We start from the raw sequence: 112,224 nt of genomic DNA on the forward strand, positions 1-112,224 counted from the left end.
TCAGGGTTTTTTTCCCAACGAGTCAGCTCTTCGCATCAGTTGGCCAAAGTGTTGGAGCTTCAACTGCAGCATCAGTCCTTCCAATGAATATTCAGGGTTGATTTCCTTTAGGATTGACTGGTTTGATCTCCTTGCTGTCCAAGGGACTCATAGAGCTGATTCAATTTTTTGTACAGTAGAAACTAACATAACATTATAAAGCAATTCTATTCGAATAAAAAATAAAATAGTAAAAAAAAAAAAAGGAATTAAGAAATGAAGCAAAGTTACTCAGCATAGCGAGAGATTGGAAATTGAAAAAAAAAATAGCAAGAACATATAAGAAGCAAACCATAAAATAAGATGTCAAAGATTGCAACAAGTATAAATGGATTAAACTCTGATATTTGAGGGCCAACTCTCAGATTAAATCAAAGAACAAAAAATCCAGAGCACATCTAAAATATAAGAAGTTAAAAATACAGGGGTGAGTAGATACATACTAATCAAATGCAAACAAAAAGCAAGTCTTGATGGCAATATCAATATTCATGTAGAATTCAAGACTAAGAGTATTAAATCTATTAATAAGTTGAATCAGTAGCTATATGGATATTTGAGATGTTGAGGTGTGATCAAGTTGGTGCTTCATTAGCACTGGCTGAGGGCACCAGGAATCCTGAACCAGACACCCTTTCCTTAGAGGTCTTGTGAAAACAGAGCCGCTAACTCTATTCTTCCTCCCCAATGCTCAGTCCGTGAATTTTGGGTGGGTGGTCAGTCAGCATACTCTATCCATCCTGCTGGCCACAAGAATTGCTTCCAGGCAGCCCATTCAGAGCCAATCCCAGAATCTGGGGGAACTCAAGCCAACACAGACAAAACTAAATTCATGATTTTCCTCCATAAAACCCAGTATTCTTTTTGTGACCCCAAACTATAAATGGTACCACCAGCCATCCAATGAAGGATGTAAAAAAACAAAACAGTAAACATTTTAATATCTCCATCTTCTTCACCCACCATCCCTTTGATCTTATCTCCTAAATATCTCTTAACTCTCTCCAATTACCTCTCAAGTCCATGGTCTCTTCTCTAGCCTTCTTCTTAGTCTCCTTATTCCACACTTGATAGCTTGATTCAAATCAAGCTGCAGGACAACCTTTCTAAGATAGAACTCTGACAGGGTCCTAGGGTGAGATTTGAGTGAAGTCCTAGGGTTAGGTTAGCCTTGTTAAAACATAGATTCCTGGGCTCTGCTACAGAGTTTCTGATTCAGCAGGTCTGGGAGTGGAGGGGCTAGAATCTGTATTTCCAACAAGTTCCCCAGTTATGCTGACCGACACTGCAGTCAAGAATCACTGGCATTGCTTATGTAGTTTACCAGAAGTCTGCACTGGGGTGTGGGTCTAAACCTCCAGCCAACTGTGAAGAGTTTCTATGACTTGCTTTGTTCCTTAAGAAGAAAAGAACCTATTTCACTCAAGACTTATTTTCAGAGACTGAAAACCCAAATCAAGCAGGTTCAGCAACAAAGGAAATCTATTGGCTCACTGAACTGAAAAATTCAGGTGAAGCACAAAAAAGACATTCAGCTGAAGCACAAGAGAAATTCAGGCTCAGTGGGATCCCAGCTCACATGATATCATCAGAACTGAGTTCATCCTCCCTTTGGCCCTGATCTCACAGCCAAAGTGGTCCCTCATGGTGGGTGCCAGAAGCGCCAGGATTTGGTCCTCTGGGCTTAGCAACCAAGGCAGAGAACGGGAATGGGGACCCCGTATCTACAGTGGGACCCTGGGGAAAATGCCTTCAGCAAAAGGGAGAGAGGGATGAAGTCCACCCAATAAAGGGAGAAGGTGTTCAGGTCTCAGTTAGAGGTGGAGGGTTAGAAGGTGGGCCTTGAGCAAATATCCATAAGCACCAGCTGGCCCTTCCCTGACTTTAGTGTTCACATTCACATTATCTATATATTAAAAGGAGACATAAATGAAGACAATAGGGAAAAAAAACCCACAGCTAAACCAAAAAAGAAAAAAGAAACTAAAAACTCAATGGTACCGCCTGCTGCCTGATGGGAACAAACCCAGAAATATTTTGGGGGCCATTGCAGATATTTGAAAATGGCAAGAATATTAGATGATATGAAGGAATTATTTTAAATTTTTGTATTTAAAATAGAAGAATTTAATAAAGGGATTCCCTAGCAGTCCAGTGATTATGACTCTGCTCTTCCAATGCAGAGGATGAAGGTTCAGTCCCTGGTTGGGGAACTAAGATCCCACATGTCATGAGGCATGGGCAGAGATGAAAAAAAAAAAAGAATAAGAAAGTAATAAAAAGATAGCTTTTCTAAAAAGCCATAAGAATATTTAGGGATGAAATGGCATGATGTCTGTAATTTACTTTAAAATATTTCCACAAAGAAAATGGAGAAGAGGAAATATGGCAAGTTTATTTAAAAAATATCATTACTGGAATGTGTCTAAGAGTTTGAGGAGACTGGAGACTTTCAGGACCTAAGAATGAGGTGTAGGGACTGTAACAGTCTGTGAGGGGAATAAGGACTAAAGCCTGGGGCTCTCTTTGTTGTTGTTCTTCAATCACTAAGTCGAGTCTGACTCTTTGTGACCCCATGGACTACAGCATGCCAGGCCTCCCTGACCCTCCCAGAGTTTGCCCAAGTTCATGTCCATTGAGTTAGTGACCATTCAACCATCCCATCCTTTGTCACCCCCTCTCCTCCCGCCCTCAATCTTTCCCAGCATCAGAGACTTTTCCAATGAGTCAGCTCTTCGCATCATGTGGCCCAAATGAGTGGGTTTTCCAGTGGCCACCTGGCTCCATACTTTGAGTTTCTCTCCCTGGGTTTCAGCAGAGCTCAAACCTTGCTAGCTGTGCAATCTGCCAGCAGTTTCTGCTGACCAGGAGCCGTGTTTGCCCCAGGTAAGCTTTGATCCCACTGGAATGAGGTTCACTCCATCCTGCTCCTTCTGGGCTTGGGATTCTCACCTGAAAATGAAGGAGGAGATGGGACCAATCTGTTTCCTCCACTGACAAAGTTCTATGACTCTGGGTTCAGACAAGGAAGAGGAGACCAAGCTTCTAGAACAGTTCAGTCAATCTTGGTTCAGTTGAGAACAGCATAGTCTGAATTACAAAAAACCCCTAGATTATGGCATAATTGCATAATTGTATTATGGCATCACCGACTCAACGGACATGAGTTTGAGCAAACTCCGGGAAATAGTGAAGGACAGGGAAGCTTGGCATGCTGCAGGCCATGAGGTCACAAAGAGTCAGACACAACTGGGCAACGGAACAGCAATGGCATAATTGCAATATAGTGAATGTTTCCTTCGTTCAAGCATACGACAAATGGCAAATTAATTGTTAATCAAGCTTGTACAAGAAGAGATTCTGGGAATTCCCTGGTGGTCCAGTGACTAAGACACTGCACTTCCACTGCATGGGGGTGCAGGTTCGATCCCTGGTTGGGGAACTAAGATCATGCATGCTGCGACAAAAAAAAAAAAAAGTCCTATAAATCCTGCTTTAATAAACAGTTTTCAGTTACCAATGTGTTTTCTTTTATGCATGAAAACTGAACTAGAATGGTTCTTTAAAGTGGAAGCACTGACAGATTGTATTTTCTTGGGCTCCAGAATCACTGTGGATGCTTACTGCAGCCACGAAATTAAAAGACACTTGCTCCCTGGAAGGAAAGTTATGACAAAACCAGACAGTGTATTAAAAAACAGAGACATCACTTTACTGACAAAGGTCCATATAGTCAAATCTATGGTTTTCCAGTAGTCAAGCACGGTATGAGGGTTGGACCATAAAGAAGGCTGCGCTCTGAATAACTGATGCTTTTGAACTGTGCTGCTAGAGAAGGCAGATTCTTGAGAGTCCCTTGGACAGCAAGAAGATCAAATCAGTCAGTCCTAAAGGAAATCAGTACTGAATATTCAGTGAGCCAACTCACTGGAAAAGATCCTGATGCTGGGAAAGATTGAAGGCAGGAGGAGAAGGGGTCGACAGAGGATGAGATAGTTGGATGGTGTCACCAACTCAATGGACATGAGTTTGAAGAAACTCAAGGAGATGGTGAAGGACAGGGAAGCGTGGCATGCTTCAGTCCATGGGGTCACAAACAGCTGGACATGACTCAACAACTAAACAACAACAATGGTTCTTTAAGAGCTAGTTTTCTTTAGAGGACTTCCCATTCTTCCCTAAAAACTGACAACCATGGCACATCAAGTCCAAGTGTAAATGTGAATTCCAGAGAGACCCAGCCAAATGTAATTCCGCAGGGCCTCGGCAAGACCTTGGCTCACTCTCTTCCCTCCTGGGATCCTTGACCTGGACATCCCTCCTTATCTGCAGAGTCACATCTTTGCAGCAACTGGGCTTAGGAGTAAAGATCAGTGAGTCCCTGTAAACTAAGCAAAGTACAAGTATTATGCTTCATTCTCAAACAAGACGTGAGTCAAGAGCATGGGGAGTGACCCAGTCTGAGCCCCACTCCCCAGAACAACATGATTGAGGCTGCAGAGGGAGAGGCTGCAGCTGTTATAACTTGGAGCCACGCGTCACCTGACCTCAAATTAAACCAAACATAGAATAATTGAAAGTGAAAGTATTAGCTGCTCAGTCATGTCCAACTCTTTGTGACCCCATGGACTGACAGGCTCCTCTGTGCATGGAATTCTCCAGGCCAGAATATTGGAGTGGGTTGCCATTCCCTTCTCCAGGGGATCTTCCTAACCCAAGTATTGAACCCAGGTCTCCTGCATTGCAGAATGATTGTTTACCGTCTGAGCCATATATGTCAGGATATATAACACATCTTATAACACATTATTGTATTCTATTTGTGAAAATTTTTAAATAATTTTTGTATCTATGTTTATGAGGATATCAGTCTGTAGTTTTCTGTCTCTAGTTTGGTTTTGGTATCAGAGAAATGATGGTTTCTAAAACGAGGAATGTATTCCTTTCTCTTAATTTTCTGGAAGAGTTCATATCAAATTGGTATTATTTCTTCCTAAAATGTTTGGTAGAATTCACCAGTAAGTCCATTTGGGCCTTGAGTTTCCTTTGTGAGAAGGTGTTTTTGTTTTTAAATTTTATTTATTCATTTATTGCTGTGCTGGGTCTTCACTACTTTGTGCGGGCTATTCTCTAGTTGCAGGAAGTGGGAGCTACTCTTCATTGCGAAGCTCGGGTTTCACATTGCGATGGCTTCTCTTGTTGTGGAGCACAGGCTCTAGGATGCTCGGGCTTCAGCAGTTGTAACACACAGGCTCAGTAATTGTGGCTCACAGGCTCTAGAGTGAGGGCTCAGTAGTTCTGGTGGCTAGATTTAGTTGCTCCATGGCATGTTGAATCTTCCTGGACCAGGGATCGAACCCATGACCCTGGAACAGGGATTGAATCCACGTGCATTGGCAAGTGGATTCTTATCCACTACACCACCAGAAATATCGAGGGAAGGATTTTAACTACAAGTTCAATTTCTTTAGTTGATGGAGATACAGATAATCTATTTCAGATTGAGAAACCTTTAGTACTTAGTATCTTTTAAGGAGCCTATTTCATCTAATTCAGTTCAATTCAGTCACTCAGTTGTGTCTGACTCTTTGCAAACCCATGGGCTGCAACACACCAGGCCTCCCTCTCCATCGCCAACTCCCAGAGCTTGCTCAAACTTTCGTCCATTGAGTCAGTGATGCCATCCAACCATCTCATCCTCTGTTGTCCCCTTCTCCTGCCTTCAATTTTTCCCAGCATCAGGCTCTTTTCCAATGAGTCAGTTCCTTGCATCAGGTGGCCAAAGTATTGGAGTTTCAGGTTCAGCATTAGTCCTTCCAATGAATATTCAGGACTGATTTCATTTAGGATTGACTGGTTTGATCTCCTTGCAGTCCAAAGGACTCTCAAGAGTCTTCTCCAACACCACAGTTCAACTAAGTTACCAAATTACTGGCACAGAACTATTCATAATATTTCCTTCTTACCCTGTCTCCTTGCTGTATTCTATCGGCTAGCAGTGAGTCAGCTTTGTTCAGGCCCAGACTATATTCCCACTCCGATGATGAATGCATCAGACTGTCTTCTGTTTTACTTCAGAGGCAGCTAGTGTTGGATGACCCTGGGATCATTCACCAACATTGTGATAGGTGTCTCTTTTATGGTTTTGTTCTTGCACCACTAACTGGGCCCAACACCATAAGACCTGGGCTTCCCTTTCAGGACGGGCTTATCTGTGGGTCGTGGGAAACGCTGGTGGAGAAGACCTCTAGATGCCGGTATGTGATCTAGGAGGGAGGGATCATCATTTGGGGCTGGGGGGGAGTCCTGGTGAGCTCCTGGAATTCCTGCATGGAGTAGCTGGGCTGGACGAGCCATAGCACCAGCTGGGGCCACATCTTGAACCTCCTGGACATTCCGTGTCACTGTCACAGGGCATGGAACACATCCTTGTAAAGAGAGTGAGGCCTGGGGAGGTGGGGGGAAGGGTTCTATGATGAGCATGCTGGGGGATTCAGCTGGCAGACAGGCTATAATAGTAACCATAGATATAATCTCTGGGCTTCCCCGGTGGTCCAGTGGTTGAGAGTCTGACTTCCAATTCAGGGCACACTGGTTCAATCCCTGGTCCGGGAAGATCCCACATGCCTCAGAGCAACTAGGCCCGTGTGCATGGCTGCTGAGCTCACTCACCTAGAGCCGGCGCTCTGCAACGAGAGATGCCACCACAATGAGAAGCCTGCACACCTCAACTGGACAGTAGCCCCCGTTCTCAGCAACTAGAGAAAGCCCTTGAGCAGCCATGAAGACCCAGCACAACCAATAAATAAATAAATAAAAGTTTTTAAAATTACTTACGCTTAAAAAAGTAGCCCCTGACATTAGGAAAATGCTTCTGAACTTACCTAGCATTTCTACCTGGTTTATATGAGGCAAGAATGATCAGCCTTAACTCAGAGATGCACAGACTGAAGCCAAACAAGATTAACCTTCCTGATTAAGGGCCAGAAGAGGTAACAAATGTTGCCCCCCCCCAAAAAAAGTTCCTAAGGTGGTTTTTAATGATTTTGGCACATTTTTTGGCATGCCTCTGTTCAAAAGTTGCAGTCTGAGTCCACCCACCCTCAGGGTGGGCTGGAATTAGTGATGAGTTTCTAAAGAACAGAATGTGGCAGAACTGATGCTATCTATGTCTGAACCCAGGGGTGTGAGTGTGCCTACAATTTTCTTTCTCTCCTCCCACCCACAGGAATCCAGTTACCAAATATGAGGAAGCTAAGATCATGCGTCAGTTTCAGCTAGCATTAACCATCAGAAATGCAAGTGAACAAATCCTGCAATATGTAATGCTGACCTGGGTTAGCTGCGTGAACCACAGACACACAGAGAGAGGAAGCCACCCAAGAAAGGCAATGGAATCTAGAGCCTTGCATCTGGTTCTTCGATTCTCTGACTGAATTCGGAGGAATTCTCTAAATTCTGATTGAATTCTCTAAATTCTCAAAATTTTTAAAACTTTGATCAGGATTTAGGCCTTCATATCAAACACTGAACTCGAAAAGTTATACTTTAAAAAAGTGAGTCCAGAACTTCCCTTGTTGGTTCAGTGGATAGGAATCTGCTTGCCAATGAAGACACGAGTTCAATCCCTGGTCCAGCAGGATTCCACATGTTCCATGCACCACAACTACGGAGCCTGAGCTCTAGAGCCTGTGCTCTGAAACGAGAGAAGCCACCACAATGAGAAGCCCACTCACAAGAGCAAAGAGTAGTCCCCACTCACCACCACCACCACCACCACCACAATAAAGAATACCGCACAAGGTGAGGAAGACCCAACACAGCCAAAAAGAAAAAAAAAAATTCATCCATCACTTGTTTTTTAAAAATTTATTTGTTAATATTTATTTATTTGGCTGCACTGGATCTTAGTTTCAACATTCGGGATTTTTAGGTGAGGCATGCGAACTCTTAGCTGCAGTATATGGGATCTAGTTCCCTGTCCAGGGTTTGAACATGGGCCTCCATCATTTGAGTTTCTTGATGCTGCTGTACAATCAGTGAGTCTCTTTTTGCTAATTAATACTCACATACCTGCCTGTCCTTCCAGGTCATTCCTCCCCAGGTGAGCATTGGAAGCTAAGTGCTTCTCAACTAAATCAGAAACCAAACTTTCCAAAATCTTCTAGCCACCACTAGGGGCTCAGAAATTCCTCAGTGTTTCCCCTCCCTCGCGGCCTGGGGCAGGGAGTCCCTTCCTTAAAGAAGGAAGTCTTGAACATCCTCAAGAAGGAAGTCTTAAGGCATCTGGGGACGTGCACAGCCACAAAAGGAAGCCTCCGTGGCCAACAGGGATGGTGCGTGAGGCTCAGCATCTGCAATTTCTTCTTTCTCTTCCAGAAACTCTGCTCTGCTTCTCTTGGCAAAAATTCTGTTTATCTCCACAAATGTTCGGCCCTTGGTCTCAGGAATGACCATGTAGAGGTAAACAGCAGTGAGGAGGCAGATTGCAGCAGAGATAATGAGGCTGTAGGCACCAGTGACCTCCTGGGCCAAGAGACAAGAACACAGGAGGGGATGGAGGAAGAAAGACATTCCAGGGCCAGCGCCAGGTGAAGCCTATGTGAGTCACACAGGAGTCTATCAGTGGCTGGTTTCACTTTATTCCCCGGGAGTGGAATAGCTAGAAAATTAGATCCTGCCTCACGTCAGAAAGGACTCAGCCTTGTGACAACGGGAACAGTATGAACAGTATGACCTCTAGATCTGACTGCACACCCTCAGAATTGGGGAGTGGGGGTGGGGAGGTGGGGGATCTCCCCTGGCTCTAGCTTGCTTGAACTTGGCAGACCAGAGCCCCTACATACTTAACCCTTCATGGTCTGAGTGCCCGAGCTCCCTTTAGTAGGTGGGAAACTGGAGTAGGTTTGACTGAGATGGTACCACCTTTGTTTTATGGACCTTGGAGAGCCGCCCCCTCTCTTGTCAAGTTAACAGATGTTCTTAGTAGAAGGGGGACCCCTGCCTATTTCCTGGAGTCCCATCTGCCTAGGGGCGGGGGCCAGGTAGAGCAGGAAGTCAGGGCAAGGGGCCGTGCCCCCCACCCCTGTGCTCCCTGCAGGATACTTCCACTCAGCTGGACAGACTGGAACACGAAGCCCACAATGCAGGTGGTGAGGCCCTGCACTCTGCCCCCACCCCACACACCTCACCCCCCACACACACCGTCCACCGTGAAGGTAGGTGGCCGGCGAGGGCTACGAGAAGAGCTCAGAGAGGGTGGGACCTCGGGGCAGAGAGCTGGGCCAGTGGAGCAGACAGGAGTGCAGAGGGCCCTCGAAGGTGCCCAATGTTCTGGATGGCCAGGAGGGAGCTCCTGTCTCTCAGCCCACTGCTTCCATCCCCCACCCCCACCGGCTTCTCCTGGGTACACTCACCACTGAGCTCCAAACTGAGCCTCTGACGGCCTCAAGGTCACACCAATGCCATTCTCCCCCGTGTTGGAATCATTTTTAAATTCGCCAACATGGAAGGGGGAAAGTGAAAGTGAAAGAAGCACAGTCGTGTCCACCTCTTTGCAGCCACATGGACTATAGGGCCCATGAAATTCTCCAGGCCATAACACTGTAGTGGGTTGCCATTCCCTTCTTCAGGGGATCTTCCCAACCCAGAGACTGAACCCAGATCTTCTGCATTGCAGGCAGATTCTTTACCTTCTGAGCGACTAGGGAAACTCAAAATCCCACTTAAATATCCTGAACTCAACTCTGTCGGTTGGGTTCACAGCTGCCTGAGCATTCTGTGAATCAGTACCTTTATTTTGGTTTATGGACAGCTCTTTCAAAACCAAGATTCTGCAGGGAATATTTAAGTCTTAGGAGTCAGAGGGGTCTTTCTCCAGGCAGCAAGAACTGTATCTGATTCTCAGGAGGACACAGAGAGGAGGGGGATTCTAGAGTCTGCCCACAAGCTAGGTGCAGGTGAAGGCCCAAGGCTGCCAGCATATGGCCCCAGAGCTGAATCAACGAGGAACTGTAGCTGGAGGCCAGGGGGCCAAAGACAACTGAGCCTTGTGCGGGCAGTGGGCTTGGAGGCTAATATGAGTGTGTAGTGTTTGGATGTGAACCGAGGGTCCCCCAGTGGCATCTGGCTGGAACAAGCTCCCTCTTTGCAGAGGTTCATCTCCTTGTTGGGCATTGGACCTGAAGCTTGGCACCTCTGGGAGTCACAGGAGATGGGGTGGCCCCAGCTTGGTCATGGTACTGGCTTGCACTTAGGAAATGTTTGTTGAATGAGTGAATGTGAGCTGGAATGTCCTTTCAAGAAAAAGGTAAACTGAACTGAAAATTCCAGTGAGGGTGGGGCTTGTATAGGAACAGGGGAGAAGGTGGGGAGGACAAGATAGTATCACCAGTCATGAGCATTCATTCACTCAGCAAATACCAGACACCTCCTATGTGCTGGGCCTGGAGGGCTTCTGGGCCCTGGAGGGCTGTGGGGCAGCAGGTCCTCACTGGGCCTGATGCCCTGATGCAATGTCCCAGATGTAGGCAAAGATGCATACAACACGGAGATAAGACAGCTCTGTGGGGAGAGGAAGGGCTGTCTGTGACTGAGAGGCCCAGGCCTGGGACCTCTGAGAGCTTGAGGCCAAGAGCCCATGTGCAAGAAGACCCACCTGTGGGCCCCAGCTTCCTGCCACAGGAAGGAGCCACGCCTGGATTTCTGAGCACCTGCGTGGGCCTCCAGGGCTCTGAGGGCAACGCTGTGAATGGCACCCAGCATTCTAGTCGACAAGGGCTTCCATGAGCCATGCCTGTTTGAGAGAACAGGAGGAATGTTATCTAATCTCTGCCCTTATCGCTTATCTAATCTCTGCCCTTCACAAACATCGGTGCTGCCTACGTGCCTACGTAAAGAATCCGCCTGTCAGTGCAGGAGATGCAAGAGACGTGGGTTCGATCCCTGGGTGGGGAAGATCCCCTGGAGCAGGAAGTAGCACCTGCTCCAGTATTCTTGCCTGGGGAACCTCATGGACAGAGGAGCCTGGAGGGCTACAGTCCAGGTTTACCTCCATCAGTTCACTCCAGTCGCTCAGTCATGTCTGACTCTCCGCGACCCCATGAATCACAGCACACCAGGCCTCCCTGTCCATCACCAACTCCCGGAGTTTACTCAAACTCATGACCATCGAGTCAGTGATGCCATCCAGCCATCTCATCTTCTGTTGTCCCCTTCTCCTCCTGCCCCCAATCCCTCCCAGCATCAGGGTCTTTTCCAATCAGTCAACTCTTTGCATGAGGTGGCCAGAGTATTGGAGTTTCAGCCTCAGCATCAGTCCTTCCAATGAACACCCAGGACTGATCTCCTTTAGGATGGACTGGTTAGATCTCCTTGCAGTCCAAGGAACTCTCAAGAGTCTTCTCCAACACCACAGTTCAAAAGCATCAATTTTTCGGCACTCAGCTTTTTTCACAGTCCATCTCTCACATCCATACATGACCACTGGAAAAACCATAACCTTGACTAGATGGACCTTTGTTGGCAAAGTAATGTCTCTGCTTTTTAATATGCTATCTAGGTTGGTCATAACTTTCCTTCCAACGAGTAAGTGTCTTTTAATTTCTTGGCTGCAGTCACTATCTGCAGTGATTTTGGAGCCCCCAAAAATAAAGTCTGACACTGTTTCCACTGTTTCCCCATCTATTTCCCATGAAGTGATGGGACCAGATGCCATGATCTTAGTTTTCTGAATGTTGAGCTTTAAGCCAACTTTTTCACTCACCTCTTTCACTTTCATCAAGAGGCTTTTTAGTTCCTCTTCACTTTCTGCCATAAGGGTGGTGTCATCTGCATATCTGAGGTTATTGATATTTCTCCCGGCAATCTTGATTCCAGCTTGTGCTTCTTCCAGCCCAGCGTTTCTCATGATGTACTCTGCATATAAATTAAATAAGCAGGGTGACAATATACAGCCTTGACATACTCCTTTTCCTATTTGGAACCAGTCTGTTGGTCCATGTCCAGTTCTAACTGTTGCTTACTGACCTGCATATAGATTTCTCAAGAGGCAGGTCAGGTGGTCTGGTATGCCCATCCCTTTCAAAATTTTCCACAGTTTATTGTGATCCACACAGTCAAAGGCTTTGGCATAGTCAATAAAGCAGAAATAGATGTTTTTCTGGAACGCTGTTGCTTTTTTGATGATCCAGCAGATGTTGGCAATTTGATCTCTGGTTCCTCTGCTTTTTCTAAAACCAGCTTGAACATTTGGAAGTTCACGGTTCATGTATTGCTGAAACCTGGTTTGGAGAATTTTGAGCATTACTTTACTAGCGTGTGAGATGAGTGCAATTGTGTAGTAGTTTGAACATTCTTTGGCATTGCCTTTCTTTGGGATTGGAATGAATACTGACCTTTTCCAGTCCTGTGGCCACTGATGAGTTTTCACGTTTGCTGGCATATTGAGTGCAACACTTTCACAGCATCATCTTTTAGGATTTGAAATAGCTCAACTGGAATTCTATCACCTCCACTAGCTTTGTTCGTAGTGATGCTTTCTAAGGCCCGCCTGACTTCACATAGCAGGATGTCTGGCTCTAGGTGAGTGATCACACCACAGTGATTATCTGGGTTGTGAAGATCTTTTTTGTACAGTTCTTCTTACGCAGTCACAGAGTCAGACGTGACTGAGTGACTAAGTACACAAACATCACCATCTTCCCGACCCCCTCTGAGTGAGGCTGTTATAGTTTCAGTTCTGCAGCCGTGGAATCAGAGCAGAGAGCCTGAACACAGACCAAGAGGCCACTGGGTCCCTCAGGAAGTCAAGCAATGGCTCAAGTCAGATGATCAGCTGGCATGGAGCTGGGACGGGGACTCTGCCCCATCTGACAGGATCCTTCTAGAAGCCATTGGACCAGGAGAGAGACTCCCATCTCTCCCAGCTCTCCACTACTAGGGCAACAGATGGCACGAACTCAGGGTGAAGAGACTGCGACCCAACTAACCGAGCAGGTAACCCTTTCACTACAATTATGAAAAAGGCTGCAAGGGTGGGGTTGGCACAGGGCTAGCAATGGAGGTGGACCGCTCCTTCCATGAAGCTGTCTCTGAGCTGCAGGATAGGGGATGAGCTGAGCGAGGGGCAGCCTCCCGGAATGGATGACCTGGGGATGAAGAGCCAGCGGGGCTGCTGAGCGGAGGCTCTGATTCAACAGACACAATTGTGGGCGGAAGCGGGAGCAAGCAGGTGAGCAGGATGGCGTCCATTTCAAGGCTTGAAGCAAAAGAGGAGTTGGCTGAGACTGGAGGGGCCATTCTGGGCCTGGTGCCATCTGGGCAGCTGCTGGGTATGTTTTCAGGCAGAGCCAACAGGACTGGAAGATGAGAGGGAGAGAAAAGAAGACTCAGGGGACGTCACCGAGGGTTCCAAAAGCAGCTGGCAATTATCTCTGTAGATAAAGTCCGGTTTTACTTACTTCTTTTCACTTTCTAAAGTCCCTAAATGTTTTACTAGAAACTTAAATTGGTTTTAAAATGAGAAAATAAAGTCTTTAAAAAGGATGCTTTGGGACTTCCCTGCTGGTCCAGTGGTGAGAACTCCAAACTTTCAGCGCAGGGGATACAGGTTCAATCCCTGGTGGGGGGATATCCCACATGCGGCATGATGTGACCCACCCCCCACAAAAGGGAAACATTGGTTAAACCGAAACAGGACTGTAACTAGTATTTTCTTTGCCAGCTTTATCATCGCCTTCCACCTCACCTGTTCCTCCACAGGCCCTGCTGTTCAGTGAACACAACAAGGCTTTGTCCACCTGAAGGTCTTTGCACGCACCCAGGAATTAAGGAGGAAATCATGATAGAGAGGATGGCTTGGCAAAAAAGGCAAAGCATGAAGACATTGTCTCTGAATTACAAGAATAATCTCTTGACACATTCTCATCTTAACATGTTGACAGTTTATGGTGAATAGTGTCAGATTCATGATCTCCAAAGAAAAAGATTTAGCTCTGGGACCAGGGACTAGGCTTGATCACTCAAGAGCTTTTGTGTAGCAGAGTTTTACTGAAGTATAAAAAGGGACAGAGAAGGTAAAGGAGATGGCAACCCACTCCAACTCCAGTATTTTTGCCTGGGAAATCCCATGGACAGAGGAACCTGGTAGACTACAGTCTATGGGATCTCAAGAGTCAGACAAGACGTAGCAACTAAACCACCACCACCAGCAAGGCATGAATGTATACTCATGGCAGCTGGCTTCCCCTCGACTAAATGATCCAAAAGAGCAAGGTGACTGGGTTAAGTGGTAGGATTTTGGATGATTCTTCCTTTATTTCATCCCTTCTGTAGCATAACAGTAGTTACACTGATAGAATTTTTAGGTTGCATTGCAGAATTTATAATTTATATATATATATATATATATACATGTGTATTTTGTATTGCTTTAAACTTACTTTTCATCTTGCATAGTTTACATTTGTCTGGTATTTGATATTAAACATTAACCTAAATTTAAAAAATAAATAAAAAGGGACAGAGAAAGCTTCTGATATAGACATCAGAAGGGGGACAGATTTGGGAGAATGGCATTGAAACATGTATATTATCATATGTGAAACTAATTGCCAGTCCAGGTTCGATGCATGATACAGGGTGCTTGGGGCTGGTGCACTGGGATGACCCAGGGGATGGGATGGGGAGGGAGGTGGGAGGGGGGTTCAGGATGGGGAACACATGTACACCTGTGGTAGATTCATGTCAATATATGGCAAAACCAATACAATATTGTGAAGTAATTAGCCTCCAATTAAAATAAATAAATTTATATTAAAAAAAAAAAGAAGAGGGATGGAGAGTGCCCCCCTCACTAGTCTTAGGAAAGGAGCTATATACTTTTTCAATTGATTGTTACAGTAAATCAAAAGAATGTCTCAAGGTTGTAAAGGTCTTACCAGACCCACTCCCACAACATTTACTTTAAGATGACCAAATTAGTCAGAATATTCTTAAGAAGGAGAAACATGTCCTCAGGCAGGATACATTGTTGTTATTTAGTTACTGGTACAGAGCTTAAGGAAAAACATATCCTTGAGCAAGATGAGTCGTTTAGCTCTGGGCTTAAAGAAAAAAATGTTTTATGTGACTAAGATGAAGGCATGTAGGAAAAAAGGTTGTCCTTTCCTCCTCCTGAAGAGCTCCATACCCCTTTCTCCTCCTCGGGGACCCTGACTTCTGATCAACCTACCTAAGAACTGACTCTCTCAATATGATTGTGTTTCCAAATACAGTCCCCTGACTCGAGCAGGTTCGACTTACAGTTTTTCAGCTTTACAGTGGTGTGAAATGAAACACATTCACTAGAAACTGTACTTTGAATTTTGATCTTTTCCCTGGGCTATCGCCAAGCAGTACGATCCTCTCTTGTGATTCTGGGCAGCTCCTGGCGGCCACGTGCTCAGCAGGGTCAGTGACAATCATTCTGTTTTTACTTTCCGGAAAACTGTATATAATTTTTAAAAACAAAAAACAAACTCACTCCATCTGTGCACAGTTTGTAAGAAGGTTTTTAAATTTTTATTTATTTATTTATTTTTGGCAGCGCTGGGACTTCATTGCTTTGCTTGGGCGTTTCTCTAGTTGTGGTGAGCAGGGGCTACTCTGTTTGCTGTGGGTGGGTTTCTTGTTGTGATAGCTTCTCTTGTTTTGGAGCATGGGCTCCAGGGTGTGTGGGCTTCAGTAGTTGTTGTGGCTCCCAAACTCTGCAGCACAGGTTCAATAGTTGTGCTGCCCAGGCTTAGTTGCTCCACGGCATGTGGGATCTTCCCAGACCAGGATCAAACCCATGTCTCCTCCATTGGCAGTGGACCTCCACTTACCACTGGACCATGAGGGAAGCCCTGTGCATAGCTTTACTTGTAAAGGTTCAATTACTGCAAAAGCAATGACAGGGCAGAAGCATCCAAGGATATATAAAATGCTCACTGTTTTCAGAATATTTCATACAATGGCCATCCTATGTATTTTCAAAACTTTTGTAGAACACGGATAGTAAATATATGCTAAGAAAATGACAAATTGCCTGGAAGCCCTTCTCCAGGGGATCTTCCTGACCCAGGGATTGAACCGGCGTCTCTTACATTTCCCCAGTAGGCAGGTGGGTTCTTTACTTCTAGTGTCACCTGAGAAGCCCCATTTTATTCTTGAAGTGAAGTTGCTCAGTTTTGTCTGACTCTTTGTGACTCCATGGACTGTAGCCGACCAGGCTCCTCGGTCCATGGGATTTTCCAGGCAAGAATATTGGAGTGGAGGGCCATTTCCTTTTCCAGGCGATCTTCCCGATCCAGGGATCGAACCCGGGCTCCTGCATTGCAGACAGACGCTTTACCGTCTGAGCCACACGGGAATTCCCAGTTACTCCATCGTTTCTCGCTGTTTATTTTCCCACTTCTTTCTGATCTGGGCTCCAAGATATTTTTATATTAGAGACTGACATACATCTTGACACGTGGTAGAATTTCAAATAAGAGCTCTGCCCCGTTTATAACCTGGGGGTTTATTTATTTCTTATATTTATTGACTGCACTGCTTGCAGGATCTTATTTCCCTGACTAGGGATCAAACCCGGGCTCTGGTGGTGAGAGTGCCGAGTTCTAATCACTGGACCGCCAGGGAATTTCCCCTTAAATTTTTTGTTTTAATTTTTCATTTTTTTTTAACCTGGGGGGTTATTTTGTTTTTTAATTTTTGGCTGTGTCGGGGCTTAGTTGTGGAGTGGGGGCTCTTTATTGTGCCGCGCTGCACATGCCGGGGCCGACCAGCAGGAGGCGCCGCCGCTCTCGTCGCGCGCCAGTGCTGGCCTGCAAGTGAAGAAGAGAGGGCGGTGATGGCACGGGGTAGGGGCGGAGGGCGCCCCGAATTCTTGGGCCTGGTCCCCCCACTCCCTCCTCAGCCCCTCCTTAAGTGCCCTCTCTCCCCTGCTGCCTGCTCGGTGGGACAGAGGCCCTTATCCCGATGTGAACTGACGTCCGTGGCATAGACTCCGCACCATACCCTTCCCTGTCTCTGGCATCCACAGACCCCAGATCTCAGCTCCGTGCCCCGCCCCACCGTAATTACTAAGTTTTCTAGTTTCCTCGTTTGAAGCTTTGGCATCTGAGGGCCTTGCTGACGCTGGAGGGACTGCCCTCCTACCTTTAGCCAGTTTCTAGAGACAGCAGACAACTCAACCTGTGTGTGCACCTTTCACATGAAACCAACCCAGAGCACCCGCCTCCGCTCCATCGGGCTCTCGCCACCACTCCCAACCCCAGCCAGTGCCCCCTGCCTGATCACCCAGGGCAGGTACCAGACAACCAGGAACAGCCCACCACTGATGCCCTGGAAAACTCTGAAATCCTTCAAACTAGCCAGTCCTAAACCTGCTTATCCTACCTTGCCTGTTCCTTCCCACGGAAACCACCATGAAGGCTCTTGCCCAGGTGCCAACCCACTACCTCCTGAGCCCCCAGCCCCCACCCCAGGTGCTTCTCCATGTGGCCTTGTGTGCCCCTCTCTCCCTTGGGAGCAGTGAGCAACAAACTGTCTTTTCAGTGGCAACCATCTCACAACCCCCCAAAATAATAAAACCTACATTTAAAAATAGCCCCCTCCTATAACCTGCAGCTTCAGTTCACACCAAAACCACCCAGAATCTGGCCTCCCAACATAAGGGTCTTATTCACTCCATACACTTCCTTTTCCACTGCCAGGACATGTACCTCCTGCTCAGCCTATACCTTCTTGGATATTCTGAGCTTGGATATTCTGAGCTTGGGCCACGCTCCAGCCTAGCCTGCCTCACTTCCTCCTTGTTCTAATGCTGTTATCATTCTACTCCATCCCCCCAGCAGCATCCACGACAGTCAGCACCATCTCCGTCATCATCATGTCAGGTCCTGTACTGTCACTTTACACGTGTCTCTTCCATCCTCCCCAAAACCCTACAGACAGGGATTATCACTGCCGTTCACCAGGGCCCAACGAGAGCCAAACAGCAATCCTGGAGGAAAACTGTATAATCAAGTTACAAGTAAGACCAACTTCACCTTCTAAGCTTAGTACCCAGACACTGCTCCTCAGGGAGAGAGAGACAGGGGTGCCCCTTTCTTTCTTCCTTTTTAATTGCTTTTATTTTACTAATTTACTTATTTTGGCCTCACCATGTGGGATCCTAGTTCACCTGACAGGAATTGAATTGGCACCCCTCACCCTGGAAGCTGGGAGTCTTAAATACTGGACCACCAGGTAAGTACCATGTGCCCTGTCTTTCTGGCTTGGGTTTCTCCAGGTAGGTTGATGGGGAAGAGGGTCCTAGTCATGATGTACCCTAGAGGAAGGGGGCTATGAGGACAGAGGGTGGACCTTGCCCTAAAAGCAGGAGGAGGAAGGGGTGGACATACTCCAGGAAGGGTGGAGAATTGGGCCTGGAGGTCTCCCACCTCCTCCAGTAATCCTCCCATTTCCTGCTCTTTTCCTTCACTTGGTCCTCCCCATCGTGCTAAATACTCTGAAAGTTGATTGGTGCTTAAACTGGCTCTGGGGAAAATATAGATAAGTATCAAATAGTTTTTTAAAACACCTCCAAGGTAACTCAAGAAACAGGAACCAAAAGCATAGTGAGATAACATGGAAAAGTTCTAGAGAAAGGGCCATCATGGTCACTTGACCTTGTAAATGAGCACACCTCTGTCAATTCACTTTTTTAATACAGGCAAAAGTAGTTCAGCTTTTAAATATACAACTCTGAAATAGTAGTTTTATGCCAAAAAATAAATAACACCTACATCAGTATGCTAGGTAGTATTATCACCAAAACCATTGTACAAAGGAAGAAACATGAATTTGAAGGTATTTAAGTGGCCTTGTTGGGCTTCCCCTACGGCTCAGATGGTAAAGAATCTGCCTACAATGCAGAAGACCCAGGTTCAATCCCTGGGTCAGGAAGTTCCCCTGGAGAATGGAATGGCAACCCATTCCAGTATTCCTGCCTGGAGAATTCCATGGACAAAGAAGCCTCGCGGGCTACAGTCCATAAGATCGTAGAGAGTCGGACATGACTGAATGACTGTCATTTCACTTCAAGGGGCCTGGTCAAGGTCAGACAAGTGGTAAGTATGTGCACATCTGAAAGTCTATGTCCCCCAGTAACCCCAGGACCAGCAGCTCTCAGTGGACTCTGGGGGGCTCTTGTCTGCCTGGGGGGAGCTGACTCAGAGATGCCTGTTGGGAAGAACACTTTGGGATTTCTCACCAAGATGCTGGTAATCACTATGTTGACCACGCCAGCACCCACTGTTACACAGGGGGAGTGAGCGGCCTCGACACCAGTGGATGTGTAGGTCATGTCCCCATAGTAGTTGATCTAAAACAAAAGCACGAGGACTGAAAAGAGAGGCTTAAAGGCCCAGGCCGATTCCTGACTGAAATACACAGTCCTAAAAGCCCGGGGGACCTCTTGAGCAGGAAGGAGGCAGCAGGTGGGAGAACAGAGCTGGGACCTGAAGTCAGGAGACCAGGATGGAGACTGGCTCTCCTGGAGCCCAGATTACAGCTCCTCCCTTCTCTGGGCATCGGGTTCTGCGTCTGTGAAATGGAGCTGGACTAGCCGACCCCGAGAGGTTTCCCTCTGTCGCTCTGTTAGTCTACAGTCTCAGGCCCCATCTTTTATTCTGGGCCTCGCCAACCCCAAATTTAGTTTCTCCTCTGGCCCAGCCCTAAGGATGTGGGCAATGCAGCACTTCCAAAAGCCACACATGCTATGGTTCCTACCTGTGCTGTGCATCACTCAATGTCTCCTGCTGAGCACCCCTGAGTCCCCGAGGGCTGGATGCCACCTCTTTCCGACACTTTCCTTGAGCACCATCTGGGTTACTTATCCAGCCTCGGATGTTTCTGGAAGCTGCCCCTCATCTCTGTTTTGGGAGAGCTCCACTCATCCTCCCACACCATTGACAGATGCAGTTATAGCAAAAGAACCACGTTCCCTGAGAGTGATGCCACAATGGTCATGCCTGAGTGAGCCTAGCAGGCTCCTGACCTGAGCTGTGTCCACCAACTGCCCTCCCTGGGAACTGGAAATTTGTCCAGAGATCTTCAGCTTATCTCAGAGGAGAAAGGACTAGTGGCACCTTCTTCCATGGATGACCCTGAGAATGGCCTAGGGCTTCAGTCATCACTGGAGGTACCTGCACAGACTCCCAGCACCACTCAAGAAAAGACGATCAGCTTGAAAGCTCTGGCCACTTTGCTGACTCCCATCAGGATGGCAGGGATGATGGTGAAGACACTGTTGATCTGCAGGGTCCCTGTCTGCAAGGACAGCAGAGCCCAGAGGGCAGGGGGCTGGGGTGGCAGAAGCTCTTCCAACACCAACTCCTATTCTCCAGGGCATCTATCACAAAATAGAAGTGTCAAGAGTGTGCCAGAGAAGGGCTGATGGCTGGGAAGGACAGAAAGCAAGACGGTGGGCAGAGGTCCTAGAGAGCGAGGTTTGGGGTCAGGGGGAGTTGGGTGGGGAGTGGGAGCATGCTAACAATTGGAGCTGATTGAAAATAGCAGGGAAAGAAAGAGAATGGGCTGTCTCTACAAGTAGGGAGTTTCCTGTCATTGGTGGTAATCAAGCAGAGTTAAGACTAGACAAGAAAGATTGTCAGGAATGTTGAACATGGGAGCCCCAAGACAGGTAGGAGACAGAGTTGGATTAGATGATGTCTAATGCTGAAGAGGCTGAAGAGAAACCTGTATGCAGGTCAGGAAGCAACAGTTAGAACTGGACATGGACCAACAGACTGGTTCCAAATAGGAAAAGGAGTATGTCAAGGCTGTATATTGTCACCCTGCTCATTTAATTTATATGCAGAGTACATCATGAGAAACGCTGGGCTGGAAGAAGCACAAGCTGGAATCAAGATTGCCGGGAGAAATATCAATAACCTCAGATATGCAGATGACACCACCTTTATGGCAGAAAGTGAAGAGGAACTAAAAAGCCTCTTCATAAAAGTGAAAGAGGAGAGTGAAAAAGTTGGCTTAAAGCTCAACATTCAGAAAACTAATCATGGCATCTGGTCCCATCACTTCATGGGAAATAGATGGGGAAACAGTGGAAACAGTGTCAGACTTTATTTTTGGGGGCTCCAAAATCACTGCAGATGGTGACTGCAGCCAAGAAATTAAAAGACGCTTACTCGTTGGAAGGAAAGTTATGACCAACCTAGACAGCATATTAAAAAGCAGAGACATTACTTTGCCAACAAAGGTCCATCTAGTCAAGGTTATGGTTTTTCCAGTGGTCATGTATGGATGTGAGAGTTGGACTATGAGGAAAGCTGAGTGCCGAAAAATTGATGCTTTTGAACTGTGGTGTTGGAGAAGACTCTTGAGAGTTCCTTGGACTGCAAGGAGATCCAACCAGTCCATCCTAAAGGAGATCAGTCCTGGGTGTTCATTGGAAGGACTGATGCTGAAGCTGAAACTCCAATACTCTGGCCACCTCATGTGAAGAGTTGACTGATTGGAAAAGGCCCTGATGCTGGGAGGGATTGGGGGCAGGAGGAGAAGGGGACGACAGAGGATAAGATGGCTGGATGGCATCACTGACTCGATGGGCATGAGTTTGAGTAAATTCCGGGAGTTGGTGATGGACAGGCAGGCCTGGTGTGCTGTGATTCATGGGGTCGCAAAGAGTCGGACACGACTGAGTGACTGAACTGAACTGAACTGAATGCTGAAGACCCATGAGTCTACGAAGGAAAGGAGGGGGTGTCTGAAAAATAGAACAATGCTGGATGTCCCCTGCTGGCCCCCCAGGATCCACCCCTATCTTCCCCACTGTGTTCTAGGCCCCATGCTGACTTGTGTCAGTGGCTCCCTTGCCCCCGCACACCCACATTTGGCTCGGTTTTGCCAAGGGAGAAAACAGCAGTGGATCAGGAAGATGGTGCCCCCGCTATAAGGGGTGGCCACTGGCTGCACCACCCTTGGTGATGTCTTCACACACTGCCCACCTCTGAAGACCATCAGGACCCTGACTGACACAGGTGCATCAGCCAGGGGGGTGGGGCTCTGATGCCAGCAGTAGGGGAGCAGAGATCTCTAAACAGAGCCCCAGACACCACTTCTGGGGTGGTGGTGGGGTTAGTTGTGAGAGTTCTTCCAAAGTCCCCTGCCAGGCAACACTGATGACTCACCAGATACACAGACTGGTTTTCTCAGGCCACTTTTCTCATCCTGGGGCGGCTGTACCCCTGAGACAGCTGCAACTAGAGCTCTAATTCAGAGCGGAGGATCAGCTGGCCCAGAGACCTGAGGCCCAGAGACAAAAAAGAGCCCATATGAGCCCCTTCATGATGACAGGAAGGCTTAGCTTAGCTCGGGGCTTGTCCACACCCTGCTAGGACAAGGCCAGCTCCATTACACCAGTGGTCTCAGGGTCATCATCTGCAGAATGAGGGCAATGATAAAGCCATCTCTGAAGTTCCAAGTTCTGTGACACTGGGTTCAGACAAGGAGGAGGGGAACAAGCTTCTGGAACAATCCAGTCACTCCTGGTATAGCTGAGAAAGCACATTCTGAATTCCAAAAAGTTTGGATTATGGCATAATTGCAATATAGTGAATATTTCCTGCATTCAAGTTTACAACAAATGGCAAATTAGTCAGGTTTTTTGTTTGTTTGTCAGTTTGTTTTTTTGGCTGTATCACATGGCATGTGGGATCTTCATTCCCCTACCAGGGATTGAACCCATGCCCCCTGCAATGGAAGTGAGGAGTCTTAACCACTGAACAATTAGGGAAGTCCCGAAAATTAATTCTTAATCAAGTAACTATAAGAAGAGGTGATATGAGTCCTGTTTCAATAAATGACTTTCAATTGCTAGTATTTTCGCTTTTTTGTTTTTGGCCATGCCTTGTCACTTATGGGATCTTAGTTCCCCAACCAGGGATTGAACCCTAGTCACCCGGCAGTGAAAGGAGGGAGTCCTAACCACTGGACTGCTAGGGAATTCCCCAATATTTTCTTTCATGCATAAAAACTGAATTGATATGGTTCTTTAAAATCTAGTTTTCTTTAGAGGACTTCCCACCCTTCCCTTCAAAATGCTAACATGTCAACTTCAAGTGTAACTGTGAATTCCAAAGAGTGAGACCTGGTCAAATGGAATTCTATGGGACCTAACCGTGAGACCTTGGCTCACTTCCTTCCTGGGAACCTTGACCCGGGCATCCCTCCTTATCTGCTGAGTCATGTCTTTGCAGCAACTGGGCTTAGGGGTAAAGATCAGTGAGTCCCTGTAAACCAAGCAAAGTATAAGAACTATGTTTCATCCTTAAACAAGACACAAGTCAGGGACATGTGGAGTGACCCGGTCTGAACCCCACACCTCAGAGAACAACATGATTGAGGCTGCACAGTGAGAGACTGCAGCCGTTATAACTTGGAGCCATGGGTCACCTGACCTCGAATTAAACCCAGTCAACAAGCATTTGTTGAACACCTGCTAGAAGCGCTGATGAGGCCCCTCTGCTGAGTACCATCCAGACTTTGCTCTCAAAGGCTGAACCACCTCCACGAGGTGGATGACAGAGGGGTTGCTGTTCCCTTGCAGCTGACAAGGGGGAGAAATCCCAAGAAATTCAAGGACTTCCTTTAAGGTTATGATATCTATGGCAAAGTGGGGGCCGGACTTCAGGCCTCCTGATTTTCAAGGTCACACAGCTCCCCACCATATGCATGATCACCAGAACACCATGGTTTACTGATGTGAATTTTGAGTGAGAGTAGCCCCTCCCCCTCAACCTATCACATTTGTCAACCAGCAGGCCAAAAACTAATGCTGACCCCACCAAGCCACCCAGAGGAAATAGACACAGTGCAGAACCCCTGCAGTAGCATGACTTTCCTGTCCATGAAGGCTCCATGTTGCCCGAACTAGGTTTCATTATAAAAGGACTTGAAGACCTGGAAGACACTGCCCCATCTACAGCCAGGAATACTGGGCAACTCATGAGAGACCAAGAGGTAATATTCTTAATTGCCTCCAGCAGCAGCATTGTACTAAAGAATGTTTCTGCCAGTACTCTTAGGACACAGTTGATTCTCTGTTGTTTGCTGGAGATTAAAAAACCCTACTGTACAATGGGGTGAGAGGAGGAACCAGACTGCACAAAATGCTGTTGAAAATTCACTGTTGCGACTTCCCTGGTGGTCCAGTGGTTAGGACTCCACTCTTCCACTGCAGGGGACCTGGATTCGATCCCTGCTTGGGGAACTAAGATCCTGCAAGTTGTACGGTATGGTCAAAAAAATTAAAAAAATACAATGATATGTCTTGGTGTAAAGTTTTTTTTTTTTTAACAAATTTACTGTTAAAATTCACTTCATAGAGTCTTACTGTACAAAAGGCAACATAAGAAATATTGTTATTAATAGTATGACTGTGTGAGCTGTCTTTATAAGCCTTAGGTTTCTCATCAGTTATAGAAATAATATGTATTTAATAGAGAATTTGACAGCAATGACTGTAATATATATAGTGATGGTACATTGTTTGAGAATAAGTGTTCCTTCAATGGTAATAATTATACTAATATAATATATATAATCCTTGAGCAACTACTGCAGTAGCTCCTATAAAGCAGAATAAAGTGTAGCTAAAAACTAATAACAGTGATTTTTCTTTTTTTAGCCACACTGAGTTGCTTGTGAGATCCTAGTTCCCCAACAAGGGCTAGAACTCATGCCCCCTGCAGTGGAAGGACAGGGTCCTAACCACTGGACCACCAAGGAACTCCTGTAATGACAGTGATGTTTAAAGTACTGCAGGAGTCATATACCCACATGAATGGGAACAGACACTGGTTCTTCTTCTTGCCCTTTCAGGGACATGTTCCCTATCTGTCCTGCATCACTGGCCCATCTTTATTGCATCCTTCTCATCACAATAAGGGCATCCCAAGTGGCTCAGTAGTAAAGAATCTGCCTGCCAATGCAAGATACTCAGGAAATGTGGATTTGATCTCTGGATTGGGAAGCTCCCCTGGAGGAAGAAATGGCAACCCAATACAGGATTCTGGCCTGGAAAATTCCAAGGACAGAGGAGCCTGGCAGCCTACAGTCCAAAGAATTGGCTACGACTTAGTAACTGGGTACACCCCCCCCCACACACACACATGACACAATACATACATTACTCTCGCCCTGTAAAAAACCAACACAATCCACTCCTCTTTCACTAAGCTTCATTTTTTGCTCCCTTGTGTAGCAAAACACTTTCAAAAGGCTCTCTCCTTCACCCTGCTCATTCTCCCTGAATCCACTCCAGTCAAGCTTTTGTCTCCAGGTCTCCCCTTAGCTGCTCTTGTCAAGGTCAGTCATGCCCTCCATGCGGTCAAAGCCAGTGGTCAACTCTTGGTCCTTATCTTGACTCCTCACCAGGCTCTGTCCCTCTCTCCAGACTCACATGCTTTACCAGGCCTTGGAGACAGTTTCCTTTGCTTCTTCTTACCACAACCCCAACCCCTAAGAGTTTAGTCTTTGACTCCATTCTCTTTGTCATCTGTAAGTGGCCTTCCCAGGAGGAAGAGCAGTGGGACTAAGGTCCAAATCGACTGGGCAGGAATTCATGCCCATCCCCTCCCACCCCCTTCCTAATGTGTCTTTATGTAAAGGATGACATTCCTGAGGTGGGAAATGGAGGTGGGTGGAGGGGTATAACTATAGTCATCCCCTGGTCTTCAGAGGCCAGCCTCCGGGGAGTATCAGAGGAAGACAGCAGCTTCTGGGAAAAAGAGGGTGACTTCCGGACGGAAGATGGAAGCTTCCACAGAGCAAGATGGCAGTTTTCTCCTGCCCACCTTGTGTGGCCTGCTGACCACTCAATGTTGTAGCTGTACTGGGAAGGCCCAGCCAAAGGCTGCGCCCAGCGTGTTCAGCACCAGCATGGGCTGCAGCCGCTGCCAGAGAGGAGGTTTATGGTCAGGAACTCCGAGGTTGGTCCTGGGAACTTCCGGAAGTGGAGAGAGAGAAGCTTCAGGAAAAATGTCCACCGTGCTCTGCCCGTGTGGAGCTTACATTCCAGACGGGGGCTTGGGGAGGAGGGGCAAAAACAAACAAAAAAACTAACCTTCACCCCAACCCCCCTTCCTACCAGCCCTCAAACCACAAACAAATAGGAGACTTCCAAATAACCATAATGCTGTGAAGACAATAAAACAGGGGACAGGACTGGGGGGAGAGGGACAGCTCTCTGAGGAGGCGCCGTTGAACTGAGACCTGAAAGGATGATGTGGGCCTGTGATTATCTGAGGAAAGGGTATTCCAGACAGAGGGAGCAGCAAACAGAGCCCCTGAAGGAGGCACATGGCTTGTCGGGAAAACCAAGGTAGTCACATTTCCACGGCTGCCCGAGCACCCAGGGCAGCTCCGGGACCTGGCCCCAGGGCCAAAGTCGGAGCAGGCGGTGACAGAACTGGGGCCGGGTCTGTGGCTCCCCGAATCAGCGCCGCCCAGGGCTCCAAGAAGCCAGCTGCTGCTGAGTCACTTCCCCAGACCATCCCCCTCATGCCTCTGCGCCTCTGCTTGCCTGTTACCTCTGACCTCCCACCCCCAGCATCAGCTGCCTGACTGCAACAGTCCTCAACTCTGGCAGCCCACAAACAGAATTCGGGCAACTTCAGAGGCTGGGAGAACAGGATCGGGACACACTTCCCTACAGTTGGACTCACCCTCCACCCGACTTCATCTTGTTTCTGAGTCAGGAAGCTGCATCTCCCTATTGCTCTCCCAGGGCTGATGGCTCCCCAGGAAAGGCAAGGCCAGTGTTGTCCTCATCTTCCCTCGACAGTCCCCTCACCTGGTTGGAAAGGGACAGTGAGTGACAGTTTCCAAGACTTGGCACCAACCCCTTCCCTGGGTGGGGTGTGCAGAGGAGTCCCTGCCTCTTTGTTTCTCCATGCTTGTTCAGCAGAAAAACAGGTGCACTCTGCCTCCTTAGCGACACCTGGGTCCTGCTCTGTGCTGACTGCTTGGGGCTTGTGAGGTTTTATTACTCCTTTGGTCTCTGAACTCTGCTGACTTTCCCCAGAGAACATTTTCCTTGGAAGTGTTGATAAGATAAAGGGTCACAGTGTGAATTTTGTCTTTGCCTCCACCAAGCCTCAAATTAGAAACTCTCCCTTGCACCAAGGAGAAGAAAAACACCACCTGCTCTGGGTCCCTTGAAACGAGGCATCTTGGAAACCAAGTCAGCTCTGATTGTCTGGATCTTTTATGTGTCTCTTGTGTTATCTGTCCATATTTGCTTTCTCTTAGGAATTTGGACTAACTGTTCATTTTGGGGAAAGAGGACGCTAAATATTTTTAAAGAGATACAGTTTAATTATTTTTACTTACACTTATTAGGGCTTCCCAGATAGGGCTTCCCAGATAGGGCTTCCCAAGTGGCACTAGTGGTAAAGAACCCGCCTGCCAATGCAGGAGAGTTCAATCCCTGGGTCAGGAAGATCCCCTGGAGGAGGGCATGGCAACCCACTCAAGTATTCTTGCCTGGAGAATCCCATGGACAGAGGAGCCTGGAGGACTATAGTCCATATAGTTGCAAAGAGTTGGACAGGACAGAAGTGACTTAGCATGCATACTTATTAATACTAAATAAGTCACTAAAATATTGAACAAAGTTGCTCAATTCAGAAATATCTCTATTGGCGGAATAATTAGGGAATAACTTATGACAAATAGACTGATTGGAATGCCAGGCTGCCGTTTCAAGGGATAATTATGGAAATTATGTAGGGAACTGGAGACATGTTATGGAAGTCATGTTAGGTGACTAAAGCAAAATACACTCGTATGCCTGGGTAAAAACATGTTGGCACATGGACAGTAGCGTGATGGCTGTAGGGAGAGGAGAATGTGGGGTCCTTATTTCTCTTAAAGGTCTGCTCATGACAGTTTAGGTATTCTCCCAAGTGCTATTAAATCTAAATGTTTTGTCTGCTGTGCCCGTCATCCGTTCTCAGGCCTCCCTTGCAGAGTGCTAACTCTTGGGACAGGTCTGGGCCTGGGACACTTCCTGCCAAGATATGAAGGGCCCGCACAGCCCGTGCTGGGCTTTTCACCTGGGAGGGAGTATATTTTTAGCTTAAGCTCAGAGTGTGCTCCTGGGTTCTGCTTCAAGCACACGTGGCAGTGACCCCCAGGCAGGCCCAGCTTCTGCATTTGAGCCCCCACCGGGCGGGGGGCGGGGGAGAGGTGGGATCCTCCCACACAGCACAGAGTGGGGTCTGTGTAGCCACACTGCCCCCCAGGAGGGTGGACACTTTGCCAAGGGCTGCATCTGGCATATTCCTTCTCTCCTTTCTTGCAGTAAGTCGATGCTGTACCATTTGTGTTTGTTGTGAGAGTTTTGTCCTCAGTGACCTTGAATCTTAACATACATCTCCCCCCTGGGGGGGGGCACTTCCCTGCCTTAAAAAAAAAATTATTATTTATTTATGTATTTGTCTGTACTGGTCTTCATTGCTGCATGCATGCAGGCTTTCTCTAGTTATGTGAGTGGGGGCTACTCTCTAGTTGTGGTGGGTGGGCTTCTCATTGCGGTGGCTTCCCTTGTTGCAGTTCGTGGTTCAGTAGTTGTGGCATCCGGACTTTGTTGCCCCGTGGCACATGGAATCTTTCTGGACCAGGGATTGAACCCAAGTCCCCTGCATTGGCAGGTGGATTCTTAACCACTGAGCCACCAGGGGAGCCCTCCCTTGTCTTTTAACGTTGGTGGCACAGCCTGGTCACTCAATGAGCAGTGAAATCTTAACATTTCTATTTCTACAAGATCTGTCCAAGGCAATCTAGGTTTTTTCTATCATGGTCCTGAGAGCAATTCCAGCTTCTTTCCATTGTCCAAGGCCAAAGCCATTTCCATGTTTTGAGGTATTTGTTATAGCTTCCCCCACTTCTCAGAACTGTATCAAGATCTATTGAAGGCAGGAGGAGGGGATGACAGAGGATGAGAATGATTCGATGGCATCACTGACTTGATGGACATGAGTTTGAGCAAGCTCCGGGAGTTTGTGATGGACATGGAAGCCTGGCATGCTGCAATCCATGGGGGTCACAAAGAGTCGGACACGACTGAGCTACTGAACTGAACTGATTAATTTCTTGTGACTGCTGTAACAAATTGCCACAAACTTATTGGATTAAAACCACACAAAAGTATTAACTTACAGTTCTGGAGGTCATGAGTCTGACAAGGGTCTCAGTGGGCTAAAATCAGGTGTCAGCCGAGCTGTATTCCTCACTAGAGGCTGTAAGGGAGAATCCATTTCTCTGCCTTTTCCAGCTTCTAGAAACCTTTCTCCATCCTCAAGGCCAACAACATCAGGCTGAGTGTTTTTCATGCTGCTGTCAATTGAATAAGATGTACAATTTGAGAGTTGCTTTAAGTTTTATTGGGGGCAAAATAAGCCCGGGAGATAGCATCTCAAATATCTGAGAAACTGCTCCAAAGTGGCAGCGGGGGAAAGTCAATACATAAGGTTTTGGTGAAGAGGGAGTTCAATACCATGAAGCACTCAATTTACAAAAGGTTTTTTGTTAGTCATGAGGATCTGATGTCACCATGAAGGGATTTAGTGCTTCTCTATGTGTGAGGAGATGCAAGGATTGAGATCATAAAATCTTTTCCTAAAAACATCCAACTATTTAAAGACCTGTGCCACTAGACTCCCTGGAGCACAGAGTGCCTCTCTCCACCTTGAACTCCCTCTGGGGTTGTTGAAGGTCAACAGCTATGGCAGCATGGGGGTCAGTCTCCATAGAGGCAGATGGCAGGTGCCTTTGTTGTTCACTCGTTGCCGATGCCCTTGGTAAGCGCCAATTTGTTGTTGACACTGCCATCTTTCTGGTTCTTCCTGTCCCTTGTGTTACATTAATTGCACTTGAATAATCCACAACAATCTCCCATCTCAGGGTTAGTTGACCGCAGTTATCGCTCCCTTTGTTCCTCAAATGCTAGTCTACTAGGTTTTGTTTTCTTTGCTTTGCTTTATCACCTGAATTCTGTATTCTTTTGGCAGAAATCACAATGTCTAGTCACAATGCTCCTAGACTAATAACACTGATTAAATACTATATGGTTCTCCTCCTTTTCTCTGAGTCAACTGCGAAAACAAGGTCAAGCTGATGGCAAAACCAAGCTTCTTCCTGCTATTCCTTCTGCTTGAAACATACCTCTCACAGGTCTCAAATTAAGCGTCACCTCCTTGGAGAGGTCCTCACTAGGCCCACCCTTTTGAAAGTAACCGCTACCCCTTGCCCTGCACTCTCCACCACTTTATCCTGAACACTATCTAACATGACCATAAGTGTTTACTTGTATTTTTTACCGTTAGATCCATTACATCCACTGCTCATAGTAGGTGCTCAACAAATATTTGTTGAATGAATGAATGTCCTTGATGCATGATGCTCCCTCTTCCATGACCCTCCAAACATCTTATGCTCCCTTCCTGTACAAATCTTACCCATTCTTTTTTTTTTTAATTGAAGGATAATTGCTTTACAATATGGTGTTGGTTTCTGCCATATGTCAACATGAATCAACCATAGGTATACATATGTCCCCTACTTCTTGAACCTCCTCCCACTTCCCACCCTATACCACCCCTCTAGGTTGTCACAGAGCACTGGACTTGAGCTCCCTGCATCATACAGCCAATTTCCACTGGCTATCTAATTTTACATACAGTACTGTATATGTTTCAATGCTACGCTCTCAATTCATCCCTCCTCTCCTTCCCTGTGTCCACAAGTCTGTTCTCTACATCTGTGTCTCTGTTGTCTCTGTTGCTGCCCTGTAGACGGGTTCATCAGTACCATCTTTAGAGTCCATGCGTGTGTGCTAAGTTGCTTCAGTCATATCTGACTCTGTGTGATCCCATATACTGTATGTAGCCTGCCAGGCTCTTTTGTCCGTGGGATTCTCCAGGCAAGAATACTGGAGTGGGTTGCCATGCCCTCCTCCAGGAGATCTTTCCAACTTAGGGACTGAACCTGCATCTCTTACATCTCCTGCATTGGCAGGCATGTTCTTTACTACTAGCACCACCCGGGAAGCCCTCTGGATTCCATATACATGTGTTAGTATACGATATTTGTCTTTCTCTTTCTGACTTACTTCAATCTGTCTAATAGACTCTAGATTTATCCACCTCATTAGAACTGCGTCAGATGTGTTCCTTTTTATAACTGAGTAATATTCAAATGTGTATATGTACTACAACTTCTTTATTCATTCGTCTATTGATGGATATCTAGGTTGCCTCCATGTCCTAGCTATTGTAAATAGTGCTGTGATGAACATTGGGGTACATGTGTCTTTTTCCATTTTGGTTTCTTCAGGGTATATACCCAGTAGTGGGATTGTTGGGTCATAAAGGTAGCTTTATTCCTAGTTTTTAAAGGAATCTCCATACCATTCTCAATAATGGCTGTGAATCAGCCATAACTATATGTATATCCCTTCCCTCTTGAGCCTCTCCCCACCCACACCCCCGATTCCACCCCTCTAGATCATCACAGAGAACCAGGCTGAGCTCCCTGTGGCATGCAACAACTTCCCACCAGTTATCTGTTTTACACATGGTAGTGTCTATAACTCAATGCTGTTCTCTCAATTTGCCCCACCCTTTCTCCCCCCCTGCTACATTTATACAATGCAATATTACTCAGTCATAAAAAGGAATGAATTTGAGTCAGGTTGAACTGAGGTGAGTGAAACCAGAACCTGTTATACAGAGAAAAATAAGTCAGAAAGAGAAATATATATATATATATTGTATATTAACACATATATGTGAATCTAGGAGAAATCTCACCCATTCTTGGAGGCTCAGTTTAAGGCAGGAGATAGATGGGTTGCAGATTAGGCATTTACAACTGGCCTCCTGTAGCATTTCATGGTGCAGGAAGAAGTGGGCTTCAGGGTGGATACTTAACAATTAGCCTCCTGTTTGCATTTCCTGAGACAGGAGATAGGTGGGTTCCAGGTAAAGCATTAACAATCAGCCTCCTGTTTGCCATCTGAAATAGAAGTAACAAGATAAACAGGATAAGCAGCCAGGTTTTATCTCTTGTAAACACCTTAAGATAACAGCCAAGGCAGAAACAAAGAGGGGAAAACTCCTGTTTGGGTAAAGGATTAAGTGATCTCCTCTCTCTCTCCCACTCCCCCACCCCCTACCCCTACTTTCTGGGGACACTACACACGTGCAGAAAGGCTCCTTAGGGGTCAAAAAGTCAGCTGATAATGCCAGGCCATGATGAGTCTTGCTCCTCCTGGAAGACTTCACTTCAAGATATATCTTGGCTGACGAGAGCCTGTACACCTCACATCTTGGGTGGGGATGTGTGTGTACATCCAGAGAGGTAGAAGGCCTCCTTGAGTGATGGAGGTGGCCAGCCACGAGACAACCTGTACAAGCACCAGCCTGATGCAAACATCCTGAAGTGAGAGAGGGCTGACGGTGGTTTGGGGAGTGACGAGAGGTCAGTGGAGCTGGAGCAGAAAGGGAGAGGAAGGAGGTAGCAGGCACATAGATACTGAGCAAGCTGAGAGGACTGGGATTTTATTCTGAACATAATGGGAAGTCACTGGCTGACTTGAGTCAGACTGTCCTGGACTAATTTGCGATTTAAAGAGTCATTACATTAGAAAATGTCAGGAGAAGGGAGGTCTTCCTTCTAGCATCTTTCATGTGAGATGAGCTCCCCATCTCAACAGGTCCAAGAATGTTAACTGTCTTCCCCCCAAAGCTGCCACTCAGTTCCCCAAGCCACTCCCTGTTGGCCCCAGTTAGAAACCTAGCAGGGACACCAGACCTATGGTGGCCGAGGAGCTCCTAAATCCCACCAAGTCTCACTGAATTCTTACTCGCATCTGCCCCATCCCCACCCCCCTGCACTGCTGGCTTTGCAGCGCCCTCATTATTTTTCACCAGTAGGCCTCCCTCCCCCAGTCCCACCCAGTCTTGTTGCTGCCGTGGACCTCTGTGAAACTCAACGGTCATCTAAAGCCAGATTTATCTTGAGGACAAGGTTCAGGCTCAGTTTGGCTCACAGGGACCCAGAGAATCTTGTTCAGGTTTTCTGCCTTCACTTTCACACCAAGCGATCCGGCCTTCCCCTCAACTCCTCCGCATCTCTCTGTGCCCTTCCTCACCTGGAACAACCATCCTTCTCTCTCCTATTGCATCTTCTCCAACTGGAGAAATCCTTTTTGTCTTTCCTAAATCCACATCTTCCTTCTGTGCAGACATAGCATCAGGCCCATACTTTTATTCTGTTGTATTTTACTAACCCATAGAAATCCACGCATCTGTAAATATCCTTGTGTAGCCATCTGTGCCTATATTCAGCTAAACCACATCTCCAACTCTAGTCTATTACCGTGTGGATCATCCTAAACCCTCTCTCTTGGCTTATCTGTATTTCCCACTGCAACAACGAGATAGTTCCCAGCACCTGCCATCCACTTACTTGTTAAATCCATTTACGTGTATAGTGAGCTCTCACTGTATTTTATCTGTGGGTTTATTTGTCTTCCAGATCAATGCTTATTCCCAAGCACTGAAAAATAACTAAATGCTTAACACAAGTCAGGCACTGGCTTCCCCAGTGGCTCAGTAGTAAAGAATATGTCTGCAAGATAGAAGACATGTATTCAATCCCTGGGTTGGGAAGATCACCTGGAAAAGGAAAGGGCAACCCACTCCAGTATTCTTGCCTGGAAAATCCCAGGGAAGAGGAACCTGGTGAGCTATGATCCACGAGGTTGCAAAAGAGTTGGACATGATTTAGTGACTAAACTACAACTGATTTATATACTACAAGTATATTATTTACTTCTCACAGCCAACCATGTGAGACATTTATGATTAGTTCAACAGAAGAAAGTGTTAGTTGCTCAGTCGTGTCACACTCTTTGAGACCCCATGGACTGTAGCTCGCCAGGCTCCTCTGTCCAGGAATTCTCCAGAAAGAATACTGGAATATTGGAAAAATGGAATAATACTGGAATAATGGAATAGGTAGCCATTTCCTTGTCCAGGGGATCTTCCAGACCCAGGGATCAAACCCAGGTCTCCTGCATTAGACAGATTCCTTACCATCTGAGCCACCAGGATTTCCCAGGTGGCACTATTGGTAACAAACCCACCTGCCAATGCAGGAGACACAAGAGACTCTGGTTCAATCCCTGGGTTGGGAAGCTCCCTGGAGAAGGAAATGGCAATCCACTCCAGTATTCTTGCCTAGAGCATCCCATGGACAGAGGAGACTGTTGCGCTATAGTCCGTAGGGTCACAAGGTGTTGGACACGACTGAAGTGACTTAGCATGCAACAGAAGAGAAAGTCAAGGTACAGAAAAACCAAGGTGGTTGCCCAAGGTGCACGATTACTAAATGGCAGAACCAAGGTTGACTCCAAGGAATAGATACACAGAATCATGAACTCCAGAGCCTCTCCTGGGTTAGGGGTCCTCCAGGTAGCATGACCTGGATTAATAACATCATAGTTCCTTAGCTTCTAACATTCCAGCCTTACTGCTCCTCAGTGTTGAGAGCTGCTATCTACAGTTATTTTCTGTGACCCTCACTGTAGGTCCCTGCAGCAGAAGGTAAGGATGGTTCAGTCACAGCATTGTGCTTTTTAATTCATTTGGGTCCTCACTACTTTTGTAAATCAGGGAACACACCACCTGGGGAATCCCCATTTCACCCCCAAGAAAGTTGCTCCCAACTCCACCTCTGTCCCACCCTGCCCCTGGTCTCTGCCTCCCAACTCCTGGGAGAATTCACATCCTGCCAGAGGCCTTTCAGGTGGTCCCTCCACTTTCCTTTCCCATGCCTTGGTTCTATCCACCTTTTTGTATACACCCTCTTCACACACGCACACCTCTAAGAAAAGCCTCCAGCTCTGCCGTGTGTTTGGGGGTACTCCCTCCTTCTCCCTAGACTCTTCTCATCTCATCTTCAGGACCCCTCACTGCTCACTATGCACCTGAAGACATGCAGAAGTTTCCCCAATCTTAAATTTTAAAAATCACAACTTTGTAGCCACCTCATCTCTCACTTCTCCCCTTCTTCAGCAAGTACTGTTCGAGGGCCTCTTCCATGCCAGGCTCTTCAAGGCACAGGGGATTCCAGGATAAAAAAAACTGGTCAAACCCCTGCCCTCAAGGGGCTGACACTCCAGTGCAACCAAGCTACTTGGAGGAACAGGGAATGCCCCCACCTTCTACCTGCTCACAGAAACACAGCACATCTTGGTGAAAAGTGATTATATTTGTTTTATTGAGTATACAGAGGCAATGCCATGGTCCTGTCATAATATAATTTGGGATCAGTAATCTCTGACTTGGTTAAAGTCTCTCTGGGGACCTGCTTCCCAGATTCCTAGACATTATTTGTGACATCACACCTTCTAAGACTAGTGTTTCTGGAGATGGATCTGAGGGATTCCACTCTGAATACGTGCTCGTGGCTCCCGGAAGACAATGGGATTGGAGGAGAGATAGCTTCTTTGGCCATATTTGATTCCTTCTGTCTTGACATCATGGTAACGATTTTTGGGATAGGAGCTGGTGTTACCGGGAGCCACATAATGGCTGAACCAGCACGGTTGAGGGACAGCTGTCCACCATGCCTCAGGGTTGGTGGTAGGTCAATCTGGAAAGAGACAGCCTGGCTTTAAGAACTGCACAGAAGCCCTTTGGACAGTCCCAGCAGTGCCTGCATTCCACACTGGACTTGTCCTTATTCTGGATTCATAGCCCAGGAGAGAAGTTTTACGTAGATCCTACTGATGGGCTCCTCCTCTCAAGTTACTGCCTTGTCGTCGAGTGTGGAAACTCCTTTAGCTCCTCCTTTTCTGGGTGCACCCCTGGCACTTTGTTCATCTTGATGAAGATCTGATTGATTTCTATGAACGTCTTGGACTTGGTTTCAGGGATGATCAGGAAGACGTAGATGGTGGTGAAAAGACATATCAGAGCAAAAATGACGAAGCTGTAAGCTCCGAGGCCCACCTGTGGGAGGGGAGAGGGTCCACATTGTTGAAAATGTTCTCGATTAACTGCTTGAGTATCTTGTGCCTCTGGGGCCCTGGGTCACACTTACTTGGATGAATGGGAAGACCAAGCCCACAGTGAAGTTGGAGAGCCAGTGAACAGTACCCGCCACCATGTAGGCAGCTGGCCGGGAGGACTGCAGGAAGATCTCAGTGACGAGCAGTGCGGGGATGGGACCTGTGGAGGAACAGGAATAGCTGACTTCTCTGTTGGCCAAGCAAGCCCACCACGGGTCCTGGAGCCCTGCCCATGTAAGGTTCCAGAGGCATCCGGCTCAAGGCAGAGCAAGTGTGTCTCCAGGACTCCTGATCTTGTGGAGAAGCAGTGTGAGACGGCATCTACCAAGAGTTGGGCACAACAGGGGACATCCTGTGATGTCCCTAAAAGGGGTCCATGACCATCTGTAAAGATTTCTGCCCACCACATGGGCATTGTGTTCCAGCCCACACAGGCTGCTTTACTATCCTCCCTCTTGTCATGCTCTGTCCAAACCCCTCAGCTGCAAGAACGTAGCACAGAAGCCATTCGGGGCCGAATCTAGCCCTCCCTGGAGCCTCTCTAAGGAGCTCAGGCCAGAAGTTTCTAGGCTGGTGGTACAGAAGAGGGGCAGTGAAACCACTGAATCAGCCCTGGGGTACATACTGGGCCCAAGGGCATGCCCTATGACGTAGGAGATGACACAGGCAATGCTGACGTAGGGCATCCAGGATATCTTGTCCTGTGGAGAGGAAACAGAGTTGAATTACACCCAAAGCAGACACAACCTGATGAGACCATCAGGACTCGTCTCCCAGAGGGCCAGTCGCTCTGCCTGAGTTGGGAAGGAGGGCCCCTGGCACCTTCTTCAACAGGCAGCGCCACCTGCATGCCTCTGGAATATCCACTGTAAATGAACAGTGGGTTGCTGGGGCAGGTGGAGGGCCGACCCCAAGCAGCTGACTCATTGTGATGATAAGCATGCACAGGAGGGCCCAGACAGAGGGCTGCACCCCAGGCCCCGCCTTCCTCACCTGCAGAACCAAGGCACCCGTCAGCAGGCTGCAGGCGGTGAAACAGACAGAGAAGCCCAGGAGGAGCAGGAATCTCCTCCCTATCAGCTCCACTATGAAAATCTGGAGGGAGAGGGCGAGGAAAAGTGAGAGGCTCAGCAGGCGGTGCCCTCCCCTCCCACCCCCGCCCCGCCATATCCCTGTCTGGACCCGCCCTCCTGGGCACCCCCACTTTCATGTTCCACACAACACCTTTCTACAGGGGCAGCTACACTCCAGTATTCTTGCCTAGAGAATCCCATGGACGGAGGCGCCTGGTGGGCTACAGTCCATGGGGTCGCAGAGTCAGACACGGCTGAGTGAGTGAGACACAATGAGAGCTGGGTGGGCTGTGCACCCACCTTCTCGTGTGTGTGTGTCCCTGAATGGCCAGTCCAGGGGCCCTGTTTATCACACGGCGGCCCTGGCACAGGTAGTGACCCCCAATGTATGAGACTGGAGAAGAGCCACGTCTCACGGTGGTAGCTTCCAGAATAGTGGGTGGGGACTCCATCTTTGGGAGTCATAGGCTGCCCATCAGGAGAGACAGGCTCTCATCTGAGGATAGCCCAGAAGTTAGAGATGAAGGGACCAAGGGGCACATTGCCACCTAGATCTCGGCTCCTTTCTGAGCTGAGACCACCTGCCCACCCCCCAAGGTGCCCTCCATCCCTGGTGGCAGATGGGGACTTGGCTCCTGGGATACTCACGGCACAGACAGTTATCAGCACGTTGACAGCACCTGTGCCCACTGTCACATACTGGACATCGTCCTCATTCACCCCGGCGCTCAGGTAAATCTGGTCTGCGTAGTAGTAGATCTAGAAGGAGACTGAGGTGAGGCCTGCCAGGCCACTACCTGGACGCCTCGGGGTGTCCCCTGCACCTGCCGTTGTCCAGGCCGAGCTCCACCCCCCACCCCCAACACCTGCTCCCTACCGCGTTCACTCCGGAGAGCTGCTGGCCAGCCATGAGAACGATGATGGAGATGACCTGCCACCGCAGGGACCTCATCTTGAATAGCTTCAGCACAGAGATGAAGCCTGCAGCCTTCTCAGCCTTGTCCTCCTCCAGGATCTCCTCTATCTCTGCGTCCACGTCGTGCCAGCCACGCAGCCTCCTCAGAGCTGGGGGGAGGGAGCAGAGGGTGAGTTGCGGGCTAGACCACGGTGCCCCCCCACCACCCTTCCTGAAAAGATGCTAGAACTTCAGTCCCTTTTCCTCGTCTCAAGGGAAAGGCTCACCGCTTTTGGCAGCTGCTTCATCTTTCTTCTGAATCAGCAGGTACCTGGGGCTCTCGGGGAAGAAGGGCAGGAAGAGGAGCTGCAGCACAGCGGGGATCCCGGTCAATCCCAGGAGGATGGGCCAGCCTGCAAGGAAACCAGTGTGACCTGAGAGCTGGTTCCAGTGCCCCAGACCCCGCCTTGGCTCCAGCTTGCCTCTGCCTCCAGCCAGATGGAGCCCTATTGGCCGCTCTGGCCTTTTATCTTGATTGGTTACCTTTGGGTCTGGAACGCAGTGGGCAGTGAGGGTGGGGATGGGGACAAGATCTTTGTCTTTCTCATCCCTGTGTCTGCCAACCCCTAGGATGGTACCTAAGGAAAAGTGGCCACTCTAAACACTTAGAGAATGGATAATGATGAATAACTACCGCCCACCTACCCTGGGGGCGCAAAGAGTCAGAAATGACCTGAGCAAATGAGCACAGAGCACACCTGCCAGCTGAACAAAGTGAAAAACGCAGATGATGTCAAGTGCTGGTGAGAACGTGGGCAGATGGGAAGTCTCCACGTGCCGTGTGGACATGCGGCATCTTTAGGAGACAGTCTAGCAGGAGCTAGTGATGCTGGACACCACACAGGCTCTAACCCAGCAGTCGTGCTCAGGAGTGTGCCTGGGCCACCAGGATACCGGAAGGAGAATGGGCCAAGCAGCACTGATTATAGAAGGGAAACCCAGAAACAAGGCAAACCATCATCCATAAATGATGGTTCATTCATCAGGTGGAATTTTATACTGTGATGAAAATGAAGCAGGTCAGGATGGGAGCCTGTCACACCAATGCGGTGTTTGGTGCGGCATGGTTCTACACCATGTGGTTCCACTGTATTAAATCCAGCAACAGGGATTAGCTCTATCTTCTAGAAAAGTGGTGACACTGCAGGGAAGAACAGGGACACAATGATAAGGGTTGGCACAATGGCTCCCTTTGGGGGTGAGGAGGCCATGATTGAGGGGTGCACAGGAGGCCAGCCCAGTTCTAGTTCTGGATCCACATGTATGTTATATCTCACAATAAAAATGGTTAAATAGGGCCTCCCTGGTGACTGAGTGGAGGAGAGACACGGGTTCCCTCCCTGGATGGGAGGACTCCACATGCTATGCAGCAACTAAGCCCGTGGGTCACAACTGCTGAGCCTGTGCTCTAGAGCCCGGGAGCTGCAACTCCTGAAGCTCATGCACCCTATATAGCCTGTGTTCCGCAACAAGAGAAGCCACCGCAATGAGAAACCAGTATATCGCAACAAGAGAGGAATCTCTGCTCACAGCAACTAGAGAAAAGCCCGAGCTGCAATGAAGACCCAGCACAGCCAAAAATAAGTATATAAATAAAACTATTTAAAATAAGTGAATGAGTGGTTCATGCTCCCTCTAGGAGCTGTGAATGCCCGACTCACTCTCTCTTCTCCTAGGATTTGCAGAAGGTGACAACCTTGGACATCTGTGTGCCAGGCACTAGTCTGATGGCTTTTCACCAGTAGCCCACTCCCTGTCACAGCAATGTCAGGAGGCAGGCACCAGAGTCAACCCCATTTTACACCTGCAAACACTGAGGCATGGAGGGTGCAGCTCCCCCGCCGCGAGATCAGTTATTTGGAAGAAAAGCTGAGATAGGAACTCAGGCACGTTGAAACCTGAATCACCATCCTCCCAAGCTCCTCCCACCTCTTGACGAATCCAAGGCCTAGCTGATCTGAGTTCCACTTCCATCACCCTTGCATAGATTACAGCAAGTGGGGAAGTGCCTGCCGTTCGGGCTGCTGCTGTCTGCCCTCTGGCCCCGCTCCACCCACTACGTGAAATTCTTCTCCCAAGGTCTCAGTGTCCCTAACTGCCACATCCGACACCTGGTTCTGATCTTGACCTACCCTGGACTTCTTTGCAGCCTTTGTGCTATGGCTGCTCACCTCCAATGCCCCTTGCTTCCATAAACCCTGACAGTCTTCTCTTCTGGCCTTCCTTCCTTCCCTCCTTCCTTCTTCACTAAGCACCTATTATGTGCCATGAATTGTGCTGGAGATTCTAAGATGAGTCAGGACAAGCCCTGCCCTCCACGCTCTGCCTAGAGGAAGGTGCCAATGTCTGAACAGTCACAGTGAAGGATGGAACAACAAAGTGAGAGGTCACCAGGATATCTGCAGCTCCCTGGTCACACAAAGAACTTCACCTCCTGGCCCCTCTGCTCACAACTGGAGTGCTGGTCCTACTTCTCCCAGCCCAGGCCCCCTCTGAGTCCCTCTCCCTGGGTGGACCTATGGTTCTTTCCCCACATACCACAGAGTACTTGAAAGGTGCCAGGGGTTTTCTGGGTCCTGCTGGCTTATGTGCCATCACTGGGAGACAGGAACCTAGCTGCTTCACTTCTGGTCCTAGATCCTTACAAGGTTGATCGTAAGGTGGGAGAGAGGATAGTTAAACTCCAGCCCAGGCCTGCACTGTCTGCATTTGTGTCCTAACGACACCTTGGACATGTGATACAACCTCTCCTGGCCTCAGGGTCTACAGCTATAAAATGGGTACAGTAACAGTGCATGCTCATAGGTTGTTTGGAAGATTAAATGAATTAATATAGAAGGCATTGTGTCTGGCCCATGACGAGTACTTCATATGTTTTGACTGGTGCTTTATTAGTGGTGATTTCGGTCCCTTCAGAGTTTTGAGACCTAAGACAAAGAAAGGGGAAGTCATGCAAAAACAGTGACAATTATGAGCTACTGTGCACCTACTATGTGCCAGGCCCCAGGCTCGTGGGGCTGGGGCTGTGGCCCTGGAGTCTAGGTCTGGGGTGGATGCTGGCCCTGAGACTCACCACTGCCTCCACGGGGGCTGGGTCTTGTGACCCTCTTTCGTGGTCTGCAACGGAATGACCACAAATCTCTGGGCAGCTGAGTTGCTGCGAGGCCCCAGTGCAGGGGTGCTGGAAGCCTTAAACATAGAGTCTGGCACCCTGGCTGCCTTCATTACCGAGCCCCGGGACTAGCAGCCACTCAGACAGCAGCTCATCCTGCTCCCTCGAAGCCCCCTCCTACGTGTTCCAAGAGGGACTAGAGAACGTCCGTCTATGTGTCCCCACCAACTTGCTCAGGCCTGCTCGGCACAACCACCACCTCCGCCCTGTGGGGCCAGGGCTCTGCAGTGCTGAGCCCTACAGAGCTCCCCTCTCCACTGCAGGGGCCTCATGGTTTACAGAAAAGACCAGCTCATAGGAGCGGGCTAGTGGTCTGAAGGCATCCCGAACTCACCTTCTTCATTTGCCAGGAGACTCCGAAGACCAAAGATCTGGGCCACAAGGATTCCGATGGTGATGAAAAGCTGGGGCACCACCCCCAGGGCCCCCCTCCAGTTCTTAGGGGCCAGCTCTCCTAAGTACATAGGGACGACATTGGAAGACAGACCTGGGAGAGGGGGTGGAAGTAAAGGCACAATCTGGAAACAGTAGTCTGGCAGGGACAAGCTGTGTCTTCAAATACATTTATTTTCCTTAGCAATCACATTGTTATTGTGATCAGTCACTAAGTCACGTCTGACTCTTTGCAACCCCATGGACTGTAACCAGCCAGGCATCTCTGTCCATGGGATTTTCAAGAATACTGGAGTGGGTTGCCATTTCCTCCTCCAGGGGACCTTCCCCACCCAGGGATCAAACCCATGTCTCCTACATTGCAGGTGGGTTCTTTACCACTGTGCCACTTGGGAAGCCCTTAGCAATCATATTAGTTGGGCTGAAACTTTCTCAAAACTACAAGAGTAAGCAAACATCACCTTTTGCAATTCTTAGTCCTTTAGACATTAAGAGAAAATAGCCTGATAGAAGTTCAGTGTCCTTGCTTCCAGACTGGTGTTACCTGGGGACACAGGCCAGCCGGACCGCAGGAATTCCCTCCTGACCGGTGTGGTTTCAGAGAGGAAAAGCCCAGGTGTGTTCTGTACACTCTCTCCTCTCTTGCTCTTTGTTGGGGAAAACCTATTAATAAAAGGCCTGTCCACCAGCTTTACTTTCTTATTTATACAATAAGCTGATGCATAGACACTGAAGCACAAGCTTTATTTTTCAATAAGGGGTGACAGTGGTAAAGAATCTTCCTGTCAATGCAGGAGACCTAGGTTTGATCCCTGGGTTGGGAAGATCCCCTGGAGAAGGGAATAGCAAACCATTCCATGGAGTCGCAAAGAGTCAGACACGACTAAACATAATACTCCATTAAGCATTTAAAAATAAAAACTTAAATATTTATTGTGCACCAATATTTATTATGGCTTTCTTGGTGGCTCAATGTAAAGAATCTGCTTGCAATGCAGGAGACCCGAGTTTGATCCCTGGGTGGGGAAGATCCCCTAGAGAAGGAAATGACAACTCACTCCAGTATTCTTGCCTGGAAAATCCCATGGACGGAGGAGCCTGGTGGGCTACAGTCCATGAGGTTGCAAAGAGTCAGACCCGAGAGCGAGTAATACCCAATACCAACTGTATTCTGGGATTTGTGTAAGGTCTGAACTGTTTCTGAATCCTCAGTATTTGAACTTGTTGGTTTTCCTATCTTACTACAGTCTGATCCCCTTATGAATAGGTGGAATTTAGTTTTATAGACTCTAAAATATTTTCACATGTATTCATTTAATTCTCAGAGAAGCCCAATGAGAGGTTGAGGATCTGGGAAGGTCAGATGGGTTGTTGTTATTGTTCAGTCACTAAGTCATGTCTGACTCCTGCAGCACTCCAGGCTTCCTTGTCCTTCACTGTCTCCCAGAGTCTACTCAAGCTCATGTCCACTGAGTTGGTGATGCCATCCAACCATCTCATCCTCTGTTGGCCCCTTCTCCTCCTACCCTCAATCTTTCCCAGCACCTGCGTCTTTTCCAAAGAGTCAGCTCTTCACATCAGGTGGCCAAAGTATTGGAGCTTCAGCTTGAGCATCAGTCCTTCCAAGGATTATTCAAGATTGATTTCCTTTAGGACTGACTGGTTTGATCTCCTTGATGGGTTGGTTGTCACTGTTCCAAGTACTGCACACAGAGCCAGAGGTAAGCAGATGCTCAGCAAGATGTGGGGTCTGAGAGGGAGGCTCTGACCACAAGGAGACCAAGGGAAACAGTGTGGGGTGAGGGGAGGCTAGAGCTGCTGGTGACAGGAGGGTGTTTGATAGCCCTGAGATAGAACACTGATGGCTAAGTTTTCAAGCAATGCATTCTGCCCAAGGACATCTCTGCTTAGTATTTTTAAAAGGACATCATCTTTCATTAATTAATACCAATTCTTTCTGATTTTCAGAGCAAAGAGGGACAGTCTTTAGAGCAGCTCTTAGATGTCTTGCAGGTGGGTAGGGAGGGACTCTGCAGGCCCAGTGCCCAAAGGGCTGTGGAGGAAGTGAGGCCCTGCAAGTGCCCAGTCATCATTCAGGCCCTAGTGACCACATCTCAAGGTCAAGTGCTTCTGACCTTAATTAAGAGCAACACTGGAGAGATAAAACACTGGAGGCTGTGAAGAGATCGGGTTCCCCGAATGTTGATAGAGAACAGTCTCGTTTTGTCTTAAAAATGACTCCACGGGGGAACCTTGGCCCACCTGTTCTGACAACAGTCAGAGAAATGACTTTTAAAGTTTAAATTCCATTAGTGAAAGTCTGCAGTGTTATTACCAAAGACCTTGAATAACAGTAAACCAGCTAACTGAGCATCTGGGGGTCTGAGCTGCACTCACCCTGTACCCCTTGGTCAGAGTGGCCACTTATTTTTAAGGGTGTCTAAGTACCACAGAGCTTGATGACACACTTTCTGGACTTTTCAGGAAAAACATGAAGAAATGAATGGCAAATGGATTAGGCTTCCGCTAAAGTTCTCCAAGTATGACCTAAGGACCCAGAGGGTTCCTGACACCTGGGGTTCTGTGAGATCAAAACTATCTTCAGAACCATCCTAAGATATTATTTGTCCTTTTCATTCTCCTTGTCTGATGAGTTTTTCAGCAATCACACACCCACTGACATCACACCAAGAGAACACAGATGTAGGTTTGAGAGACTGGCTATCTTCTATTTAGCCAGACATTTAAGAGATTTGCAAAAATGTAAAACAACACCACTAAATTTTTTTGGTCTTAGAAAATAGAATTATTTTCATAAAGACATGTAATGGGCTTATTATTGCTATTAAAATGAATTAATTTAAATTCTTAGTTGCAATTTCTAATGTGGTAAATATTGATCAAAATAACACATGAGCAAAAACTCCTTAGAACTCTCAATAATTTTATGAGTGTAGAGAGATGCTAAGGCCAAAAAGTTTCAGAACTGCCAACTTGAAGTCATACTCATTTAAAAGCAAAGGTTGGTTGGGAATTCCCTGGTGGTCCGGTGGCCAGGGCTCTGGGCTTTCACCACCAAGGGCCAGGGTTCAATAGCTGGTTTGGGAAACTAGATCTCATAAGTCATGAAGTGGCAGCCCGCCCCCCCTCTCCACCGCCAAAAGCAAAGGTTGGAATATCAAACTGTGATTTGTAGAGCCTAATTTTTTTATTTTTTGGAATCAACTCTCAATTGTTGGCTGTCAATAGTAACGTAACAGCACCTACCCACTGCCAACGACTTCTAGGAATCGTCTGTGTTTCATAAAGCTGAGCCTGGCTGCAGGAAAAACCCACAGGAGCGGGGCTGGGTGCCTTGCAGCTCCTGCCCAGATGGCAGATAAATGTCCAGGCAGTCTCAGGCACAGCCAGAATGAGGGCAGTTTGCCAGGGGACCCATTATCCCCTCTTTAAAGTGACTTCTTCTCTTTTTGGGAAACTTGTTTTCCTCTTTATTCCCCCAGGTCTGCAATCCCTTCAATACTAGGCTCCTCCTCATCTCCTCTATTGTTAGTAAACTCCAGGGAAGGGGTCTGCTAATGTCGGGGCAATTTATCCCTTCATCCCAATCCCCGTGTTTGGAAGGAGAATGAGTCATTTGATGATGCCAGAACCTGGGGTGGGGGGGAGAGGGCAGCGAGTGAGTGCCCAGAGTGCAGCATTTCCAGGGGTGCCCACTTGTTGAGAGTCCTTTGGACAGCAAGGAGATCAGAAAAGGAAATCAACCTTGAATATTCACTGGAAGGACTGAAACTGAAGCTCCAATACTTTGGCCACCTGATGTGTAGAGCCAACTCATTGGAAAAGACCATGATGCTGGGAAAGCTTGCGGGCAGGAGAAGGTGGGGGATACAGGATGAGGTGATTGGATGGTATCACTGACTCAACAGACATGAGTTTGAGCAAGCTCCCAGAGTTGGTGATGGACAGGGAAGCCTGGAGTGCTGCAGTCCGTGGGGTCGCAAAGAGTTGCACACGACTTAGTGACTAAAAAATCACCACCCTTGGGTCCCCGCCCTGCAACGCACGGCTCCGAGAGCGGGCACCTCTCTCTCTTTGACGGCCCTGGCCCTTCTGCCTGCAGAAGACGCCAACGTGAAGGGAGTCCATGGCACGGCCAAAACCATGTGTCTTCAGTCTGAGGCATCATGGATGAGGGACTTTCCTATAACCAGGGAAGCCTGTCCTGGGCAGAATGACTTTGAAGCACTTATAGTCATCAACTCTCTTCTGATAGAGGGATTCTATATTAGATTGTTTCTCAAGTTTTTTGACCACAACCCATAGTGCACAATATAGAAATACATGTTACGTCCAGCTTGGTTCTCACATATGTATACAGAATTGAAACAAAATTTCAAAAGACAGTCCTTACCTTTACTGCACGTAACACCCATCCCCATCACACAGGGGCTTATGTGTCTATCCACAGCAGAGGTGTAAGAATAGCTTGAACCTACATGCTTTGGAGACCCCAGATAGGTTCAGGTCCCAGAGGTCTGTTCTCCCTCCCCTTGACTATCCCAAGTCACAGAATGGTTTACCTGCACATATTCCCACCAAAACCCTGGCCACAATTATCATCTCAAATGACTTGGCGAGCTCACTGAATCCCATTAAGAACGCAGGCACGATGGAGAAGATGTTGTTGAACAGCAAGGTTCCTTTTCTGCAGAGGACAAAATACCAATTAGTTTGGTTTAAGGTTTCGCTCACTCCTTTGACAAGTGTTTGCTGGGCCTCTACTCCATTATAGTAGTTGCTGTTGTGTTATATGCTTTGTTGTTGACCTAAGACAGATACAGGTCAAGTGGATGGCCTGATTCTCACTGGGAGGAAATATAAATGACTCCCAGGGAGCGGACATCAGTGGGGCACACAGGGAAAGACTTGAATATTACAATACAGTAAAAGGGGAAAGGTGGAAGTACTGACACATTTCCTCTTCTTGGGCTCTAAAATCACTGCAGATGGTGACTGCAGCCATGAAATCAGAAGACGATTGCTTCTCGGCAGGAAAGCTATGACAAACCTAGACAGTGTGTTGAAAAACAGACGTTATTCTGCCAACAAAGGTCCATATAGCCAAGGCTATGGTCTTCTCAGCAGTCATGTTTGGTTGTGAGAGCTGGACCAGAAAGAAGGCAGAACACCAAAGAATTGATGCCTTCAAACTGTGGTGCTGGAGAAGATCCTGAAAGCCCCTTGGACAGCAAGGAGAGCAAACCAGTCAATCTTAAGAGAAATCAACTCCAAATACTTGTTGGAAGGACTGATGCTGAAGCTGAAGGTCCAGTATTTTTGTCATCTGATGCGAATAGCTGACTCATTGGAAAAGTCGCTGATGCTGCTAAAGATTGAGGGCAGAAGGAAAAGAGGGAAAGAGAGGATGAGATGGCTGGACAGCATCACTGATGCAATGAACATGAACTTGGGCAAACTCTGGGAGATGGTAAGGGACAGGGAGGCCTGGTGTGCTGCAGTCCATGGGGTCACAAAGAGTCGGACATGACTGGGTGACTGGAAAACAACAACAAAGGGTTTTGAAACCATAAACTATTGTGCTTTTAGTGTAATCTTGAAATTCAAACTGGATAAGGACCTTAGAGGAAAAGTTTAGGCCAACCTCACTTATCAACACAGATGTGAAAATCCTAAGTGAATTACTAGCTGATCGAATTCAGCAGTACAGATAAGAATCTCTCAGGACTTCTTGTTGGTGCAATGGATAAAAGCCTGCCTGCCAATGCAGGGGACTTGATCCTTGGTCCAGACACATTCCAATGCTGAGGCGCAATTAAGCCCATGTGCCACAACTACCTAGCCTGCATGCTGCAGCTACTGAAGCCCAAGTGCCTAGAGCCCATGCCCTGCAACAAGAGAAACCACCACAATGAGAAACTCTTGCTCCACAATGAAGAATAGTGCCTGCTCACCGCAACTAGAGAAAGCCTAGGCAAAAACAACAAAGATCCAGTGTGACCAACAATAAATAAATAAAAGGAATTATTTTCCCTTGTGGCTCAGCTGGTAAAGAATCTGCCTGCAATGAGGGAAGCCTGGGTTCAATCCCTGGGTTGGGAAGATCCCCCAGAGAAGGGAATGGCTACCCACTATCCAGTATTCTGGCCTGGAGAATTCCATGGACTGTATAGAGTCCACTGTAAAGAGTCAGACACGACAGAGCAACTTTCATTTTTCCTTTTCAAGGTTAAAAACACTATATTAAACATTATACTGGGGAAAATATAAGATTATTAAGCGAAGTAGTAAAAGAAGTCAACAAAATTTGATACCCATTAGGATTTTTAAAAACCTTGCATAAAAATAAGAGCTGGGGTTCCCTGGTGGTTCAGATGGTAAAGAATCTGCCTGTAATGCAGGAGACCTGGGTTCGATCCCTGGGGTGGTAAGATCCCATGGAGAAGGCAATGGCTCCCCACTCCAGTAATTTTGTCTGGAGAATTCCATGGGCAGAGGAGCCTGGTGGGCTACAGTCCATGGGGTCTTAAAGAGTTGGACACAACTGAGTGACTAACACTTTCACTTACATAAAAATGAGGGAACTTATGTGCGCTGATAAAGGGTATCCCCTAAAACAGTGAGTGAGTGAGTGAAAGTTGCTCTCTCGTGTCTGATTCTTTTCGACCTTGTGGACTTTACAGTCCATGGAATCTCCAGGCCAAATATTGGAGTGGGTAGCCTATCCCTCCTCCAGCAGATCTTCCCAACCCAGGAATCAAACTGGGGTCTCCTGAATTGCAGGCGGATTGTTGACCAATTGAGCTATGAGGGAAGCCCATCCCTTAAAAACCTATAAGAAAAAAACAAGTCCAACTTAGTGAAACTTACAAAGCATTCCCACTTAAGTCAAGACTGGACATGGCCTTGGGCCCTGGAGAGCCAAAGGCAAAATGAAAGCTTCTCTTGAGCGTCCCCTCGCATCAGGCTCCCGGGAGTCCCCCAGCCACCACTCCCATTACCGCCTGGGAAGGAGCAGTACCATTACAGGACACACAAAACAATCCGCCACATGCAAGAGGCCACACACACAGACAGAACAGCTTCAGACAATAGGATTAGATAGAAGCTACAAAATATGTATTAAATGAGTTGTGTCATAGGGGATACATGTACACCTATGGCTGATTCATGTTGTGGTTTGACAGAAAACAACAAGATTCTGTAAAGCAATTATCCTTCAATTAAAAATAAATTAATTAAAAACAATAAGGAATAAAAGCAAAAATAAACAAATGGGACCTAATGAAACTTAAAAGCTTTTGCTCAACAAAGGATACTATAAGCAAGGTGAAAAGACAGCCCTCAGATTGGGAGAAAATAATAGCAAATGAAGCAACAGACAAAGGATTAATCTCAAAAATATACAAGCAACTCCTCCAGCTCAACTCCAGAAAAATAAATGACCCAATCAAAAAATGGGCCAAAGAACTCAACAGACATTTCTCCAAGGAAGACATACAGATGGCTAACAAACACATGAAAAGATGCTCAACATCACTCATTATCAGAGAAATGCAAATCAAAACCACAATGAGGTACCATTATACGCCAGTCAGGATGGCTGCTATCCAAAAGTCTACAAGCAATAAATGCTGGAGAGGGTGTGGAGAAAAGGGAACCCTCTTACACTGTTGGTGGGAATGCAAATTAGTACAGCCACTATGGAAAACAGTGTGGAGATTTCTTAAAAAGCTGGAAATTAAAATTAATTAAAAACAATAAGGAGTCAAAGCATAGTATACAAAGAACAAGAAAGTATATAAAACAAAACTATCCAAAATAATAGCAAAAAAAATAAGATTTTAAAAACAAATGAATAAAAATTATAGAAATGAAAAATATAGTCATTGAAACAAAAACACAGAAGATGAACTGCAGTGGAGGAGAGAATTAATGAATAGAGAGGCAAATCTGGGGAAGTTACATAGAAAGCAAGAAAGAGAGAGAGAGAAGAAGGAGGAGGAGGAGGAGGGAAATATGACAGATTAAGGCAGGGAGGACTATTATATCATTGGGCTTTCCCGGCGGCTTAAACAGTAAAGAATTCACCTGCAATGCAGGAGACCTAGGTTCGATCCATGGGTCAGGAAGATACTGTGCAGAAGGGAATGGCTATCCTCTCCAGTATTCTTGCCTGGAGAATTCCACAGACAGAGGAGTCTGGCAGGCTACAGTCCATGGGGTCACAAAGAGTTGGACATGACTGAGCAACTAACACTTTCACTTTCATAATATCATTAGTCACAGTAGCCAGAGGGTGGAAGCAACCTAGACATCCATCAATGAATGAAAGAATAAACTAAATGTGGTATGTTCGTACAACTGGGTATTATTCAGCCTTAAAATGAAAGAAATCCCAACATGTGCCACAATAATATTGTACTTTGAGGGCATTAGGCTAAAGTGAGATAACCCAGTCACCTAAGGACAAATCTTACATGATTCCATTCATATGAGGTCCCTAGAGTAGTCAAATGCACAAAGATAGAAAGTCCATTGGTAGCTTAGGGGAAGAGGAGAAAGGGGAGTTATTGTTTAATAGGTACATGGTGTCCATTTTTGCAAGATGAGAAGTTATAGCGATGGATGGTGGTGATGGTTATACAACAATGTGAATTCACTTAATGCTGATAACCTACACAATTAAAATTTGATTAAATGTTATACATACATTTTACCACTTTTTTTTTTTTTTTTTCCTGTAGGATCTTAGTTTCCTGACCAGGGATCAAACCCAGACCCCAGCAGTGAAAACACCCAGTCCTAACCACTGAACCACTGAGAATTCCCACAATAACTTTTAAAAATAATTTTTTAAAGAAGTCAAAAAGGCAACAACAACAACAAAGACACTGAGGAGTTTCCCGAAGAAAGAATATAGAAAATGGAGGAGAAAAAATATTCACAGAAATGATGGCTGAAAACTCTCCAGAACAGAAGACATGAAACCTCAGACAAGCAACTGGAGTAACTTCTGGGGTAAATAAATTAGCCATAGATTGCTTGTGAAAGAGAAGGTTCAATAGTGTAAGGATGTCAGTTTTCCTCCAATTGAATGATAAATCCAAAGTAATTCCAAGTACAATCCTTTTTCAGGGATTTTGATCAACTGAGTTTAAAATTAACACAGAAGAGTAAAGGAATATGAATAACTAAAACTGGCTTTCCCTCACCACTCACTCATTAAATACAAAACAAAATTCCAGATCTATATGGGAAAGACAAAGTTGCAAAATTATTTTTTAAATTATAGAAGACTATCCGTATGACATCTGGTGCGTGCATGCGTGGTAAGTTGCTTCAGTCTTGTCCAGCTCTTTCCAATCCTGTGGACAGTAGCCCACTAGGCTCCTCTGTCCATGGGGGTTGCCATGCCCTCCCAGACATCTGGTAGGAAAGACTATTTAAGACACAAAAAGCAAAAATCATGAATGAGTTAAATGTGACCACTTGAACATTTAAAGATTTTGAATTTTCACTATATGGGGACTTCCCTGGTGGTCCAGTGGCTAAGGCTTCAAGCTCCCAATGCAGGGGCCCAGGTTCGATCCCTGATCAGGGAACTAGATCCCATATGCTTCAACTAAAGATCCTGCATGCCACAAAGACTGAAGATCCCCAAGCTGCAACTAAGACCCAGAACAGGCAAATGAATAAATTAATTCATTAAACACATAACAAAAGTAAGCTTTGAGATGGTTGGATGGCATCACCGACTCTATGGACATGAGTTTGAGTAAAGTCCCAGAGTTGGTGATGGACAGGGAAGCCTGGCATGCAGCAGCGCATGGAATTGCAGAGTCAGATATGACAGAGTGACTGAACTGAAGTGAACTGAATATCCCCTAAAAGCACTTAGGATAGAGCCTGGCACAGACGAACAAATCAGTAAATTGTTAGCTTGCTACTGATATTTAAGGAACGCTGACAAATCTTTAAGAAAACCACAAACAACTGAACAGTATTTATCACATCTTCACTTGGACTGGTAACTGTCAGCTCCATCTGCAGACCAGACCGCTAGTCCTTCACTCAAGGAGAAGCACCCTGCAAGACATGTGACCTGATTGATGTCCTGCCCCCTGGTGGTCCACAGGGAGAACTGTGCATTCAACACCAGACTATCAGAAAGACTTCAGGATCTTAGATTCACAGTTTGTATGTGTCTATTCTCAGATTCTAGTGTGTGTGTGTGTGTGTGTGTGTGTGTGTGTGTGTGTGTGTTTAATATATATATATAATTTGACTTATTTATTTTTGGCTGTGCTGAGTCTTCATTGTTGCAAACATTTTTCTCTAGTTGCAGTGAGGGGACTACTCTCTAGTTGTGGCTTCTCATTGCAGAGGCTTCTTTTGTTGGGGAGCACATGCTCTAGGGCACATGGGTTCAGTAGTTGTGGCTCCCAAGCTCTAGAGCAGAGGCTCAATAGTTGTGTCACATGGGCTTAGTTGTTCCTCAGCCTATGGGATCCTCTCAGATCAGGGATTGAATCTGTGTCTCCTGAGTTGGCAGGCAGCTTCTTTACCCCTGAGCCACCAGGGAGGTCCTTAGATTCTTTTTGAAAAAGACTGGGGAAGGAATTAAGTTGTAAAGTCGGGCCTTGACTCTTGAGCTCACTAGATCTGTGGCTGAGAACGCAGCCCTGACCTCAACCTGCCTCTGTGTGCCCATCCTCAAAGGGGAGGAGGTTGGAGGGGAGGAGCTCTTAAACATTGTTCATAACAAGGCTGCTATCTCATGCCTGTGGATTTTTACCCGGGGAGTGGGGGAATCACATACAGAATCTCTCATGTGTCTAGAGTTAGAGGCAAGATTTAAGCTGGGCTCTTGGCGTTCATGACACTCACAATGAGGGTCGCCCTGGGACCACATGGTTTCACCTGGAAGGGCTCGACATCGATCTCAGCCATTTCAGAATTTTGCAGGAATTTAACTTGGGCTACATTTTGCATATTACTGGACCCCAGTGTAAAAGAACAGAGTGGGTTAGCTAATGTTCACTTAGGAGGCAGAGTTTAGGAGCATTAGGCTACAGTCTACATTGTGCCCCATGTTGTGGCCATGCTGTCCTACACTTGACTCTTCCAAAGGCCAGAAGGAAGTTGTGATAAGCTTTCAAGGCAAGAGAGGGCAAGAGTGGGAGTGAGTCCTGATCTCTGAAGCACTCTCTGTTTTGTCCAAGCCCACCCCAGAGCCTCAGAACTGTCACCCCCACCCACCTCCACCCTTGATAAGTCCCCAGACACTTGGTCAAGGTCTGGTCTTCTTAACTCCATTAGGAAACAAAAATCATCACAGTGGTCATTACCTAGTTTTACAATAATGATTTCTGCTTTGTTTGGCTTTTTTTTTATTTTTTGAAACTTTTTCTTTTATATTGGCGTATAGCTGATTAACAGTGTTGTGACAGTTTCAGGTGGACGGCAAAGGGACTGAGCCATACATATCCATGTATCCATTCTCTCCCAAACTTCCCTCCTATCCAGGCTGCCATGTTATGTGGCAGAGCAAAGCTCTGAGCAAAGCTCCCTGTGCAATACAATGTGTCCTTGTTGGTTATCCATTGTAAATACAGCAGTGTGTACATATCCATCCCAGACTCCCTAACTATCCCTTGCCTTGATCCTTCCCTGCTGGAAACCATAAATTTGTTAGTCTGTGAGACTTCTGTTTTTGGTCTGGGTTTTAAACTCTGATGGAGTCTATAAGTTTCACTGTCTCTTACCTGCCTAAATTATTCACCAAGGGGCCGACCATGAGAGAGCCGAGGAAGCCTCCGAAGGGGAACATGGACACAGTAATCGACCACAGCAAGGTCAAGTAGAACTCGTTCATGTATTCACCAATTCTGTCATAGTAGGTATAGTTGTAGAAGTCTTTCATGAACTGGAGAGCAGAGCAAAGCAGAACACCAGAATCATTTGAGCTGGTTTGCAGAAAGAATAATGGAAGTTGCTGGGCCATCCGATGGGATGAACTGGGCATGTGAACATCAACATGATGAAGTGGAGGAGAGGGAGTAAGGATTAAGAGCAATTAGCAGGGGGCACCCACGAGCCGGAGGCAGAAGGTAGGGGGCTGCGAGGCCTCCAGAAGGCAAACTGCTCAGGATGTTTCTAACCCCAGAAAGGAATGACTCCAGCCTTTCAATCACAGAATCAATGTTGGATGATCCCTTCCCCATCCAGACCCTGCTATGGATTACCTGTCTATAGAAGATCAGAGCCCTCTCAAACCTTCCCCTGCCCACCCCTGAGGCCAGCCCGCACTGTGTCCAGCCAGGCCTGGCTCTCCACAAGAATCTAAGGCCCGGGGACCTGGTGGAGCCCCACGGCCTTGTGCCTGCAGGTTCCTTGAGCCTGTGCTGTTGTTTCCTGGGTGTGACCCCTCCCTTCACTCGAGGCCCCACCGTGTGCCCTCAACATGTGTGCAGTCCCACCCTAGCAGCCACCCGGACACCAGCTGCTCCAAACCCACCTCCCTGTTCCCTGGGGGGCTGCGCCTTGCCCACCACAGCGACCTACCTCCGAAGGGGAGTTAATAGCAGCCACGTTGTACCCATACTGGAAGGACGACCCAAAGGCAGCTATCAGTGTCGCCAGAACAATCACGGGTGTCAGCCTCTGCGGGAGATGAGATCACAGCTTTAGGTCAGGAAGCAGCCCTGCACTTCCAGGAAACTCAGGATTTACTCAAAGTCTTGTAGAAAGATGGACGTAATGGGACCTGAAGACCCACAGTCTTTCAACCACTCCACGTCTGGAAACCTACCCACCACTCACCTGGGTGGAGCAGGTTTCCTGCTTGCGCTAACAGTAGCGCTTAGGCTTGGACAATCCTGTGTTATGGGGGGCTGTCCTATGTGCATGGTAGGGACAGCCCTCCCCCCATCTGTGACAACCTAAATGTCTCCAGACATAGCTAAATGTCCCCAGGGCAGAGGGGGATTCGCCCCTGGTTGAGAATCACTGGGTCAGAACAAAACTGAAGGGTCACCTGTTGCAATACTCCATCCAATGTCTGAGTTGCTTCTACAACATTTCTGCTGTGGAGCTGCCTTGGCCTACTGCAGCAAATGCACTCAAGCACTGCCTCCAACACATGTGTTTGTGTGTTTAGTCACTCAGTCGTGTCCAACTCTTTGCCATCCCAAGGACTGTAGCCCGTCAGGCTCCTCTGTCCATGAGATTCTCCAAGCAAGAATACTGGAAGGGGTTGCCATTTCCTCTTCTAGGAGATCTTCCTGACTCAGGAACTGAACCCACATCTCTTATGTCTCCTGCATTGGCAGGTGGTTCCTTTACCACTATGCCACCTGGGTTTCCCTGAGGGCTCAGCGAGTTAAGAATTAGCCTGCAATGCAGGAGATGCAAGAGATGTGGGTTTGATCCTTGGCTCAGGAAGATCACCTGGAGGAGGAAATGACAACCCGCTCCAGTATTCTTGTCTGAAAAATCCCAAGGACAGAGGAGCCTGGTGGGCTGTAGTTCAAAGGGTGGCCTCTGACACAAACTCCCTTAAAAATCAGAGAGAAGAACTGTGAAAATTTTTAATTATTTAGGGTCACTGATTCATTTCCTTTAACCTCTGGACTTCGCTGTAAGAAGCAGAAGGCACAGTGAAAAAAATTTAAATATAGATTTCAGGGGTCTCTTTAAACACACACACATTCCGTGATATCCCCTTTGACCCTTGGGAAACTGAACACTCATTTAAGACAATCTTTAATGGCAAGTAGGGGTTCATTAGTGAAGGAATGAAAATCGAGAGGAAGTAAAAGTGGAAGGAGGTTTGCTGTTAGAATCTATGGATCTCAGTTTGAATGTGCTCACTGCCACTTTCTGGCTTAATTTCTTTGATCTTCAGTTTCCTCATCTTTAGCATTAGGATAATGACAACCCTTGGAGTTATTACAAGGATTAATTTTATGGAAGCTGTCTAGTCCCGAAGGTGAATCCACTGACTGGGGGTGAGTCTGGGTGTGGCTCTCAGAGCCCACTGTTGATGCACTTCATCCTGTGTTCCTAGTGAGGTCCCTGGCACATGGACTCAGTACCTCCTGTGCCGAGCTGTGGTCCTCACATCTCCTTGAACAACATCCCTGCTGATCTAAGGAGGACCTCTTGAGAAAGGCAAGTAGGAGCAGGACAGGCCGAGAAACAGTGGTCACCTGGGCCTTGCCTAGTGCCCAGAAGGGGACATGTGAGCTAGTGACACCCCTCCCCAACCTCACAGAGCAACTGTAGGACCCGCAAGGGCCCCGGTTAACAGCTGAACCCTCCCTCCACCGAATGAATTAACAAACGCTTGTTCACAGGAAGTTTCTGGCGAGGATGAGAAGAGCTACCGACAGGGAGCAGTGGGCTCAGGCCCCACCACTCTCTGGGGCCAGTGGAGACAGTGGGTGATGGAAGTCGGGGAGCAGGCAGTGGGGCCCAGGAGGGAAAAAGGTTTCCAGGGCAGTTGCTGCATGGTGTTTTCTAAAGACGGGGGCACACAGGTAGGCACACCCACCACCACCTCCGAAACCCCACCCAGTAGGTAGCATAGGGCCAACTGAGCTCATCTCCCGAAGCGCTCTGGGTAATCATTCACTCATTCATTCATTCATTCATTCAACAGATTGAGCACCCACTGTGCGTCAGGCATGGTTCTGGTCCTATGTACTAGGGAGATAGTAGAGAACAAAGCAAAGATCCCTCCCCTGTAGCTGGAGAAGGGACAGGCTTCCACTCCAGTATTCTTGGGCTTCCCTGGTGGCTCAGCTGGTAAAGAATCCACCTGCAATGTGGGAGACCTGGGTTCGATCCCTGGGTTGGGAAGATCCCCTGGAGAAGGGAAGGGACACAGGCTACCCACTCTAGTATTCTGGCCTGGAGAATTCCATGGACTGTATAGTCCATGGGGTCACAAAGAGTCGGACACAACTGAGCAAATTTCACTTCACTTCATAGCTGTCCTATTGCTTGACTTGATGGAAGGTAGGAAGGAAGGAAGAAAGAAATGAAGGAAGAAAAATTGTTGATTAAAATGTTTCCTCTTCCAATTCTCTTCTCAGTAAGTGATAAACTATAAATGCACCCAGTTTCATTCATTCTGCAGGGGCAACTCCGACATTCTGCTTTGATGAGTCCTAAGATTTAAAGTCCTTAGCAAAGCTCAGCCAGGGAGTTGGGTGATGCCCTGAGCTCATACCCTAAACTGGGAGGATCTTGCCAGGCACATGACTAGACAGCTCCCTGACTGCTTTTACAGGATCCTAGCAAAACTCATCAGAAGGATCTCAGGCTGTCAATTCTCTAAGCCTGGAGCAAATGATTCAACTTACAGTCTCTGGCTTCTTCCTTGAATTCAAGCCACAGGCACATTCTACGGACCCTTGGGAAATCAGAGCTCACCCTTTGTAGAAAAAGTAAGGACATTCTGGGAAGTCCTCACTGAACTTGCCGGTCCAAATTCCTTCCTTTGGATGAAACAGAATTATTCTTAAGGCAGGAAAAGAAAAATTTAAGGTAAAAATTTCTTCGCTGCTTGGGTCACTATCTCCTCCCCTTTAGGGTGCATTGTGCATCTGTGTTACACATTAACTAGGTCCCCTTAGAAAACACAGGAATGCCTACTCCTAAATAGATAAATAAATAATAATAATTAAAAAAAAGCAACTTCCTCCTGGCCCTAGCAAGATAAAACCTCAGGAGATAATATTCCTTCTTCAATACTATAAGAGGTCACAATAACTCTCTACTTGCTGTGCTAGACTATGTAAACTATCAATATGTTACTTTAATGTATATAACCCTCTGTCTCAGAAATTACATAATTGTGCTTTGACATCTAACAGGAGGACCAGTCCCCAGAATTCTCTGAAAGGCTGTTTCCCAGGTTATAATCCTCAAGCTAGTGTGAATAAAAATTTCCATGTCTTTCTTGATTGACTGTTGATTAATTTTTCATGTACAATGCATTAAACAAATATTTATTGATAGCCAACTATGAGCCAGGTACCATCCTACAGTCTGTCGAGCAAAATGCCTACCCCCAAGAAGACTGTGGTCCAATGGGAAGACATTTTTTAAGTACTTAATAATTAAACTAGAACTGTAGCAAGTTTTATGAAGAAAATCCACTGAAATGGTTAAAAAGGGAAGTCAGGAAAGTGACTGAGAGAGGGTGGGGGCTTGGGTAGGGGAGTGACTGACGCAGGGGCAAGAGGTGCCAGCTTTGAGGATTATTTTAGGAAGCAAAATCAAAGGATTTGGTACTCTGTGAGAAAAATGAAAATCAAACCCACAATGTGATACTATTACTCACTCATTAGGATGATTAAAGCCAACAAAACAGATAATACGTGTTGATAAGGACATTGAGAACATTAGAACCCTGTCACATTGCTGGGGGAATGTAAAATGGTGCAGCCACTTTGGAAAATAGTCCAACAGTTCTTCAAAAAGTTAAATTTAGAGTAAATATCAGTTCAGTTCAGTCACTCAGTTGTGTCCGACTCTTTGCGACCCCATGAATCGCAGCACACCAGGCCTCCTTGTCCATCACCAACTCCTGAAGTTTACTCAAACTCATGTCCATCGAGTCGGTGATGCCATCCAGCCATCTCATCCTCTGTCATCCCCTTCTCCTCCTGCCCCCAATCCCTCCCAGCATCAGGGTCTTTTCCAATTAGTCAACTCTTCACATGAGGTGGCCAAAGTATTGGAGTTTCAGCTCCAGCATCAGTCCTTCCAATGAACACCCAGGACTGATCTCCCTTAGAATGGACTGGTTGGATCTCCTTGCAGTCCAAGGGACTCTCAAGAGTCTTCTCCAACACCACAGTTCAAAAGCATCAATTTTTCGGCACTCAGCTTTCTCCACAGTCCAACTGTCACATCCATACATGACCACTGGAACAACCATAGCCTTGACTAGACGGACCTTTGTTGGCAAAGTAATGTCTCTGCTTTTTAATATGCTATCTAGGTTCACTGATTTCATGGTGAAATCAGTGATTTCATGGCTGCAATCACCATCTGCAGTGATTTTGGAGCCCCCCAAAATAAAGTTTGACACTGTTTCCACTGTTTCCCCATATATTTCCCATGAAGTGATGAAGTGATGAAGTGATGGGACCAGATGCCATGATCTTAGTTTTCTGAATGTTGAGCTTTAAGCCAACTTTTTTACTCTCGTCTTTCACTTTCATCAAGCATATGACCCAGCAAATCCACTCCTCGGTTTATACCCAAGAGAATGAAAACATATAATCACACAAACTTGATCACAAATGTTCATAGCAGCATTTTTACCATACTCAAAAAGTGGAAACAACCCAAATGTTCATGAACAGATGAACTGATAAGCAAAATGTGGAAGAGTCATTCAATGAAATATTACATGGCCATGAAAAGGAATGAAGCACTGTTACTGCCTACAAAGTGAACAGGCCTTGAAAATGGGCTACGTGAAAGAAGACAGTCACGGAAGATCACCTGGTTCCATCTGTGTGAAATATCCAGAATAGACAGGTCCATGGAGACAGAGATCAATCAGTGATTGCCCAGGGTTGGGGGAGAAGAGGAGGAGATGGGAGAAACGCAGAGTCAGCCAATAGGTATGGAGTTTCTTTTAAAGGTGATGAAAATCTTGTAAAATTGATTGTGGTGGACTAGTGGTTAAGAATCTGCCTGTCAATGCAGGGGACACAGGTTCGATCCCTGGTCCAGGAAGATTTCCCATGCCTCAGGGCAACTGAACCCATGTGCCATAGCTACTAAAGCCTGCATGCCCTAGAGCTCACGCTCTGCAACAAGAAAAGCCACCTCAATGAAAAGCCCTGTGTACCACAACTAGAGTAGTTCCGGCTCACTACACCTAGAGAAAGCCTATGCACAGCAACAAAAACCCAGTGCAGCCAAAAATAAATTTAATAAAAAAATATTTAAAAATTTTAAATTGATTATGGTGATAGTTATTCAACTCTGTGAATACATATTGAATTGTATAAGTTTAAAGGGGTGAAATGGTCTGGGAGTTATATTCCCAATAAAGTTATTACACTATACAAAAGGGTGTAAGAGAAATTCAGAGTTTAAGCTTTCCTTTTTGTCTCTCTTCTCTTCTTCCTTTTTTAAATACTTGTGAGGAGGACAAAAGGAAGAATTTGGTACCGGGTTGGATTAGGGCATGAGAGAGAGAGGAAGGCACCAGACAGGATGTGCAGGTCTCCCACAAGCTTGTTAAAAATGACAAAAGGGGCTTCCTTGGTGGCTCAGAAGTAAAGAATCTGCCTGCTAGCACAGGAGACACGGGTTCGATCCTTGGTCAGGAATATCCCACATGCTACAGAGCAACAAAGCCCATGCACCCCAACGACTGAGCCTGTGCTCTAGGGCCTGGGAGCTGCAACTGCTGAGCCCACGGGCTGCAACTGCCGAAGCCCGTGAGCCCTAGAGACTGTGCTCCGCAACGAGAAGCCCCTGCAAGGAGAAGCCTGTGCATCGCAGCAAAGAGCAGCCTCACGTGCTACAACTAGAGAAAAGCTCCACACAGCAATGAAGACCCAGCCCAGCCAAAAATAAATAAAATTAATTAAAGAAAGAAAAAAAAAAGACAAGGGGCTCAGCGGCCTCGAGACATGAAACGGGGCTGTTGTCCGAGGCCAGGGGGAGCTGTGATTTGCCACTTTGGAGAAGAGCTAGGGGTCACTTCCCTCGTCCCCACAGTAAGCTGGCTTCCTGTTTTGCAAGACGGTAAGAACATTTTGAGACTCTAGTAGAACAGCCACTCTCAGGGCAAGCCATCTGACAGGGTGTGATTCCAGGTCTCTGGGAAGAAGGCCCCACCCAAACCATCTCTCTTAGGAATTTGTCTCCAATTTCTTTTCTACCATCAGGGAGACACTCTCAGCCTAAGACTTTTGCTTGTCAGGCATCTCCAGCCAAAACAAAAATATCCCGGGAAAATAAGAGTTCCTATGAATTATTAACGCAGTAGGTCACTTTATCAGACTATAATGAATCCAAAGTTTCACAAACATTCCTTGAGGTCTGAGTGCTGAGGGGAGGAGAGACAGACAAACCGCAGGTGCCCTGTCTCTGTGGGAGCTCACAGCTGCCTTTCTTGCTGCTGGCTGTGTGGCCTTGGGCCAGCTCCTAAACTTCTCTGTTCCTTCATCTGTAAAATGGGGATGATGATACTGCCTTCCTCACAGGATAGATGTGGGGAATAAATCAGTTCATACGTGTGAGACGCTCAGACCCACAGCTGACTTGCGGTACACACTATAAGTGTTACACATTACATCAGAGGTTTGCTATCAATATTAATTATTAACGATGCAGATCAGAGGGAAGTTACTTGCTCAGTGACACTCAACTAGTTGGTGGTGGCGGCATGCCACCAAAAAACTCTGCTTTCATCTTCCAAAGCATTCTGGCATTTTCTTTTTCTAATCAATTTTATTTTGTCTTTCAGCCCAAGAATCTTTTTTTTCCCCAGTGGGAAGTCTTGAGGCACACCAAATTTGTGTCTTTTCTCTTTACAGGTGAGGAACCCAAAGGCCAGTGAGGCTGCGGTCACACACACAGCCACCAGGGAGACAGAGAGCTGGGCCCTTCCCACCAGCCTGAGCAGCGCCCCCATCCCCAGACCCAGTGGTAGCCCAGACTCTATGGCCTCGCTCACCGCCCCCCCAACTTCTCCTCAGCTCCTAAGTGCCCCCCAGCTTTGCTTTGTGACTTGCAGGTTCTTTCTCACAGCCACCACCTGCGTAGTTCTGTTTTGATGTCCCCCCCAGCACGTATTTACCAAAGGACTAGGTCTGCCCTTAGGAGCCTGGAAGGGGGCAGCATGCATTCCCCCGGGTGGAGCCCTGAAGGAGGCCTCCTTCCTGGGGGGATCGCAGGAGCAGGTGACTATGATTAGCCCTTATGTTTTGTATGTAACCGTTTAATCATCTCCTTTCAAAATGCATGGTTCATTTTCAGGGAGCACCATGTGGTGAGTTTCTGCTATTTTGCAGCCGCACCTGAGGACACAGTCGGATGGCGCATTGCTCTCTGAAGAGACAGCACAGAAATGACCAGGGCTTCCCCTGATTCCTTAATCCCTAAGTTCTTGTTGCCTCACAGTCCCTTCTCCGTAAAATAGAGGAGATAACATTTGACCTAACATGGTCTTGTTACCATGAGGTCGCCAAGACAATCCCTGTGGAGTGATGCACTGATTTCTAAAGCAGGCAATCTCATGGGCAAGGGTGAGACTGGCATCTGGTGAGTAGACATCAGAGATAATGCTAAACAACCTACAACACCCAGGTCAGCCACCACCATCCCCCTCCCCAGCCCCATAGCCAAGAACCAATTGGCTCCGAATGTCAATAGCACCCTGCTCTAAAGGATGATCAAAAAATAATAATATGGGGACTTCCCCAGTGGGACAGTGGGTGGGAAACTGCCTGTCAATGCAGAGGACACGGATTCGATCCCTGGTCTGGGAAGATTCCCCCATGCCAAGGAGCAACTAAGCCTATGTGATGCAACTACTGAGCCCTCACACCACAATTCCTGAAGCCTGTGGGCCTAGAGCCTGTGCTTCACAAGAGAAGCCACCGCAAGGAGAAGACTGTGCACCGCAATGAAGAGTAGCCCCTCCTGCCTGCAACTAGAGAGGGCCTGTGTGCAGCAACGAAGACCCAGTACAGCCAAAAATAATTTAAAGAATAACATGTATGGGGCATCTACTCGGTGCCAGGTAATTTACATGCATCATCTCATTTAGTTGTTCCAGTAGCCCTCTGTGAGTGGCAAGGTTATCATTCCCATTTTATAGATAAGAAAACGGAGGCAGAGTAGTTAAATAATTGCCCAAGTTCCCACAGCTAGAACAGGTTGGAGCAGAAATGAATCCCAGGTATTTCTACCTTCCAAACCTGCTTTAATCTATTAACCCCAGAACATGTGTCCAGCCTGCCCATGGCAAGGGTCTCATATCTATGAATAAATAGTAATTTGCACAGATATGTATCTCCTCCTGTCAATGTATATATGCAGATGCTGTTGCAATGAATAAAATGCAAACTTCTTAAAAGTGTCAGTAATTTTATATGCATTTTCCTCAACCAAAAGATTATCAAAAGTACAGCAAAAGACAATCAAAAGTAACAATAGCAATTATATGGCAGCACCTGGGTAGGTCCTGATAAGTCCAGAAAAATCTTTTGTCTCTAAAAAAAGGAGCCTCATTATCTAAAAGGAAATCTAAATTATCTAAAAGGAAATCTCTGCTACCTAGAGTTACACTCAAATCCTGCAACATCCTTTCTATCTTCTTTGCATACTGGCTTAGCTAATTTACCTGCTGAAAAGGTTAATGAAAATGTCTAGAAGCCAAAATCAAATCAAATCAAAAACACCTCTCGGGGTAAGGATATTGTTGCTGACTTCAGAAGCCCTTCACCTCAAGTTCTTAAGGAAGTTGTGATAAATTAATCCTTTGAGTCCCACCAATTCAGTTTTAACTACTTTGAAAAGCTGTTCCAGGAGCATGCTTCCCAAAGAACCTCTAAACCTAAAAGTCTCTAAATCTCTCCTCTCTCTACTCCCTGTAAAGTCCAGCTGCTGGGTGAACTCTGAAGGGCAGGTCCCCCAGTGCACACGGCTTTGAAGAGCATCCCCTAGCAAGGCTGAACAGGACCTGTGATGGGACTGCTCCTCACTGCCTCCCTGACAGCACACTTACCCCTTCCCTCTTGACTGGATCCTGCGGCTCCATCTTTGCTCTGGAAGCGCAGAGTTCTGCTTGTTTCCTTTCAGCCAAAATACCAAATGCACTGGGTGGCGAAAGAAGACATTCTGGATGTACTTTGGCCGAGCCAGGTAACAGCCAATAGCATTTTTATGGGCAGTCTAAGGCAGAATAACCCTTTCGGGAACCCAGACGTTTCCCTTGTTTTCACTTCTTCTTTTGAAAGGAGCTGTCTGGGGTCTAGCTCAGCAAGTGGGCACCCCCCAGGGACTGTAGGCACCGTGCCTTCCTGATTGGGACAGTCTGCGGTATTTTCTTACTGCGAAAGTCAGACTCATGATGAGTGACCGGAAGGGTTATTTCTGTCACAAACACATGGAAAGCAACAGGTGCCACTGACCCTTCAATACGCCAGGTAGCACAGGGACAAGAGACGGGGCCATTAGTGGCTTCTCAGAAGAGGTCCCTGCCAGAAATCCTGCAGCCAAGTCTCTCCGCTGGAGACTCGGCTTTTGCCCAAATTACCATGCAACACTTTTCTCGGAAAGTTTCTTATTTTTAAGGAACTCAGAGTGGCCCAGGGATGCGATTTTCTGTGTAATCATCACTATTGCAACAGCAGTAAATATTTCAAATCCGTTTATCTGCAGGGCAGGGAAAGTGAGTCACAGTTGCTCGTCTGGGTCCTCACTCATGGCCAGGCCATTGTTGGCCCCCTGCGCTCAGCACGGGTTCAGCCGTCATGGGGGCACACCAGGTCAAGCAGCCAAAATCCAGAGCAAAGCCTCACAAGGTTTTCACCCTTACAGGGCATATTCCCTGTTTTATTTGCTGTGGCACAAACCCCACAGTTAATATAGGCACATGGCCTGGTTCACCTGCAAGTAACAGTTAACCGGGGCCCACTGTGTGTCTTGGCAACAGTGGCAAGCTGGGGAATTGTGCTCAGGTGCCTCTGTGTGGGAGGCTGCAGAAGAAGGTGACTGTGTGTGTGTATGTGGTCCCTGCTTTCCCATTAACATGTTTGTGGGGTGTACTGGGGGGCAGTGGGGAGGTGGGCAGTGACCATTTTCTCTCTCTAACCTCACTTCTTGTTTTTTCCCTTCTGGGTCACAGCCCTAATACAATGATTTCCAACTAAGATTTGGCAAGACCAGAGGTTTCCAATTATTTCAAAAGAGTTTTGAAAAATTCTCCAAAGAAAATGCACTTTAGTTGGGGGGGATGGGGAGGGGAGAGTGAAGAAGGGGACAGGTTGGGGAAAACAAAAGCAATGTCAGAAGTTCGCCATCACGGGTTTGCCAGGCCCAGAGGAAATCAAGAGAACCACTTCTCGGCCCAAAGCTTCCACTTGGCCCCCTGCGGGCCGCAGGGAGCTGAAAACTGAGAGGGGGACACAGACCTCTCTGCTTCCTGCAGCCTTGACCTCCCACCTGGAGTGGGGGTGGGGGAGGAGACAGCAGTACAGGCCCAGGATGGGGTGGGATTGGGGGGCCGTAGTACCTGCTCTGTAGGCCTCAGGCAGGCACCACCTCGGCGTTACCAACGCCTCAGCGGCGGGAGCGCGGCGCGAGCGGGGAGAACGCGCCGGGAGGCCGCAGGGGGATGCCGCGGGTATGCTGGGCGCAGAACGCGGTCCCCTCCTTACCCTTGCCCAGGGATCCCCCCACCCCTGTCTGGAACCTCTTCAGCCCAGGATCCTCGAGGGCATCTGGGGACCCCGGAGAGCTTGGAACAGAATTATCCCCACTCAGGTCATCTGTGTCCCCTGCCAGGTCCTTCCCGCCCCCCGCCCCGCCCCGGGCCCAGCAGCCTGGGATCCTCAGGACCCTTTCGGCCCGTGGGAGCACGGCGGTCCTTTGGGCGTCCACGGATAATGGGGAATCAGAACGCGGACTGGCCCCCTGGTCCGAGGCGGGGACTGTCCCTGCTGTGTGGCCTGGGCTGGCCCTCTGCTCAAGTGTCTGTGGTTTTCTGAACTTTCCAAGTTTATTTATTACCCGCGAGAGCTGAAAACGGGGACTGGGAAGAGGAGACGGAGGCGCGGGGTGGGGTGGGGGTGGGGAGTGGCTGTCGGGGAGCTGGGAGGAGGGGAGTGTCTTCTTTACATCACTGGCCCTTGCTCTCCCGCCCTGCCCTCCTCTCCCTTTGAACTGGGAAGGGAAACTACCGATTGAAATCCGATTTTGCCATGGGGTTTAAAATGACAATAATAAACAATACTGATTAACCCAAGGACATTTTGCCTAATAGCACATAGCAGACCAAGGCGCGTCCTGGGAACATGTACTAATGTTTCCAAGAAACTGACCTGTGCTTGAAACTACCTCTGATGAGAGTCAAAGAATCATTTTTAAAGCAAAAGGGAGATAACTAAAAGAACCTATTGTATAGCACAGGAAACTTGCAGCACTCTGTAATGACCTATATGGGAAAAAAATCTAAAAAAGATGGATATATGTATATGTATAAGTGATTCACTTTGCTTTTCGGAAGAAACTAAGACAATATTGTAAATCAACCACACTCCAATAAAAGTTAATTTTAAAAAATAAATAAAGTAAAAGGGAAAAGTGGCCAGACTCAGGCTCTGCCGGGACTTTCCTGATTTTCTCTTCCCCACCTTCCATACAGTTTGATTCATTACAGGGAAATTATATTAGGATTTAATCCAGAAAAGAACCCAAAACTACTTTTTGGGTTATTAAATAAATTAGTTATAAATAAATTAGTTTTGGGTCCTTTTCTCTAGATTAGGTACTCTCTAATCTCTCACAATGGAGAAAGTGTTTCCTAAGAATACTTGTTTGCCAAGAATTCTGACAAGAGAATTTGGGTCCCAGATGTCATTCCCAAATCATTATTATTAACATATATTATTATTATTAAGCATCATTATTATAAAATGTAAATATATCATGTGGCTAAGAATCTAGCAGGGAAGGCAGAATTTAGGCCGGTAAAACACTTGATGAGTTTATAACTATAAAAGAGCTCTAAACAGGGGTTGGGGAGCTGGTCAGGGAAGTCTTCCCTAAAAAAGTGAGCTTGAGCTGAAAAGGGAAAGAGAGATGAATAGAGCAGTGCTGAAAATGAAGCATCAATATTTTGGCCACCTGGTGTGAAGAGCTGACACATTGGAAAAGACCCTGATGCTGGGAAAGATTGAGGGCAGGAAAAGAAGGGGTGACAGGATGAGATGGTTGGATGGTATCACTGACTCAATGGACGTGAGTTTGAGCAGTCTCTGGGAAATAATGGAGGACAGGAAAGCCTGGTGTGCTGCAGTCCACGAGGTCGCAAAGAGTCGGACACAACTTAGTGGCTGAACAACAGCAAAGCAAAGGGGGATGAGATGGGGATGGGGTGATGGAGAGATCCTTCCAGATAAGTAACAGTACATGCCAAGGCCCTGTGGCAGAAGAGAAATTGCAAGGTCAGTATAACTGAAGAGCACCAGACAGGAAGAGTGAATGAAGAAAGAGGCTGGGGAAGTGGGTAGGGCCAGACTTATAGCCCGGGTGAGAGAGCTTGATTTTTGTTCTAGGAGAAGAGAAAAGACATTAGAGGATGGAGGGTGATCAGAGCTGTATTTTTATTTATTTTAATTTTTTTATTTTTTTTTTGTTTGGAGCTGTATTTTTAAAAGTTCACTGTGGAAAAAAAAAAAAAAAGTTCACTGTGGCCGCCTAGAGGAGAAGTGATGTGGAGACAAGAGACAAGTGGATTTGGGGAAGAGAAGAGAAATTCATTCTTTGTTGTTGAACAGGCAAAAGATGGGCTTCCCAGGTGGCACCAGTGATAAAGAATCCACCTGCCAATGCAGGAGACACAAGAGACTCAGTTTCAATCCCTGGGTCAGGAAGATCCCCTGGAGGAGGAAATGGCAAGCCACTTTGGTATTCTTGCCTGGAGAATTCCATGGACAGAGAAGTCTGGCAGGCTACAGTCCACAGGTCTGCAAAGAGTCAGACATGACTGAAGTGACTGAGCACAGACATAGGCCAAGATGTCAGTTGCTTGAGCTGTATGGTGGCAGAGATTAGAGAAATACATGCATTTGAGAGATATTTAGGATGGAAATTGACAAAACTTGATGATTGACACCAAGGGGAATTAAGAGGATTTTTGTATTACTGTTGTAATACAAACAAAAAATAAAAATGGTCTTTCTGAAAATGAAGCTTTTCAAAAATTGAAAAGAAAAAGTTTATATGGGAAAATGTAACCAAGATGTGAGATGTTGAACAAGCATCACGCAGCAGGTTGGCAAATCACTGGGCTGTTCTTGAAACTGAACAGGACCCTGTGCAGCTCTTGGGCACAAAAGCTTTTCTATGTATCCCATTTCTTGTTTGTAGGGAACAGACTCCAACCTCCATGACTTTCCCTGAGTCAAGGGTAGAATTGAACTGTTGCTAATGGGGGGTGGGGGGGTGGGGAAGGGAGGGAAAGTGGAGATAGCCAACAAATAACAATGCAGCCTTGGGGTAGGGTCCTGGTTCTGCCTCAAGGGATACACATAATAACATCTTTAAACTCTTTGTAGAACCAGAACTCCACAACAAATGGAAGATGTCAGCATTCTTCATTCCAGAAAAGCTCTCCAGATTAAAGGAAACACAGAAACCCATCAGATTACCAGAGACTAGTTTAAAGGAGTTTAGGCACACACCCTAATCTTATCAGCAATCCCCTCCTTGTACTATTGCTGTAAAACTCATTATCCAGTGCTCCTGGGTTGGGACACCGTTTGTGAAGGGCATGCTCCTCTCTGTCCCTCTTTGCCTGGCAAAGCAATAAAGCTGTTGTTTTCTACTTCACTCAAAACTCTTGTCTCTGATATTCAGTACTAGTGCAGAGGCCGAGTTATAGGCATCATTCTGAAATCAGACAATGATACCAGGGCTTCAGATCAGTGCTGATGTCATCTCTACTAGGAATGTTCTGGAGTGTTCAAAGTTTTGTTGTGGGCCTTTATTGCAGAGACTGCTATAGGTTCCCTAGTGAAAAGTGAACACTCATTCGTGTCTGACTCTTTGCGAGCTATGGACTGTAGCCTGCCAGGCCCCTCTGTCCATGGGATTCTTCAGGCAAGAATATTTGAGTGAGTTGCAACACCTTCCTCCAAGGGATCTTCCCAATCCAGAAATCGAGCCCGTGTCTCTTAGGTTTCCTGCATTGGCAAGTGGGTTCTTTACCACTAGTGCCGCCTGGGAAGCCTATATATATGTGTGTGTATGTGTCAGTCACTCAGTCATGACTGACTCTGCAACCCTATGGACTGTAGCACACCAGGCTCCTCTGTCCCAAGTGATTCTCCAGGCAAGAATACTGTAGTGGGTTGCCACATATATATGTATAAGCCTATATATATATATATATACCTGTGTGTGTATATATATATGCCTATGTATACATATATATATAAGCCTGTGTATATATATGTGTGTGTGTGTGTGTGTATAAAATGGGTTTTTGCTCTCAAGATGGCAAAGTAGAAGGACATGTGCTCATCTTCTCCTGTGAGAACTCTAAAATTACAACTTGCTACTGAACAGTCATCAACAGGAGAATGCTGGATCCCACCAAAAAAACATACCCCATGTCCAAGGGCAAAGGAGAAGCCCCAGCAAGACAATAGGAGGGGTGAAACCACATTTAGAATCAAACCCCATACCATGCCCCCCCCGCAAGACATTCAGAAAGTGAAAGTTGCTCAGTGTCCGACTCTTTGTGACCCCATGGTCTATATGGTCCATGGAATTCTCCAGGCCAGAATACTGGAGTGGGTAGCCTTTTCCTTCTCCAGGGGATCTTCCCAACTCTGGGATCGAACCCAGGTCTCCCACATTGCAGACAGATTCATTACCAGCTGAGCCACAAGGGAAGCCGAAGAATACTGGAGTGGGTAGCCTATCCCTTCTCCAGTGGATCTTCCCGACCCAGGAATTGAAATGATGACTCCTGCATTGCAGGCAGATTTTTACCAACTGAGCTATGAGGGAAGCTCAGATGCGAGGAGGGCTCAAACAAAACCTGGTGCGTACCAGGACTGAGACCCCACTGAGACTGAGCCAGACCTGCCTTTGAGTGTCTCCTGTGGAGGTATGGGTCAGCAGTGGCCTGCCGCAGGGGCAGGGGCCCTGGGTGCAGCAGACCTCGGTGTGGCATAAGCCCTCTTGGAGGAGGTCACCATTAACCCCACCACAGAGCCACTGAGCAGACAAACTTACACAGGACTGGGGAAACAGACTCTTGTGTCTCGTGCGCACCAGGACCCAGGAGAAAGAAGCAGTGACCCCACAAGAGACTGACCCAGACTTGCCTGTGAGTGTCCAGGAGTCTTCGACGAAGCCATGGGTGAGTGGTGGCCTGCTGCAGGGTCAGAGCCCTGAGTGTGGCAGTGTGTGCATGGGACCTTTTGAAGGAGGTCACCCTTATCTTCATCACCTCCACAATAGTTTGGTCTCAGGTTAAACAACAGGGAGGGAACACAGCCCCACCCACCAACAGAAAGTCGAATTAAAGTTTTACTGAGCACAGCCCCGCCCATCAGAACAAGACCCAGTTTCCCCCACAGTCAAGTCTCTCCTATCAGGAAGCTCCCATAAGCCTCTTATCCTTATCTGTCAGAGGGCAGAGAGAATGTAAACCACAATAACAGAAAACTAATCAAACTGATCACAGGGACCATAGCCTTGTCTAACTCATTGAAACTATGAGCCATGCCTTGTAGGCCCACCCAAGACTGATGGGGTCATGGTGGAGACAAAACTGACAAAACTTGTCCACTGGAGAAGGGAATGGCAAACCACTTCAGTATTCTTGCCTTGAGAACCGCATGAACAGTATGAAAAGGCAAAAGATATGCACTGAAAGATGAACTCCCCAGGTCAGTAGGTGCCCAATGTGTTACTGGAGAAGAGTGGAGAAATAACTCCAGAAAGAATGAAGACACGGAGCCAAAGCAAAAACAATGCCCAGTTGTGGATGTGACTGGTGATGGAAGTAAAGTCCTGGAATGTTATGTTCATGAATCAAGGCAAATTGGAAGTGGTCAAACAGGAGATGGCAAGAGTGAACATCGACATTTTAGGAATCAGTGAACTAAAATGGACTGGAAAGGGCAAATTTGATTCAGATGACCATTATATCTGAATTACAATTATTCATTATATATGAATATACTGTGGGCAAGAATCCCTTAGAAGAAATAGAGTAGCCCTCATAGTCAACAAAACAGTCTGAAGTGCAGTACTTGGGTGCAATCTCAAAAACAACAGAATGATCTCTGTTTTGTCCAAGGCAAACCATTCAATATCACAGTAATCTAAGTCTATGCCCCAACTAGTAATGCTGAAGAAGCTGAAGTTGAACAGTTCTATGCAAACCTACAAGACCTTCTAGAACTAACACCCAACAAGATGTCCTTTTCATTATAAGGGGACTGGAATGCAAAAGTAGGAAGTCAAGAGACACCTGGAGTAACAAGCAAGTTTGGCCTTGGAGTACAAAATGAAGCAGGGCAAAGGCTAACAGAGTTTTGCAAAGAGAACGCATTGGTCATACCAAACATTCTCTTCCAACAACACAAGAGACTAATCTACACATGGACATCACCAGTTGGTCAATACTGAAATCAGATTGAATATATTCTTTGCAGCTGAAGATGGAGAAGCTCTATACAGTCAGCAAAAATAAGACTGGGAGCTGACTGTGGCTCAGATCATGAACCCCTTATTGCAAAATTCAGACTTAAATCAAAGAAACTAGGGGAAACTACTAGACCATTCAGGTATGACCTAAAACAAATCCCTCATGATTATACAGTGGAAGTGACAATATATTCAAAGGATTAGATCTGATAGAGTGCCTGAAGAACTATGGACAGAAGTTTGTGACATTGTATAGGAGGCAGTGATCAAGACCATCCCCAACAAAAAGAAATGCAAAAAGGCAAAATGGTTGTCTGTGGAGGCCTTACAAATAGTTGAGAAACAAGAGAAGCTAAAGACAAAGGAGAAAAGGAGATATACCCATTTGAATGCAGAGTTCCAAAGAATAGCAAGGAGAGATAAGAGCCTTCCTCAGTGATCAATGCAAAGGAATAGAGGAAAACAATAGAATGGGAAAGACTAGAGATCTCTTCAAGAAAATTAGAGATACAAAGGGAACATTTCATGCAAAGATGGACACAATAAAAGACAGAAATGGTATGGACCTAACAGAAGCAGAAGATATTAAGAAGAGGTGGCAAGAATACACAGAAGAACTATAGAAAAAAATATCTTCATGACCAGATAACCACAATGGTGTGATCACTGACCTAGAGCCAGACATTCTGAAGTCAAGTGGGCCTTAGGAAGCATCACTACGTACAAAGCTAGTAGAGGTGATAGAATTCCAGTTGAGCTATTTCAAATCCTAAAAGATGATGCTGTTAAAGTGTTGCAGTCAATATGCCAGCAAATTTGAAAATTCAGCAGTGGCAACAGGACTGGAAAAGGTCAGTTTTCATTCCAACCCTAAAGAAAGGCAATGCCAAAGAATGTTCAAACTACTGCACAATTGCACTCATCTCACACACTAGCAAAGTAATGCTCAAAATTCTCCAAGCCAGGCTTCAACAGTACATGAACTGTGAACTTCCAGATGTTCATGCTGGATTTAGAAAAGGCAGAGGAACCAGAGACCAAATTGCCAACATCTGTTGGATCATAGAAAAAGAAAACATAAGAGATTTCCAGGAAAACATCTACTTCTTCAGTGACTATGCCAAAGCCTTTGACTGTGTGGATCACAACAAACTGGAAAATTCTTCAAGAGACGGGAATACCAGACTGCCTGACTTGCCTTCTGAGAAATCTGTATGCAGGTCAAGAAGCAACAGTTAGAATTGGACATGGTTCCAAACATGGTTCCAAACAACAGACCGGTTCCAAACTGGGAAAGAAGTACATCAAGGCTGTATATTGTCACCCTGCTTATTTAACTTATATGCAGAGTACATCATGCAAATGGATGTACCAGCTGGATGAAGCACAGACTGGAATCAATATTGCTGGGAGAATTATCAATAACCTCAGATATGCAGATGACACCACCCTTATGGAAGAAAGTGAAGAGGAACTAAAAAGACTCTTGATGAAAGTGAAAGAGGAGAGTGAAAAAGCTGGCTTAAAACTCAACATTCAAAAAACGAAAATCATGGCATCCAGTCCCACCACTTCATGGCAAATAGATTGGAAACAATGGAAACAGTGAGAGATTTTATTTTTGGGGGCTCCAAAATCCCTGTAGATGGTGACTGCAGCCATGAAACTTAAAGACGCTTACTCCTTGGAAGAAAAGCTATGACCAACCTAGACAGCATATTAAAAAGCAGAGACATTACTTTGCCTACAAAGGTTCATACAGTCAAAGGTATGATTTTTCCAGTAGTCATGTATGGATGTGAGCTGGACTATAAAGAAAGCTGTGCGCCAAAGAATTGATGCTTTTGAACTGTGGTGTTGGAGAAGACTCTTGAGAGTCCCTGGGACTGCAAGGATATCAAACCAGTCAATCCTAGAGGAAATCAGCCCTAAACTTTCATTGGAAGAACTGATGCTGAAGCTGAAACTCCAATACTTTGGCCACCTGATATGAAGAACTGACTCACTGGAAAAGATCCTAATGATGGGAAAGATAGAAGGCAGGAGGAGAAGGGGATGACAGAGGATGAGATGGTTGAATGGCATCACAGATTTGATGGACATGAGTTCGAGCAAGCTCCAGTAGTTGGTGATGGACAGGGAAGCCTGGCATGCTGGAGTCCATGGGCTTGCAAAGAGCTGGACATGACTGAGCGGCTGAACTGAACAGATATATTTGTTTGTTTGCATTAATTGATTACCGTCACAATCAGGTTTGTTTGACTTTTTGACTGAGCTGTGCAGCTTGTGGGATTTTAGTTCTCCAACTAGGGGGTTGAACCCAGGCCCCAGGTAGTGAAAGCATCGAGTCCTAACCACTGGACCACCAGGGATTCTCAATCAGATTTTAAATTATGATGAAACAGCTCTCTACTAGAAGCAAACCACCTAAGGACCCTCATTTTAAAGGAGCAAGCAAGAACCCTGTGGTTGGGTACAAACAACAGTGGAGATTTACTCAGGCAATTGTCTTTTAGACTGCATTTGCTTTTCTTTGTGTTCAGATGTTGAAATTGCCTAGTGGTCCACCTCAACCGTTTTCTTCTTAAGCTCTGTACTTTATTTATATGCTATGTTATAGAATGTGGATTTCCTTAGAAACATGTGTATCGAACTAGAGTACCTACACATGTCTCAGAGGACACAAAGCGAGGCTGCTACCATGGTGTATGTGCACTGTTTGATTGGAAGGAGGGGCAGGAAGGCAGGAAATCCAGGGTTAGAAAAAGAAGGAGTAATTAACAGGTCCCAGCTTGCACCCAGCCCTCCACACAGGCAGCACTCCTGGTGCAGAGGTTGACATAAGACTTCCCAAGCCTAGTGCGCAGTGGGGTCAACTACACTTGCCCAGGCCTGCTGGGTTCTGGCCATTGGAACCCAACTCTGCAACGTGAGTGGAAGGAGGAGGGAGAGAACATGCCCGATCCAAGCTTCCAAACTTTCTCGTTCCGCAGGCCAGTTCAGACTGCCGTCATTGAATCAGGCCCAAGATTTTATCAGATCCCCCCAAGGCAAAAAAGCTGCCAATCATGCTGACACACCTGGTGTGAGTAAGCTTCAGAGACATTACAAGGTTCCTAAGTTTTCTTTCCAAGAAAAGAATTTGACCTCACTCATTAGGGTGCCCATGCACTGAAGGGAATCACCCTTGGGAATCACAGAGAAGATGGGTGAAAGCCAGGGGATCACGAGGCTTCTCAGGGACATGAGTGGCTTCTGTTGGTTACACATTACGCTAAGTAGATGACTCTTTTTTTTCCACATCGTGGTAAAAATAAAAACAAAACAGCAAACATATAATAAAATTGACCATTTTTAGGTGTACGGTTCAGTAGTGCTAAGTATATTCACTGTTGTACAACCAACTTCCAGCACTTTCTCATCTTGCAAACTAAAGCTCTGTATCCAACACACACTAACATCCCCCAGCTCTGGCAACCTCCATTCTACTTTTTGTTTCTGTGACCCTGACTGCTTTAGTTGTTTCATATAAGTGGAATCTTGGAGGATTTGTCTTTTTGACTGTCTTATTTCACTTAGTATAATGTCTTCGAGGTTCATCCGCGTGTGGGCAAGGATGCAGAGAAATTGGAACCATTGTAGGCTGCCAGCGTGAATGTAAAATGGTCCAACTGCTGTTGGAAAAGTTTGGTGGTTTCTTAAGAAGTTAAAAATAGAATTACCTTATGACTCAGCAATTATACTCCTAAATATATTTTAATTCCAAAAGAATAAAAAAAAAAAACTGGCATTCAAGCAAAGATATGAATATGCATATTCATAATAACACTATTTACTATAACCAGAAGGTGGAAACAGCCCACAATTCCACCAATGAATGAATGAATAAACAGATTGTGATATATACACACAATGGATTATGCAGCTATAAAAAGAAATGAAGTACTGACACAAGCTACATTAGCCTTGAAAACATTATGCTAGGTGAAAGAAGCCAGGCACAAAAATGTCACATATTGTAGGATTCTACTTATACTGGAAATTCAGAAAAGGTAAATCCTTAGAGACAGAGAGCAGATGGGTGGTTGCCAGGGGCTGGGGGGAGAGAAGGGGGAATGACTGCTTAATGGGTGTGAATTTTCCTTTGAGGGTGATGAAAATGCTTTGGAACTAGATAGAGTGGTGATTATACAACACTGTGAAGGTAATAAACGCAACTAAATTGTACACTTTGAAAAGGGTAATTTTATGTGAATTTCTCCTTAAAAAAACAACAACAAGGGAATAGGGCTTCCCTGGTGGTTCAGGGGTGAAGGATCCTTTTTCGAGTGCAGGAGACAAGGGCTCTCTCCCTGATCTGAGAAGATCCCACATGCTTCGGGGCAACTGAGCCAACGTGCCACAACTACTGAGCCTGTGCTCTGGAGCCCAGGAGCCACAACTACTGAAGCCCGGACACCCTACAGCCCATGCTCCGCAACAAGAGAAGCCACCGCAATGAGAATCCTGCATCCTAGAGAAACCCCTGCTCACCGCAACTAGAGAAAAGCCCTTGAAGCGACAAAGACCCAGCACAGCCAAAAGTGAGTAAATATACAAAATTTTAAAAAATAAAATGAAAAGCAAGGGAATAAATGCTGAAGTTCTCTAGAATGGTATGACACTGCCCATCTCTGACTCTGTGGTTTTGACCTCACATTAATAGTGTTAAAGGATAATTTACAGGAACTTCCCTGGTAGTGCAGTGGTTAAGATTCTGTGCTTTCACTGCAGGGGGCAAAGGTTTGATTCCTGGGTGGGGAACAAAGATCCGGCATGCTGTGCAGCCAAAAAAAAAAAAGGAAACTTTTCCAAAAAAGTGAAAATTATGACTTTTTTCCTTCCAGTTTTATTGAGACGTAGTTGACATAGAGACAGCACTGTTTAAGGTGTACAGCATAATGATTTGACTTACATACATCATGAAACAATTATCACAATAAGTTTAATGAACATCCATCATCTCATATGATGCAAAATGAAAGAAAAAGAAAAAAATATTTTCCTTATGATAAGAATGCTTGGGACTTGCAACCTTTATGTGTTACATACAGTGTTGTTAATTTTATTTACCTTGCTGTACTTTACACCCCTAGCACTTATTTCTCTTGAAACTGGAAGTTTGTACCTTGTGGTCACTTTCATCCGATTCCTCTTTCTCCAGCCTCTGGCAGCCACTCATCTAATCTCTTTCCCCATGAGCTTGTTTGTTTTTGAAGTATAATTGAACTACAGCCTTGTGTTTGTTCCTGGGGCACAACCCAGTGACTCTCTATTTCTATACTTTTCAAAATGATCTAGTTACAGTATGTTACCCTACAAAGATATTACCATAGTTATAGACTCTACTCTCCACCTTCCATGCCAGTGATTCATTCATTTTTTAACTCTTCCTCTCCCTCACCTCTTCCTCTCTTCCTCCCACCTTTTTCCCCCTCTGGCAATTGCCTGTTTGTTCTCTGTATTTATGACCCTGATTCTCTTTTCTTACGTTTCTTCATTTGTTTCATCTTTTAGATTTCTCATATAAGTGAAATCATAAGAGGATTTGTCTTTCTCTGTCTGACTTGTTTCACTTAGCATTAAGTGAAATTTAATTTCACGGTATTATCGTCTAGTTCTATCTGCAAGATTCCATTCCTTTTAATGGCTAAGAAGCGTTCCAGTGTATGTGTATGTGTGTACGACCTCTTCTTTTTGGCCATGCTGTAAGGCTTGCAGGATCTTAGTTTCCTGGTCAGGAATTGAACCCAAGCCCTCGGCGGTAGGAGTGCGGAGTCTTAACCACTGCAACACCAGTGAATTCCTACCACTTCTTCATCTATTCATTCAGTGGACACTTGGGTTGCTTCCATGCATTGGCAATTGTAAATAATGCCGCAGTGAACATGTTGTTGTTGTTTACTTGCTAAGTTGTGTCCGACTCTTTTGTGACCCGATGTACTGTATGTAGCCTGCCAGGCTCCTCTGGCCATGGGACTTCCCAAGGCAAGAATACTGGAGTGGGTGGCCATTTCCATCTCCAGGGGATCTTCCTGGACCAGAGATAGAACACCCTTCTCCTGTATTGGCAGGCAGATTCCTTACCACCAAGCCACCAGGAAATCCCACAGTGAACACAGAGATTCATATATCTTTTCAAATTAGTGTTTTCGTTTTTGTTGGATAAATATCCAGGAGTAGAATTGCTAGATCATACGGTAGTGCTGTTTTCAATTTTTCAAGGAACCTCTATACTGCTTTCCATCATGTTGCAGTGAAAAGGAAAAAGAGGAATGAGTTTTTTTCTTTCCCTTCCCTGAGAACAAAGAAGATAAAGAGAACAGTGAGCAGGCCTGAACATTCCTAGTTTTTTTACTTTAACTGCTCCAAGCTCTGCATGTCTGTAACTGAGTTTGCTTTTTCTGCCCCCTGACTCTGTAGGAGCTACATTTCACAGCTATTATCTCCTCCCTTTGTAGTTCTTCTTTTCTACATACCATAAAGAAGGCTCCAGAGCCACCAAACTGCCAGACTTAATTACTGGGTTACTGACAGCCTAAGACTGCTTTTTAAACAATGGAAGAGGAAGGAGACAAGATCTTAAAACCTTTGTTCCTCATCACTGACCCCTGACTGTGAGCCCTCATCTTATATAAGCCCCTAGACTCCCCATGGTGGGGGGCACGGTTCTTAAGGCATGAGCCCACTGTGTTCCCCTCTCTGCCAACAGAGAATGAAAGTCACTTTTTTATTTCCCCCACACTCTGTATTTTTTTTTTATTCAGCTTCGATAGGCAGAGAAAGTCAAGATTTTAGCCGGCAACAATAACTGTTGCACCAATTTACATTCCCACCAACAGTGCAAGGATTCCCTTCTCCCTACATCCACATCAACACTTCTTTGTTGTCTTTTTGCTAATAGCTGCTCTGAGAGGTATAAGGTGATATCTCATGGTGGCTTTGACTTGAATTTCCTTGATGATTAGCAACCTTGAGTATCTTTTCATGTGTCTGTTGGCCATCTGTATGTCTTGGAAATAAACCGTCTGTCCATATCCTCTGCTTATTTGAAAATTTGGTGTTGGAATTTTTTTTTTTTTATGTTGAATTGTGTAAGTTCCAGCATCAGGTACCTACGACTCGCAGAACTGTAAGCTCAAAGGTAGTAGAGGGGTAGAGCCTTGTGCCAACAGGAAGTGCACTGTGAGCAATGCATGACTTTGCATGGAAGCACATGATTTTTCCTACAGTTGTTTGAAATCAACCTTGGTGAGAGCATCACAGATAATAGTCTGAAATGAAGATATCTCCTGCCATATCAATAAACAAGAAATGTCACAGCCAGCAGCGATTTCTGGCCTCCAAACATGAATGATGGCTCCATGGATGCTGCCACCCCCCACAGCGATTGCTGAGGAACTGGGGGAATGAAAGAAGCAGCCATCTGCCACATCCTCACTCCTTAAGGTGAACAAAGAAATAGGATTTGGTCCCAGATAGCTGAGGTGCATATGAAAGGAATGAATTTAGTGAGCCCAGAGGCTTGCAGCTTCCCATATATAAAACGCTAAACTCCTTAACTTAATATCTGATCTTCGATGTTCAGATTGCCTGGTCCCTGTGTTACAAACTTGTTTGGAGCCTGACTTCCCCTCCTGCCTCCTTGGAGCAGTTTTCTCAGAGCTACTGAGATGATGTCTCCCAGGCTCGGAGTTCTAAACATTCTCACCAAATAAAATAACTCTCTACTTTCAGGTTGTGACTGTAGTTTTTAGTCGACATCAGCAAAGTCTCTAAATCGGTGCCACCCTCGCCTTCAGTTGGTCTGTGGCTGGGCAGTTACAGCGTCCCCCAGAATCTGGTCCTACATGATGTCCCAGGACCAGATAACACGTTTTACATTTCTAACTGTTGCAGCGAAAAGGGAAAAAGAGGAATGAGTTTTTTTCTTTCCCATTCCTGAGAACAAAGAAGGTCAAGACAATGGTAAGCAGGCCTGAACATTCCTAGTTTTTTTTTTTTTTTAACTTTAACTGCTCCTAACTCTGCTGTCTCTAAGTTTGCTTTTCTGCTCCCTAACTCTGCAGGAGCTACATTTTGCACCTATTATCCTTTGACGCTATGCTAAATACATCCTGTATCTGGTGTTTACCCTTATAACACCCTTCCCCTAGTAGTTACACATCAGAAAGAAGGCCGCAGAGCCACCAAACTGCAAGACTCAATTACTGATTTACTGGCGCCAGCCTACGACTGTCTTGGAAACAATGGAAGAGAAAGAAATCAAGATCCTAACACCTTTGTTCCTCATCACCGACTCCTGACTGCAAGCCCTCATCTTATATAAACCTCTAGACTCCTCAAGCAGGGGGCACAGTTTTTGAGGCATGAACCTCCTGTGTTTCCCTCTCCACTGGCTGGGAATTAAAGCCACCTTTCTATTTCCTCCAAACTCTGTTTCCAGATTTTTTATTTGGCTTCAGGGGGCAGAGAAAGCCAAGATTTTGTCCAGTTACACAACCAGGATCTTAAGGAGCATATTATGGATGCCAGCAGCCCGATGGGTGCTGCCTAGCCACTCAAGTTCCCCTGGAAGCCAAACCCTGCCAGCATCTGACCACACTCTTGAAGACCCCTCAACCAGAGTTCCTCTAGGTCTCCCAGGTCTGTGGACTGGCAGCAGCCGTCTCACCTGGGAGCTTGTAAGAAGTTCCCAGACCTGCTCAAATCAGAACCTGCATTTTAACCAGAAGCCCAGGTGGTCCTGGCTCTCAGGAAAGTCAGAAGCACCACTTCGTGCTTTGCCTGAAAGCAAATGTGGCATCAGCGACTCTCCCCAGACACCCAGCCCCGAGTTCTCCTGGCTCTGTGCCCAGCCAGGGCAGGCTTACCCCCAGGGCTGACACAGTATTCCCAGTGCTCTCGTAGTCACTCATGTCTCTCATCTCAGTGATGGTCGGTTCACTTCAGATGGCACCTGCCCTCCGGCTCTCCACAATGCTTTCAGCCTACTTTTCCTCCCGGGGTGGTGGGGCTGAAGACCAGGACAAGACAAAGGCTGGCCGCTGGTATTTAAGGAGCTCTCCCAGGTGCAACAGGTCCAGGCAAATCCAGGGATTTGCTGTGTTCCAGGGTGAAGAAAAGCTGCAGAAAGATTAGAAGAAGGGAGAGTCTGCTCTCATCTCCCACATAATGGTCGTGAGAAATTCCCCAAACACTTGTTAAATAGGCACCGCTCAGCAGGAGTGAGTGTGAGATTGTTGCATCTGGAGCTGGGCCTGGGGCACTGGAAGGAGGGGAGGATCCAGCTGTGGGGGTGGGGCAGGAAGTAGTAGGATCTTCTGTGGCACTTAGGGACTTGGGGAACACAGACAAGCTAACTGATCACAGTGATGGGAGGGAGGGGGCTTGCAGAGCATTCCTTGGGCTCAGTCATTGTACTAAGCACTGGGTCTCGCGTTAATTTCATGACTCTCTCCTTTTTTGATGAAATTGAGACGCAGAGAGGTCATGATTATTTGCCTAGAATCACATGATTAGGAATGGCAGAGTCTTGTTTGACACAGTTTCTCTCCTTTCAATGCTTCATTTTTCACACCTGTCTCTCTCCTGACCCCTTTCCTTGGACGAAGGCTTGCCTGCCAAGATGTGGCTGGGTGAAGATGTGAATGGCCTCATCAGTATTGCTTTACTATGCCTAGGAGACTGGCCCAGAGAGATATAAGTTGCAAGAGTCAACTGGAAAAAAAAAAGCTCAATATAAGAGCTGTAAATTGAATTTTACTCAGTTATCATACTGAGGACTATAGCCTGGGAGACAGTCTCTCAGCTAGCTCTGAGAAACTACCAGAGTTTGGAGTTGGAGGAGAATGTATATGAAATTTTTTTGACTGGGAAATACATGTAGTCAAGCCTTGCTGTTGTTGTTTAGTTGCTAAATCATGCCTGACTCTTTTGCAACCCCATGAACTGTAGCCTGCCAAGCTCCTCTGTCCATGGGATTCCCCAGGCAAGAATACTTGAGTGGGTGGCTATTTTCTTCTCCAGAGGATCTTCCCAACCCAGGGACTGAACCTACATCTCCTGTATTGGCAGGCAAATTCTTTTACCACTGAGCCACCAGGGAAGCCTACATCTTGGTAAAAGGTGACTGCCAATCACAAAAACCAGATATCTCCAGTTAATGATTTTAGTGCTTTATTCTACATGGGAAGTGCAGAGAATCTGGGGTCATCAAAATTCTTCTTTAGATATGCATCTTAACTGTCTAGAGGCCCATGTACCCAGAACACAGGGTGCTTCATCCTGAATTCCTTTCAGGGTGTGCTGTCATCAGGGGCTAATGACTTGTAGAACTGGAAGAGTGGGCAACATTTTTTCATTTCCACAAGTAACATCTAGTTTCCTCCAAGAACTTTCAAGAAACACTAAACATTCTTTAACAGAAAGCACTGTGACAGTTTATACCCAGAACTCAGAGAATTCTTTACCTTCAGAGCCTTACCTCACTATACCCTCTAATCCAAAAGTGTTATATCATAATCCTTGCTCAATCCCAAGCACATTAAAAGGCCCATTTCAAATCACACTTCAAAAATGTGCAACTTCCAGAGGTTAAGACAGTCCAGAGGTTAAGACTCTGCCTTTCAATGCAGGGGTGGTGGGTTTGATTCCTAGTCAGGGAACTAAGGTCTCAAATGCCCCTATGTGCAGCCAGAATTTTTAAAAAGTGCCACTGATTGTCTCGTGGTTAGGGTTCCATGCTTCCAGGTCAGGGGACACAGGTTTGATTCCTGGTGAGGGAACTAAGATCTCATAAGCTAGGCTGTGCAGCCAAAAATAAAAAATGTCACTAAATATCCCACTAAATGTCCCTCCCACTCTGTGAAGTGAAAGTCACTCAGTTATGTCCAACCCTTGGTGACCCCACGGACTATACAGTCCATGGAATTCTCCAGGCCATAATACTTGCGTGGGTAGCCATTCCCTTCTCCAGGGGATCTTCACAACCCAGGGATCGATCCCAAGTCTCCCGCATTGCAGGCGGATTCTTTACCAGCTGAGACCTACTAAAGCCCTGTTGAAAATGCTTCTCCTTATCCTGCCAGCAATGCATGACTTTGTCTTATCAATAGAGAGGGCTGGCTCAATGGCAGACCTGCCACCCATGCAGTCACTAGGGACTGTGATGAGAAGGGCAGCCTCATTTGGCCCTACTGTAATAAGATCTCAGTAAACACTAGCTATTAACTCCTATCAATGTCTTAACCCCATTTAACACCAGGAAAACTTTTTCCTCAGGGAACCTGGATTCTGTTCTGATAACTGATTCTGAGTTTGAGGGTTTTTGTGTTTTTTTTTTTTTGTTTTTTTTTTTGAGGGGGGGGGACCTATATGCTTCATTCAGAAAGTCATTCATCTCTTCCCCCCAAACTCCTAACTTTTCATATGTGAAAGGTTTAGGCCCCATGTACATGCTGGGCTGATGCCAGGGTTTCACTCTGTGCCCAGAATCCCACTGGTTTTGGGGGAACAGGCCCAACAGAGTGGTCCATGGAACTTCTGGTCTCTATGGACACCATGGCATCTCAGAGGTCTGCTTAGAAGGCTATGGAGCAGAGGGAGGTGCACTTCAGGGTGTCTGCTGCTTGAGGGCAAGAATACTTGCCAGAAGTAGAGTCAAGTAAGAAGGGAAAAGAAGGGCTTTCTAGGGAGAGAGAACAGCATTATGATATCATGATTTATAATCAGAAATCTGTATTTCATCTTCATCTGTTCCTGGCACAGAGATGCTAAGATACTTGGAATTTCCTCATCATTGAGGGTGTCTTTGTTATGTCAATGAGGTGACTTTTGAAAAAGCACTGTGTAAGCAAGGAATGGGGCTGGTTGACAAGGGAAACAGCCCCCTGATTAGGGGGTTGGAACTTTCAGTCCCACCTCCTCAACCTCCTGGAGGAGGAAGGGGCCGGAGTCAACCGCCAGTAGTCAATGATTTAATCAATCATGCATGATGCCTCCATTAAAAATACAAAAGAACAGGAGAACCCAGAGGTTTGGGGAAAGTAGAACTCAGAGGCATGAAAGACCTGTGTCCTTTCCCCATACCTGGCCCTATGCACATCTGCCCTCGGGCTGTTCTTAATTGTATCCTTGGTGATAAGCAGTGATCTAATAAGTAAAATGTTTCTCTGACTTTTGTGAGTTAATCTAGCAAATTGATCAGACCCAAAGAGGGGGTCTTGGAACCTCCCATCTACAGATGGTTGATCAGAAGCACAGCTGACAACCTGGACTTTGAGCTGGTGTCTGAAGCAGGGAGGCAGTCTTCGGGACTGAGCCCTTCACCTGTGGATGTGATGCTCTCCAGGTAGAGCTGGATGGTGGAACACCCAGCTGGTCCTACAGCTGGGGTCAGAGAATTCCTTGTTGGGGTTTGGAAAAACTGCACACATCACTAGCATGAAAGGGTGTGTTGTCTGCTGGGATGAGAAGCAAGGAGGGAAACTTGAAGAGGTGATAGGTGCAGGTTGGAGGAGACTTGAGAGTTCGGACTGTTCCCAGCCACTGGAGTTCTTCAGGCTGCGCTGCCTGGCCAGACTGTGCCAGAGGTGGTGGTCTAGAGCCTCCCTGAGCCAGATGAGGAGGCTGGTGGGAAGATCAGAGAAGGGTGATGAAGGGTCACCAAGAGGAGGCGGGATGGACAGAGAGAGGCACACAGCACCTAATGAGGAGCAGAGGGTCTCTGGAAGGTTTCTCAGCACCAGTTGGAAAAGGCTTTTTCCATTTTCTCGCAGGTAAGCACATAGTGTCTGGTTCAAGATGTGGGGACCCAGGCAAGAGAGAGTAGCTAAAAAACTCTCCCAAGTGGTTGCCTGGAAGAAGCAGGACACTGCTAATTTTGTATTGTTGAAGTTTGTGTGTGTTGCCTCTTTTTTTGATCATTTTATTTTTTTAATTAAAAATTTTTTTATTTTATATTGGAGCATAGCTGATTAACAATGTTGTTAGTTTCAAGTCTACAGTAAAGTGATTCAGTTATACATATACATGGATCTATTCTTTTTCAAATTCTTTCCCATTTAGGTTATTACAGAATATTCACCAGAGTCCCTGTGCTATACCATAGGTCCTTATTATCTTCCCAAACTCCCAATCTATCCTTCCCCCCATGTTGCATCTTAATAACAAAATTAATATAAAAAAGATGCAAGCCATTTCTAGGGGCTAGTCTATGTATTTTTCAATTACTTAATTATTTTAAGACTTTATTTAGGTTTATAGCAAAATCGAAGGGAAGATACAGATTTTCAATGTGACCCTAGGTCCCACTCTTGCACAACCCTCTCCATCATCAACACCTCCCACCAATAGTTCACTTGTTACTTGGAATGAAGATGCACTAACATGTCATTATCACCCAGACTGCACAGGTTACATCAGGGTTCACTCTTGGTTTAGACATCCTGTGTGTTTAGATAAATCTGTGTTGACATGTATCCATCATCACAGGGTCCATGTTGTGGCAAGTAGCTTCAGTCATGTCTGACTCTTTGCAACCCTTATAGGCTGTAGTCCACCAAGCTCCTCTGTCCATGGGATGCTCCAAGCAAGAACACTGGAGTGGGTCGCCGTGCCCTCCTCCAGGGGATCTTCCCAAACCAGGGTCATACAGAGTGGTTTCACTGCTCTAAAAACTCCCTGTGTTCCATCTCTCTTCCTCAACCCCTGGCAACCACTAGTCTTTACTGTCTCCATCATTCTTGCCCTTTCCAGGATGTCTTATGTTGGAATCATACAGGATATAGCCTTTGCAGACTGGTATCTTTCACTTAGGAATGCATTTAAGTTTCCTATCTTTTTATGATTTGATAGCCCTTTTCCATTTAGTGCTGAGTAATGTTCCACTGTCTGGATTGTTGTTTAGTTGCTAAGTCATGTCTGACTCTTTTGTGACCCCATGGACTATAGCCTGCCAGGTTCCTTTGTCCATGGAATTTCCCAGACAAGAACACTGGAGCAGGTTGCCATTTCCTGCTCAAGGGAATCTTCCTGACCCAGGGATCAAACCCTCGTCTCCTGCATTGGCAGTCAGATTCTTTATCACTGAGCCACCAGGGAAGCCCCACTGTCTGGGTGCATCACAGTTTATTTATCCATTCACCTACTGAAGGATATCTTGATTGCTTCCAAGTTTTGGGCAGTTATGGATAAAGCTGCTACAAACAATCATAAGTAGGTTTTTATGAGAACATAAGTTTTCCACTTGTTTGGGTAAATAGCAAGGAGCACAATGGTTGGATTGTATGGTAACAACATATTTAGTTTTGTAAGAAACCACACAACTCTTTTCCAATGTGGCTGCACTATGTTGCATTCCCATAAGCAGTGAATGAGAGCTCCTGTTGCTCCACATACTTCCCAGCATTTGGTGGTGTCGTTGTTCTGGATCTTGGCCATTCTCCTAGGTGTGTAGTAGTGTCTCCTTGTTCTAATTTGTGTTACTTGGTGACACGAGATGTGGAGCATCTTTTCAAATGCATATTTGCCACCCATGTATCTTATTAATATTTGGTAGGCACCTGTTAAGGTCTTTGCCCCATTTCTTAATCAGGTTGCTTTCTTCTTCCTGAGTGTTAGACAGCCCACTGTGTATGTTGGTAAGATACAGATGTGTCTCCCCCTCCTCCTAGTTTCACTGAGAAATAGTTGACACATATCCTTAAGTTGTATCAAAGCATATAGTGTGATGGTAATTCACCAATAGTGTGAAATGATGACAATAAGCTAACATCCGTCATCTCCTTTGCATATATTTTCTTTCAGTCTGTGGCTTGTCCTTTCATCCTCTTGATAGTGAATATATTTTTAGCCTTACAAAATCCAGGAAATCGAACAAATTAACAAGCAGCACTTTGGGAAGCAAAGTTCCCCAAGAATAGCAGTTAAAAAAGAAAAGAGACTTGAAGGCAGGGCTGCATGGGCTGTGAGGGGCTGCATAGAGTGAGACAGTGGGCTCTGATGGTTGGTTCTGGAAGGCTGAGAGCCCTTGTGCTCCAGCAGTCCCCAGCCCCGAGGGAACCTTAGCAGCCACTGCAGTGGGTCCCTGAGCATCATGATAAAATCATGCAGGGAGACAGGGCTGGTGGCTCAGTGGCTGAAGTGTCTCACTCAGGAGAGTTTAGCCTCAAGCTGTGAGCCCCTGAAACTTGGATCTGTTGAGCCTCAGATGGGATGGGGCCTGGGAATCTGTATTCTAAACACCACTACCCCTGTCCCCCAACCACCACCGACACCAATGTCTCTATCAGGCAAACTCAGGTGCCAACCAGGTGGCCTCCCACTTGGCTGCTTTTGCCCATAGACAAGGACCCAGACGTTGTCTCCAGGGCCCAACGGTGTGGAAGGTGCTGGACGTACCCCCACAGCACAGATCAGTCTGAGCCACCCTGCCCAGCTCTACCTACATCAACTCAAGGACAATCAGTTTACCAAACACACAAAAGAAAAATATTTTATTTAAAATAGCCACTTTGGCCTTGACCCAGTCAGGGTTTTCATGACAACTTCGCACGTGCAAAAAAAACCTCTCTCAATGTCATTATGCTGCTATGGGAAGTCTGTAAAAACATTCTTTTTCTTGTCATGGATGCAGGCAGAGCTCTGTCTGCACCCTCAACCAAGGCTAAAGTCATAATCTTTATTAAAAAAAAACACACACACACACAAAAAAAAACCAAAAACAGACACAATTCAGAAGCTCAGCAGTACAAAGAGGCAGAAAGTGCTTAGTAAACCTGAGAAAAAGACCAAGGTTCAAAAAGTGCCTGAGAAGAGAGAGGCTAGGCTGAGCTCATAGCCCCTGTGTAGGCTGAGGTCATCCAGCGGTGCCTGGGAAATGAGGGTAGATAATCTTTAACTACACTGACACACAGAGAGAGCCCACAGGAGCCCCACCACGTGTAAGAGGAACGCACTTCTGTCTTGCTCTCATATGAGGCAGGAACCCCTTCTGGAGTTCAGAAAGGGGCTTTATTCTACTGGTTCTACTGCTCTGAACTCCACCCACCCAGCTAGACTGACCTGACTGAGAAAGGAGATGCTGCTGTTTGCCAGCCCCTGGGCACAAGAACGAGTCCCTCCCCTGCCCACACCTGTTCCCCACTCACAGGAACACTTTCACCCATCTACAGAGATGGGGTGGGGAGCAGAGGGAGGGAATGGAAATAGGTGCATCTTCGGGGTGGTTTTCAGAAGAGCAGACAGCACAGCAGAGGTGTGGGGAAACCCAGGTCTCAGGCTCGTCCTTAGAGGCCACGCCCAGCAGGCAGCAGTGTTGCACCATCTGATCCAAGGCCTCTGGGGCCCCCTTGAGAACTGGAGGTAGTCTAGCATCATTCTCCCCGGGGGCCCATACTCTAACTCACCCATGACTGATTTTCTCCTTTGCAGCAGCAACTTCCTGAATTTCTGCTCCGTTCTAGGAGGTAATGTGAGGCTCTTTACCCTCTGGGCACCCAAGGTGTGCTGTAACATCCTTAGGGGAACACCAACTCCCCCAGCGTAGGCCATTCCTGTAAGCAGACTGCCCTCCTGCCAAGCAGCCCGGAACTTTCTCTGAATCCTAAAGGGATGTTCACCCCTTGCTGATTTTCATAAAATCTTTTTTAAAAAGGAAACCCAACAAGAGCGTTTTCGACCTAGTTCTGTAGAGGACTCTTCCTTCCAGTCTCTTCCTGTTACAGATTTTGCTTTTGAGAGTAAAAGAGGGATCAAGAGTAGCAGTGGCTTTGATTTTAATCCAGAACCATTTTACGGGTTTAGAACATCTCTGCAGTTATGCAGAGTGCTCGTGGGACCTACCGGAGGGGCATCTACGGGAGGGGTAGCACTTGTTGAGTTAAGTTCGACTCCTCCTCCTCAAGCCCAGCCCCGTCCCAGTGACAGGTACACCTCCCTTCTCAGCCAGTGGCTTCTGTGACTTAACAGAGAAACTGTTTTCTGAACTAAAGAGGAAAGGGTTGGTGGAAGAGTCATAGATGATAGAGTTAATGGATGCTTCTTTTAAATTCTTTTTCTTTCAAATCACCCCAGGATGCATGTGTCATACCCGCCAACCAATTCCCCTAACCTTCCCCTTCAGGGAAAAATCAGTATTTGGGTGATTTCCTAACTCTCTGGTTGCCTTTCCTATAAAAAATTAACCTAGAAAGTGAGTAAATCAGCAATCTCCAGGCAAGAATTACCGGAGTGGATAGCCATTCCCTTCTCCAGGGCTCCATCCCTGGGTCTCCTGCATTGCAGGCAGATTCTTTACCTTCTGAGCCACCAGGGAAGCCCAATCCTTCCCCAATGTTAAGTGTCTCATGGAGGCAGGAGTCTGGATCCTGGCCACACCATCTCCATCAAGGGCAGGGAGCCCATGGACACAATTCAGGAGGCCCCTGCAGACTGGCCATCCTGAGCCGCTGCGTGCAGCTGTGCCCATGCTGGTCACTAGGGAACCTCCTGGTTCAAGGTAACTGACCCTTGCATTGACCAGTAAAGCCATCCAGGAAAAGCCAGGCTCTCAGGGGAATCCCGACGCTCTGACAAACCGGGAATCTGCTCTGTATTATCTTGGTGGGGGCTCCTTTCTTTGGCACCCTAACAGTTTATTGAGGATGGGTGCACGGTTGTACATGTATCTCTTGGTGCCTTTGGCACCCGTGTGGGTCCCTCCGACTGTAAACAGTGCCGTGTGGTCAGGGGCCCCAGATTCCTGGACCACAAGGCGAACTGGCAGTGCTCATGAACCACTGGTTTCCCTGAATCTCAGTGCAGCCCTCGTGCTGACGGATCCCCCCCAGTGCCGAAGGACGCGGCGTGAGGGGGACGTGCCTGAGGGTCGAGGAGGTAGACAAGTTGAGTTTGCGCTGCTCCCCAGGGGGTCAGGAGCTGCAAGGGCAGGAGGCCCCAGGTCGGCCGCACCCACGCCCGGAACTAGGAGGGAAGCAGCTCAGGTGCTTGGAAGTTGGTTTGGGGTTCTCCTGGGCCTCTGAGACTCGCTCTTGGAGGGCGCAGGGGCCTTGGGAGGGCCGGCCAGGCTCTCGGCGGCGGGAGGCTGAGGGGTGCAGCAACAGCAGAGAGACAGGAGTCGGGTCCTGACCGCGCGGGTGCAGAAGACGAACATGATGCAGTTGGCGCCTCCCTGGAAAGTGTTCCCGATGCCCTGGTGGGGAGAAAGGAAGACAAGTGAGTACCAGGGCTGAGCGGGTCTGAGCAACACACTCAGGGAGGAGCAGGGGACCCAGGACCTCGTCTCCATCTCTGGGGGCTGGTCCCTGGGGACCCTGGCCACCAGGACCCCCGACAGAGCAACAGCAGGCCTGAATTTGAAGGCGTGCCTTGAGTCTTCTGGGTTTGGAAGGGCTAAGGGTCAGTCCACTGTCCTGGGGTTACTCCTAGGCCATGGGACAGCAACTCAATGCCCACGGGCTGCCCTGGAGCCATGCTGACCTTCCACCTTCTCTCGTCAAGGCTCCCTGTCAGGCAGGGCATGGAGGAGGGCGCAGGGGAGCAGGGCCCCCCCACCCGCCCACGCTGGACGGAGCGTTAGGGCCTGCCTGCCCCCTTGACCCTGCGGCCGGCTGGGTAGGGGAGGGCAGACCTACGTGCAAAACCACCAGTAAGGGCATCCGCACCGCCGGGGAGCCACAGAGGGTCAGGACGAAGCGCACGGTGCTCCAGACCCGGAGGCAAATGAAGATGAGCGGGATGAGGACCAGCTTCTTATCGGCCACGGAGGTGTGGCGCTGGAGCCGGTGCACTTCGGAGACGATGGGTCGGTACTCTGAGAGCTCCTCGCGCTGTGCGGGAAGGCAGAGAGCAGACTTGAGATTAGCGATGTGAGCTGGGGCCCTCCTCCCCACTCCCTCCCCTGCCCATGGGTTGCTGTCTCCCCGCTCCTCCCGGGGACACACACTGGCTGGAGCGGGAGGACATGAGGCATGCAGTCAGTGCCTAAGGCTGGCAGCCCAGGTTCCATCTCTGGCCCGTCTTATCCATCCACTGGCCACTCCACATCCTCACGTGGGTGTCTAAAGCATGTCAGAAGCCTCTCATGTTCACAACAGATGCCTGACCTCGCCCCCAAGCCCTCTGCCTGCTTCCTCACCTCAGCTAACAGGAGCCCTGTCCTTCCAGCTGCCTGGGCCCCAAGCTTGGGAGTGGTCTTTGGTTCTTGTCTCCATGCGACAGCTCACGTCCGCCCCAAAAGCAAGCCCTGCAGGTCCTGCCTTCAAAACAGACCCAGACCTGGAAGTTCTGTCCACGGTCACTGCCACCAGCCAGGTCCAGGCACCACCAACACTTCTCTGGACGGTTGCCACTGCCTCTTCACTGGTCTCCCTCCGTTGACCTGACCACCCCAACCTCCTCCCCACCGCAATGTCACTCTCAACACAAATGCAGTGTGGTTCCTTGAAAACCAGTGTTCATTACTGCAGTATTTGCAACAGCCAGGACACGGAAGCAACCTAGAAGTCCACTGACAGATGAATGGATAAAGATGTGGTACATATACACAATAGAATATTACTCAACCATAAAAAACTCTGAGTCAGTTCTACTGAGGTGGATGAACCTAGAGCCTGCTATACAGACTGAAGTAAGTCAGAAAGAGAAAAACAAATATCATATACTAACACATATATAGGGAATCTAAAAAAATGGTACTGATGAACCTATTTGCGGGGCAGCAGTGGAGACGAAGATACAGAGAACAGACTTGTGGACACAGTGAGGGAAGGAGAGAGTGGGACAAACAGAGAAAGTAGCATCAACATATATACACTATCAGGCATAAGACAGACAAAAGCGCTAGTCACTCAGTCATATCTGACTCTTTGTGACCCCATGGACTGTAGCCTGCCACGCTCCTCTGTCCATGGGATTTCCCAAGGCAAAAATGCTGGAGCGGGTAGCCGTTCCCTTCTCCAGGGGATCTTCCTGACCCAGGGATCCAGGTCTCCTGCATGGCAGGCAGATTCTTTACCGTCTGAGCCTCCAGGGAAGCCCCCATAAGCTGGATGGCTGGTGAGAAGTTGCCGGATAGCACAGGGAGCCCCATGTGGTGCTCTGTGGTGGGGGACGGGAGGGCAGGGAGGCTATGGAGGGAGGGGATGTGTGTACAATTATGTCCAATTCACATTGCTGTATGGCAGAAACCAACACGACATTGTAAAAATTAAAACAACAACAGACCTAAGTTAGATGAAGCCAGTCTTCCACTCCAAGCTCTTGGTGACTCCTCATTTTGCACGTTCCTTACAAAATTCCCAACTCTAGCTCTCTCTGACCTCATTCCTGCCACATTCCTCATGTTTATTCTGCTCCAGCCGCACAGACCTCCTAATCCTCCAAACATGCCAGGCACACCTCACCCCTGGGCCTCTGCACAAGCTCCCTCCCACATACATGCCCCATCAGTTCAGTTCAGTTGCTCAGTTGTGTCCGATTCTTTGTGACCCCATGGACTGCAGCACGCCAGGCCTCCCTGTCCATCACCAACTCTGGGAGTTTACCCAAACTCATGTCCATTGAGTCGGTGGTGATGCCATCTAACCATCTCATCCTCTGTCATCCCCTTCTCCTCCTGCCTTCAATCTTTGCCAACATCAGGGTCTTTTCAAATGAGTCAGCTCTTCCCATCAGGTGGCCAAACCACCAAAAAAAAAAAAAAAAAAAGACACAGGCAAGAGCTGCAGCTGGGGGTGGGGGGGATGGGGGGAGTCCTGGGCAGAGCCTGGTGGGCTCCTGGGAACTTCCATCTGGGAGCCCTGGAACCCTCCTAGGGCAGTAGGAAAGAGGGGGTGAGAAGGGCACCCCCAGCCCAGACAGAAGACCAACCAAAAAGCCCTTCAAAGACCGAGAGGATCTCAGACCCATTGGTACACCTGCCAGCATCTCTGTCAGTGACTCCAAGCTGAGCCACAAGAGGGCGGCAGGGAGGAGTGAGAACCAGGTAGATTTTCAAGTAAAAAGAAAACCCGAAGTGTGTGTTTCAGGAGACAGACAGGAGTACAGCGTGGGGATCAGGTCTCAGACAGCTGCGAGGAGCACCTTACACACTTGGAAATGGCCATTGAGCCTGCAGCACACTCGAAAGATGGGGATATTCTCCCCTATAATTTCAGCCTTGAAAACGCAGAGCAAAACAGAAAGACAGGCACCACATCAGCAGGCTGAGCTAGGAAATCTGTCCCCAGAGCTTTCACTCTGCTACCGCTCCAGCCACGTGCCGTATTTTATCTTCCATCGTAGTTACACCTCTGCTTCCTCCTAGGAGTGCAGGAACCAGGCTTGAATTCTCATTAGAAACTCCCATTGCCACACAGAACTTTTATGTATAGTAGATGCTCAATAAAAATGCACTGAATGAATGCTTGAGCAAATCAATGGATGGGCTAATCTGAGCACTTCTGGGGTAGTAGTTTGCACATGACTGGCTTCCCTGCTGGGTCAGCAGTAAAGAATCCATCTGCCAATGCAGATGTGGTTTCGATCCCTGGGTTGGGAAGATCCCCCGGAGAAGGGAATGGCAACCCACTCCAGGATTCTCACCTGGGAAATCCTATGGACAGCGGAGCCTGGCTACAGGCGGTGTACAGTCCATGGGGTGGCAAAAGAGTCAGACACAACTTAGTGACTTAACAATCACAACAAGGACTTGGACGTGGCTAGGAGAAAGCCTGTACTTTACATCTGCAGAAACGAACTGGTAGTCCAGCACAAGGGACAATTCGGTCAGATTATCAGAGGGAAAGCATTCTTTCCGAAAATTTCTGGTCAGAACTAGCAGACTTCTGATCAGCCCAGTCTATTGAATTCCTGAGAGCCCGAAAAATCTACCACTTAGGATATTTTAATCACCAAGAATAAGAAGTGAATTATTTGTATCACTGATAACGGAAGTCTGTAGCCTCCCCTCCCCTCCTCGGGGCGGGGCGGTGTGCGGGTGGGGCCCTGCCGGGTCAATTCTTATGTGGCTAGTGCTCATCTGCACGCAAGCCTCTTTCATTCAGGTTCCTTTCAAGGTTAAACAACTGCATGGGTCTGTCCAGGAGGGGGCAGTAGAGACCTGTGGCCCAGACCGCAGGCTGCGCTCGTAGCCTCCTTAATTCCAGACACTAGGAGTCTGGGGAGCCCCTTAACCTTGGTGAGCCTTGTTTCCTATCCACAAACGAAGGAATAAAAGGACTCGTCCCGACGGGGCTGTGTAATTAGCAAACAAGACAACCCACGGTGCTTATAAAATTCGACATGCGTCACGGTGAGTGATGCAGAACAAACCCTCCCTCACTCTCGCCGGTCACTGGTCCTTCCCCTGAGATGGCCGGCCCCGACGCCGGGCGACACGGGCCACACAGAGCTCAGGCGGGCCCCCCGGGGGCACCTACCGCCCGGTGAATGTGCTTCCGGATGAGGAGGTAGAGCACGGGCAGGGTGATGTAGGCCAGCAGCTCCCACAGCTTCCCGGTCAGCAGCATCCACAGCACCCGGTCCTCCGCCTCCAGGTTGATCCAGCACCAGCCCACCGACACGTCCGAGGCGTCGTAGCCGATCTTCTTTAGAGCCACGGCTGCCACGGTGATGGCCAGCGGAACCCCCCAGCTGAGGAGTAAGGAGCAAACAGGACGCGGTGAGGTCAGACCCAGCTCCCAGCAAAGCCAGGAAGGGCGAAGAGACCGGGATGCTGTGCAGACAAGGCCAGTGCTCTCCCAAGGCCGCAGCAGACAGGGTCCCTGGAGAGCAGAGGGGCGGGAGTCCTCAAAGCCCCCAATCCAGCCCTGCTCTGCCCAAGCCCAGGAAAGGGGACACGGGATGTCCTGGCCTCCCACCTGGACACACACAGCCTCCCAAGCGCTCGGAGGCTGGGTTCTAATTCAGAATTGCCAGGCTCCTCAGAGCCTAGGATGCTATAGCACTCTCACTTCCCTGGTGGCTCAGATGGTAAAGCGTCTGCCTACAGTGTGGGAGACAGGGGTTTGATCCCTGGGTCAGGAAGATCCTCTGGAGAAGGAAATGGCAATCCACTCTAGTACTTTTACCTGGAAAATCCTGTGGACAGAGGAGTCTGGTACTCTACAGTCCATGGGGTCGCAAAGAGTCGGACACAACTGAGTGACTAAAATCACACACCATAGCACCGGAACAGCCAGCTCCTTCCTGCATCGGGAGGACTGGGCACCAACCTGCAAACATCAGCCCACGTGGCCAAATATCATCCAGACACTCCACTAGCAGACAGGCCCCTGGGTCCGGGAGTGCACACATACACTGGCGGCTTGGGGCTGTCAGGATCCTGTGCAGCTGCAGCAGGAACTAGAAGAGGGGGCAGGCTCTAGGCAGACATGTCTACATGGGCCCTGGCAAGGATCCAGGTGTGTTAGTCGCTCAGTCCTGTCTGACTCTTTGCGACCCCATGGACTGTAGCCTGCCAGGCTACTCTGTTCATGAAATTCTCCAGGCAAGAATACTGGAGTGGGTAGCCATTCCCTTCTCCAGGGGATCTTCCCAACCTGGGGATCAAACCCAAGTCTCCTGCATCGCTGCCAGATTCTTTACCATCTAAGCCACCAGAGAAGCCCAAGGAGACCCTCTAAAGCATAGAGCAGGGGCAGAGCACCCTCTCAAGGCAGTGCTTGATGGACTTTTCTAGAGTTTAACACAATGGCAACACAGCCCAGATTAGGGCCGAGCCCCAAGGCCCCTCCCCGGTGGTCCCCACACCAGTCTCCCCCAAAAACCTTTCAAATCGGTGAGAGGGACACAAACAAGCTAACATGGAGGCCTGCAGGGTGCTTAAGAGCTTGGACGGCGATGCAACAGGCTGGGTCCAAGTCTCGGGCCTGCCCCACGTGGCTGCAACACATCAGTGTTTTTCTGCACCAAGTGGGGATGATCACGGTGCCTGGAGCAGAGCATTGCAGTCAGTCATTACCAGAATAAATACTGATCAGCGTGAGGTGTGCACACGGGACAGGGTGTGTCCATGTTTATGTCAGGCAGGCTCATCCCTAGGTTCCAGGATCCAGGATCCAGGATCCAGTCCTGCAGTGCAGGCACCAGGGAGTTGTGAGGCCTGTGACCCCAGGAGGACACAGAGGCCTATGTCCCAGGTCAGCTGCCCAGTGACCAGGACAGTGTCACTAGAAAAACACCTAATGCGGAAAGCAGTTCTACCTCAAGGGCTCTGTGTAAGGGATGCCGGCTCTTTCTGAAAGTCATAGAACAATGATGTGATCCCAGTTGCACTTGGTCTGTTACCAAAAGGAGGCTAGAAGAACTGTGTTTCAATCAAGGTCTCCAAAGGCTGCAGGATGGGGGAGGAGGCAGGGCGGGGATGGTGATGGGAGAAAGTCAGCTCCCTGGGCCTGGGGCAGGTTTGGTGTCCATCCTCCGCTGACCTCTGCAGGGGCCCCACAGCCCTGCAGCTCCGGCTGTCCAGAGGCAGAAGTGACACGTCCCCCTTGAAGGCACAGAGGCACAGGAGGAGCCAAAACTCCACTCAAATCAAAGGATTATGGGATTATTATGCTACACTTACAATGGACTGTGCTATTTTTTTTTTTTTTTTTTACTTTATTTGTGGTTGCACTGGGTCTTGGTTGCTGGGAGAGGGATTTCTCAGTTGTGATTGGCGGGGGCTACTCTCTAGTTGCAGTGCAGTGGCTTCTCTTGTTGTGGAGAAGGGCTCCAGGGTGCAGACTCTAGAGTGCAGACTCAGGAGTTGTGGCACATGGGCTTAGTTGCTCTGTGGCATGTGGGATCTTCCTGAACCAGGGATCGAACCCATGTCTCCTGCATTGGCAGGAGGATTCTTAATCACTTGACCACCAGGGAAGCCAAATGCTTGTCCTGTGAAGAATTATTGATCTATTAAGTTAATATATATTACTATCAAATTATTTTGTCTTAATAAAAGTTTCCCATTTTAAAACTCAAGCCATTGTAAATAGTACTGCAATGAACACTGTCGTATGGCAGAAACCAACACAACATTGTAAAGCAATTATCCTCCAATTTTAAAAAAACAACCTCACGCCATCCTAGTAGAGGACAACATGTGTCCACTGTGAGCTCCAGAAGGCGATGGCCATGTGGGCTCACTGCTCCATCTCAGCATCCACACCAGTGCCTGGCATGTGGTGGGGCAAAACTAGGACTTCCTGAATGAATGAAGTATGAGTGCAGTGGCCAAGACAGCTTTTCCCAATTTACTCCTTAAATGTTCACGCAAGGACATTACTGAAAGGAGGTGAAAGGCGCTTAAAGCAGCAGTCTCCAACCTTTTTGGCACCAGGCACTGGTTTCATGCAGACAATTTTTCCACAGACTGAGGGGTAGAGGAGGATGGTTTTGGGATGTGGTGTTGGAGAAGACTGTTGAGTGTCCCTTGGACAGCACGGAGATCAAACCAGTCAATCCTACAGGAAATCAACCCTGAATATTCATTGGAAGGACTGATGCTGAAGCTGAAGCTCCAATACTTTGGCCACCTAATGTGAAGAACTGACTCATCAGAAGACCCTGGTGCTGGGGAAGATTGAAGGCAGGAGGAGAAGAGGATGACAGAGGATGGCAACATCGACTCAAGGGACAAGAGACTGAGCAAGTTCCAGAAGACAGTGAAAGGCAGAGAAGCCTGGAGTGCTGCAGTTCATGGGGTCACAAAGTGTCAAGACACAACTTAGCGACTGAACAACAAAACACGTTACATGCATTGTGCGCTTTATTTCTATTATGGTTACAGCAGCTCCACCCCAGATCATCGAGCATTAGATCCCAGAGGTTGGGGACCCCTGTTAAAGGGCTGAACCAGAAATCCTGAAGTTAGAGGTGGGAGAGCAGTGAGTCAAGACCATCCCCCAGCAGGACGGGAGCCAGGGATTCCTATCCTGGGGGGAAGACAGCACAGGCTTGGCAGGAGGAAGCTGCCTCCTTCCCTCCTCAGCCTCCCCAGGGCCCCCAAAGGAAACCTGGGGACCACAGGGTGACATTTCCAGGTTTTACAACTTTTGGTCTGACAGACAAAAGCTACAACGTGATGTCTCTTCTCTGTGTGACTGGGGTGTGCCTGGAGCTGAGTCTGTGCTGGAAAACAGCCAGAGGGAAGACCAAATAGACAAAAGGTTTTGAAAGGGCTGAGACTGTGGGTTGATCAATCAGAGTCACTCTTTGAACTTGAGCCCAGACAGCAGCTTTACTGGAGCCAGAAGCTGCCTGGGAGGTACCTGGGTGGAGGTGGGAAAAGGAGTGATCTCAGGGAGCGTGGGAAGGGAATGGGCGGGATGGTCTAATCACCCTGCCAAGCAGGCTCCACCAGATGCGTAATTTATAGGTAAAGACACTGGCGTGTTGGTAATGTTTTAACATCAGAAAGACGTCTGCATACACACACACACACACACACACACACACACACACACACACACAAACTGATTATGAGTTTTACTAATATAAAGTAAAAGGTATGGAAACCAAGGGGAGCAAGGGAGAGTGCAATGAATTGACAGATTGGGATTTACATATTTACACAATTGATACTTTATATAAAATAGACCGGCTTCCCGGGTGGCCCAGTCAGTAAAGAATCCACCTATGGATGCAAGAGACACCAGAGACACGGGTTTGATCCCTGGATTGAACCCCTGGAGAAAAATGGCAACCTGCTCCAGTAGTCTTGCTTGGGAAATCCCATGGACAGAGGAGCCTGGCAGGCTAACATACACTCCATGGGGTTGCAGAAGAGTCAGACAGGACTTAGTGACTAAACAACAACACATAAAATAGATAACTAATGAGAACCTATGGTATAGCTCAGGGAACTCTACTCAGGACTCTGGGATGACCTGTGCGAAGAAAATCCAAAAAAGGGAATACATGTGTATTTAGAGCTGATTCACGTTGCTGTAAGCAGAAACTAACACATCGATCGTAATGTGAGAAACACACTCACCAGCCCAAACTCAAATGAATGATCTTGGAGACACAACGTGCAGCGGGAAGTGAGGCTTTAATGATGGTCTTGCAAGATCATCTAGTGGGTGTCTGGTGGGCAGGTTCACCCAGAGTCGCTACACGGATCAAGTTATCCGCAAGTTATCCCTAGCATGCAAGTCCCTCCTCCAGTGCCTCACTGGCTGAATACTGTGGGGTGAACAATCTTCCTAGATGTCGCCTAGGTTTACTTCCTCTCTCTTTATGGGCTGGCCCCTCACTGACATCTTGTTTCCTCCTTTCCTGCACACCTATTTCTGTTCTTATGTTTTGAATTCACCAATAGAATGAGCCAGCGTGAAAAGCCTAGGCACCCCACCCTTCCTCTGTTTCTCTGGACTTTTTAGTTTTGTAACTATTGCATCAGCAAGCTGTCACTCAAAACTAGCTATTCTTGAAAATGGACCACTTTAAGTTCTTTATTTCTTGCAGTAAAGCAACCATACTTCACTGTTTTTTTTTTAAACGATGTGAGGCGAGGCACACAATCTGTAAATAATAATAAAATATACAATACTCCTCATTGTACACTCCATACAGTCAACTGATTCTCACAGGATGCTCTTGTTGACTTTTTCCAAACTCTGGTATCCGCAGCCAACTTGTGGTTGCAGTTAGCCAATGAGAGTAGTTCCATGATGTGAAGGTGGATGCTATTTTCATTTTCCTTAACAAGTAAAATGGAAGTGAAATGAGGAAGACCTGGGGCATCAGACAAGTGCTGGGAACTTTACTGGCATGATATGAAGTTGATATGACGTTTGACACGAGCAACCTCTCTCTGACTAAGGTAACACTTTTCCAACACCAGAAGATATTGCTTCTTTTTTCCTGCTCTGGGACCTGGCCCATTCTCATCACCTCCCCCTGAATATCCAGCTTCCCACTTGCCCTTATGTGGGCCGTAGGCTTAGGTTCAGAGACAAGAAGCACTTTTACATTTTATCTTTACTACTAACATTTCCGGGGCTTCACAGGTGGCACTAGTGGTAAAGAATCCACCTGTCATTGCTGGAGACATAAGGATATGGGTTTGATCACTGGGTCGGGAAGATCCCCGGGAAGAGGGCATGGCAACCGACTCCAATATTCTTGCCTGGAGAATCCAGGCAGAGGACAGAGGAGCCTGGCAGGCTACAGTCCATAGGGTCTTAAAGAGTCGGACATGCCTAAAGCACACATGCACACACTCACATTTCCTAATCACTTTCTTAACTTGAGATCAGGGGTCCAACATACTAGGGCTCTCAGGCCAAATCCAGCCCAAAGTCTGTGTTTTATTTATTTTTCCATTTTATTTATTTTAAATTGGAGTGTAGTTGATTTAGAACGTGTTCGTTCCTGCTGTACCTCAGTGAATCAGTTATACATATACATGTATCCACTTTTTATTCTTATTTTATAGTCTTTTCATTGGAGAGTAAGCAATTTACAATATTGAGATGGTTTCTGCCATATAGCAACATGAACCAGTCATAGGTATACTATGTCCCTCTCTCTTAAACCTCCCCATTTCCCCCCCACCCCCAGGTTGTCACAGAGCACTGGCTTTGTGTTCCCTGTGTCACACAGCGAATTCCCACTGGTTACCTACTTTTCATAAGGTAATGTGTACGTTTCAATGCTACTATCTCAAATCACCACCTTGTACCCCCACTGTGTCCACAAGTCTGTTTATTTCTGCATCTCCACTGCTGCCCTGTAGATAGGTTCATCAGTAGCATCTTTCTAGATTCCATATATGTGTTAATATACAGTATTTTCCACTCTTTCTTCAGATTCTTTTCCCATTTAGGTCATTACAGAGCATTCTCCTCCTTGGTGGCTCGGTCGGTAAAGAATCTGCCTGCAGTGCAGGAGACCTGGGTTCGATCCCTGGGTCAGGAAGATCCCCTGGAGGAGGAAGTGGCAACCCATTCCAATATTCTTGCCTGAGAAACCCCATGGACAGAGGAGCCTGGTGGGCTACAGGCCATGGGGTTGCAAGAGTGAGACATGACTTAGCAACTAATATATATATATATATATATAAATATATACATTTATATATAGTGATATATATGTCAGTCCCAATCTCCCAATTTGTTGTCTGTTCTTTAAAATAAAGTTTTATTGGCACACAGCCACACTCACTGGTTACATGTCACCTATGGCTGCCTGCAAGAGCTGAGCTGAGCAATTGCACGGGGAGGTCACATGGCCTGCAGAGCTGAAAATAATCATTATCCTGTCCTCTACAGGAAAAGTTTGCTGACATCTGCTTTACAAACCAACAAAACTATAATTAGGACCAAAGGGGTTCTGAGTAGTACTCTTGTTTTTAATATAATTTATTTAATTGTATGTTTAAATAATTTAATTTTTAATGATAGTTCTAGCTAACAACCAGCCCAAAAAATACCCTGAAATTTAACAGTTGGGCCCCACAAACTGGCTCCAGGTCACCACTAGACAAGAGATGAAAAGGATGGGGGCTGAAACTGCCCCGGGTTCTCACCTACAGAGCGAGGAGAAAGGCTGGCAACCTCAGATTAGCCAAGCTGCTCTCTGACCAAGCGATCACCCTGAGCTATTGGTGGTATGCGACCCTGGAAGGGACTCTGAAAAGACATGTATGACCTAATTGCCACTTTCCAGAAAAGTCTACTGCTAATTTCTGACAAGTATAGGGCTGGCCAAAAAGCTCGGTTGGGTTTTTCTGTAAGATGGTACAGAAAAATGCAAATGAAGTTTTTGGCCTACCCAATACCACGTAACAGGCCTTTTTTTATCCCTGTAAAAAAACCACCATCAATCAAAAAAAAACCCAACAATAAAACTAAAAAAAGTAAGATATGGCTTAGCAACAGCACACGTGAAACAGACCAAGGGTTGCAATTGACCATGACCCAGAAGGTCAGAGAGCTCTCCCTGACGCCCAGATGCGGGTGATGGAGAGCGGCCAGCAAGCTGTCCTCCCTCCATGTGGACACCTGGGACCCACATTCTAAACCTGAGCCTGTGAAGCTGGCACCAGAGCGGGCATATGAGGAGGTACTGGGCCTTGAGTGCTGAAAGACTTTTGAGGAGGTCTTGTGAGTGCAATAGCCATCAGGAGGCCAGAGGAAAGAAAAGGCAGGCATGCTGCTCAAGTCCCAGAGCAGGGGGCTGAACTGGCAGTTTTCTCCCCTCCCCGATCCCACCAAGGGAAGGAAGTCATGTGACCACGTGCAGGGGATGCTGTGAAAAGGCCTGAGGAGAGACATGGTTAGCGCAGGTGACCTCTTCTCTCCAAACCTGTGATACAGGCTGAGGAGAAGCAGAGCTGGGGTCCCTTAGATGGAAGGCACCTGAAGACCACAAAAAAAAGGCGGGGGGGGTGCAGAGGATTAGATGGTTGGATGGCATCACTGACTCAATGGCTATGAGTTTGAGCAAACTCCAGGAGATGGCAAAGGACAGGGAAACCTGGTGTGCTATAGTCCATGGGGTTGCAAAGACAGGACTGAACAACTGAACAACAACAGAAGCCCATCTGTGAGCAGAATGCCCTACGTGGAAGGGCACCAAGAGCTTGTCCCAGAGGCATCCAGCCCCAGCTCTCACCTGTGTTTGCCTGGAAACCGAGGCCAGATTCCAAGCTGGCTTCCTCCCCCTTCAGAGGCAGTTTTGGGGTGGGTATGTCTCCCCATCTCCCCTAGATTCCTGTGTTGAAGTCCGAACCCCTAGAACATCAGGATGGGACTATGTCTGGGGATAAGATCTTTAAAGAGGTGATGAGGTCAAAATGAGGTCATTGGGTGGGTCCTAATTCAATAGGACAGGTGTCCATGCAAGAAAATTTGAGAGTCCCTTGGACTGCAAGGAGATCATACCAGTCAATCCTAAAGGAAATCAACCCTGAATATTCTTTGGAAGGACTGACTCTGAAGCTCCAATACTTTGGCCACCTGATGTGAAGAGCCCTCTCACTGGAAAAGACCCTGATGCAGGGCAAGATTGAGGGCAGGAGGAGATGGGAGCAGCAGAGGAGGATGAGATGGTTGGATGGCATCCCCAACTCAATGGACATGAGTTTGAGGAAGCTCTAGGAAATGGTGATGGACAGGGAAGCCTGATATGCTACAGTCCCTGGGGTCACAAAGAGTCAGACACGACTAAGAGACTGAACAACAAGGAATGGCCTTGTAAGAAGAGATCTGGATGCAAACACTCACTGAGGGACAACCATGTGAGGACACAGGGTGCAGACGGCTCTCTGCAAGCCAGGAGGGGAGGCCCTGCCCACACCTGGATCTCAGACTTCCAGCCTCTGGGACCTGGAGGGGAGGATGTCTGTTGTTTAAGTGCCCCACCCAGTCCGTGGGCTTTGTTAGGGCAGCTGGAGCAGACTAAGGAAGAGGCTGTCTTACCAACTGTAGGGGAGAGACACACAGGGGACCTCCCCTCTCATCACACCCAGACCTGCAGAGCTGGGGGGCCCTCAGTAAGCTTAGGGGAGGTGTAAACTGACAAAAGTCCTGCAGACTGGACATGAGCTTGGCTTGTGGAACTCAGCATTCACTTCGTTCTTTGGTTGCCCAGTGAGAAGCTGAACCAATGCAGGATCAGCTGGGCAGTGAGCAGGCTACATCCCACACCTGGATTCCCTGGCATTTGTTAGAGTCCTACCAGAGACGGCCGGTGTCCACAAGAGCAACGCTCTGCGTTTCCCTCAGAGATCCCAGTCTGCCCAGTTGGGGATCTTCTGAAATCTGTCCCACCAGTCAGGGTGGGGAACACCTGGCGTGACTCGGTGATGGGAAGACCCTTCCCCCACGGGCTCCAAATCTCCTTAGTCCACCGTGGATTCCTGCACTCCCCCCTCACCAGACCTCACCCTTCCTACAGATCTCTGCTACATGGGTGGCCCTTGCTGGGAAGGCCACAGGAGGGTCTTCTCCCCCAAACAGCAGAGCCTGGTCCCTGGGCCTGTGCCCTACGGAAAGCCATGACTGTGAACGTGACCCCGAGATGCTCCGAGGACGAAACCACCAGGCAACAATGTGCCGATTTAGAAGCTCTTGGGAGCAGGACAGAGCCAGCTCGGAGGGAGGCAGCTGCAGGGAGCAGGGCGTGGGGAAAGGAATCCAGGCCTGAGGAGGCCTGGAGGTTTCTGCCCGGACAATGGGCTCTTAGTGTGAAGTGCCGGGCAGAGGGGCAGGACGTGGGCGTTCAGGGCGCCAGCCACTGGCCAGGCCACCACGAGGTCGCTCTGCGGCCCTGGCTGCAGAAGCGAAACACCCCCTGCCAGCACCAGGCTCTGCAGTCCTGGTTCTGGGGGCCGAGGAGCGCTCTGTAGCACACAGAGATGCTTTCCTGCCCACCTGGGCCCAGGTAAGGCCGGTGGCATCTGCCTGTGCCCCAGCAGAGTCAAGGGGCAACCCACGGTGCCCCCATGAACATGCAAACGCAGTGCAGAGAACTCACTGTAGCAGCGCTCTCAGAAAACAAAGTCAGTTCAGCTCTTGTCATTTTGGGGAGCACCACCTGGCATGGGGTGCTGCTCACGCGGCCGTTGAATCCATCCCCATTCAGGCACGGCCCGTCTGGGGCCTTGTCGCTGGGCCCTCGGTGAGCGAGCTGGTGTCTGCTTAGAGAGCTCACAGGCTCTCCCCTTCAGGGCCCACGGTTCCCCTTTTCTCTGCGCGGGAACTTCCCCCTCCCCACAGCAGGGGGTTTTATGGTGACCCTGGGGTGCCCTAGATTTCTCTCTTCCTCCAGAACTCCCAGCCACTGCCAGAGGGTGGGTGGGCACGTGGGCCAGGGGTCATGCCCACATCTATCCCTACTTCAGTGGAGCCCAAAGAAATCCTAAGGCTGCTGGAGGTGGCCAGCTTGGCCCGGGCCCATGGCGAGATGCGGCACCCCTGGCCCAACCTCCCCCCGCAATCACAGGACACACCAGTGGCCCTGGGGCACGCGTGTTGGGGACAGTTAAGGACCCTGCCCGTCTGGTTCAGAAGGAGTCCACCACCTTGTGGGGGAAGAGGGGCTGTTTTGAAAGGCAGGTTGCTTTCTGCAAGGCGACAGAGATGGTTTTAGGCTTATCTTATCAAAAGGGAAATGACCCCACCCATGGCCACTGGGCTGCCCAGCACTTTCATAGGTGAGAACTGCAAACAGATGGTCCCAGATGCTTATCCACATGCCTGTACAACATAAGCACAAACTTATGGTTACCAAAAGGGAGAGAGGGGGTGGATAATTTAGGATCCTAAGTGTTTGCGATTAACATATACACACAACTATATATAAAATAGATAAACAACAAGGACCTAGTGCATAGTACAGGAAACTCTACTCAGTATTTTTTAATAACCTATAAGGAAAATGAATCTAGAAAAGAATATAAATATATAACTGAATCTGTGTTATACACCTGAAACTAACACAACATTGTAAGTCAACTATGTTTCAAGCAATCGATCAATTACGTGGTGTTGGTATAATGCCATCTCCACTGCTAAGACACAGTACAAAGGGACTTGATATAGGACTTGCCCTTGAATGTGGAATATTCTCACACCTTGGCTTCCCTGATAGTTTAGTTGGTAAAGAATCCACCAGCAATGCAGGAGACGCTAGTTTGATCCACTGGAGAAGGATAGGTTACCCACTCCAGTATTCTGGCCTAGAGAATTCCATGGACTGTATAGTCCATGGTGTCGCAAAGAGTTGGACACGACTGAACAATTTTCAGTTTCACTTCACTTAAAAATGAAGCAACAACCAGAAGATTCACCTTGGAACGCTATAGGAATCAATGGATGTGAAACCCTTGAGTGAGACCTTGAGACTTCCAGGAGGTTTATCTAGACAAGATCCTTATTAATTACAAAGGGAAAAAGAGTAACTACAGGGGAGACTGGTAGATAACACCTCGACCAAGTGATCACCAAGTGATCAAAGTGAACATCACTAGGAAACGTACAAATCACAGTCGCCAGCCACCCCCAGGTAGCAAGCGAGAACCAGTTTCTGTGAGATTTCAGCCCAAAGTGCCGATTCTGTATCTGTTAGGGGACACATGACTGACACTGCTCACTCCAGTAACCATCTGCATGAGTTATTTTTCACTAGGTGATTCTGGTAAGGGACAGGGAACTAACAAGCCACCACCAACCAGAAGAATTTGGGAAAGGTCAAAAGGAGACAGGAGACTCCAGTCCATACGTCATCCCAGAATCCTCCTCGTTGGAATCCATCTTGGCCAAGCAATACTCACACCACCAGGAAGGGCCTTGAGTCACAGTGATTGGCCAGAGACTACCTGGAAATGAATTCCCTCATCATAAAACCCAAGGCTGTGAGCCACATGGCAGAGCAGTCCTCCTGGGTTCCTTTACCTACTGCTCTCCCCGGGGACGCCCCTTCCCAACAAAGTCTGTTGCTTTGTCAGCACGTGTGCCTCTTTGGACAATTCATTCCCTGGTGTTAGACAAGCACCTAAAGGGGGTCCCCCTTTCTGCAACAGATCCACTCACAAGGAAGCATCAGGCAACCTGGGTGAGAGAGACATCCTACAAAATAGGGTGCCTGTGCTATTCCCAGGTGTCTCAGTGGTAAAGAATCTGCCTGCCAATGCAGGAGATGTGGATTCAATCCCTGAATCGGGAAGGTTCCCTGGAAAAGGAAATGGCAACCCGCTCCGTTATTCTTGCTTGGGAAATTCCATGGACAGAGCCTGGTGGGCTATAGTCCATGGGGTCGCAAAGAGTCAGACATGACTTAGCAATTGAACAACACTAACAACATGGTCATGCAAGAGACTGTCCTTGCCTTTTGGAAATACACCCTGAAGGATTGGGAGTCGGGGGCATCAGGTCTGCAACTTACTCTTAAATGATTCCAGAAAAAAATTATTGGAAAAGATAAATAACACTAACGTGTTTAATTACACGTTAACAATGGGGGAAATCCAGAGAGCTAAAAATAAATGACTGCCAAATTACCTCTCAGTTTAAAAAATTATTGTCAAGGCCAAGAGACAAGATGGAATCCTAAAGGGCCACTGACCTTGAAGTTCTAACCCAGAGCCTCCCACTCATAGCTCTGTGGCTCAGGCAAGTCTCATCAGCTGTGGCTGGAGTGTGACAAATCCTGGGTGAGTCCGCTGGGTTTTGGAGGATCAAGGCAGCACTTTGCAAGACCTCAGGAGCCTGACCTCTGAGGATAAAGTCTAAGCTGCCCTCCTTCCCCAATGAGATTTTTTTTTTTTAAGTCTTTCAGTAAAGGAAACTATGTCAGGCATTATCATAGGGCCCCAGGGGCATACAGGGACTTCTTGGGTACTTGCCTGCATGCATGACTCTCTCCAGCCTCCTGCAGTGTATGGCTGCATTCAGCTCTATAGATGGCTTTTCCCACTTATCATGTCCTACCACTTAAAAAATATATATTACTTGTAGAGTTCATGGCCCGTATTTAACAGCATAACGCTTCCAGGTGGGGTATAGTCTATAACTTACTGATCTCCTATTTTTTGGACATTAAGGTTGCTTTCAAATTGTCATCACTGGCTAACAGTGCCATGCAAACTCCTTTGTACATCCGGCTTTGCATGTCATTTGGTTGATCTCCTTTGACTAGATCCCTATAATAGGATTTCTGGGATCAAGGGGTATGAACCAAATACTTTCTACATGGATTATTCCAATTTACATGGCCAAAAATAATTAGGAAAACACCAGTTTCATCTGCATATCACATTAATATCCTGCCTTACTACTTTTTTCCTTCTAATTTAAAGAGAAAATGGTACTTCTTTGTTATTGCTTGTATTGAGTATTCACGCTTTTACTATTTTGTCAGAATGTCCTCTGTCCATTTCTAAAGATATTTGTCAGTTTTCTTTGAAAAAATCAACTCATAAGAACTCTTTAGAGAATAGAGATTGACCTTTCCTATATTCATATTTTAAAATATTTTTGGAGACTGGAAGGTCTGAAGAAGAGGACTGATTTCCAGTCATTTGACATAGTTAACGACTGGGTCACTGTGTAACCTGAGTCTGAAGATGAGACTTCCCACTGCCAAGAGGTCCTTGTTTGTGGAGGTAATAGAATTCCTATTGAGCTATTTCAAATCCTAAAAGATGATGCTGTTAAAGTGCTGCACTCAATATGCCAGCAAACTTGGAAAACTCAGCAGTGGCAACAGGACTGGAAAAGGTCAGTGTTCATTCCAATCCCAAAGAAAGGCAATCCCAAAGACTCTTCAAACTACCGCACAATTGTACTCATCTCATACACTAGCAAAGTAATCCTCAAAATTCTCCAAGCCAGGCTTCAACAGTATGTGAACTGAGAACTTCCAGATGTTCAAGCTGGATTTAGAAAAGACAGGAACCAGAAATCAAATTGCCAACATCTGCTGGATCATAGAAAAAGCAAGAGAACTCCACAAAAATATCGACTTCTGCTTCACTGACTACACTAAAGCCTTTGACTATGTGGATCACGACAAACTGTGCAAAAGTCTTCAAGGGATGGGAATACCAGACTACCTTACCTGCCTCCTGAGAAATCTGTATGCAGGTCAAGAAGCAACAGCTAGAACTGGACATGGAACAACAGGCTGGTTTCAAATTGGGAAAGGAGTACATCAAGGTTGTATATTGTCACACTGCTTATTTAACTTACATAAAGAGTACATCATACGAAATGCCAGACTGGATGAAGCACAAGCTGGAATCAAGATTGCCGGGAGAAATATCAATAACCTCAGATATACAGATGACACCACCCTTATGGCAGAAAGCGAAGAGGAACTGAAGAGCCTCTTGATGAAAGTGAAAGAGGAGAGTGAAAAAGCTGGTTTAAAACTCAACATTCAAAAAACGAAGATCATGGCATCCAGTCCCATCACTTCACAGCAAATAGATGGAGAAACAATGGAAACAGTGAAAGACTTATTTTCTTGGGCTCCAAAATCACAGCAGATGGCAACTGCAGCCATGGAATTAAAAGACACTTGCTCCTTGGAAGAAAAGCTATGACCAACCTGGGCAGCATATAAAAAAAGCAGAGACATTACTTTGCCTACAAAGGTCCATATAGTCAAAGATATGGTTTTTCCTGAAGTCATGTATGGATGGGAGTGTTGGACTATAAAGAAAGCTGAGCACCAAAGAACTGATGTTTTTGAACTGTGGTGCCAAAGAAGACTTAAGCGTCCCTTGGATAGCAAGGGGATCAAACCATCAATCCTAAAGGAAATCAGTCCTAAATATTCACTGAAGGACTGATGCTAAAGCTGAAATTCCAATACTTTGGCCACCTCATGCTAAGAACTAACTCACTGGAAAAGACCCTGATGCTGGGAAAGATTGAAGGCAGGAGGAGAAGGGACGACAGAGGATGAGAAGGGACGACAGAGGATGAGATGGCTGGATGGCATCACCAACTTAATGGACATGAGTTTGAGCAAGCTCCGGGAGTTGGTGATGGACAAAGAAGCCTGGCGTGCTGCAGTCCATGGGGTCACAGAGAGTCGGACACGACTGAGTGACTGAACTGAACTGAAGAGGTCGTTCAGCAGCCATAAATTAATCCTTCAAAGAAAGACACTGAAGAGTCCTTAGCAATATCGTCTGGGAGGATCCAGGTCAATACATGAACCTGCTGGACAGGTTTTTACCAATTTTTAGACTAGCAAAGGGAGTGCTAATTTCTGGAAGAGAAAAAATTGTCAAAGTCCCTTTGACAGGAAAAATTTCTTTTTTCTTTTAAGAAGAAAGTAGATAGGGACTTCTCTGGTGGTCCAGTAGTTAAGAATCCACCTTCCAATGCAGGAGACTTGGGTTCGAACCCTGGTGAGGTAACTAAACTACCACAACTATTGAGCCTGTGCACTGCAACTGTAGACTGAATGTAGCCATGTATATATAAAGTAGGGGGATCACATACAACAGACAAGAGGAACAATCTGCTTCCTTATAGCCACAGAAGGACACACAGGCTTTCTTGAGAGGCTTTCCCTAAGCATCACAGAAGTGAAAAGAAAGGTTCTTAGGGAATGTGTCTTTTCTATAGAAGCTGCACAGGTTCTCTTTATCACTTAAAAAATACATTGTATTCAGTACTTTTCAAAAGAGGGGAGGAAAAGAGAAGAGAACCTTGCAAAGAAAGTCTTGGGCACCTTCCCAGGTACACTTGAGCTCCACGCTGCCCACACCCAACCAGCCTCCCAAGAACAGGGTCCCAGAAATGGATGCAGAGATCCGGTTGGACAGAGAGAAAGGAAAGGTCACCCCCTCTCTGGGGATCTCTGCAGCACCTGACCCTGTCTGAATGGCTCACTGCAAACATTTTGACTTGAACAGCTGAGAAGCAGGCCATTTAATTTCCCAGGGACCAGCTGGCCTCCCTCCAACAGCCGTGAGTCCTGGAGGTCAAGTGACTCTTGCAGGCTTGTGACCTCACTGTTGTGACACCCAGGTGACTTGTCTCTACAAAAGTGCTGACCATCCTCTGTCCCTTGGAAAGAACTCAAGTATTTAACAGAGAGGACCTATAATTAGGGCAGCATTTGGTGCTCTTATTTGGAGGAGGGAGAAGAGGAAAGAAGCTCTATAAAATTCCTGCCGTGGGTTCAGCAGAGGACCTCACCAGATGTTTGAGCCCTGGGATTACAATGGAAAGGGGCCAACCTTGGTTCACAGGTGAGAGCTAGCTGGATGAGACACTACAATGCCAGGGCAGGACAAGGCCTTGGTTCTCGCTACCCAGAGACTCCAGGCAGCTGGCAGCTGTCTTCCAGACCAGCCTCTGGCTCTGACCTCAATTTCAGAGCTGCTGAACGCTGGAAAGAAAGATTATCTAGAACACAGATAACAAGAGATTGGTGCCTGAGGTTTAGAGATGAGTTAAGATAAAATAAACAAGACTGTCCTTCCTAAATTTTAGCGCCGAGGCAGAGGGTTGGGTGGAGGGCAGCCTGAGAGTGGCCACATGAACCACATGTACTTTTCCATCCTGGGGCACCTAACTCATCTCTCAGGTGCCTGCCCCCATGCCCACCGGCAGCAGAGATGGCCAGAACACAGTGAAACAGGAGGCCAAAGGTCCAGAGTGGCCTCACCAGCTCTCCAGGTGCTTCCAAGTTACCAGGGTCTGGCTCTGAGGGTGAGCTCTAGTCGCCCACGCTCCAGGGCCTGCGCTGAGGCACCCACCTCCCTGGGAGGCTTGAGCTGGGGCCACCTCAAAGGGACGCCCCCTGCGGCGATATACAGAACTAGTTCATCAAGACCATCATTCCGCTGACCCAGGGCTGTCCCGGGACATGAGCAGACACTGCCGGCTGAGTGGCCGGTCAGAGGTCTGACCAAGACACGTGGCCCTGAGCGTGGCGAGGGCCACAGGGACAGCACACAGGATCCGGGCAGGGATCAGGGAACCTGAAGGAAAGCGGCGTCGCCGCCACCCACCTGACGACATGGAAAGTCCAGAGCAGGTGGCCAGTCTCCGGCCCGCGCGCTGTGCGCACGATGCTGAGATACAGGTAGAGGGCGATGGCCACCGTCCAGAAGAAGGAGCTGGTGTTGGCGAAGGTGGAGAGCGCGCCCTGCAGCACGCAGTCCCACGAGGAGTCCTCGAAGTCCTGCAGGACCCCGTAGAAGTAAGAGGCGGCCGAGAGCAGGTCGGCCAGGGACAGGAAGAGCAGCAGGCGCCGCGCCAGGCTGCGCAGGTCGGGCCACAGGGCGTGCGTGGTTATCAGCAGGCCCGAGCCCACAGCGGAAAGCACGCACGACAGAAGCACCACGGCGCGCTCCGACGGCACCAGCACGGTGGGCGGCGGGGGAGGTGGCATGGCCGGGCGCAGAGAGGGTTGGGATCGGGGCTCCGCGTGTGGCCGCCGCCGCAGCTGTCTGGGCACGGACCTGCCAGCCGCTAGCGTCCCAGAGTCCGCCCCGCCCGCGTCCGGCCCCTCCCGCGTCTGGCCCCTCCCGAGCTCTCGGGGCCCGCGGCCCACGCCCCGCCCCTACCCCTAGGCCCCGCCCCTACCCTACTACGCCCCCGCGACCTCCACACTCCTCCCCGTAGCCCCCACGCCAAGACAGCGGGTGCGCCCCGCCCCCGCCCTGACGCCACACCCCTTCGTCCTCAAGCCCCGCCCCATGGCCCCCAAGTCCGGACTGCGGACCCGCGTCGGCCCCTAGACTGTCCCACGAGCCCCACCCTGTCCCCGGCGCGCGCGCCCCTAAGACTGCCCGACAGCTTCGCAGCACGCTCCGCAAGTCCCCGCCGTTCTGCTCACACCACACCGGTGGTACCCTGCATGATCCGGCCTGCAGGCCGCAGGTCTGCCGGACTCCCCACTCAGAGCTGGAGTCCTGGGGAGGGATGCATTAGCAATATTTTTAGGGCTAATATTTCCTTCCTTTTTTACTGCCAGCCTGTGTACGGGGGAGGGGGGCTGGTGAGGGGGCAGTGGTATGCTGGAGGGAGGGTTGGAGGCATTCTTTCCACTGGTAACAAAAGCAACACTCGAAGTGATTCTCGTTCTTTAAGCAGTGATAACAGAGATGGGAGTTGTTTGGAAGGGGGTGGTGGTTCCCCAGTGGGATGCTTTTAATTTTTCTTACAATGAGCACGGTCACTGATTTGGTTTTTTTCTTTTTTAAAATTTAAGTTTAGTGGGTGAAATTTTAAAGAAAGGAAACAATTTGCAATTTATTAGTTTTTTTCTGAAAATTCCATTAAAAATTGGGGTACCATTCGTGTACCATAAAATTGGCTCTCGTAAGTATGCAGTGGGCTTCCCTGGTGGCTCAGTGGTAAAGGACCCGCTTGCCAATGCAGGAGAGGCAGGTTCAATCCCTGGGCTGGAAGGATCCCCTGGAGAAGGAAATGGCAACCACTCCAATATTCTTGCCTGGAGA

The 112,224-nt window shown here is 47.4% G+C and overlaps 2 protein-coding genes across 3 annotated transcripts; both read right to left on the bottom strand.

Moving 5' to 3' along the window:
• Positions 1-35,388: 35,388 nt before the first annotated feature.
• Positions 35,389-65,169, bottom strand: LOC110126689 (solute carrier family 2, facilitated glucose transporter member 5). Of its 2 annotated transcripts, XM_020876860.2 has the most exons (13): positions 65,104-65,168; positions 63,595-63,685; positions 54,387-54,485; positions 53,588-53,748; positions 46,382-46,506; positions 41,740-41,892; positions 38,461-38,586; positions 38,156-38,343; positions 37,927-38,037; positions 37,199-37,300; positions 36,831-36,906; positions 36,238-36,365; positions 35,389-36,146 (listed from the first exon to the last, which is right to left on the bottom strand). In XM_020876860.2, the coding sequence occupies exons 2-13, from the start codon at positions 63,625-63,627 to the stop codon at positions 35,943-35,945; spliced, it is 1,506 nt and encodes a 501-aa protein (XP_020732519.2). In that variant the 5' UTR covers positions 63,628-63,685; positions 65,104-65,168; the 3' UTR covers positions 35,389-35,942. The 2 variants fall into 2 exon arrangements, with proteins under 2 accessions (XP_020732519.2, XP_020733241.2); XM_020877582.2 differs by lacking the exon at positions 63,595-63,685 and having other exon boundaries at positions 65,104-65,169.
• Positions 65,170-86,766: 21,597 nt separating this feature from the next.
• GPR157 (G protein-coupled receptor 157) lies at positions 86,767-111,152 on the bottom strand. Its single transcript, XM_020878635.2, has 4 exons — positions 110,770-111,152; positions 93,719-93,932; positions 89,933-90,127; positions 86,767-89,490 (listed from the first exon to the last, which is right to left on the bottom strand). Exons 1-4 carry the CDS (start codon positions 111,150-111,152, stop codon positions 89,278-89,280), a joined length of 1,005 nt encoding a protein of 334 aa, XP_020734294.2. The 3' UTR covers positions 86,767-89,277.
• Between the last annotated feature and the right edge of the window lie 1,072 nt (positions 111,153-112,224).

Source organism: Odocoileus virginianus, chromosome 11, assembly GCF_023699985.2.
Source record: "Odocoileus virginianus isolate 20LAN1187 ecotype Illinois chromosome 11, Ovbor_1.2, whole genome shotgun sequence".
NCBI lineage: Eukaryota > Metazoa > Chordata > Mammalia > Artiodactyla > Cervidae > Odocoileus > Odocoileus virginianus.

Bases quoted from the DNA above. Each gene is read 5' to 3' on its own strand.
- LOC110126689 (XM_020876860.2), bottom strand. From the start codon at position 63,627: ATGGAGCCGCAGGATCCAGTCAAGAGGGAAGGG. The intron at 38,587-41,739 runs GTGAGTTCGGGA...GTTTCCTTGCAG, and splicing joins TCTCCTGGCAAATGAAGAAG to GCTGGCCCATCCTCCTGGGA. The intron at 36,907-37,198 runs GTGAGGAAGGCG...TCCTCTCCACAG, and splicing joins CGGGTGCCTTGGTTCTGCAG to GACAAGATATCCTGGATGCC.
- GPR157 (XM_020878635.2), bottom strand. From the start codon at position 111,152: ATGCCACCTCCCCCGCCGCCCACCGTGCTGGTGCCGTCGGAGCGCGCC. The intron at 93,933-110,769 runs GTGGGTGGCGGC...CTTACTCCTCAG, and splicing joins TGGACTTTCCATGTCGTCAG to CTGGGGGGTTCCGCTGGCCA. The intron at 90,128-93,718 runs GTAGGTGCCCCC...CTTCCCGCACAG, and splicing joins GGAAGCACATTCACCGGGCG to CGCGAGGAGCTCTCAGAGTA.